The sequence below is a fragment of the Botryllus schlosseri genome, chromosome 2 (genome assembly GCF_051294905.1).
Source record: "Botryllus schlosseri isolate E-star chromosome 2, Bs_hap1, whole genome shotgun sequence".
In the NCBI taxonomy this organism is placed as follows: Eukaryota; Metazoa; Chordata; class Ascidiacea; order Stolidobranchia; family Styelidae; genus Botryllus; species Botryllus schlosseri.
The window spans coordinates 3,723,878-3,838,926 of NC_137237.1; the positions used below are offsets into that span (position 1 = coordinate 3,723,878).

Sequence of the window (115,049 nt, forward strand, 5' to 3'; positions counted from 1 at the left end):
CGATGGTCATACTTCCAAATGTCGTATACTCAAATATATTATGTTAATCTCAAGTCGCCGACACCGAGTGGTAATTACTTTGTCTTACAAAATATATCGCATAGTAATCTCTTTGTCTTGTTGTATAGTAACGACTTTTACAGTTGAACAAAAAAGACGAGTTGGTGGTATATACCTAAAACCGAACTTGCTATGGATTTTAGATTGTAGCGATTGTATGGACTCGTGTATGCTTGGTTGTTTTCATACTGATACTGCTTGAGTTGGTTGGGTAAGTTACAAACGGATTGACTTGACAATGTTTTCGTGGTTGACTCTTTGAATATGGTAAGATGGTAAGATGTCGAGATGTAATACTATTTCCGTACACTCAATTACAACAAAACATAACCGCATTCAAATAAGCCGTAAGCTACAAGTGGATTTAAAACTTGACGCTGTTTTGTGGTTAACTCAAGTCAGTGGACATATTTGTGTTGATTTCAGGAATGATCATGACGAGTTGGTCGGGTAAATTAGTGATAGTAACTATGGCCGTACAGAGTTGCTGACATTCAAACATCTTTTACGCTGTAATATGCGGATTTTATTGTGATAAATTATTATGCAGACATCCAAATCTCGTATACTCAAAATATAATATGTTTATGTCAAGTCGTATATGCACCGACTAGTAAATACTTTGTCTTCAGAATAGTAACGATCTTTACAATTGATTAAAAAAGACCGATCATACGAATACAACAAGGATGAAGTAATTCAAGTTTGTGAGTTGTTGTGATATAATCAAGTAAGTGAAAACTATATTTTTAACACCGGTTAATATTATGAATAATTTTTTTGAGTATGGTAAGATGTTAAAATGTCTCTTTAACAAACCGAAAGCCGGATCGTGAATAGAGTTGTAATGTTCCATTACTTGTTTCAAATCAATGTGTGTATAATATCGAAATGGTACTTGGAAAGATGGTAGTCATGTTTGTCAATCCTATTTCAATTCACACTACGCCAAAGTCAAAATATTCGGTCTCGGATTATCTCAATTTGCCTATAGAACATCTCGCGAATGGATTCCGACCCGTGCTATAACTAGATCGCTATGTCTGATGCATTATCCTGTCAGTGACGTAGGGTTTTACAATTATTTCACACCTTTTTGAATAAGCGTCAACTTCCCAAAGGATTAGGGTTGGATCAGAAATAAGTGATAATTTGTCGGTATTCCAATCACCCGCTGCGACGGTTCTGTTATTCGTTACTTATTAAATTTTACCAGTGAAATCCGGTTCTGTGACAAACTGCTTACGAAAATTTCAACGCTTGAGCGATCGATGTCTGTAGCGCCAAGTCGCAAAAGATGGCTATGACCGAGACATTATGTTGTCAGCGATTGCGGGGTTTTGCAAACTATTTCACACCTATTTGGAGTGTTAGCATGTTGTTGGTATTGGAATCACCGTCTACGCCGGCTCTGTCTGAGATTAATGATATTCTCTATAACCATCCTGACACACAAAGTCTATCTAGGGACTTATCCGATAGACCAGTTACCAAAGAAACCAATTAGCGGAAAATTCGCTATCACCATTAATTACGACGAGTCGAGTTTGCCTGGGTCCCACTGGGTGTCTATATACAGAGATGACGATACTCATTTTCATGATTCGCTAGGCTTCGGACCACTAAAACCTCAGATAATCGAATTCCTCGAGCCGGATGAATTTTCAGTGACTGGGAAACAGTTACAGAGTAAAACTTCAGATATGTGTGGAGATCATGCTATCGCATTCTTGATAAAAAGAGCTCAAGGGTTTTCAACCGAGGAATACTTGGATAATTTTGGTGATGATAAAAAAGTGAATGATACGATTGTACGTGTTTTTGTGAAGAGTTTGATTTCAGAGTAATAAACGAATGTGTAAATGTGTATAATTGTGATTCTTGTTGCGACTGTGAACAGCAGACGAAACAGTGAATAAGCCGAAAGTATTATTCAGCTAGCAATCAATAGCGAGGAAAGAGAACACGATCGGTCATTTGACACGACTAAACTACGACATCATATAACATAATTTACGATCAAACTATTTCGCACTGAATGGAATAGTGTAATATTCGATAGTAGCACGCGGTTGGCCGTGAAACAATTCAGCGCGCAGGTCATTCGGAATATAGGTCGCACGCACTGCTTAATCCTCTTGCAAGCCACGTTTCCGTTTGTGCGGTTATTGTTGGTGACTATTCAACACCGCGCGAGAGATGGTTGAAAGTGCGCATCACGACCGCACCCATAAGAACACATGGCGAGTCACCACATATCGCGTTAGAATACATGGCGCATCACCGCCGCAGCCTATATCCACAACGTTAGTTCACTACGACACAAGAATCCGTGGGCACATCATCACCACAGCCTATAGCAAAAAAGGCGAGTCACCAACACGAGTTTTCAGGCACATCACCGCCGCAGCCTATACCCGAAAGGGTACCATCATCACCGCATCCATAAGAACACATGGCACCTCACCGCCGAGAGGGGGTGTAAAAGGGTGCCATCACCACCACGAGTTTTCGCGGCACCTCACCGCCGCGCCCATAAGAACCAATGGCCCGTCACGACCGATCGACTATACTACTTCAAGGGCAATCGAAATGGTACCCAAAGAAAATACAGGCCGGCTTTTTACAATCGGGAACATACTCGGTGTACTAAATTTTCTCTTTACATGGTGCAAGAACAAGGCGATTTGATGCGCACTACTTCACGCGCGTAGACAGCCGAACAAACCTCCAACCTTCTAGGACTGCAACTACGTTTAGCGCTGCCACATGAAATATTTCTTAAAGGTACTCAACTCGGTGCTGTGATCTTTGACGTAGCCTCGGTGCAAGAATGCCCACCTTGTTCCGCGCGTTGCTGCGTTTCTTTCTAAGCTTCAATTCCTTCTGCTCCATGTTGCGAGTCCAGATCGGACTGGATAGATGGTGATTTGAGGCTGCTTATATGCATTTCTGATTCAAAAACAAACAAAGACTTCCCCTGTCACAGCTGGCTATGAATTTCAAGCCTAGTTCGTGACAAGTTATTTCTTTCTATATTGTTTTATGAGTAATTATTCGTGTTCCAGCTGTGGCCATTAACTAATTGTTTTGGCTCTATCAGCCACCAAAATGGCACGACTTCGTGTGCGAGTTAATCCCCCTCATCATCATAAATGACCTATTATAACGACTTCGTGCGCGAACAGAAATGACCAAGCGTCACGATTCGTGCTCGGCTCCTTTTGGATAGAAACATCAGTCGCCATTTTGATTTGCGTCAAAACACAATACCTTGCAGTACCTCGCTCGCTGCAATCACCTTTTTCCGCTCAGGGTAATGCTTTACTTTTTGGTTGTAAAGTAGGTATCCCATTTAGGTTCTCTTTCACAAGCTTACTCAGCAACCCACACGTCCCAACGTCTAAATACAAGAATTCTTCAATTCGGATTTCCATGCGAAGCCTAGCCAAAACTGCGAGATCTCAGTGTTTTTAGGCGTCAGAGCTATACCCTATACGACTCAAGCCCCGTTGACCCATAACTGGCAGAAGCGCCGACTTTGAGAGTCACAATTAGCCCCCCCCCCTTTTTATCAAAAGGACCCCTATTGCTCATCTATTTCTTTAGGCCGCCAGCGGGCGCTGTTGTTTCATTATGCGCACACAAAATTCAATCGAGGCTTTCATAAACTGGATTTTGGTACATAAATTGACAACATATGTCTTAACAACTGTTCTTTTTACGTTACATTGAGACATAACAAGTTCATGGATCCTTTATTGACAACTCGGCCTCTCCTTACGCTATTCTCAGAATATAACTATAGGCCGAGCGTTGTTCGTAAATCATGGCCTTTGAGATTATTCGCACGCACCACTAATGGCGCGCAAGGTCTATGTTTTTCGAAGCGACGTCGCGAACGAATATCAGGTTACTGGTACGTGTGTTAAGCTCTTCAAACACTACTGTCCCTATGGCGAAAAACTTTCACCCAATCAGTTGACATTTCTGGTTATTGGTGTAAGGTATATCTCTCTTTCGGTTTGCCTAGAAGGAATAACCTAATACAATATAGTCCATCAGACATGGGGTGATTACTTCATGAATGTAATCGATTGCGATTACGATTACTTCGGAATCACGCGATTACGATTACGATTACGATTACAGCAAAATCAGGAAGTAGTCGATTACGATTACGATTACATTGGAAAAGTAATCACGATTACTCACGATTACATCTGTTTTGCTTCTTAGGACTATAATCTTAAATGATATATTGGAAGACAATACAAGGATTGCGATGAAAAGGCTTAATGAGATATCAACTCTCTTCATACATCATGTGTCATTTGCTTATTACGTCATAATACACCAATTGCCCAACTTTATAGTGGATGATTTATCGCACCCAACGATTTGCATTATTGCCAGGTCTTTACCTGCCGCACCCCATATTCCTTAATAGGGCGGGGAGCGTGCTCGAAGGGGACTCAAAAGTATTTGGTAAACCAACATAAATTATAGAGTATTTTCGAGAATTTATTTACTCCTTGAAAATTTTCTTCGAGCTTTGCGATTCAAATGTCTCTAGTGCAGGGGTCACCAACGCGGACCAAATGAGTCGCCCACGGTCGCTGTAGCAAATATCCAAATGAGAGATTTGAAAGTTGAAGCTGGTTTCATATGAGCAGCAGTTGAACATGGGTCGGCCGACCCCAAGGAACATACGAACGCAGTCGCTCGGGGCATTGCTTGTGTTCGCCCACGCGGCGGCTCAACGGGAATCTATAGTTAGCCTAATATTCCCGAGTCTCGACGCGGAGATTGGCGCTTCGAAGCGCACTGCAGCAACGCAACTGATCCCGGAGGAGCTGGTGTGAGTCCCGGCGAGTGAGCGTTTTTTGTTCTTGGTAAGGGGCGGAAACCCGGCCCAGTGCTCTGATTGTCTTACTCTAAGTGAAGAAATCCAACTGAACACGGATAATCGGCGGGAGTAAGTGGTAAGGTAACCCGTCGGTCGTCGCAATAATCAGTACACACTACACAAGAAGTAGCTTTTTGTTTCAAAACGGTTGGTGAGCCTTGCTCCAGTAGATAGCTGGGTTTGAAATGAATACCTCTTCCCCTCAAGAAAAAACATGCATAGGCTATTTTATGGGAACAGGCATTTCGGAGCCGGTCATTACCGCGCCACGATCCCACAACACACCAAAAGGCATATGCAGTTTCGGCCAACACGCAACTCCATGGGATGTGATACCAGTGTTGGGATCAAGTCACTACCTCCAAGTCACGAGTCATTTCGAGTCATTGCACACTTTGACTCGAGTCAAGTCAAGTCAATCGATTTTCGAAGGTGACTCGAGTCAAGTCAAGTCACTCGATTTTTGGAGGTGTCTCGAGTCAAGTCGAGTCAAGTCAAGTCAAGTCACGAGTTAAGTCACGATTCAAGTCAAGTTACCTTTTCGAAGTATGAGACATGATTACGTCATTGCATTTTGCTAGCTGTCTGATATACAGATTGAGTGGTCATTGATTTTGAACCGATGAACGAATATAGAGTTTAATATACACGCTGTATCGCTTACATATACGTAGAACAGCTGAACTACCTAAGTAATTGCATAGCCTAAGTTTATAGTTACCAGCCAAAATAGAGAATGGAGAAACAAATTGATAAGATGCAATACATTACTCATTTTTAAATTGATATGGTATAATTCGAGCCTGCGCCAATGGCGCTATATTGTCCTACTCTATCAACTATATTCTAATTCAATTTCAATAAAACAAGAGGTTTGGTTAAGGTACGAACAGAGAACAGAAATATACATTTTGCTATTAAATTACTTTACTGTACTAGTTTACGACAACGTAAGCTTCGATCACTTCGCTTGCGGTCAATTTATTTGTGAGAGAACAATGGAGGCTCAGTAAAACGCACGATCATCGAATGCTTGGTCGCTCTCACGGGTTACACCTGCGTTTCGCGAACAATCCGAACATATGCAAGATACAGCGATTTTTATCGACACCGATTACTTGACGACTTGAAATTGACTAGTGAATTTTGCTGCGAGTCACGAGTCAATCCACATTTCTGATACGCCGAGTCAAGTCAAGTCAAGTCATTTTAGCAAAGTGACTCGAGTCAAGTCAAGTCATACGAAAAAGGAGACTCGAGTCTGACTCGAGTCATCCCAACACTGTGTGATACCAAAGAAATACCTTGGCCGAAACTTAGGGTATTCGTCCATTGTCAATAGCCGCGCTGGGTGGGCGTGACTAATAATTCCTGTCCTTCCAATCTGGGCCCACAATGCAAATGCCACCCGGCGCATCGACAAAGGAATAAAGCCATGACAATTTGTGTGTGCGTCTCACGAAAGATATTCTTTTAGTCTGCTACGTTTGGGCGAGTACAATATCTTTTGATTATACAACAGACTGGAGGTCGCGAATTAACAACATACAATAAAGTAATTATAACAACATACCAGATGCTATATGATTATGAATTACGTGCCCAATCTCTACAGGTAAATCTGACACTCGGGGCTGAGAGAGGTTATAAATGAATAGTAATATAATGCAATTACCAATATTATTGACGAAATTCAGTTATGAAAATTGACCAACGGTTAGACAGGTGGACGAATTGCTGTTTTGGCTGAATTGCTGATTCTAGCTGCAACCCACCGATAACATGTCAGTCTATATAAGCGGGTGGTTATGGAGGCAGGTCGAGATGCTGAGTAACGAACTGTTAAATAACGATTGACGCCTGTTTCAAGTAGTTATATGAGAATAAGATATTGTAAACATAAAATTTCTGCCTTCAACTTAATACATATACTGCGAGCTGCTGTTACGAGAAACGGCTAAGCACGGCTCGGTTATGATATATATCAGCAGCTGTTTATTTGTAATGCTTCGTTGTGGAAACTGCAATGTTTTATTCGACGAGTACAAAATTCCGAATCTTCGTCAGGTGCAGGTGCGCACGTAGACCTCCTGCTCGCCAAGCAGCAACGGTAAACTGCGTTTAACTAAGCACAACCAAACATCAATACATAAGTTACTATTTGAAACTATAGAGTGGTGATCAATATCCTGCTGCGAGGTATAGGGGCTTCTGTAGTGTATTGATAACCTGATATACACCACGGGTGGTGTTCTTACAATCACACTACAATGTCCAATTGTCCATCGCATGTCTGTTTACTGTGTGTGGATACTTCTTACGCAATGACGAGCGGACCTAATACTTCTGACGTAATAATGAGTCAGTGGCGTTTGAAAACAGACGATTGTGCTATCGCTAACGCGGTATTAAATCTCATTCTTGTTCACGAATATTCAGTTTATGTCACAGTACTTGTACAAACAAAAAGTAATCGTTCTTTCACAAAAAAATCGATTAGATATGGGAAGTAGTCGATTACGATTACGATTACTTCGGAATTTTTTCGAATGTAATCGATTGCGATTACGATTACTTCAAAATGCTGTAATCGTCGTAATCGATTACGATTACTAATCGCGATTACCCCATGTCTGAATGGCACATATTTTTTGAATCAATACCATCCTCGGGTGGACTATTTTCAAGTCAATTACAATATTTATGGGGTGGGGGACCTATGGTACCATAGCCAAATCAAGCAAAATAGATGGACCAACTAAGCACTTAACAACAGAAACTCGCCTACACATATATAGGCTGTAAATCATAGTTACCTGTGGTGTTTTATCGCTATTACGAGGTATTTGAAAGTCAAAATATCGATTTGCGGGTAATATGTATGTGGCATTAAATTTGGAAGTTTAGGCGTAAATCAAAACATGATTTTAGGCCAACATTTGAGTTGATATAATCTATTTTATTCTTGAAGGTCGCGACGAAACATTCATTATTGGTTTGCTGTCACTTAGCTTATAGTACATAAAAAAGCAAGTTACCTAATTTGAGTTTTTGAGCGTACGTCTCATAGGTCCCATGGTCGTGTGCCTTTGGACCCACCGGGTGGGGACCGATGACACGTTCGAGCAACAAATTTTAAACGTTCATAAATATTTTTTGAAAAGGCGGATATTCATGTAAATGTCCGCGATAGGTAGAGCTTGTAACGAAGTTTTGAGACAGCAAAAGATCTGCTATTATCGGCTGAAGATTTGAGGGCCAGAGATCATTTTGCAATATTTGATCCATCGGTACCACATCTCCCCTACGTATGGAGTCAGCATTTCAAGTCGAAAATTGGAGGCGGAAACGGTACCTTTTCCCACTGGCTATGACTACCTATGGCTAACAGCAACTAAAATAATTTCCCGTATATAATACCTGGAAGGTAACGCTGAAGTAACCAAGTATTCCGCAGGGTCATAATGTCGTATGCCGTTGAAAGGGGTGTGTAATAAACTCGGAATGAAGTGTAATTGATGTATAGATTTATTGTACTTCGGCAGGTCGTATTATTGTAAGTTGAAAATGGCCATAATTGCAAATTATTGGCAACTTCTGGTGAAGGTATACTGCACCACCACAACGAATAGTAATGGATTGAGGGTTCAGGTGCAGTTAATACCTACCTTTACACGAGGAACACTGAATGTAATTCGAGAGAGTATGAGACAAAGAAGTGTAAAAAGTCAGTGATATGACGAAGCATAAATTTTATTGAAGTTTATTTGATCTCATATGGAACAGGTGAATTTAACAGCAACAAAATTTGGCGTATAAGCGTAAAAAAATGGTGAAAGTGTAGGGTTGAATAATCTGGACTTGAAGGCATTAATGTAGTATTCGTGTACCGAGGATAAATACTAGGAACGACCAAAAACGACCAGAGGAATAATCTGTCGGCCATTTTAATTAAAGCGAAATATGAACTCGCCGGCTGTATAGTCGGCGGGCTGTGGCAAGAACAGTTTTAAATCTGGCCTGATAGAGTGAATAACCGTTAAAGCTTGATGTGCGATGCAAATTCAGGAAGTTATAAGGAGTCAAATTTCATAATCGATGCCATATGGTAACTCGAATGAGATGCGAAGAACTATCGTTGCGGCAAAGTTAATATGACGGCTTGCAGCCGACTTTTAATTTACCAAAGTAATGTGACCTGTAGTTGTATTTTTTGGACCCTTTTAAACTCCGCAAATTTGTGACTATTTGGTGAAAGAAAACATAAAGTTAACTCTACGTGGAATTCCCAGCCGGTCGAGATTCGCCACTAAGCCAATTACAATCCAGGCGTTTAGTTATGCGATAATTATAATACGGGTATAGCAAATAGCTACGGCCTATGAGAGCTACGCGTTACCTAAGAATTGCGCTGCGACTGCAAGGAATACACGACCTTTTGAATTGCTATTGGAAAGAGTCACCTAAATTCAACTCAGGAAAATCAACAATTGTCCGGGATTCTAAACTCGCACTAAATTCGGGTCATCAACGCCGAGTGTTAGCAATCGTTGGCATATGATGTCGCATGTGTTTGACACAACGCGCAAGAATATATGTATTCTGATTTCGCCCGTACAAGGAAGATACAATAATCGCCAAATTATTCGTGCGGTACTCTCTAATGCTGCGTGCGTGCGTGAACGATAGTGAAATGACGGCCTTGCGGGGTCGGTTGTGCAAGCTTGTGTTGCGCAAGACAAAATGGGCAGTCTATATCTACTTTACGGGAAGAGCGTGCGAATGTTAGATTAAGCTCATGTGAAACCTGTACGGCCTTAGGCCAGATCAAACTGGTACTGCACCGGGTCCAGACTAGCTTTTATATAATTAGATCACTGAGCAGACAACGGCCAATCTCACCGCCACCAAATTACTAATAGACACTTACGTGACCTTTGACACGAACCAATCAGGTTGCAGCAGAATGTAAACAAAGAACAAGGCCGGGCAAGCTTACTATGAGCTCTTATGGGAAATGGTTGAAAAATGAAGGTTTTAAGCAAATTTACGTTGAATTGGCGATGACTGGCCTTAATAAATAGTAATAGCGTAGAGCTAGTATGTAGTTGCAGCCTTTAGTCTAGGATGAACATGAATGGTGGTAAGTACGCATCAGCGTGCTGTGTCCAAATGCATGGTTTTTTGACAACTTTTCGGATTAAGCGATGATTGTTGTATACTATACTATAGGATTGTTGTAATGCATATTTTGACGATTTCATAGGCTGCCGGTCTCGAGCGAAATTTTCAAGCATATCTCATGTTCAGAAATATATGCTATAAAATACAGCTGCTGCCACACATCACAATTTTGGTGTATTGATTATGAAACTTGAAAGCTATGGAGATTCTATCGAATTTCTGGATTTGAGTGCAACAGCATCTTCTAACACCGCGGAGAAAGCTACGAAATATTCATGGAGCGCTACGTACACAACTTAGGGACAAAGATTGAGGAGACAATCCACTCTTTGTGGAAGCAATATTCTAGTGAACAGCCAATGTTATCGAAACTTGCGGAAAAGTGAGATATACTCAATGGAAATACACGTTCTCAGAAAATCTATTATTGATTCGTCTTGCACTTGTAAGACAGTGTAAGTAAAGCAAAAGACATTTTTTCAGAGATTCCTGCAATTGATGTTGTAACCATGATTTATTTTCACATTAGGTTCTGATATATGCTCTCATGCATATATGCATTGATGAAGACAATCCAGGACCTGAAGTTACAAGGACTACATTGTGATTTGCATCAGCCTCAGTGAGCTCGATCGTGATAGACAATCAATTTCTCGACCGTACTCGCAACCGATCAACTCCTGCCTCAAGGTAGATTTTGGTGTATCTGGTGGCTTCAGTTTTATAACATTCCACCAAACACAAATAATCCTAGTACATTTTCACCTGGAGAATTGTTCATTCAACAAATCGGGCCTCTAAATAAGCTTCAATGCACACCACTGGAGTATAGTATGAATAGACATGCACTGTTGGTACACATTGACCATGGCACCGCGCAATTATGATCCGTAGCATGCTATTAGGCATTACGATATTCACAATGGAACTGAATTTGCACAATTTCCGAATATGTTGCGTCGGTCATTTTTAATTTTCAATCTTGAATTAGAGTAAGCAATTAGTCCATATTTGGCTAGTTGATTCACAATGCTGCATAGTATGACACCAGACAAAATTTTATACTCCTTGACTCTTCCGATCAGCTGTTCAATATGAATACGTTGTCTAGCCATCTTTCTTGTTGTGGAACAGTCTGGCTCAGGCATTTGGCGGTGTGCCAAATCATGTGCAGGAATATTTAAATCTAGATTCAATTTCTTGATTTCAGACTCAATCCCTTTTCTGCCATGATCGCATTTCCTGGTTCACCATAGCTGAACTCCATCATTGTCTCACATTTCTTGTCGAATCCACATATTTCACTAATATTTCGATCTGAAATGGTCCCTGTGAACAGTTCAGTTCCTGCACAAAAGTAAGTGCACCACAATCCATCAATCCTTTCAAAGTTGTATGTGATTTATTGACAGTCAATAATCATTCTAGTTTTGAGTAATCATGAATGAATGCAAATGGTGCCTTTTTAAGAACCACATATCTACATGGCCAAATCGAAATCTAATGAAGCAGTTATATACGGTTGACCCAATGGTTTAATACTATGCTTACAGCAATACCATAAATTTGACGTCAGTAGGATAAGTCGGGCAATTCAGAAAGAATTTAATGTAGTCTAGCATAAAATTTCAGCTTCTCCGCATCTTTTGACATTATGATGCTCCTCTGAGAACTATACTTCACTAGCAATAATTGTCCGTCAATTTGTAATTTTCCTGGACGGGTTTCCTGTTTTGTGCTTCTACTTCTTCCAGAAATTTGATTTTCTCGCGTTTTATCCATCAAATTCCTCTTTCTGCAGCTTCATATAAGATATCCATCAAGCCTGCACAAAATATAAAATATGTTTATTTTACAGAGCAACACTGCTGTGCAGCCACCTATCAAGGCGTACTCGTCCGACTCATGCAACGTATCAGCGCTACCAATTTCAACTATTCATCTCATTATTGAATATATTGCTCTCCACAGTTTCAATCCATTACACACCATCAAGCAACAAAACTGGAGTGGAATAAAACGAGACACACTCCAAGTCGATTGTGCATCAAGTGTGACTGCATTTCAGATTGGACTCATTTTGACATTTTGAAACACAGAATTGTTTCATCTAAATTATGTCACGATTCCATATTTTTGGTGCAATAATAGATATGTCATTTTATTAATAAAATGAGAATTCAGATGACTATAAGGAAGTCCACATGCCTTTATCCAGATTTTACATTCTTCCATGCATGTTATTGGCTCTGGGAAAGGTACAAGCGCGCACCAGGAACGGTCTGGGTAGCCATCTCCAAGTTACGCAGGCTATTAGCGCAGTGGTTATCCGTCATTTGTCCTGATTGATTCAATACATGAGTTAGAACAAAAAATGACGATTTCAGCTGGGAACGGATCATGTTGCCTAACATATATCATATTCATATGATCATTGAATATGCAGACAAGTGTCCAGTGTAACAGTAATTTGCTAGATAATGATGCAGACTGTAGACTGTACTATACGATTTCATAAATAGAACGCTTATTATAACACCAAGCCCACATACTGAATACCCCACATATCCTGACTCAAGATTAATCTAATACATGCCTTCGGTACGACAATCGCATTGTGTACGACTAAGGACTAAGGATAATACAGCAATAGTTGCTTCATCCAAAAAGTTGTCAGAAATCCATTCATTTGGACATACCATGCTGATGAGTGCTTGCCACCATTCATGTTTATTGTAGGTTAGAACACTGCAAATACATACTAGCTCTACGTTATTACCATTCACCAAAGCCCGCTATTCCCAATTCAATGTAATTTTGCGAAAAACCTTCATTTTCAACCCTTTTCCATAAGCGCTCATAGTGAGATTGCCCAGCCTTGTTCTTTGTTTACATCCTGCTGCAACCTGATTGGTTCGTGTCAAAGGTCACGTAAGTGTCTATTAGTAATTTGGTGGCGGTGAGATTGGCCGTTGTCTGCTCAGTGATCTAATTATATAAAAGCTAGTCTGGACCCGGTGCAGTACCAGTTTGATCTGGCCTAAGGCCGTACAGGTTTCACATGAGCTTAATCTAACATTCGCACGCTCTTCCCGTAAAGTAGATATAGACTGTGGTATAATAGTGGCCAATGAAACCGCGCTATTTTTTCTTTAAAAAAATGTAGAAAATCGGCGTCATTATTGATAAAGTACGAGAAGTGGTTTGGGTTTTACGCCTAGAAAGGGTGAGCGATCCTCGAATTCGCTATCTTATTAGGGATGTGCTGTCTTGCATATACCTCCCATAGGCTGTTAATTTTTGTCTGTTTTATACACTTGATCCCCTGGCCACTATATGGTCGGCGTTTGCTCTGTGATTAATGCTGTGCAGAGTGCACTGTGAGGTGCGTGGTGTTGATTGTGCTGTCAAATGTTGATGTGGCACGGGATTCGCGGCGGCGCGAATTCTGAGTTTGTTCAAGTAGTTTGAATTAAAGTAGATTAGCTGAGCGGACTTTTTCGGGCGAGGCGATATCGCGGATCGAATTTCAAACCATCGGGATTTGCAATTCTGGTGAAATAAGATCGCGGCAATAACGATGTTGCGCCATATGGTCACTGTATAATGAAATCCGCATGAACCCACTGCCGCTTCCTGACTGAGAGTTTCGAGAACAATCGTTCTAAGGTAACTGGGATATAATCCCGTGCGGCCGAAATGATTTTATAATGGACTACAGACATGGGGCAATCGCGATTAGTAATCGTAATCGATTACGACGATTACAGCATTTTGAAGTAATCGTAATCGCAATCGATTACATTCGAAAAAATTCTACAGCCTGATTTACAGCCTATATATGTGTAGGCGAGTTTCTGTTGTTAAGTGCTTAGTTGGTCCATCTATTTTGCTTGATTTGGCTATGGTACCATAGGTCCCCCACCCCATAAATATTGTAATTGACTTGAAAATAGTCCACCCGAGGATGGTATTGATTCAAAAAATATGTGCCATTCAGACATGGGGTAATCGCGATTAGTAATCGTAATCGATTACGACGATTACAGCATTTTGAAGTAATCGTAATCGCAATCGATTACATTCGAAAAAATTCCGAAGTAATCGTAATCGTAATCGACTACTTCCCATATCTAATCGATTTTTTTGTGAAAGAACGATTACTTTTTGTTTGTACAAGTACTGTGACATAAACTGAATATTCGTGAACAAGAATGAGATTTAATACCGCGTTAGCGATAGCACAATCGTCTGTTTTCAAACGCCACTGACTCATTATTACGTCAGAAGTATTAGGTCCGCTCGTCATTGCGTAAGAAGTATCCACACACAGTAAACAGACATGCGATGGACAATTGGACATTGTAGTGTGATTGTAAGAACACCACCCGTGGTGTATATCAGGTTATCAATACACTACAGAAGCCCCTACCTCGCAGCAGGATATTGATCACCACTCTATAGTTTCAAATAGTAACTTATGTATTGATGTTTGGTTGTGCTTAGTTAAACGCAGTTTACCGTTGCTGCTTGGCGAGCAGGAGGTCTACGTGCGCACCTGCACCTGACGAAGATTCGGAATTTTGTACTCGTCGAATAAAACATTGCAGTTTCCACAACGAAGCATTACAAATAAACAGCTGCTGATATATATCATAACCGAGCCGTGCTTAGCCGTTTCTCGTAACAGCAGCTCGCAGTATATGTATTAAGTTGAAGGCAGAAATTTTATGTTTACAATATCTTATTCTCATATAACTACTTGAAACAGGCGTCAATCGTTATTTAACAGTTCGTTACTCAGCATCTCGACCTGCCTCCATAACCACCCGCTTATATAGACTGACATGTTATCGGTGGGTTGCAGCTAGAATCAGCAATTCAGCCAAAACAGCAATTCGTCCACCTGTCTAACCGTTGGTCAATTTTCATAACTGAATTTCGTCAATAATATTGGTAATTGCATTATATTACTATTCATTTATAACCTCTCTCAGCCCCGAGTGTCAGATTTACCTGTAGAGATTGGGCACGTAATTCATAATCATATAGCATCTGGTATGTTGTTATAATTACTTTATTGTATGTTGTTAATTCGCGACCTCCAGTCTGTTGTATAATCAAAAGATATTGTACTCGCCCAAACGTAGCAGACTAAAAGAATATCTTTCGTGAGACGCACACACAAATTGTCATGGCTTTATTCCTTTGTCGATGCGCCGGGTGGCATTTGCATTGTGGGCCCAGATTGGAAGGACAGGAATTATTAGTCACGCCCACCCAGCGCGGCTATTGACAATGGACGAATACCCTAAGTTTCGGCCAAGGTATTTCTTTGGTATCACACAGTGTTGGGATGACTCGAGTCAGACTCGAGTCTCCTTTTTCGTATGACTTGACTTGACTCGAGTCACTTTGCTAAAATGACTTGACTTGACTTGACTCGGCGTATCAGAAATGTGGATTGACTCGTGACTCGCAGCAAAATTCACTAGTCAATTTCAAGTCGTCAAGTAATCGGTGTCGATAAAAATCGCTGTATCTTGCATATGTTCGGATTGTTCGCGAAACGCAGGTGTAACCCGTGAGAGCGACCAAGCATTCGATGATCGTGCGTTTTACTGAGCCTCCATTGTTCTCTCACAAATAAATTGACCGCAAGCGAAGTGATCGAAGCTTACGTTGTCGTAAACTAGTACAGTAAAGTAATTTAATAGCAAAATGTATATTTCTGTTCTCTGTTCGTACCTTAACCAAACCTCTTGTTTTATTGAAATTGAATTAGAATATAGTTGATAGAGTAGGACAATATAGCGCCATTGGCGCAGGCTCGAATTATACCATATCAATTTAAAAATGAGTAATGTATTGCATCTTATCAATTTGTTTCTCCATTCTCTATTTTGGCTGGTAACTATAAACTTAGGCTATGCAATTACTTAGGTAGTTCAGCTGTTCTACGTATATGTAAGCGATACAGCGTGTATATTAAACTCTATATTCGTTCATCGGTTCAAAATCAATGACCACTCAATCTGTATATCAGACAGCTAGCAAAATGCAATGACGTAATCATGTCTCATACTTCGAAAAGGTAACTTGACTTGAATCGTGACTTAACTCGTGACTTGACTTGACTTGACTCGACTTGACTCGAGACACCTCCAAAAATCGAGTGACTTGACTTGACTCGAGTCACCTTCGAAAATCGATTGACTTGACTTGACTCGAGTCAAAGTGTGCAATGACTCGAAATGACTCGTGACTTGGAGGTAGTGACTTGATCCCAACACTGGTATCACATCCCATGGAGTTGCGTGTTGGCCGAAACTGCATATGCCTTTTGGTGTGTTGTGGGATCGTGGCGCGGTAATGACCGGCTCCGAAATGCCTGTTCCCATAAAATAGCCTATGCATGTTTTTTCTTGAGGGGAAGAGGTATTCATTTCAAACCCAGCTATCTACTGGAGCAAGGCTCACCAACCGTTTTGAAACAAAAAGCTACTTCTTGTGTAGTGTGTACTGATTATTGCGACGACCGACGGGTTACCTTACCACTTACTCCCGCCGATTATCCGTGTTCAGTTGGATTTCTTCACTTAGAGTAAGACAATCAGAGCACTGGGCCGGGTTTCCGCCCCTTACCAAAAACAAAAAACGCTCACTCGCCGGGACTCACACCAGCTCCTCCGGGATCAGTTGCGTTGCTGCAGTGCGCTTCGAAGCGCCAATCTCCGCGTCGAGACTCGGGAATATTAGGCTAACTATAGATTCCCGTTGAGCCGCCGCGTGGGCGAACACAAGCAATGCCCCGAGCGACTGCGTTCGTATGTTCCTTGGGGTCGGCCGACCCATGTTCAACTGCTGCTCATATGAAACCAGTTTCAACTTACAAATCTCTCATTTGGATATTTGCTACAGCGACCGTGGGCGACTCATTTGGTCCGCGTTGGTGACCCCTGCACTAGAGACATTTGAATCGCAAAGCTCGAAGAAAATTTTCAAGGAGTAATTAAATTCTCGAAAATACTCTATAATTTATGTTGGTTTACCAAATACTTTTGAGTCCCCTTCGAGCACGCTCCCCGCCCTATTAAGGAATATGGGGTGCGGCAGGTAAAGACCTGGCAATAATGCAAATCGTTGGGTGCGATAAATCATCCACTATAAAGTTGGGCAATTGGTGTATTATGACGTAATAAGCAAATGACACATGATGTATGAAGAGAGTTGATATCTCATTAAGCCTTTTCATCGCAATCCTTGTATTGTCTTCCAATATATCATTTAAGATTATAGTCCTAAGAAGCAAAACAGATGTAATCGTGAGTAATCGTGATTACTTTTCCAATGTAATCGTAATCGTAATCGACTACTTCCTGATTTTGCTGTAATCGTAATCGTAATCGTAATCGCGTGATTCCGAAGTAATCGTAATCGCAATCGATTACATTCATGAAGTAATCACCCCATGTCTGGTGCCATTATATACCCTGATAAAGCCCTGTACTTCACATCAAAAATTATGGCGGGTTTGTTAGTCTGAAAGGTGATATAGAAAAATGCAAATGTCAATCCAAATTTACTTTACACCCCCAAAAACGTAAATCATTCGTCACAGACCCCATAACTTACGCAGGTCGAATTTTTTTGCATGTGAGTGAAGATTCTGTCAGCATGAAATCGTAGACAAATTCACGGAGTGTAATCATGGAATTATCATGGAGAATTGTTCAAGTATTTTCGGTCCCGGTGATCCATCGGTACCACATCTCCCCTACCACTACGTCTCATCAGAGTCGGATGAAAAGCTTTATGTAGCCTACGTATAATCAACTAATATGAATTTATTTTTTAGCGATTAACACAACAAATATTACTAAACTTACATTATTTCTAAAATTTTCCAAATAGCTCTGTGGCCCACCTCAAATGCTCTTGTGGCCCACCCTTTCAGAACCCCCGCCCTAAGCTATATCCACAGGCCGGATATGATACAGAAAACACTCACGCAGGACTCGAGAACATTCCGATTACTGCGACCATGAATTTCACAAAATTTTGTTTGGGCTCATATTTTTCTTATTTTTAAATCCCGCATAAAGAACCTACGTATAGTCGTTACATTTGGCGAGCTGTAAGAATGAAAGTCTCTTGTTGAGACGCATACGGTAATTTGAAGATCTTCTTGAGTCGCAGGACCGTAACTGCGGCACCCTATACCCCCCAATTAGGGGGGCGAGCTCGAAGGGGGCCCAAAATTATTTTGTGAATTAACATAAATTATAGAGTATTTCTCTGGAAATTCAGGAAATTTTTCGCGCTGCGCGCGATTTCATGTTGCCACATAACTTGATTATTGGGTACCCTTTCATTTTTGCCAATAAAGAAACACCAATTTGAAATCGTTTACGTTTAGGCTAGTTTAGTAGGTTTGGGCGATTTCAATATCTTTCGACATAGCAGACAGGAGGTCACGAAATAGCATCATGTAGCTAAGTCATTATACCAACGGGTCCGCCCGAAAATTTTGATTATTATTTAGGGATCCTACCTTTTCCAACACACCCCATTCAGCTCTACCGGTAAATCTGATTACATGAACAGATCGAGGATATAAAATCGATAGCAGTAGGCTATATATGCAATTCCCGATCATATTGACCGATGCAGTCATGAATGATAGAAAATTTTCGCGCTTAGCTTGTTCAGGCGATATCAGCTAACTCACTGAACAGAACTGCCAGTGTCTCTCAAAAGCAGCGGCAAAATGCCTATAGCGCAAGGGGGGCGAAGCCCCCCAGAAGTTCGGTTTATCACCCTATGTGGGGCCGAAGACCAACGTTTTGGGGGGCTGACGAAGTGCTGTTAGGGTCCAGTGGTGGTCTGGTTTTGCTAAATTTTATTGCTTAGGCTACTCGTGTGGATATAGTTTCAGACTGGGCTATTTTACTTCCATTTAATTACCAACTTTCGAGGCAAAACGACATACTTTTACACACTTGAGATTTTGTAGGGTATAGAATAGTTTTGAGATTGGTTTGCATCACTTTTACGGGTACAACTGTCATTGAAACCCAACGGAACAGCCCAGTGGTTCTCAAGCGTGATTAAACTGCTCAGGGTGCCCCGAAAAAATGGGGTAAACAAGGTTCTGGCCGACATAACACAATTAGGATATCCTAACTCTGAGTAGCATTTGGGAAGTAATAACTAAAAAGATAATCACCGGCAATGATGACGCCGTGGTATTAGCGTATACTCAACGGTGGTGTCATGCAGACTGGACGTGGACAACTGGACATGTGTAGAAAAAGACGTTTCTAGCAATTGAATCATTTTGTTAGATTCGTTATTGTCGATCTGTCAACTTACAGAAAGTCGGTATTGATCTGCGTTGACGTTGCGAGCGTTGACTAACCTCGGTGGGAGACAGGATTTGCTTTAGTATGACTCGATGATGCCATCCAAACCTGTCCCACGTTTGGAGGTGATACCCCATGATTAGGGTGGCGATTTCGTTATCGAAGTGGAGTATAATGGTGTGCAATGCTATTTTACCAAGCTACACACTGTTCGCGGTGCAGAGACCAAGACATTTTGTTGTATCAAAAAAAACCATCCAGGGCTTTGGTGCGAACATGAATCAATGATTTCTTCGCGCAGTGTTGAAAATCATTGGTACGGAGTAACATTATTGCCTCTATAAAGTTCTCTATTTACCTAGCACCTTGAATCAAAGTTCATGATACGGAATGCGGACTAACGTCTCTTCGCACTGAATTGTGTTCATGTCAGGATATATTTTACAAACAACTAAATCCCTCTCTATTTGAATTTCCCTTAGAGCTCCGGTTCCAAAGCCCAGATCCCACCACAGTCGCAGAATCTCAGCAGCTCTGCCACAACACCATAATCAGATTAATTAGCTCACCAGCAAAAGCAAAAAGATCGTATCATATCTACACTCCATCGGATTCGCATCCTTACAAAACATCCTACTACTGCCGCATCGTTCTTGAAGACAAAATCTAAGTATTTGACCTACAGAAATGACCGTTTTTGAAGCTGTATAGTGTATATTGTACATATTTTAAACGACGCTACTAAATTACACAGGATATTCGCTCACGATTGATGGTTTGCCAAAGCGTCTGTAATCATAACAATTACATGGTCAGAGACACAACACCACGATAACGCGTTATATCAAGCAGACAGTTTGACAGGGTTATGATAGGACCCCGGTTCGAAAAACAAGCCCAAAAGATTTGTTGCACAGATAGAACGATAGTACAAAAACCATCCAATTCAAGGTCCATGATCCTTTCAGCATCGTCAAACGGAAATTCAATAAGGGGGTTGTTGATGAGGATAAGGTCCTGGCTGTGGCGGGTATCCTGGCTGCTGCGGGTAGCCTGGGTACTGCCCGGGCTGCGGAGGGTATGGTGTCATGCCCGGTTGCTGATAACCCATCTGGGGTGGTTGTGGGGGGTAACCGGGTGCCCCAGGTGGCGGAGCGTAGTATGGGCCTGCTGGATAAGGCGCGTACCCAGGTTGAGGATATCCGCCGTACGGAGGCATGGTATGGTACCTGTAGTAGTTGAATATTATATACAATTGTACATTTTTGAATAAAATAGTTGTACAATGTACATAGTTGAAATATACACCTGTGGCGGACTTTCACGAACATCACCGATCAAGTTAGTTAACTAACTTCTGTAGTTTTGAGTAGTTGTAGTTTTAGCTGCAAATTTTCTGAAGCCAGTGGTTCTAATTTCAAGCTGCAGGTTTTGAAAAGTGAGTGATTCCAGTTCTAGTTCTAAATTTTGAAAACTAAGTAATTCGTACAAGTCTGGCCAGGAGTAACTTTCACCACATAGTAGCGAATCGGAAGGAACATTTTGACTTCATGATTCGTGACACAACTGTCGGCATACAATATACGATTATGCCGGAATTGGAATTGAGCCAAATTTGGTGTGCAGGCTTCAATTAGATCACTTAACAATTTTATCAAGTAGCCAGTAGAATTTAAGAAAAAAAGTCATTTTTGAACACGGCCTAATGCGTATATTATCCTTGAAAGGTATATTGAAGTTCTGACCTCAAAGAGTATCTTCAAATACACTTGAAATATACCCAAAATACACAGCATTATAGTCAGGTTCGACATGAACAGCCAAAACTACGAGTAGCCTAGCCACAAAATTTGTTGACCAAAGAAAACGTCAACACTTCATCCCAGTCCTAATTACGGCCTCATTACCATCAAGAATAGTTGGGACTTTAATTCTTAGACTATTGCGAGTATAGAAAATATGACAAACAAAGGACAAGGAAAGTATAGCAACCCTGATTATAGTGCACCTGGCACCAAAAGGCACCGTGCAGATGCAAAACTTACCCTGGATAGCCTTGGGGAGGCTGGTAGCCGGATGGCGGTTGAGACGGGGCCGTCGATGGAGGTGCCCCAGATGGCGGGGCTGTGGCAGCAGCATTCGGTTGGGCAGGCGGAGCTGCGTTCCTCCTATTACAAAGAGTTGTGTTTGCTTCAGCCTGACTAACAATGATTTGACCACTCGAATCTGAATTTAGTATTAATTCGAATGATTCGATAATTATATTAAAGTCGAGTCATTTTCAATTCACGACAGAGTTCAAGTCAGTAGAGGGTCGGGTCCGAGTCATAGTGTTTTGACTCGAGTCCAAGTCATTATGCTCACTGTTCAGTTTTCAGTTCCAATCGGGTTCAACCCACTATATAGCTCGCATTCATTACAGTAATTTTCCTGGTCCTATTTTCCAAGTATCAGGACTGATGGAAGAAATACAAATAATGTGGTAACTTCACTATTCTTAGAAGTTACATTGAAATATCTGTCTTGGCCGCCCTAGTCTCGAGTCATATGACTTGGTTCGAGTCATGCGCAATGACTCGAGTACAAGTCGAGTCAATACAAAAGTTGACTCGAGTCGAGCCATTTTACGCATTTGACAAAATGACTGGAGTCAAGTCGAGTCACCATAAAATCACGACTCAAGTCATTACAACCCTGGTTCAACTCACTTCTCTGAAACTCTTCGGTGACATCGATCGCCCCGCATTCATAACATATATATTTTATCACTCTAAACGTGCATATTCAAAGTCGTAGTCGAGTCAATACACAAATTGACTCAAGTAAGAACTTCACTAACTCACGGAAGGTATAACGCACAGACTGACCTTGGAGCCGCTACTGGCGTCTTCGACTCCGTGGTGGGAACAGAGGGAGGAGGGGGCCTGGGGGGCGCCTGTCGTACCTCATCGTGATAAGAGGGTGGTGGTCCTGACTCGGCCTTACTTTGAGTCACGATAGACTGCTGCATGTCCCTAAACGACACAAGAACGGTTTGTGATTGAAAATTTATTACTCGAAACACCTAAATTACAGACAAACACAAAAGGAATTGGCAAAGTACGAAACACAGAATTTGAAGAAACTCTCGGGGGCACAGAACTTCAATACACAACTGAATAATTATATATTCATATTGAATAAACTCGAATATTTTCGGCTGACACTCGTCAGCAACTAGTAAAGAACATTGCATTTCAACAATCGTATAACCACATATGACGTCACCGGCATGAAATTTTGAATAATCAAGGCAAACAGATAGCTTATGCTCAGCTTAACGTGCTATTTTTAGATGGTACACAAACTCTGAAACACAGAATGCATCATAACGCCACCGTGATTAGAAATAATAAATTGAATGGTGTATGACGGAAATTAATTGCTTAAAACACACCTTTAACATGTATATTGGAAAGTATTTGGAAACTAGGAATCAAATACGGAATGTTGACTATGAAGAATGAATGGTAATGTCGAATGTGCAAATACGTATCGGTAAATAATATGAATTATATTGAATCTCTACCACAAGTAACGGGACCTTACAAAATGTACTATGAAAATGGCAAGTGAATTAGTACTAGTATACTGTTATTGGAACTATAAACAGGGAATCAATCTGCCATGAACCGTCGCCAGAGACGTGGGTCTTCGTATAATGCCGTCATTCACATCCAACTAAAATAATACAAATAACTTTACAAACTACAACCAAGTATGAAGGTACGGTGAACACTGGACAAATTAAACGCCGACCTCGTAAAATGTCAATTTCTATTTTGATTTACAAGTAGTTAATTATTAGGGTCGAGCCCAATAATCCGAGCGGGCTTAGAGAGTTAGATAATTCTAGTTGTCTAATTAGACCAGTTGAGGCGAACCAATCTAATTAGTAAAATTTTCTATGCAATCTAATTACTCGTTTTCTTGAAAATTCTACAGGAGAACTGTAGTGTGAAACCAGCGTGGAAAATATAGTATTTACGATGGCAAATTCTTCAATTAGATCTATCCACCGTAAATACTATGATTTGAAATCCTAAATTTTCAACATCAATAACTTGGCTTCTACACGTTGGAATCGATCCAAATTTCTTGTGCATCCATTTTTTAGGCAACCTAACAATTTTATCAAGTAGCCTGTACAATTTGAAAAAAAAAGTTATTTTTTAACGGCCCTAGTGTACAGAAATTTACCAATGTCATGCTCTTGAGAATGAGTTTTGATTCTGGTTGAACTTTGATTTTTTTTGCATTGATTGATCGCATGTGTGATAAAAAGACTACTCCAAGTCGTTTTGACACCTTCTAACTATTTTTTTGGTACCGTATATCACAATTTCATGGAGCTTTTGAATTGATAAAAATGTCAACACGGTGACTGAATGACATTCAGTAACGCTGGTATGTGTAACAAAAACCACTCGGACCGGAACTCACTTTAAAATCTCTTCCTTCTCCGTTTTCCTGGCAAACACCAGATCGCTGCATTTGTTTTGGAGCTTGATCAGCAACTCTGTCAGGTCGTTGTAGAACTTTTGTCCTTCCTGGAGAATAAGCGGTAGGGTGGTGACATTGTAGAATCAAATCAAAGAAATGCACATAGGCTAGTAATACTGGGCAAAATCGAGGACCTGACTGCTTCGTTTCCGAGTATAATTGAAAGTTACGAGTCAGGTCAAGTATTCCATCACCATTCAACGTTTAAGAACGTTATGTTTTTACGACTACAGTAAAATTCAATGCCAGTTGCCCATTTAGAAAATAATTTCGTATTTACGAGCACGATTATCCCAAAGCGCTTCGCGACTATACTGGAAGCAGATCACAGAAATTCCACGCTTACAAGAATATTCGCACCCTTGTGCTGGATATTTCAATGTTGCGATACGTCCAATCGCGGTTTTCTGACTCCCGCAGTAGACAAGAAACTCGTTAGTGGCAACGCAGCATGAAGTTGCTACTCAAGAGTGTACTTCTACCTTACAATTTCGTGGGGTAGCCACTAAAATTTGAAAATTTATATATTTAATTTCATCAAGTAAATCCAAATTTTTTTTTCGTATATAGCAATGCTTCTTCTATAGGTTGGAATTAAGCCAAAATTGGTGCGCAGCGTTTTATCAGGAAACCTTACCAAGTAGCCAGTAAAATGTTAAAAGAAAAACTCATTTTGTTCAACCTGTTCATACTTGTTTCAAATTTCAGCGTGCAAATCTCCGAGCCTGTCTAGGTACCGAGTATTGCCATACCTGTAAATTCGAAAGAACTTCCATGTAGCCATCGTGGGCCGCCGCGATTTTCTTGAGGACCTCGTCGCGGTTATTGCCGCCTCCGCCTGATTTCAGCACCCTAAACTGTTCGCTGGCTCTCTGCCAAAAGACAAACAATGTTACGTTTTCAAGCGCGTGATTATTAGACTATATAAAAGACACTGTGGCTGAATAGCACGCCCGTACCGCAAACACATCGAGCATACAATGATTTGTTAAAACCGGCGGTGGTATAAGATCCCACAAAAATTCATTATCGCCATGCTCAATTGCCCATGTCATCAAGGAATACATAACCATCTTAAGTGTCATAGAAAGAATGATTTTTTCATCATTTTTTTCACAAACTCTGCACTTGAATAATGTATTCATATTGAAATAAACCGAATATTTTTAGCTGACACTCGTCAGGGGTAATCGTCAGCAACTAGTAGAGAACTGGAAAAAACACTGTATGTCAACAATCATATCACAATCGTATAAACTACGGGTGGGACATAATTCGGTGTGATGCGAGTGTGTCGAGTTCTTTGTAGATTAAATCTATGGCACGGCCTATATAGTAGAGGCAATTTAAGTAATGCTGATTATATTTTCAGAGGTGCTGTCAAGTCGGGACTGTCAGGTTATACATGATGTCTTATCCAGCAATATCAGGCTAAAAAACTATCCCAAGTCGATAACCTCCGATCTCGCAAGATTAAAAAGTCGCGCCATAAATAAACTAATAAACAAAATAGGAGGACATGATATATCTTTCGTATTAGGCCTATTGCAGATGCGATTGTGTAGGCCGACTGATGATATCGTGCGCACCAGGCAAAGCAGATGCGATTGTGCTGGCCATCGATTGTATAGTGCGCACGGGGCCTATCACAGTTGCGATTCTCCAAGCCAGCGGAACTAGGCTTGTTGGAGACGTGATAAATCAGGTGACCGTTGCCGAAGAGCGCAGCAATCAATGACCTCATATCGCAATCATCTCAGCGGGAGATCGTGCCGCGTTACATTGTGCAGCGCAATATGCACAGACGAATGTCGCTAATTGGCAATACGCCTCTCGATAATTGGCCGCGTGCAACACTGATAATACGACTTATTGAATTGCAACCGAGTAATAGCGTCAGAACAGTCATTTCACAAGGACGGGGTTTGGCGCTTCGACAGGCGGGGTATCGACCCCCAAACCCCTCCCCTGGCTATGCGCTTGGGATAGATGCACACAAACATGTCGGTTAATGCATTTATGTATAAAATAAGGGAATGAATGAATTACTTAAATGATGTGGTGCAGATATGTATGTAAACGGTCACAGTACAGGCCTTATCTAAAAAGTCATACAAGCCGTACTTGAATGAATGCTAGAAGACTGGGAATACCTGAATGTTTGCCAGAACAGATTCTTGCCGATGGACGGATCCAGTGACTTGCTCGATGAGAGGTTGATAGATGCGGTCAAGCTCCTCCACAGAAAGCGCTTCCTCGTTGAGAGCCCCGTCTGCCGCAAGAGCCTAAAATTCAAATTAATCAATCCCCAATCGGCGCAAAATCTGCATCGTCGTTTGAATCAATTTACCTGCGTGAATTTATCGGCCATATCGCTGTTGGCAGAACCGATTTCGTTTTCGATAACTTCCCTCTCCGCTTTCAAGGTCTCCGCTTGTTCGCAAAGCTGACGCAACTCCACAACCACCTAAGACAAAATCAAAATACCAACCACTGAAAATACTATTTTTCCCGCCATGAATGAGATTTAATTAAAATCAAAAAGATTTCCCACTCCGATAACTTTGCGTTGGAGTTGAACAAATTTAATAATATGCATCGTTTTTCAAGCAACGTAACTATTTGATGTGATCCCTAGAGTAATTTGAAATTTTGTTTGCTAAATCCCAAATATTCTACAATGGTTACTTCAATTCTGCAGGTTTGAATTGAGCCTATTCAAGCGTATCGTCTATATAGCCAACGACATAATTTCGTGGGACCTCCGGTAAAATTTTAAAATTATTCTATTTCTTCATTTAAATCCAAAATTTATCCTCCAGCAACTTCACTTCTGCGGGTAGGAATTGAGTCAAATTTGATGTGGAGCACTATTGGCAGGCCGTGTTATTTTTGGCATATGCCAAAACTGCCAAAAATAACTTATTTTTGGCATTTTTCGATTTTTATTTTTGGCAGTTTTGGCATCGTCCTCTAAATAGATAGTTTCAGCCTCGAATTAGTCACAAAAACGCTTTATTTGGGCTAGTTTGTCAAAAGCCACCACAAAATGCGCAGCATCCACGTATAATCAGTGCCAACAAAATGTGCAGTATCCATCGGAATCGGTGCCAATAAGAAAAAAAAAACGAAAGAAAAGCCTAACAAACACGCTCAACAGCTGATTGTAACAACAGCTGTTGAATAGACTTAAATCGTTTGCACTGTGCTTCCAAACTCAGGTCAGCTTAGTTTCTCCTAAATTCATTTCTCGCCAAGCGAATCTGGGAAATATCGGCTTCAACAGTAGCCGTTGAGGGAAAAAACTTTGCCCGTCATCCACAAAAGATTTTCAGAGCTTCAAAATCTTTGGAGGGCCGAACCGGCTTCCATGCATCATGAAAAGAGATCACTTTGCCAGTGCCATCGATCTCATCGCGGAAAGAATTTTCTTCCCGATCCTTTTCCAGGAGTTTCCTGTGCTGTCTCTCAACACATTCTATTTAGTAGCCCGACTATCATTTCTCCTTCAGTCTACCGATATATTTTTGGAGGACTTTTGTCACTTCAGGTGGCTTTAATATTACCAACTCGCATGGAAGAGTCCTGGGAAGGTTAGATTGTTTTAGAACATTGACACAACAAGACTGTCTGGCAAAACGAGACTATGCAGCTCAGAAATAGCCAGATAGTTTGTTGCGTCACAATGTTCAACTCGATCACAATGCAAACATCGTGGATTATTTTGGGGGTTCCAATTCCATGAGCAGAATATAATTTATATTTTAATAATCAGTACTGCGGCAGCTTCTCATTGATACCCAATTTATCAAATTTAGCGCTCGACAAGCCGGTCAAAAATGGTCGTAAAATTGCCTTTGGACAAATGGAAAGTATGACGTAAACCAAATGCAGTCAGCCGTTCAATCTCGCTGTGCCCACACCATTTAGGACACCATGCTTTCACCCCCAATGGGTGGGCTGGACCCAGATTAAGAAACCTGCCTTTCATAAACGCTCTTCTCGCTTGTAACGCGGTCCTGTTAACACAACACCATTAACGAAATACACTATTTGGCAGGCCGTGTTATTTTTGGCATTTTCAAATTTTTATTTTTGGCAGTTTTGGCATCTGGCTCCTGAAATGCCAAAAATAACACGGCCTGACTATTGGGCAACCCAGCAATTTCCAAGGTGCCCAGTAAAATTTGACCGAAAAAGGTCCTTGAACAAGCCCAGTGGTCAATGAAACTTGAGATTAATTACTGCACGAACACTGAACAGTCAAAAAGCAACATTTCTACAATCTCGAATCAAAAATGAACACGACTTTGTTTATAAAATATAACTGAGCCCTGCTGTGACAGCCAACAGTCCAACACCATCTTGTATTTCAAAAATTAGTCAATATAAAATTACACATACATGCAATTCCAATTATGCAATACAGAAACATCTCTGCCCGATCGTTCAACTCACCGGGTTATCTTTCAAAGCGGCTACTTTGCTGGCAGAGGGTATCGAGCTTTTCAGTCTGTCGACCGGCATGCAGAGCAGCTCCATGCCTTCACGGTGTTTGCTGACTTTCTCCTTAACGATGCCGTCGGCCGTTGTCGCATTTTGAATGATCTTGCCGTACTTGTCAACCTCTATAGAAATCGGGGCGGAGTGTCAAATAAAAATATTTCGATTTCAGAAAAGCGGACTTGATAAACGGCGCCAAATATCAGATAATATATTTCTACTGTGGTTTTAGGTTCGTGCGATCTCGCAAAATGAACTAATTCTGCCATATTTTATACTAGAAAGCTAGTTTTGGTGTAGTAACGTTTCTATCTTGATTCCATAGAGCATTGTCTTGAACACGAAAGGAAGAAACTTGTGAGCATATTGGAAACACATTCCCTTCAAGTTATTCAAATAAGGATGATGAGAGCATAAGGCGTACGAAAATTTCCAGCTTTTCCAAATGACATAAATGCTAGATTTTGGTTACAGTTTTTCCAAGCTCGGCTTGTTCTCCGGTGACATTTTCAGGACAACCAGAAAATAGATCAGAATCATAATGAGAACATACAAACATTTCACAAATTATATTAAAATTAGAATCAGAGCAAAGAAATGTTTCACAAATTAGATTGCGCTATAATTAGAATACTATAATTATCCAATTGTCTAAGTCTGGTGGACATGCGGTTGATTAAGATGCGTTGTAGAGAAGATAATTTTATGGCTATCACATACAACCAATGAAATAAAGGCAGCGTTGGTTGAGTTAGTGCAGACTTATTATCGATTAATGGCAATCAAGTTTGGCTGTGAACCGCTGCGACTAAAACAAAGCGCGGACATTGAAACCTGAGATTAATCGCTTCATCAACAGAAGCGATACCACAGTCTCGTATCAGAAATTGTCAATGAAAGACATTGTTGTCGTTGCAGGTTCTAAAGAAGGTCTATTGATCTGACGAGTTTCCAAAATGAACGCAGCTTCATTGATAAAATATAGCACAGCCATAATGTCAGGAGCAAGCATTGAATCAAATGGCAGTCAATTATAATTATTCGAAGAAATACCATTATTGGTGATAGACTGTTGATGTGCCAAGTCTTTGAATTATTCACTACTTGCTGACGATCACCCTTGACAAGTGTCAGGCTTCGACAGCTGAATAATTAGACTAATTAGAATGAAATAATCTTAATCTAATTCTGATCGGTGAAATATTTCCATGCCCTCAATTTTAATTCTGATCTAATTTATGGCCTTGCTGAAAATGCTACAGGAGAGCTGCATACCGGTAGCGTAAAACGACTTAAGCTTGGTGTACGAACATTGGCCATTCCCATGCTTACGAGGATGAACTCTGACTCGATACCAGCTGAACTTTGTTCAGGTGTCAAAGTTTCCGCGAATTCAGCAATTCTAATTCTAATCTTATTCCCAAAAGCTGTCTCTATTCCAGTTGTCCCAAGCCGGGCGACTGTCACCCGAAAATGTTCGAGTTTATTCCAATACGAATAATTTATCCAGTTCCAATTATGCGATATATCAAAATCACAAAGACATGTGGTATCCGGAATTTCATTTACGAGAATAACTTCAATACTGTGCCATAACAAATAGCCTGTTGAACACCTCACCTTGTCTCAATGGTTGCGTGAGTTCGACGGACTTTGTCCTGGTCCATTTGGCGCCAAACTTGGCTCGTAGCTCGTCGTCGCTGGCCTGTTCCTCGTTCAGCATTCTGGTGACCTATAAGATGCAAAGAGCTTGACGCTTAGTCTAATCAAATGATAACTAACGCGCACCATGAAAAGGAAATTTGGAAATGGAAAGGACATTTTTGTGTAGTGACATTGTAACAAAATACTTTTAGTGATAGATTAACAATCGTCAAAATATTGATTTTTGGTCTGTGTAACTGGAATCATCATTCTGATTTTAGGAAAGGTACACATTTGAATTTTCTAAATCATTCATAATGTACGTGATGTCATAATGAATGGTACTCAAGTAATGGACTTGAAGCTCCATATACGATTCGTAATCAAATCGGTTAAAAGAGAAACAACGAGCGTATAATTTCAGTACACGATAACACCATCTCTCACTAAATCGTATCGAATCATTAAAATTAATACTCTATTCAGATTAAAGTACTCAAATCATTGTACCCATCAACAACAATAACACAAAACCATACCTCGTTCAAAATCTGTTCGTTACGTTGCAAGCTCTCCGGCAAGTCTCTCTGCAGAGTGTCGATGGCTTGGACGCCGCCCTTGCTGAGAACCGCCTGCGATTTTTCAAGGATGGACGGGGGAAGCTGATCGCCGCCAGACGCGTCTTCTAGCGACGCAGGCAAATTCAAAGACGACATCACTCTAAAAGGATAAAAAAAAGTAACGTAAAACAGTTATTTTGCGCAGATGCGGTCAAAGTTAGTAAGTAGTCAATGTTGATACTCAGGTTGAAGGCGCAATAACGTCGTAAATTTACACTGGGTTGCAAGTAGAAGTAGCATTTCCAAGGCCTTCCAAAATATGGCTAGGTTAAAGACCGTTGCATCCGACATCAGGGTTGTAATGACTCGACTTGAGTCCGACTAGAGTCGCGATTTTCTGACGACTCGACTTGAACTCGAGTCATTGCGCGTGACTCGAACCAAGTCATTGGACTCGAGACTCAGATGGCCAAGACTGATGTTTCATTGTAATTTCGAAGAATAGCAAAGTGACCACACTATTGGCATTTCGACTATTGGTACTGGCACTTGAAAATACGACCAGAAACTGCTAAAAGGACTCGAGACTCAGATGGCCAAGACTGACGTTTCATTGTAATTTCGAAGAATAGCAAAGTGACCACACTATTGGCATTTCGACTATTGGTACTGGCACTTGAAAATACGACCAGAAACTGCTAAAAGGGAGGAAAACTAGTATATTATGAATGCGAACCATTCGATATCACCAAACACAGTTATAAAAAGTGGGTTTAACAAGAATTTAACTGGAAACTGAGCAGTCAACACAATGACTTGGACTCGGACTCGAGTCATAATACCATGACTCGGACTGTAGGACGTAGCAGTAGGACGCCGGAACTTCAATTGCATAATTACTAGGGCTGGGCAAAATCGAGTACCTGAGTGATTCGATTCAGAATCACGTATTATGCTTCGAGTCGAGTCGAGTATTCGAGTATCATTCATTATGACGTCAAAACAGAATGGAAGATGTCAAAGTTCAAATATGTACCTTTCATGCCACCCGAAAGTTATATAATACCTGTTATCCATCACAATAAAAATACTAAAAATATTTTTTCGACCTTACCGATTTCATTGCACTTAGTGACAATGTTGTGGGCTGGTCAATTAAGGTTTAAAGGCTTGCACAGTGGAAAATAGTATCGAAACTATAATTCTCGTCGATAAATAACTTTCAGTGGTGAGGAGCGTGTAATTTCGGTACTCGAAAAAATCGTCTTTTACTACTCGACTCGAATCATTAAAATTATTACTCGATTCAGATTCGAGTACTCGAATCATTATGCCCAGCCCTAATAATTACCAAAAAATTGCGTGTTGCATTGCCGCAGAGCAGTGTTTCTCAAACTTTTTGTATACCCGTACCATTTCGAGCCTTCTTACTGAGCTCGTGTACCACCTTGTTATATCGACCGTAACAGTGGCTTACAGCGCGAAAGTGACACTATTTTCGCTTGATCACAAGTCTATAGTGCCGAGAATAGTTTGTCACAAATTGTGTGACATGAAGGCAAGATTTGGTATGATGGATTTGTTATATTTGTTCATAAAAATTCGTCCAGCTGTTATAAAATGAGCTTTGAGCGCTTTTTGGAGTATATGAATCTCTCCTGGCTTGACTCCTGGTTGGATAATGGCGACCATCGATGCGCGTCTGATCAATTTCAACCACTGGCCATAGTTGCGCATACGAAGAGAGGAATCTAACATACTACATTGTTTGTACCATTAGGTCATTACTACATCAAGGATTCTCGGTAACTGGGAGACCATGAAACCCAGTGTTACTTGGATGCAAAGCAAATTAGAAATTTTGATCTAAATATTATTTTTTCAATTCATAAATTTGTAGGTTCGATGAAGTTACTCGTGTACCAGTTTGGATGCTTCCGCGTACCACATTTTGGGAGCCATTGCTTCAGAGGCCTAACAAACGTTCACAAAACGAAACTGATGTCTAAAATCGCAGCGAAACTTTTATCAGCCATTAAAATGCTAAGAGGATTATTTACGGGGGAAATAAAGGAAACACGGCTCACCCATTGAGCAGGGTGGTCTGCTCTCTTAATCTGGCGACCTCCCTCTCAACGACCTCCTTCCTGCGATTCTCGAACGACTGCAGAGCGTTGTGAATCGAAAGCGGCAGCAGGCTGGTGAATGTGTCTGTGTGTGAGAGAGAGAGAGAGAGAGTAAGCAATTCGTCAACTACAAACTCGAAACATAATTCCCACATGAAATTTCTGTGGCAATTCACGATACCAGATGTGGTCAAATTTGAAGAAGTCAGCAGTGCTACTCAAGTAGGATTAGTGCATCAGATTTTGTCGTTTGTCCTTTTATATTATCTGCTTTCACTTTTCATTCAGCGTGCATGCCTCCTCTTACATCACCTCGACCCAGGTCTGATTTCAAAGACTACTCCAAGTCGTTTCGACCCTTCCTATCTTATCATTGTATCGCAATCTTGTGGTGCATTGAAATGATAAAATTATTAATAAACTAATACTGATACTGAAGAAACGTCATAAATTTGTGTAACTACAACTACAAGTAGAAGAAGCAATCTCAAAAACATGTCAAAACTACTTTGAAGTAGAGGTAGCAAATCAAAATGTGAAAAATACTTCAGCAATTAGTTTCAAAAGGTACATTTGGTTAACAGATCACATAATTTCAGCAGTTAACCGCCTTCAAAATTGCAAGAACTCTCTTCTTGACTAACGCAGAATGACCAACGACACCACAAGCTGGTGCAATTTCTTGAAACATATTCAGTTACCATAATACAGGACTCGGGTGTCATTAAAATTTCACTCATCAAAGTCACGAGATCGCATCCCAAAACCAGATTACACTTCGCAAAATCCAAGGTGTAAAAGTTTGTATTTCTTCCCAAAAAACTGTCAAGTAGAAGTAGAAGTAGCCAAAACACATGATTAAGTACTAAGAAGTACTACATGTAGGCAAAATGTACTTTGTTACCGCCCACCTCTGCATGAAACAGACACATTCCCTTTTATCGTTCTACCTCACCTGTGAATTTAGCACTGAGAACTTCCGAAGTGTTGAAGTCTTTAGGCTTGGCGATGACCGCTTTCCCGATAGGTTGGAGCGCCGATTCTTTTGGAATTGTATCGTGATAGATAAAGTCGTTCTCTTTGCCAGATGCCTATAAACGGAGAGCATCGCAAAGTTAACACTGATGCATAGCAGGCCGCAAAAATTCATTTCCAGCGATTGAATCCGAAGCTAACCTGCAGCTGAGTCGTGACTTTGGTACCGAAATCTTTCGCCGACCACCCTGGGAGCAGGTCGTTACCTTTAGCAAGTGCTTTCAGCATGGGCTCCACTTTCTGAAACATAGCACAGGTGTAAACTTATGTTGCTGCTTAGGGATTCAACTTCTTCATTGCATATGGCTGGGAGTTGTATTGGCTGGTTAACTAGTTGTTTTAAACCGATGAAGACAACAGGGAAGCACCATACAATGCTGGTTGCTGTAAGCAGGTCACGGCCAGTTGGAACATTTTGTCTCTATAGAAGTATCGATTTCTATTAATTTATCGCAGTTCCTGTATGAAAATTCAGACCAGACTAATGCAACAGTAATAGCGGTGTCAAAGACATAGGGGTGTTACTGTATCAATGTTAACGATCAATTTTGAAACACACGATTAAATTTTAAAAGAATCTAGCGGTAGTTGATCAAGATAACATGGTCCCTAGCGACAGACACATCAATGACAACAATTATACTTTATACTCCGGCCAAAAGAATATTTGGTTTCACAATTACAAAAATGACATGGTGCCAATTACGGTATGTTTCCGATGATCCATTCGACTTGACTTCTACCACAACTGGCCCCCACATAATGAGAGGCAACGTAAATTCTAAATTCACACTAAATTACAGCCTGTAATGCAGGCTAATATCCAGATATCAGCATGGTACTGCCTATAGCGTGTAAAAATGCGATTGATTACAGGTATATATCTATGCTTAGATCATTTATACAGCCAGACATATGGAGTAGGCTATGAGGAAATGCAGAAGAGTGTAAATTCCTCACACATACAATCATCTTTCCAAGTGATCAACACAAGCAGGATATTTTACTAGATATAAACTGGATTGGATACAAATTTCCACAATACCATGATCAAGTACAATACGAATTGAGCTCATCCACTCACAAAATTTGCTTAACTATTTCACTTTAATCCACGAGCAGTGAAGTATTATCATAGTAAAAACGCTCCTGTTACTATGGTTAAGTGTGGATGCTACAGTAACTGATTATACCTTGCTTGCATGAATGAACCATTCAAGGACAAAGTTATGTTCATACACATCAGGAATGTATCCTTTCGCACAATGCCAAGTTAGGAATAATGAAAATTAGTGAACCATGGCCAGGCACAATTCATGAACAACCATGATATTAAGCGATCTGCACTTAGAAACTTATAAGAATGAGCCATTGAGCCTTACCCTTAAACGAGCAATTTCTTCTCCGTATTTTTTAGCGTTGTGAGCAACTGTAGCTTGATGAAATTGGGCGAGGCACTGTAAAAACACCTTAGTTAGCAACACAAGTTTGAAGTCGCACAAATCATCTTATTAACTCACCAAAAATTTGTCATGGCGTATCGATATCGCCTGTGCTACGTCCTTGGGAAGGGATTGCCCGCACTCCACGACACATTGATTTGCTTCCGAGTACAAGGTAGCTGCTTGGTTGGCAACTTTCGCCAAGATGTCTGGCTTCATTTTGCCTGAAAAACAATCACGCACTGAGTGAAAAGAGCTTCTCGGAGGTACAGAACTTCAATATACGATTGAATAGCATAAGCATATTGAAATAAACCCGAATATGTTCGTAAGAGGTAATCGTCAGCACCTAGTAGAGCATAGGAGCATTCTATATCAACAATTTCATCGCGAAATATGAAATCATACTTGAGGTACCGTGCCGGTAATTATACAAAAAGATCTCAAACACGTGGTCAAGTCTGGCCACCATATCTATTCAAAATAATGGTGCACCATTGATGTCTATGATTAGATATTCTAACAAAATGAAAAAAAGAGCTGACCATCATTTCAATGGTGAAAATTCAAAATCATTTAGTAAATGATCGACTATTTGGAAAGCACTTATGACATATTTTGAAATCGAATAAAATTCAGTTGAGGAAAGATTACTTAATCAGACATTTATGGAATTAAGTTCCATGAAATGGAAGATCTCGTTCACAATTACACAAGTACATCATTAATACTACAATTCCCTCACTATTTCCAGACCCCGATGTGCCATAGCTATTTTGCCTGCTGTGCTGACATATGCCACTTAATTTTCATTGCCTATCTTTTTCGTGATATCTTTCGTTACTTTTAATTCAGTGTCCATGCCTTATATTTACATGTTCTTAGCTGAGTTGGGTGTCATTTTAAAACCCTCCCTACCTTTTCATTATGTCTCAGTCTTGCAGACTGCGGTGTTTTGAAATGATGAAATTATTAACAAACTGGGCTCGAACTAATGTTAACAGCATATGGGAATTTGTACATTACGGTATCTGAAGAGACTTTCGGAGGTTACAGATTGGAATATGTTATTCAAATAGATTATTATTCATCTTACCAGAACTAGCTTTCTCGTAAAAGCATTCCTGAGCCTGAGCAACCATAATAGCTTTGAACGCAGTCAATATCACCGGCATCAAGTCCTGTGTGGGATTTTGGTTAGTCACCGACATAATCCTGTCCTTGATGTGCTGAAACATCCCGGCAGCTTCCTGCAATAAATGTGATAATAACCTTGAGGAAAAGATAGCGCAGTGTGTATAATAAACATACCACAAAGTGTGTTGCAGCAGCTTTCAAGCCATCGTCTGAGTTAAGATTTGTATCGCTTGCTAGTTGACTCTTCAGAGCGGCGATATTGAAGATTACGCAGAGAAGCTCAAATTCTCCAGATGATAATACTAAAACGATAACAAAATGTGGGTTTCAATACAGAGAGATTGCACGAAAAACACAAAGTTCCAAGCAGCACATACCTAGCTTGGAAGGGCCACTAAAAAGCGACCCCTTATCGAAGGCATCTTTCCAAGCGAATGATACGTTGACCCCACCACTCTCCCGAAACGGAACTTTTCTGTTAAGTGCTGAAAACTGGTCGTAATATCTGAATTGGGAAATTTCATTGTTTATGACGACGAATAGCAGGCCCAACCATCAAAGAGTTATGAAGTGCTTCTAGCAAGCCACTTCAAAAACGAATGATCAAATTCAAATCATTTTCCAGCACAATAGGCAAATTGTACAAATATATAATACAGTAGCCCGAAATGTTGTTTAACCAGATTTTCCAGAATTCGGCTGCAAATATTGGCATAATATATTAATATGACATCTATTTCAAGTGTTTCATTTAGCATTTAGCTTAGGGATCGCGGCAAGGCAAACCATGGATCTTGTATCATAAACCACAATATCTAAGTTAAGGTATCATATCTTTTACGCCGCTCCATGCAATAGATAGTGTATTGATTGGTTTTGGAGATTTGACACAGCCTACCGTATCGCATCTATTATGAAGTTCACAGATATTCGACAACCATGATTTTTGGTGGTTGCGGCCAAGTGTTCTACCAACATTCATTGGAGGAAACATGGCATACTCCACAAGTTACTTCATGTATAATATACTCATATTATTCAAATCCCAATATTTGGTGCGTCAGCACTCAGCAACCAGTAGAGAAGTGTTACTTTGTAACACTAGTGGTGTTCAAAGCCTAGGAAACAACAGAATGACCAGCTTATAGTTAATACAATAAACATGGTCAACTAAAATCATGATTTCAGCAATGCTAATACACGTACCTTAGCAGCAGGTTTAGCGAACTTGAACTTCGATCTTGAACTTTTCCGACAGCTGATTTTCGGAGACTATTGAAGTCTTTTATGTGCTTGATCAAATCATCATCAACCTGTTAAGTGCATCGTGTGTTAACAGCATATAGGAGAGTAGGTATTGAGAATGAATACGCTACTAACGATACCTTGTCAAATGTATTCTTCGCGAATGTTTCAATAGGCTTTGCAAGGTCCACATCACTCGATTTTTTCAAGGGAGCCACAATAAACCTCCCTACTTCTAAGGAATATGCCATTTTAACTGAGAACGAAGTCATGCAATCGACAATTGAATATGATGCAGCAACATCAAGGTTATTCTGAAGAAATGGGTTATAGGGCAAGTTTTTGCTGCACTGAAGTCACGAAAAAGTTGCATTTATAATTTTTGTTCAATTATTAGGTATCGGATACTCGAAATGTTCGGTTGTATAACAGCAAGACAATTATGCAATATGGAAGTTATTTTCCCAAAAAGAAGCCAAACAGCATTGGGATAACCCCCTTCCCCCTAACAAAAGTCAAATAACACACCCAAAACTCCCTATGTCTGCAAACTTGACCCAAGAGTCCTAAGGCATTACAGAAAAACTCACTCTCGGCGGACAAGAGGTAACAAAATAACATGTAACGATTTAATTGTACCAACGGCCATGCCCGAATATGTTCAATTATTAATTAAGTGGCCTTCATTTTCCAATCCAACAGCTGTCTCAGCGCTACTGGTAAGTCTTATTACGTGGGCTGAGAGGATAAAAAGTTTATAGCGACATATATATGCAATTACAACCTATTTCATTCATGCATTATAGAAAACTTTGGCTCCTATGGCGACCAGGTCACATAAACTTTGCTGACCATCGAAATCACGCGACGGGGTACTTGGGAGAGCGAAGCCCTCATGAGTTTGGTTTATCACGCTATGGGTGCCCAAGACAATCGTTTTTAGGGGGCTGACGAAGTGCTGTTACGGTCCTCCCTCTCACCCATTGTCTTTATTACAGTCCTTACAATATGAGGTGGGGGGCGCTGGAGCACGATAATTTTTGAAAGGGGGCGCTGGAGGAAAAAAGGTTAAGAACCACTGGTATAGGCTATACAAGTAAATATATGAATTTCATTCTAAATCCACAGGAAGTTCAAATTGTGTTTCCTCTCATGTAGCCTAAAGTGTTCTAAGCTATGATCGATTTCAGCGGTGAAGTTTTGTAAATGTTGTACGAATGTAATTGTGGTGCTACATCCTATGTGCGTGTAATAAGTTTGAAGCAGAATTGCTTTCTTGTAATCCTTTGTGCAATTTGTTGTGCGCTTATAAATGCGTTATTGCGCTTGGTACATTAGATATATCTGCCATGAGCTTAAATTTTGCTGTGAAGCGAGGCGATTTCAAACGTTTCATTATAAAAAAAAACACAAATACCAAAATATTGTGATAGAATGAACAGATGGAAGGAGTCAAAACGAAGGCAATCAATCTAACTCACATCTGAGTCCACAAATATGGCAAAAAATGTAAGAACTTCTTAAAAGTGGTGTCGAGAATGTACACACACAACGAGTATGTATGAGCTTACTGAAATTGTTTCAATGGGCAGGCGATGAACAGGCAATTTACAGCACTGGGTACAGTCAAAATTGGTGTTTCAAAATTGACCAAAATCAAAAGTTAACGACGCCTTCATTTCACAAATATAAATCATTACCCGTGCGTTTGTGGCCCATATACGCTACCCATGTAGGATATTATATATGTCTGATGTAGGAGTATAGCTTACTATATGCGTATGCTGTCTCTATCCCATACTCACTGTATGTTTATAAGGCATAAAAGAAAACAATGATATCAGTATTAATATTCGCCATTCGGCCTGTCAATTCTAAATAACTGAACCACGGTCTCGGTCTGGATCGCAGGTCGATGAGGCCTCGTTATACTCAATCAGCCATCAGGCAGCCTCAGCAATAAAATAGCCATGCAATGTCACAGTGCACCTGTGGGCTGTGGAACAGGCACGGCAAAACCAGTAAGAAAACTCCATAACTGCTACTTCCGATGAAGGTTGTGACTCGGAGATGCACGTACTGTTCTTGAGATCGATGACGCGTAAATACTACAGTTACACGGACCTGGCTTTCGAGGCTAAAAATACTGAGCCATACGTCGCAGTCAGCTGGTTTGGGCACAACACAAATATGCTTCATCACAATCACGTGATCATTGGCATTCGGGGATATTTTTATATGTGACGTCAAATTTAATACTCGTGACTTCCTCGTGAGAGTGATTTGTTTTCTAATTTTATCGGAGCAAAACAACTGTTCAATTTCATCAAATATATCGTGTGTGTTTTTTAGTTTACGAAATTTTTCTATCTTAGTTTTACTATTGCGGATATAATCATCTCTGTCAACCAAATATCACGCGCCATGATTCTACTAGTTTTGAGAGTAATTTGATTACCAATGGTTCTGGTTAATGGTCATTAAGGTTAGCTGTCTGTCGTCACAATGTATGATATCATAAAATTATGACGTAACTGAGATTGTCTCACGAAACTTTTCGACAGGTGACGCAAAACTACGTTGTGAAGTCTGTGAGTCTGTGAGATAAATTTTAGAAACTGTTTTTATATATAGGCAGCGCAAACATCATGAATTTACAAGGCTGCTACGATGTGTTTAACGATTACTTGGGCCTGTCGACTGTTGTCGGCGGTCAAGAAGACCAATGCTACTGGATGCGATCTGTTCTCGGACGGGACTACAAGAAATTCCAGAACATTCCAAGCCTGGATCATCAATTTTCCGAAAGCCACCTCGACATGAACGCATACTACGATTCGAAACTGTCAGACGTAGAGAGATTGTTTGGGCGCGGAGCTGTCCTACAGAAATCAATCAACGAAGATTCAGAACCTGCTACTAACAACTACCAAGTACCGGTACTCGAAAATTTGACACCACCCACCACCAATCAAGCTGCATATCCAGTTAGTGGCAAAGAAGACTACAAGGACAGAATACAAATAGCTCTCGATGCGATTTTGCAAAAATACAGCCATCTTCAAAACCCCTGCCTAACTTCAAGCCAATTCGCCGGTAATTTCCAAGATCGCTACATGGCTTCCAGCAATATTCCGCCGGCAAATCAACTTAATCAACAGTGCGGCATTGATGACAGAAAGATATTGGCTAATTTGGACCTGGATGGCAATAATCGCATACTTCGCGTCACCAGGGCAGCGAAATCTGGCATTGGCAGCTCCGCCACGAGATTCATCGGATGTTCCTTCTGCAAAAACAACAAAGAAGTCAAAGATTGGTATATGTCACACCAGCTCAAGGATAGCACTGGAAAGGTTACTTGCCCCGTGTTGAGAAGTTACGAATGTCCTTTGTGTGACGCGACTGGAGATAATGCTCATACGATTGGTCATTGCCCCTTAAACCCAAATCGCCACAGTAGCCTCCCGCTTGCTGTAAGAAGCAAGACTAACGCGACAGGGAAGAAGAAATCACTGTAATCAGGCTGTATAATACGAAACTTTCGTCGGCACGCATTATAGGCTACTTAACGCATCCTTTACGCCGTAGACTTGACCGATATTAATCACTATTTACGATCGGTAATGGCGATATCAGCCTGTGCCGCCATCATGACAAAACGGCTGGGTCGTGGATTGTTTTACCCTAGTTTTTTATTGATTGGTGTTCTTCCCTTCTTGGAATGAGATTTTCGTAGGAAATCATATTGGCCGTTTAATCGAATTTGTGACGTGTTTAGTTTTGTGCTGCAGATGAAATTATAATGTCCACGGCGGATTTGTTTACCGTTGCCAACTGTATTTTGTTGATAATTCTGCGTGTTTGATATCCATTATGTTGCCGGTTCTATCGATTTTTGTTGTTTTTCGTTGTTACGATTGTTAACGTTGATGTTAAAGTGTGTTTTAACCAAACTCAGTGTGGTTTAATTTGTCTAAGACAGGGAGCTCCAATTCAAAATGAGCAAAACACCACGTTTTCAGCTTGGTTGATGTCGAGCACCGCTATACAGAGCCAAACAGATATCACCACAAGTATCTCGCAATCTGCGCGCTTACCAGCTTGTTGTCTTAGACTAGATAATTCCAGTTGTCTTAAAGAGCTAAATCAGTATCAGTTTTAGTTTGAATTTCAATGCACCACAAGACTGCGATACAATGAAAAAATACGAAGGTGTCGAAACGGCTTGGAGTCGTCTGTGAAATCAGACACCCATCCTGAGCCTAGGCGACGTAAAGAGGACCTTAGCGGCCGGTAACTTAATTAACTCTAATCTAATTTGTGAAATCTTTGTGTGCTCTGATTTCAATTCTAAGCTAACGTCTGGTTTTCCTGAAATTGTTACAGGAGAAATGTAGTGCGAAACGAACCAAGCTAGCTGTATACCGACATTTGCCATTCTCTAATCCAGGGATATATATCCCTGTTGTAATCAAATTTGGAAACTCTGAAAGTTCCCTAGCTGTCTCTCGGTGTCAGACACGAGCCGATTACTTAGCTGAAAACGTGATTACGATGGCAGCAGTCGATTACGCGGAAAAGTAATCACGATTACATTTCGCTTCCTTGATATTGACGAGCCTAACACATATTTGAAGGCAATATAACGATTGCGATGAAACCATGTTCTGTTCATTTTCAATCAACTAAGTTTTCCAGTTAATTGAAGTATGCTGGACAAGTGGAGACGCCTATATATCAGACTATTGCGGATTATATTTATTAGATGTTTCGAAGTCATCAATTATTATGTGTCTGTCGGCCATCCTTAACATGGCAGAGGAACATAAAATCGAATCTGAACGAGTATATCGGGATTACAGACGAGTGCAAAGCCGAAGAAAAACCCTCGCGCAGTGCGGGCGGCGTATTGTTTTATTTTCTGTAGCCTCATATCCGCGAGGGGGCGAAGTTGGATAGCGGCAGAGTGGATAGTTATGGTGACCAGGGACCAGGGCTGGGCAAAATCGAGTACCTGGGTGATTCGATTCTGAATCGAGTATGATGCGTCGTTTCGAGTGCCAATAATCTTGTCGTATGAGTGACGTGAAAAGTTTAAATATGAACCTTTTATGGCACCATAAAGATTATAAATTAGCTCGTAATGGCAAGAAGCTTACAATTTCACTAATTTCAGTACTCGAAATAATCATCTCGCACTACTAGGCTCGAATCATCAGAATTGATACTCGATTCAGATTCGTGATCTCGAATCATCGTGCCCAGCCTTAATTGTGACGCATAGGCTACTGGTATACATGACACAGGCCCATAACCGAAATTAGCATGCAGGCCGTATATTCTAGCGCAGTAGTCCTTTAACGGTGTTTCATGAAACGCTATGGATTCTACGAAGGTGACGATACACAGTTACACACTCACGTCATGCGGATGATTTGTGATGAAACGCCAGTCTGGGCCATCATTGGTTGCAGGTAATTAGGCCCAATCATCAGTCGAATCGACACTGGTGCGTTGTGTTCAGTAACTTACGTAAGGGAGGTTATGGTTTTGAAATCGAGCACCCGTCCTTCTGAAATGCAAATTCTATCTCCAATAGTTACCAGCTCATTTGCAATAAAGCAATTGGCACTTCGAAGCCTCGCATTTCTGAGCTGGTTTATGTCCGTCAATGAAAGGGGCCAGCAGAACTTGCACTGATTTGTAATAAATATTTATTGTATGTTTTCGTTTGTGTGAAAATCATATTTTAATGGTTTTGGTTCTTCAACAGTCTGTTGATGCATATTTCATTTGATGCACCAGTAGGCTAGTCCATCGTAAAATTGTAATAATTAAAAAAGTCGTCATATATATGTATTGTCGTCGATTTTTGCTTTTATGACTCGGCGAAAGTTCGAGTTCCCGAAGGCTTGCAGTAGTAAAGCTTTCGTAAGTGTTCCCCCGGTTAGTAAAGGGGTTCGCGTGTGTATGGTCAATTGGTCATTGGTCATTGGTAATAGTCATATAGCAAGTATAAATGTCAGAGATGACTGGATACTGGATTACACTCTTTAGTAAGGCTATTTCTTAATCATAATACAAGTCCATGGTCAATTGGTCACTGGTCAGTAATGGAAGAAAAATTTACATTTTTAATTTCATGTCGAAATCCCAAACCTAAATCTGATCAAAACCGGGGTATGATCTGGATATATCGTAAGACGTGGAGTGTCTTATTTCAAACAGTCTTACAGCCTATAAGCCTACGTTATTCGATGCGGCAAGGGCGTGATTTTCAAATAACGTTCAAGTTTCCCAATTAGGTATACAGCATATCCATTTCAATGATATTGACACCATTGAACAAATTTCCTTATCTTGCGCGCGACCCGAATTGCTTGTAATTGCTCCGGTAGATATTTTTCATGCGTAAAAATTCAACCGTTGAGGAGGTTGTAAAATACCTATAATGTAGATTGCGCTTCGATAAAATGGAGATTTTCTTATTATGCACTTGGGTTTAACCTACACCGGTTATTTCGAGTGATCAAGTTTACAATAGGATCCGACTTATTACGATACATTGTAATCCAATACTAATAGCTCTTTAGCTATTTTAACCAATTTCGATTATCTTGTAGTCTTACAATATTCGGTATCAAGCAATGTCGTAATAACAGAAGATTGTTGCTAGCTTTGATCTTGTGGGGCGGACAGATTCGATCGGGTCGTCCCTCATCATATTACATGATCGTTACGTGCCGAGATCGGATCGAAAGTTTCTTGGAAAGTTGAAAACGGGTAATTCTATCATCTCCATGGGATATTGGCTATACCCTGACATTTCGCAGGTGTAATTGAATGTTTATTGTTGTTATTGTACCATATACATTATTTATTCCTGCGTAAGATATCTTTCATGCCAACTATCATCGGGCATTGTACAATTGTTCTTGTTCATATTATTTCTTGAGTGTATAGTTGCACCAGTCCTTTGTATGGATGAAAGTTCATATAAGTTATTATTGTCGACTATGCAATATGCGTACGCGATAAATATGTTGCACCATACTCTTCCGAGCGTGCTGCATCTGGTTGAGCGCGATATGTAACGCTGTATTCTATTGTAAAGCTCTTGTAAATGTGCGACATTTTACCGTATTGACAGAAATATATTTCTCTGGTACCGCCTTATTGCATAAATATATATACCAACATCGCAACCAATGAGAGAACATCCGCTGATTATCGGATTAAAGTGACGCCATGTATCTGCAGACTTGTTATTTTGACCGTTTAGGCATGATTGGACGTGTAGATTGCCTAATTATCGCCCAGCTTTTCAGAATTCCAAGAGTGATTGATGCATACAGATATATACCTTATGTTATCTCGGCATGGTTATGTCCTTACCAGATCTGTTCGAAAATTGATGATTTGCGGCGTCGTTTCCAAGTTGATTCTAAATAGCACATTGCGTTATTACGAAAGTACGCTTAGCCTTATCCATACCTATAGATTTATAAAGATATCAAGGGCAGGTCGGACTGAGATAAACTATAGTTGATGGCTATTAGTTAAGCAGCTAGTTATTGAGAAACAAATAGTCTCAAACCAGCGGGTTCTCAACCTTTTTGACCTCGCGGATCGGTAAAACTTCAGAACAAATGTTGCGGACTAGTGAACCTTCAAAAACTAAAATCAACCTAAATTTAAATACGACAACTTGAATGTAATATTGGAAACTCCATTTAATGATGCCTTTTTCAAACTAGATATTTATACGGAGTACATTGAAGATTCTGCAAGGCGAAGTTTGTGAAGACACGTTAAATACTTCTAACTTGTTTGTGATTGTTAGGTGACCTTTGAAAGAACAGTGACTTTGCTATTTGATATAGAATTATGATATATCCGGCGGACCGACAGCAAACTTGTCACGGACAGGCGATTGAGAGCCGCTGCTCTAAAGCACTCACGAGACTGGTTTGGTGATTTATCACACTGCTAAAATTTCATTACACATCATTAAAGTTGTGCCAGTATTATCGAAGGTTTCGGACGAATGGAGTCATAATTTTTGGCATTCGTCATAAACCTCTACTACCCAAAATGAAGATAGATATCGGTTTACCCTGAAATAGATGTATATCTAACATTTGCCTTGACGATTCATTTGTTCCAGCTATACAAGTTGGAATACTATACGGTCCCATAGCGGTCATGTGTTCGTGAACGTATACATAACCTGACGACAAAATAGTCTGTTCCGAGATCGTTTCAACGCAGATAACCGGCGCTAGTATGATTTTCTTCTCGTCTTACGCGACGATGTATTATTAAATAGCGGAAAAGTGGGCAATTTCATTTGCACGGGGCGTATACGTTGCACCAAACTCGCGCTTAACGCAGGTGACACGTACGGTAATTCGCGGCTGCAGCTCGCATTTTGCTCTATTGGCGACAACGAAAACACTAGGGTTAAACGCTTGTTCAAGTCCAGAAATACAACACCCTGAATTAAGCTGCAATAATGGAAAACAAATATCCTCGTTTATAAAAGCAATCCCACGAAAGTACACCTGTAACTTGATATCGCACTGATCGATTGTTTGGCAAATAGGAGTATAGGAATAGGATCTTATATATTTTGGTCCTTGATGCTTTTGTAGCATATACACCGATATGCACGAGATCTGTGCATATGCATGCCATGCATGATGTGCATATGCCGCTGGGCAAGAAAGGTGCAGTAAGTAGGGTTACCATATTTTGGAAATCTGAAAGGAGGACACTTTTTATAAATTTTCAGACTTGCAATACCGGAGGAAAATCCTGAAAAAATGGTAAATTTTTCCCACTTCGTGGTCGGTTGACTATAAAAAATGTCAAGTTTCCGGCTCATCTCCCGAAATAGCCACCGGAGCGTTACTTCAGTGCTGATTTGCAGTATCTCACTCGAATTTTACCCTATATATAAACAAAATTCCCAAAAAAGAGGACTTAGGGGCGTCCCCCGAGGACACTCTCAGAGACAGAGATGGACAACTAAGATAATTTTAGCTTTTAAAAGCTAGATTAGAATTACAATTATAGCTACACGGTTTATTACAAATTTGATTATAATTAGATTAATAGCTTCACAGTTTTTTCCCAAATTAGATTAGAATTAGAGTTACTTCGTTCACGAAAACTAGGGAATTGGATGAAGTTCAGTTCATATCAAATCACAGTTAATGCACATGGGCATGAGAATGGCAAATGCCCGTACACTGCAGCAAACTTGGCTCGCTTCGCGCAATGCATTTCTCCTTTAGCATTTTCAGGAATATTGTAAAATGGATTAGGATTAAAATTAGAGTAGAGAAACAATTCACAAATTAGATTAGAAATATATCATCAGCATTTCGCTTTAATTAGACAACCAGAACTACCTAGCTTCCCAAGTCCGATCCTGGAAATATTGAGCGCTAAGCGGGGAAGCCACGGATACCAGTGCTACTGGTTACGTCTTTGGTCTGAACCGGCCTGTGATTGAACCCACGACGCTCCACGATTAAGCAGCCCGACGCTCCGCCATTACGCTATCATCCCCTTTCTCAAAGTCAACACGAATTCGCACGAAATTGAATATTATATATTATAAACATCAACGAAATGGCGGCGATACACAATGTATTTAAAAAAAATCGTCACAATTAAAAGGTATGATTACGGTGTATATATACGATCGAAACTTATTATCCAACGATAACTTAAAGCGGCGCAGCGCTCAAAATATGATGCGTTCTCAAGTTAAGATGAAAGCGTGAAAATTTTGGCAGCGATCATTTTCCTCAGAAGTCCACTGCATTTAAACCGCAGGTAAAAGTTTTACACGAAAATCGTACGTTTCGCCGATGTTCACCCTAGCGTAGAGTGTAAATCTTGCAAACGCCACTTTTAAGCATCAAATTTTGATTTCACACCAGTCCAATGTGGTAAAATACTTCGAATACACGTATTCTTATCAAGATACACACCAGGGGCGTGATGGATCGATTTCGTATAACACTTATAAAGGTGGCACACGAAAATATAGAATCCACCACACTCCTGGGAAACATCTCCGGAGGAATTGGTATATTTTACTCATTCACACCCATTGGAAGGGTATGAAAGCGCAATCTGCACCTGGAAGTGACTTCACTTGATTCACACCGTACGCTATGATGGAAATCTGGTAGACACCTATTTACCATCCATGGATTTACGGTTATACGGCCTCGAAACCCCCAGAGATAAGCTACATCGGTTTGAATACGGTGGCTTTCCGAATAAAATGGTCGTTGTCAGACATTTTTCCGCGCTTGTATCTTTACCTTTCGAGACCACTCCATATTTTGAGCACAGTTAATCAAATAACGAATGTAAACTGATGTTGCGAGAATCAAAGAAAGCATCTTTTATTAAAAACGGACGCTGATCACGTGGCTGTTGGTATCGCGTCGTTGTCATGTCCAAACGAGGCCGTGTTACACTGCTCTGGTGTAACCCGCTGGCCCATAGAATGCCACCGTCTGTATCCCAACGGGCCGTTTGCGCTGCTTTGGGGGCGTGGGCCGCACAGGACCGCGTTTACGCTGGTTTTGAAGTAACCCGCTCTGTCTACATCTGAAGGTTTCGTCAAAGAGGGCGATAGTTTCGGCGCGTTGCGTCCTAAACTTGAACCTGACATGGAAATGCTGGACAACGCCTCTTGAGACACTGGGGTTGAATTTGGGTGAACTGAAGGCCAGGTATCCCCGAATGGTAACTGCGTGTCACCTGTTAATCTAGAATTAGCCGCGGCGGCCGCGTACATGGGGTTCGGGAAGAAATAAAGAGGCAACTGAGGCATCATTGCTTGTGAATTTAAGGGTAGAGGCACCATGGATCCTTGGCCGTTACCCGCTAACCTACCAGGTAAAAGAGCGCCTGGTTTAGTCACTGGAGGCGAATGCGGGTTTTGTATCCGTGGTTGTGGCGGTCCAGGGTAAATCATACTCGGATGCGTGAAAGGTCCTGGTTTCATCATGTTGCCCATTGGGTCTGTGTAAGGCGGTTGGGGTATTCCAGGCGGGGTCATGATGCCCGGATGCGGTCTGGGCATGCCGGGCACGGAGGCGACTGCTAGCGCAGAGGCTGCGGCCGCGGCGCCGTAGAGCCCGTGCATGGCGTAGTAATTTTGGTGCGCCCACACTTCCCATTCGCTGAGATACTCGCGTTTCCATTTTGTGCGGCGGTTTTGGAACCAGATCTTGATCTGAAAGGAAATCGTCGCGGTCAATGTCAGTCTATATCGCATAGCAGACTTCGGACAACTAGATAATTCAACTTGTCTTTTTACACTATAATTAGAGCGAAATTTTGGTTAGATATACTTCTAATTTAATTTGTGAAATGTTTCCATGCTCTATAATTTTTATTCTGGTCTAATTCGTTATCATTCGTGAAAACGACACAGGAGAACTGCATGTATAGTGCGAAACGATTCAAACTTGGTGTACGGACATTTGCTATTTCGCTCACGAAATTGAACTCTGATTTTATATCAAGCGAACTTGATTTCGTTGCATTTTTTCTGATTCTGAACTTACTTCCAATTTCCAAGTTTTTACGAATTCGGCAATTCTAATTCTACTCTAATTTGGAAAATAAAGTCTTGCTATAATTCAGTGCTCGTGCCGCTTATCTACACGTTCTGGGCCGATGTGGATGTTTGATTGAGAATACATCAAGCCTTTTCTACTCCAATCTTTGCATTCCATCGCAATCCTGTGGTTAGGGTTGCATTTAAAACGAAGATCAATTTAAAACAAACATGTTTAAAACATGTTTTATAGTGTTTATTAATTTCCACGTCACAGTGGATTCACAATGACAATTGAAAATGTAGGGTAAATATAGCTCCTTTGACGAAATATCTTTACTACAACTGTTAAACCGACAATTTTTAGGGTTCCAGCCACCCCACATCGTACACGTCGACTATATTGGGAGCAACTCGTCCGCAGGCTCACACTCCAGTAGTATTTACGCAGTTATGACATATTTATACATTTGAAAAAAGGCTATTTTATAAAACACCATTTGTTTTCAATGCAACCCTATTTGTTTTGTTTTGAAATGATGAAAATATTGAAGTTAACTGAAATACGAAGGACAGTGTGATTAAGCACTCGATTTCTACCTGAGTTTCGGTGAGTTTGAGCGCTTTCGACAGCTCCATTCTCTTCCCGACCGAGAGGTATTTGTTTCTCTGAAATTCGTTCTCCAGCCTTTTGATCTGTTCCGGAGTGAAAGCCGTTCTCGGACGCTTTTTAACTTCCATCATGGTAGGAGAACGAGACATGCCCATGGCTGAAATTGGGGAATCGCGCCGTGAATTGTCGCGTTGTCACAACGGTATATGTAAGGGATTGTAGCTTTGCAACTTGTGGACTTTTTTCGCGTCAGCGCTAGGTTACAAAACGACTATCTCAGAAATTTTGCAATAGCTGTCGGGGCCGAGCATGTCAATACTCAATACACTAAAAGTCAAGGGCTGAAAGACTATTCTCACCGGATAAATTTATACTCCACTGAGACAAGTAACAGCAAAACATTTTAGCTAGGCGGAAAACTCTTCCTTACCATTCTGTTCTACAAGAGGGATGCAATTGTACCGACGTAAAGCTACTATAGGTTGACACGGCCTTTACGAGTTCATTGTCGACTGTTAATGGACGGCCCGACTTTTTTTCACTATAATCACTCATCTTGTATTAAATCGAATGAAGTTCTGTTTATTGGGGTCAAAACCTAACGACAAGAATTGCGACCTTGTGTCCGAATAAAGAGGAGAATTGTACAAATTATCCGTAGTTTTTTACGTGTAATTTTTACTGTTTGTTTCGTTCCCGAGCATTTTGGTTGAATAAAGAGGTTTTCCTGTTTGTCCGGTGTCCGAATTAAGCGTTGTCGACTGCATATGCACGATTTCACGAACGTAACGTTCACGGGTAAATACTCACTCTGGCTCTCTCACAACATTTCAGATATTTTGTCTGTTGCAATTGGTATAATTTTGTAACACACAACTGTAATAAACGATGTAACAAATTTTACAATATGAATTATTGTTTGTTACGATATTGAAGCTCTGTACTTATAAAAACCTCTTCAATTGATAGTTTGCTTGTAGCGAACTCAAAACCGTGTGCTGAGGCTCTATCAAAATGGAGATTTCACGCCGATGAACTTGTACGAATCCATCACTATGACAGCAGTCAATAGATTCCATTAAATCACGTATAATACCTAGGTGTGGGTTCAGACGTGTTTCAAGTTACATATCATATATAGTTAAAGGTACAGATGTTCAATATACAATTGAATAATGTACTCATATTGAAATAATCCCGAATATTTTCTGCTGACCTTCGCCAGGGGAAATCGCCAGCAACTATTTTCGTTGCGTATGAAGGTATATGTGATAGTACATGCAATTCAAAAGACTAACGAGCAGTTTTATGGTAACGATTTTCTGTTGTTTTACACTCATACCTTATGCATAACCTGATAAATCGCACGATAACGGCCGTAATAAATAAAGTTCTTACACTTGTGATCGTCTCTGCGCAAGTCGAACGACGCCTCCGAGGGCGATGTGTCTTTATTTTTTGACAAACTCATATTCGACGCTTGTTCCTCGTTGCCTTCGTTGTCGGGTGCCGGCGACGATCTCCCGATTATTCGCGATATGGAGTGGCTCGTCAAACCCCCGACGCCTAATACGAAAACAATAGTTTACCCGAGTTATTTAGGCGATAAAATACTCGAATTCTCTCGTTGTGGAATTTGTTCTCATCAACAGTTGGAACACCAGATAATTTTTAGCTTTTCCAAATTACAACAGAATTACAGCTACACAGTTCTTTCCAAATTCGATCAGAATTAGAATTATAAATCCGCCTAAAATCGAATCCAATTCCGAGTTGCAAAGAAACACATCAAAAATCAAGCACAGTTCGATTCAAAACTGAGTCGATTCTCGTAAGCTTTGGCGCGTTTCGTACTATGTATACAGTTCAGCATTTTATACCCAGTATAGCATTTTTAAACCCACGTGAAATTGAACAAGAGTTAAAATGAGAGCGTTGAAACATCTCACAAAATTTGATCAGGATTAGATCATTGGTCGTCCTAACAAGTCAAATCAGATAACGTGAATAATATAGTGCTCGGGGTCTGTTCTTCACGACGATACCATACTCTGAGTGTCATCATCATCAATATCATCATTTCAGTAAGTTTTTATCAAATCAACACACCCCAAGTTTGCGATATAATGAAAAGATAGGATGGTGCCGAAAAAACTTGAAGTACTGTAGTCTCATAATCAGACACCCGCTATTGTATTGATTTGTACTGTTGCACAACTATCTTAATATATGTATTCCGTGGATGCAAAAGAATACTTGAGTGTGGCGTTATAATCCACCAAACAAACATAATCAACAATTTTGATTTCTCTTCATATGAATTACGAAATTATGTCCCCGTATAATCGCATGAAGTTGACGCTGTTTCAACTGGATTGATACGCTTTGGAACTCAAGGGATCGATCTTAATGTCCAAACGGCTCTTAAGTTTAAAACCGCTATTTTGTTTTGTCATTAGCCCTCCTACGTTATTTATGACAAGGATAATATGACCGATATCTCCCCGAAAAGCCCTCCTACGCGACCACTCGCGAATAATCCGATATGTATTATGGATTCGATCATCGTAGAGGATTACAGAGTCGCAGACTGAGACGCGGGGGGCACAACGCGACGCCGATACATCCGCGGACCAGGGCGGCAGTCAGCTGTCGGTTGTATCGCGTAGAAATCGCGATTACGCAAAAATTAGCTCAAACCCCGTAATACCGGCGCGCGCTGATGTAAAATAAGATACGAGGTTTGGCATTATTTAGCCAAAAACACTTTAAGCGAATCACGATGCTTAGTTTTTATCATTTTCCGGGTCATTAGGCGCTGGTGAGCGGGTCTGGTTAATACCACCCTTGAAAACAGCGAATTGATTAGCGGCCGATTGCGTTTACTTTCTTCAATAGCATCAGATTAACCTATCTAATCGTCTGAAACAAATTTTCATTTACAGTTTGGATAGCTTACTAACCAAATCTACAGTCGATACTAGGAATTGGTTTATGGGTAGTAATAAGTGAATTTAAAACAAGCCCCATGACCCGATCAAGTTTTGATTGCGCTCGCAGAAGATAAAAACCAAGTTATACCCCGACACATGCAACTCCTTTTAGCATCGCTCCCTCAAAACCCACCCTGTAACGTACACATAGCTACATTCATCATCTTGTAAGGTTAAAAGGGCCACGCCCCGCCAAGTGGAAGCACTTTCGCGAGGCTTCGTGGTAGGGTACAGGCGATGGCTTTGATTATCGCCTATAATAATGTGCAATCTATTAACGGCGTTTAATTATGGCGAGTTTAGACTGCTCCGAGAGTTAAATTGACCTCAAGACCAACAATGTATACAAAACATTGCTGGAACAAAATGGCGGGAGTATAGGCCTACGTTCTTGCACTGACCCACGGTTATAATCGTAGCGGGCGTATCGAAAACAGGAAGATTAACGCTTTTACATCAACACTCAACACTAGAAACTATAAAACTTTTCGTCGTTACAATTCCATTCTACCCAATGATGCTTCAAACATAATATTTGGTGTGTCGTGCATCGCAGTAAACAAAGTGGAAATCGTCCATGTTGCAAAATACTGTCGCGCTACGGCTCGTTTAGTCTGTGATGCGAGAGAATGTTTTCAGCAATAATCACAAATTCTCAAAGATTCCGAGAAATGATTGTAATCAATTCACAGTTTTCACAGCTCAGTTTGTTTGTGATGTGATAGTCATATGATAGATAATAATCACAAAACTCGAATGATTTCTAGAAATGATGTCATATTCAATGCAAAGTTTTTGAAATTAATCTGCATCCTGATACATTGCATTAAATTCATTGCCTACCTACAACGTTAGGAGCATTTAGCCTTTGGGGAAACATATCTTTTAAGACACCACTGAAGGCACAGAACTTCAATGCAAGACTCCTTTTGAATTCTCGACTATAGTTTCTGACAATTACCCCTGACGATTGTCAGCCGTAAATATTCGGGTTTATATCAATATGAATATTCTATCCAATTAAATACCAATATATTATTCAATCGTTTAAATTTTTTATTTGAAAAAAAATCACGTTTTACGACATGCAAACAGTGTATACTATCCATAAATATCGGTTGAAACTTCGAAGATATTACAGTTTCTCGTAACACGCCATAAAGATCGCCCGAGCAAAACTGGCAATATAAGACGCACTTATATCTAAGGTGCATACATTGAACGCGGCGCCATGCGGACGCTTTTCGGAACACGGGATAGCTGGGAGCTTTGGGAAACAAATTACTTTGATTGCTACCCGCGATAGGGCGGATAAACCGGGCGACGCAACCCGCGCGCAGTGCCCACAGCAACAAATTAAATAAATGACTGCACCGGCTGGAAATTTTACTGGTAAAACTTCTTGGAAAAAGACTTGGAATTTTCTCTTTCGGATACATTGTCTATGAAAGGTCTATTAATTTCGACAAGTGGTTCTTCATCGCTTCGGGAGATTGTATCAATACACTAAACATGTTGCGATTGGTTGCGCTGTTCTGTCATGCGATTCATTGCTAAAGTATGATTATTCTATCAAGTTTTCGGCGCAAAACTGCTTGCAGTTTGTAAACAAAAAACACTTATATTTACTTATCTGACATGCGAAACTACCGCGTAGTTACATGAATTTGCGTACAGTAAATCAGGTGACATTGAAGAAACAAGCACCACAACACAGCGGAGTCTGTTTACTTGTCATTATTACGTTGAATTGAAATGAACAACGTATATATCAACAATCGTACCGTATGCAATTTTATTTTCAATTCTCTATTATAGTTGCTCACGATGTGTCAGCAGAAATTATTCGGGTTTATTTCGAAATCAATTTATTATTCAATTGTGTACTGAAATTATGCGAGAGTATCTTAAATTCCTTGTTTATTTCGAATATGGTTGGCCGCATTTATGAACCTTCGCTTCAAATGGCATTCAGTCGAAAATCTCAGAGTGCAGTAAATTATACATTCTTCGAAATTGGTACCTCCAGGAAGCTTATTTGATTCGTGTTTTGTGAACTATAGGTAAGTTTCTGGAAATATTCGAGTCTTATTTTCAGCATTTGTGCCACAAATGCACTACTTTTGTGAAGTTTATAAATTTAAACAACACATTTTAGTATAGGTTACTTCGAGTTGCTTTTCACACGTTAATAATATAGCGTGTGTCACACAAACATTCGGATTGATTCAAACTTGGTAGAACGTCACCTTCTTAATCCAAGACATCGATCCTCCGTACATGGAACTATCACATACAAAGTTTTTAAATGAATAGTAAATTCATACCGAAATAAACCCGAATATTTTCGGGTGACACTCGTCAGGGCCATCGTCAGCAACTATCAAGGAATTGGAAATAACATTGTGTATCAACAATCGTAGCACAAGGTATGACGTGTATACATTGCAGTTATGTACCCCAAGAAGCTCTACAAAGTTTTTTATGACAAATCAGTGTGATACGTCCTAACTCCAAATATATGCTCATTGGACAGTTGCTCGTGCACTCAGCGCAAATTATAACACATAATTACGGAGAAGTCGTGCAAGCTGTGATGTCAGGGTGGAAGACACAATCGACAAGGCCACCCATTCGCTAAATCCCATTAATTCGTGTTTCCGTAACAATATTATGAAATTGTATATGTAATCCGCGTAAAGTCATGTTTAAAACGGTACGGATTCGACTCCAGCTCGGCGGTAATGAATCCCTCGGGAACAAGTTCGCAAATTTGTAAATACAATTCTCTCCGAAAGATGCACTGCCCGCGATGATACGCCGTGAAGAAACGAATTTACAGAAACGTAAACTTCCTACATTCGTTACTCAACGAGGCTTCTAAAGTGCGCATGAACTGCGGCAAGATGCCAAATCACCATCGAGTCGCGGCTAATACGCGATTTCCATGTTGTAAACATGGCCGTCACGAATTACACAGTGCCCGGTGTGACCGCGAATACACGTATGGCCGTAAATGTGTTGAAATCATACGGTGGGAAATCGGACACAAAGGACGGACTCGGAAAACTAGATAATTCAAGTTATGTAATTTGAGTAATTTGAGCGGAATGCTGGTAATCTGATTCTAACCTAATTTGTGAAATGTTTCTATACTCGCATTTTAATTCCAATCTAATTTCCGGTTTTCCTGAAAACGCTAAAACTGTACAGTGCGAAACGAGCTAATTTTTGCTGTACAGACATTTGTCATTCTCGTGCCGATGAGAATGAATGAACTATGAATTTATATGAACCGAACTTGATTCGATGTTCTACTTTTCGCGAATTCAGTAATTCTAATTCTAATCAAATTTGGAAAAAAACATTTAGCTAAAAATCTAATTTAAATCTAATTTGAAAAAAAAATGTAACTATAATTCTAATTAAAGAGCTTCTTGTTCTTGTAGGCACAGAACTTCAATATACAATTGAATAGTATATTCATATTGAAATGAGCCCGAATATTTTCGGCTGACACTCGTCATTGTATAATGTACATCAACAATTCGATACGATTCATTTACGTTTCATCATACGGTTCATTTCAATATCTATATACTATTCAATAATTCTAATTGTAGTCTAATTCCGGAAAATATTGTGTAGCCATATTTCGAATTCTAATCTAATTTGGAAGAAACGAAAATTTTCTACTGCTAAGAGGGGGCAAAAGGGACTCACGAATTTTGATCGACACGTAAGCGTGGCGGTGTGAAACCTTAACAGCATAGCTCATTCAAGACAACCTTTTATTGCTAAGAATCCCCCTCCCAACAGTGTTAAAAGAAGAAAGAACATCAAAAATGATTATACAAAATATCAGAATGAGTCAGAATGGTCATAACGAATATTTCCAGCAAATCAGTGCGGATGTCTGCTGGCTGGCTTACACAATATACTTTATTTTCAATATGTTATATAAATCTGTTTACGCGTATATAACTGTGTCAAATCCGAAGTAACCAGTGTCCAGGTGATACATACGTCGAAAACTAGCGGAAATTAACACTAAGCTATAATGAGTGAGCTGTATAAATCGAAGACTACATCCTTTTTTATCGTATTATCGGGTTGACTTGAGTCGATCTTATAAAGGTAACACTCATTTTCAAAGGCGATGGAGTTTGTTCTATAAAAATATGCGAATACGTGTTGGCGTTGTATCCAAATGTCAACTCCCGCCGGCAGCATACAGAACGCATGATCGATTGCATATAGTCGCGTATCATAAATATACAACATTTTGGTCCGAAACTCAGATTTAGAACCGACCGCAAGCGTATGGTTCATACAACTTCGAAATATATCGGTTATCTGCGGTCGCCAGCAGTGTCTGTAATCTGCGTCGCGCGTAACACATCTCGAAATTCGCCCGACTTAATCCGTCCGCATCACGAGAATTACGTTGACGCTAAATCTGGTTTAACTAATCGGTCATTAATCATGAACAATAGCTTACGGAGGATTTTGTCGCGCGGTACAGGTGCGCGGCATAAGCGTCGTAACAAGAAAGAAACGACGCCTAATGATTGGAAAAGTTAGCCTTATTATATATACAACACCGCGAACAGAACGTGTGAAATAAATAAGCATTCCAAATGACAGTGTGTGCGCAGCTGTGTACTGAGATTTATTTGTTAATTGGCCCGCGATTTACAATGACATAATTTAGTCGTGACCCGTTGGATGTATGATGCAACCTTGGAATGTTACTGTAGCCGCCCTACCCCTGTGCGGTATTCATTTCTCGAAAAGTATACACATATTTTGGTTGTCGGTGTGTAAAATGTGATTATTCTTACTGCGCCCGGCGTTCTTAACAAAAGCGAAATTCCGCACCTGGCTTTATTTGTGATACCATTAGCTGCGGCCGATCTACTAATCGCAACGATTGTGATTAATGTTGATAGCGGTAAACAAAATTATAGCGTCGTTATTCGCGATTTCACGATTTCTCGCCTGAGCCGGTGTGGTCTGTATTGCGCGAATATCGTTTTTCGAAACGGATAAAATATCTTTCGGTGCATTGTACATATTCCAGAAGCTGCTACTTCATAATTTCACATACACACAAATCATTAGTATCTACGTATGTTGGTTGCACCGCATTCAAAACTCACTCGTATATAGTAAATTTTGGTTTCGCGCCAGAATTGCTCAAACTATATAGTTAACTAACGGTCAACTAACTACTGTTTTTAGTATAGTTCTAGTTCTAGTTGCGGATTTGGAAAAATGAGTAGTTCCAGATGCGGATTTTGAAAAGTTGAAAGGTTCTAGTTCTAATTCTAGTTGCCAGTTTTGAAAAATGACTAGTTTTAGTTTCATAGTTCCGAGTTTTGAGAAGTGAGTAGTTCTAGTTGCGAGTTTTGAAAATTGAGTAGTTCTAGTTCTAGTTCTAGATGCGTATTTTGAAAATCCAGTATTTAGTACAAGCCTGTTTCGCGCGGCGTACTAGATTGCAACTGTCCATCAATTGTTTATGCCGTGTCATTCTCCATTTTGCTCTTTCTGTCCCGGAAAACAGTAATTAGGCGCGAGACAAGCAATGGCGCTCCGCGAGCCCAAATTTGCAGGTTAAGCCAGAGATTCCCCGTCACTTTCATGCAAATTATACCTTAGTACCTCGCGTGGATGTGTTATGAGCCAATCGCTTACTGTTTTAAAACCATTAAATGCACGCAGGTCGCAATTAAAATTGTTAATGACACTCGACGGCACTGGAGGTCGCTGAGCTTATAGACGTAACAGCAATTATTAGCAATGGGCAATTTCAACACCAAAAAACGCGCATTCATGAGAAAATACGAGAACGGCCGCAAACACATTCAAGTCTGATGGCTTAAGTGCGCAACGTTAAACGATGGCCTAATTATTAATCGTCAATTACCGAGCGATCATAACTCGTTACCCCATTGTCGCCATGAAATTGAGTAGTATTTCGATACCATTACGTGTTCAGTCGCGTGACTGTGCTAATTGAATTATTAAGGAAAGACACGTTAAAATTTAAAGAGCTTCTTGGAGGTACAGAACTTCAATATACAATTAAATAGTATATTCATATTGAAATGAACCCGAATATTTTCGGCTGACACTCGTCAGGGGTAATCGTCAGCAACTAGTAGAGAATTGGAAAGAACATTGTATATCAACAATCGTATCACAAAATTTAAAAAAATTTAACAAAATTTAAACGAACCACCGTTCTTTCAACTTGATAGATTTCACATATTTTTAAAAATAATGATCATTCTCTGATTATGCAAGGACTTACTATGAAATAAAACCCGTCAATATTGGTACTGCCGTTATTTCATTGTGATATTAGTATTTTTCAAGATTCGGGTATCGATGGTTTCCACATATACTAAAATTGTATCAACACATCTTCTACTATTGCGAAAAGGCCTTGGAATGTACCAAATACAGTGCTACAGCTTTTCAAATATATATACAGTTATACACGCATTGGCGAGTGATAGAGTTATGTGGTGAATTTTATTTTGAATGAATGGATAAATTAGTATATTTTACTGTCGCGAAGAAGCATTGAAATGTACCGAATACAGAATGCTTTTCGAAATACATATACATGCCCTTTTTGTGATAATGTTTGTTTGTTTGTGTTGGGGGTATTCATGGTGTTTGTCGACTACTATGGTCATTGGTCATTTACACCAGGCCGATATTCTTATTTTCCGTAACTGCCGACTTATAGCACGGCCCACCTCTAGGCTTTTGTAAGATAATGTTAGTTTCAGCTATGTGTTGGCATGCGCAGGAAAATATTGCCTTTAGCTTTGTAATGTACCAAATACAGAATTACAGCTTTTCAAATACATTCATTTTGGAGTAATATTTTTAGGTTCAGTGGTGTAAATGTATAGGCATACGCTAGAAAATATTGCCTTTGGCGTTACGTAACGCAAATAAACTTCCTGCATTTTCATTAATACATGCTTCTACCCAAACTCCGAAGACTCTTGGCGGCAGCGAGCTTCAATATACAATTGGCTATATATTCATATTGATATAAACCCGAATATTTTAGGCTGACACTCGTCAGTGTAATCGATGATGATGTCGAATCAGCCGAAAATAATCGGGTTTATTTGAGTATGATTAATATATTATTCAATTGTATATTTTTCTTTACGATGCGAGTATTTGACATAGTATATCTCGCGTACTGGCACGTTGCTACACTCCCCTCCAGACGACGTGACATTCTCCTTGCCATCCGATAAAGTAGTTTTATCTGCAGGGTCATGAAGGTGGTTATGTGCCGCTGTCAGATGGATGGAATATAGCCGTACGCTCGGGATCAAGTTATGATAACACCGCTCTCGCAAATTGACCGATTGTGCGCGCGCTATAGAGTTTTCGAAATTATCCCCACCGTGATTCATAACTTGACGCCATTTTACGGGAAAATATTTTTTTCTCGTTAATTACCCCCTTGACTTTCAAATTAGACAAAACAAAATCCCGCACGTCCGGCAATTAGTATTAGCAACAATCATTGACCATAACCTCACATGCTTAAGAACAGTCGGCGCGTAATTATTGTGAAATTTTGCGGTTTTTATCCCATGGTTTTGTGGGCATTAGGTATAGCCTGACGCCATCCGCATTGGAAAATGAAGCTTTTCCATTCTGCCAGGTCACAATTACAGAAAAGAATATACCCTATCGGAACAGTCTTTCGTATGTGGTCACGATTTCTGAAGTATTCGACGACTCCATTATCGGCCGTATACCAGAAGTTATCCAATTCGTAAATAAAACTAATTGAGAGAAAGTACTCGAAACATAACCACAACATGCGGCGACTTAGCGCCATTTCGAGGAAGCCAATCATCGCGTCGCAATAATTTAATGAAGCTTTCGCGACCTTATACAAATCCCATAAAGGTGCAATCATGATATTATAAAATTACGGACCATTTACAACGTTGAGCAATACCCGAAATGGTAAATACTTTTGATATAATTAACGGGCCGCATATTGACAAGAAAAGCTCCCATCGTCCGCAGGCCCGCCTTACAAAAACTGCAATTTATGTGTATGTTAGATCACGACATTGGAAAAACTTCATTCGATACAGCTAACAGATAGCGTATGTAGTAAAACAAACTTCTGTGCAAGCCAGTAAATCACGGACCCAAGATCGCAGGACCAGGCCTACAGGACCAGGACCACAGGCTCAGGGTCACTTACTCTAGATCTCAGGTTCAGACCTACAGCGTCCGGCTCAAAGGCTCAGGCCCACAGGCTTACCATCACGGATTCAAGCTCTCGGGTTCAGGCCTACACAGTGTCCGCTGTGCAGCTCACAGGCTCCGGCGCTGGCTCAAAGGACCCTATACGCACCACGCAATGCATGCGATTATATTGTTCGACCTTTCCGCCGATCTTATACGCAATACGAAACTTTCTTCACGCATCAAATTGAATTTAGCCACAAAATTGTCACGTCACTCCCATACAGTCGCAATATCGCGCGCTTAACATGTCGGGACAAGACACTATTCTTGGAAACGTGTGACGTCACTATACGGCTTCGCGACATGTAAAGTGTAAAGTGGAAATGTAAAGATAAACCGTTATTATATCAGCCGGCCGGGCAATTGCCGATGCGTTTTCAGCGAAACGGCGCTTAATTAGCGATTGTTTCATTAGGCATTCTTAGCGGAGTAACTCAAAACCGACGATTAATTAGGCTCCGGAATACCTACACAGAAACGTCAATTTAAACACGAGTTTCGGTGTCTACCGTTGATGGCGACTGCCAGGAATGCGGCAGCCGCGTGCCCCTAACTCAAATCTATTCATACTGACGTCACAGAACGGGCGCGCTTTGTGATTAGAGAGCCAATAATTACTCATGATGACAAAGCCTACCTGCACAGTGTACTACGTACGGTAGCATTGACAGATTGCTCAGTGCTCACAAAGAGGTCGGAAACGGCGTACAACTTAATATTGTCGTCTGCGTCCGCGTTAGAATATTGCAATTTGGGGGACTAAAAACCAGCCAACACATCGGATATATAACTAGTATTAATTGACAGATATTTGCGCGCGACCGCATGGTATTAAGAGTGATTACTGTCACTTTGATGATCTGTGTTCGGCGATAAAGATCACAGGTTCACGTAGTCCATGGTTAGGGTTGAATAGATGTCGATAATGAAGATTTTCTGCCACGTAATTAGGTGAAAATACTGGTTGGGGCAGGCAGACGCTCTCATACAGTAACAGGGAGTGAATTACTCCATAGCCTTTGACACGATTACCGTATATTAAGGCCTGACTGACTTGAGCCATACACTACAGGGGCACTGTCATTAGTTATTACTGATATCACAATTATATTTATGGAGAAAATGCAAGGTTTCAGTTTTGTAAGTCTAGTATTGACATAAAATCGAAGAGACTTACTTTTCATCCGATAAGGAGTTACAAACTATACAATACATAGACCAGATAGGCCTACCATGAAACGCCATGCTCCAAGCACAATTTAACTTCATAGCTATAAGCGGACCTCGCAGGTGAGTGCAACAGCTGCCGTGTGCTACATTGACCCATGCAATTGAGAAATTCTAATTGAATGAGCTCATAATAGCGCCCAATCGCAAAATAAATTGATCTGACGAAGTACTGTTATTTCGAATTTCAAAAAGCTATACCTTTTTCTACCTTGCGAACGGTGAAATTAGTTTGCGCAGGACTCGTGTCATAGGTGAACGCAGAGATAAGATATATATACATCGAAAATGATGTTTAGTTAAATTAAAAAGACCATTTACATATAAACGTATCAGGATTAGGCTTACCTACGTAAGTGTAAAAAAGGTACAGTCATAGTAGAATATCGTCCAATTTCATCCATTTTAATTAATCTCAATTAGGAAAAGTTGGCTCTGAACGGACAGTCAGCATCGAGACACCATCATGTTCGAACATAATTCAACAAATTAGAATGTGACAATGTATATATGGGCAATTTGTGATGTGACACATATTTTCCTAAGTTATAGCGTGTGATTGGCGTTGATTTTCGAGGTAATAACACTAAACGAATTTAACTAGAAATATCATGTATCACTTCTCCACCCATGCCAGATTGGCAATTATAGTGGGCCTGATTATATACGCAAGAAAAGCCTTCGTGCTATACGGCGACTAATGTGATATTGTGAAACCGTATTTAGTGGTTTCCATTGCAAGTTTTCAAGTTTTTGTCCACTCCGTGCGGCTTGTTAACAAATCGCTTGCTCGGAAAAATGACAGGTTTCAAAGTGGAATGGTAGACTCGGAAATGCAATTTGTTAAACGCCTTGTCAACAACGTTTCAAGTGCAATTTTTATATCACGGTAGTGGTATAACACGAAATTCCGTATTAGAAATGCGTTATAGCGGTTTTTAATTTTCACATACGTGCGATTGCGCATTTAATATAAATTTGCTAAAACATATTCCGGTTGTGTTTAATTCAGGGCCATAATCCCAATTTTGAATGTACAAATAAGCCCACAGAAACATTAGAGCTCGATACATAGGTTAACTTATTGCATACGATTTTTTCTAAGGTTTTTTACTAGGCTCCTCTTCGCCATCTGATCGGCGTATGCGGTGTCTTAAAAAAACCTATAGTGGTGGGCCGCGCTACAAGTCGGAAGATATGGAATCATAACGAAGAATATTGGCCTCGTGTAATTGAGCATTGTAGTCGAAAAACACCGTGAATATCACAAAAAATAAAACAGGTCTAAGATAAAGTCCAAGAAATTGGTCAATATCATGTAACGATTACAGCATGCATATCTCGAAATGAATCAATTTAAGAAATGATTATTGTGATGTATGTATATTTGATGTTAAGGAGGAATTGACTCATAACAGACGATACTACTACTGTGACAAGACCCACAAACATGTTATCCAGCGTCATAAATGTGTAAATCAACAACAGAAAAAAACCGCAAATTTTACATTTTCAGGTAGGTATAAAGCACCCGGCAGCAGAGATGAGCGGATTTGGAATTTCTATATCCTAATCCAATCCAAATCCGAAACCTCTAATCCTAATCCAAATCCTAATCCAGAACTTTTGTATATTCAAATCCATGTCCAATCCTAATCCGATTCTAACTTGGAAATTCAGTAAAATTGCTAATTTGTGCAAGGGAGGAATTAGAGATTTTTCCTTCACAACCAACAATTCTCTTGATTTGAGATAACTCGGCATATGACTGCACCTATCATGTTCATTGGCACCGAGTGTACCATAGTGTAGTGTACCATAATATAATAATAACTAATCTGAATTAAGTTTGTCGCCATTCGCTACACGACATATCAATCTCCCAGAAAATCGGTCAATCCAATCCAAATCCTAATCCATTCAGCAAAAAATCTCTAATCCTAATCCGATCCAAATCCGACAAAATCTCACAAATCCGGTTTTTTCAAATCCTAATCCTAATCCATGCTCATCTCTGCCCGGCAGTGAGGTCCGGTGGTTGTTACGACAATATGTCAATAGCGATGAAAGGCTCGGCTTTTCATTACCAGTGATTTACTTGTTGCCAAAAGTAAGCCCAACTTCGCGCTGTGAAGATATGCTGCTAGGGTTTTCATACCCGAGCACCACTCAAGCATTCAAGTACATCACTCTGAACATTCACTACACGAATCATATCGATAACCGAAAAAAATCAGGCCAGGAAACGCAACGCCCGATGAGGCCGATACCTCTTTCGCGATGACAGAAAATTACAAAATGGCGGAAGCAGTCTACGAACAGAGAGTCGCTTAGGCTCCGTACATTGTCCAAGCTTCAGTGTAAATTACCAATCCAACATATATACCATTTTTTACATCCATGTGTACCAGACATAGCCAGTAGCCACGGACCCACAATTAAGGTATTGCTACAAGGACATTCACAAGCTATCTCAACCATTGGAGTCGATTTTAGATTAAGCCTACCATTAGATATAGTAGACAAGCCAGTGTGTAACGTACATATCGTGCAATGCAAAACGCACGTACTATTATAAGTGAAGCAAACGAATTCTTACCTTTGGATGGGCGTACTAGTTGTTCACTGGTGACTTGAGAATTTAGTGTCTCCGCCGAGTATTGAATGTAAGGCCTGCGATCATCGGAAAGCTGGCAGTCCACTCTGGGAGATGACCGTGCACACTGCACTGCCTCCACTTCGTCACCGGTAGATGTGACATCGATGTCTTCTGAACTTTCAGGCCTGTCGCTTGACTCTACATCGATAGGTTCGTCGCTGTCGTCCGACCTTCGATGTTCCATGTTTGCCACCCTCGAATCGCGAGCAAGACTAGCGTAATTCACGAAATCCTGGATGTGCTTCGGCCTGGATACTACAGGAGACGGGACCACACCGTTGGCACTGAAGCGTAGCATATCTTGAACGTATCTCGACTGGTCCGCGCGATTAGGGAAAAACACAGCGCTTGTCGTAGACGAGGGCTTTTTTACTTTGGCGATTTGTTCTACAGTCTTTGGTGTCTCTGAATTCGGGGCAGTGTCGCTCGCTTGTCCAACGCCGCCTGTAAGTAACCTTGAAGCAAATACACGGCCGTCAGAATATTCCGGGCCTTTATCGTTCCAGGGTCGATCTTCATCGGAACGACCCATAACAAAAGAAATTCTAACTAACCTGCTGTGTAACAAGAGAACAAAATTTCGATGATGACCGGTCGCGAGTATAGCTGAGTCTCCTTGTTGAACCGATTCGTGTAACTACCGTGTATACGTGTAGGATCTTTGAAATGATCTACAGCAAAGGAAATGAACGTAATTGTGAAGATTGCCGAGACAAATCGTTTATGATCGCTGGAAACCGTTAGAGTCGCACGGCAGATTTTTTCGTTTTTTTGCGCTCTCGATATTGATTCGATGTAACACTAGCCACCACCGTAGTAGATTTTCATTTCAGCTGGTTACCTTTTCTCTCATGGCCACGCCGATCTGTAAATATTCTCTCAACAGGTATGCAAGAAGCAACTGTATAAAGCTCGTTAGATAGATTTGAATGGATATAGAACCACTACCGGGAATCAAGATGGCAACTATTAAATACTAAGATAATGTAACACGGAAATAAATATGTTCCACGTGCCGTAGACGGCGTGGTGCCCTTTTTACAAGCTTCACCTTGTCACCTATAACCCCACTGTTGATTGTAAATATTGCATGCACTCAATTAATGAATAGTCGGGCAGCATCTTACATAATTCCCATTGTCTTTGTCAGTCTCTGTTAGCCTAGTCGTCTCTAGCTGTTTGTATATGCCCACCATGTAAGTAGATTATGCCAGATGTAAACTTTTTTTCCACCATGGAAAGACTTTATGAGGCACTCGTGCGTGCGATGCAAAATCAGTGAACTTAAATAAATCTCTTAGCTTAAAATAAAGGTATCTAATTATCCCCTATTAAAGACCACACGTCATCGTTTAATTCGTGGTGCCCTTGAAAGGACTGTTATGTCTTCTATTGAGTTTGTTCTAGCTTCAATCAACATGCCCGAAATTCCAGAAACACTCAGTATGGGCCAATCTAAACTGATGTCTTCCGTTTTATAGACGTTAATAGCAAATGATCAGCTCTTTTGCCCAGATGCTATTGAAATTGTGGACGCTTCGTCGTTCAGCTGTGTAATGGAATATAGACCAATACTAAAAAGACTGAAGCAGTTTAATTCAGCGGTAACAAGAACGTGATTTAGGGTTGCCATCGTTCGAGGTCCAGAAAAGAGGACACTTTTTACGAATCACACAATTTATAATATACGGGTAATTTGAAAATCTTTACGGAAAATACTGTTGGGGTAACTAAAAAAAGGTCATTTTTTAAAACTCGAGTCCCGAAAGACTCGCTTGAATGTCCGGATTCCAGATTTCGAGTCATTTATCGCGTTTTTTAGTTGTGCCTGTATAATCGACCGGCTGTCAAAGCTTGAAAGTGGGACGAATTGCCCGAAGGGATCATATTCGGGCGTCCGCGGAGGACAACTTCGATTTCCTGAAAATGGAGGACATATCCTCCTAAAGGGGTACGCACGCCAAGCCCAGCTTTATCCCAAAAACTAGTTATATATATGCGAATCATATCGCACCCTACCTTAAGTTATTTCGCTGGCAATTGACTAGATGCTGCAATTCTACTCATTATGATAGCGCATGGTGGGGAGTTGAGTACAGATTCGATCTGGGCTGGATTTCGAACATTTTGGCAGGGTGGGTACTGCGACCAGGTTGGATTCAAGAGTCAAGTTTCTTCTGATACGTTGCTGGTCTTGACTCGGATTCGAGGCACTTTGAGCTGCAAGATTGGAATAAAATAGTCGATCCTTGAAGAATCCGCCTCGATTAGCACCTGCAAAGGTGATACCAAACATGAGGTGAACTATCGCCATCTGCAGATTTCCTAGAAAGAGTCTCATCAAGGGAGCGTGTCAGTCGTAAGCACGAGACTTAACGATATTTTATTGTCCCCAGGAAAGGTATAAAGCATTCGGTATGCAGTGTATAGTCGTATTTACGTAATAACTGCCTAATTACTGTCAAACGAGCTATTATAACCCACTAATGACATCATTGGTTCTGGAACCGACGGCATGATCGGCTATAGTAGAGATGTTCGTTACTGTAATTACGAGCGTGTCGCATTGTGCGTGTATACTGCCCTGTTTCATCGATAAACATATAATAGAGTCGTTTCTTGGGAATATGATTTACCACTATTGGGCGGGTCTTGCTCGTTAGCGAGCAGGAAATGGCTCCGCAAGTGTGATCTATTACTGATTGAAATAATTTTGATGAGGGTAACTTGCAGAGCACCATCGGGGCGATAATGTATTATACAACTGACTTAAACGCTCTTTTCGGGACAGCTCCATCTAATTCCAATGTGTTGTGGTTTTAATTGCTTCAAATCAGAGCATTATGTCTTTATGAGTGTATGTTATACTTGCAGGCGTCGGATTCGTCGGCCATTACCTCTATGTGGAGAAACGAATCTGGATGAAAACTCACACAGTGTTGGCTCGCGGCCCAGTTCGCAAATTAAGAGTATACGAACGGTCGAACGCCAATGTATTCGTCGAAAATGAATCGGAACACAATGCCGCCATACAGAATTTATTTAAAGATGTGCTATTTTTGTAAGTTCACCTTCAAACAGCGGCAATGTTTGATATACTGGTTGCACGAATGTTCGCATACGATAAATTCAGGATCACTCTCCAATGTTAGCCAGTGCAAAAAGCTGGACACATAACCCTATACGGCCTACCATATTCGATGTGTTATGAGTTGATGATATATCCTCAAACGTATAATGTGAAGAACCTATGTTGTTGTTTTCAATTGAGGATTCGCGAAGAATGGTTTGCATATTACTTAGACTTATAACTGGCATGGTAAAGATAACTGCACCTGAAAAATGAATTGGATCTCATCCAGTATATTGGAAATTTCATCTTAAGATCCTTGTAGAACCGCAGTATCCTTCTACGATACGTTGGATAAACATTTTTAAGGATGATGGAGACCTTGTTATCGTGTCTGCGTGGATAGCTTGTCCACACCTTGAAGAATTGACATGTTCATTTATTTTCACACTGTGGAGTTTCTGTTACACGAAGCGCGTTAGACTACTGATCCCACTAAATATTTACTATAGCTCTAAAGCGATTAAGAGGTAACTCTATGAGGAACGAAAAGTCTAGGGACTTCACAGGCAGAGAAATGGAACCGATTTCTGACAAGGTAGACAATTCGCGATTTGTTCCGCTTGTTGTTAATTCATTAACTGAATTTAGTGTTGGTATAACTGACATACCAGCTAATTACACCAGGGAGTCTGCTGTATACCACTTACTTAGCAGAGAATTCATGCAGGCAATTTCCCATGCTGGGATCTACCAGGTGACCTCTCGTTAGTTCATGGAGGATTATTTTATGTTGGCTGAAAAACGATTGCGTGAGATCCTTATGACGTGCCAAATGACTTCAACGTCCGAATTTCAATCTGTATTTAACAGTAATATGAGAATACCATCACAAGAACACAAGTTTCAGTGATGCTTCAAACGTATAGGGTAATGGTGAAATGCTTAAATCCCACGAAAGTATAGAGCTCAGATTTTCATAACAATATATTTACAACGCTTAGATTACTATTCGAGTAATTACACTCGCCTTGAGGGCACCTTCATCCCCAAAGGTGGAAGACTTAAGTTAGGCTCATAAGCGAAAAAAGATACTTGAAGGGCTGAGTTTTTTTCTCCCCAGTTTTATTGCTAAAAAGTGGTACTATGTGTTGTTTGTTGTATTCATGGTGTTTGTTGATTACTATGGTCATTTACACCAGGCCGATATTCCTCATTTTTGATTCCGTGTCTGCCGACTTGTAGCACGGCCCACTTCTAGGCTTTTGTAAGCCACCGCTTACGCGAATGAGATCGCCAGGACGAGCGTAGATAAACCTCCAACACTTCGGTTGGAAATCTGCAGTCGACCTCGGTCGGACTCAACCCATAACCCATTGGTGTTGTAGCTGTGGATTATACCACTACGCTATCTCGCCACACTATATTTAGTACTATGTGTCTAAAGAGGGTCAGTCCCGTCAACCAACTTGTCTCTCCCGTGCCAAAAACACCCATGTTATGCCTTCATGGTTATTTAATATTTACGAAGCATGCATGTATCAGCCCCATCGAACTGCCGTTGTCCTGGGCGGTGGCCAGGCAAAGTATTTCCATAAAACTGCAGGTGTTTTTAGACAACTCATATGCGGAGGACTGTGACAAATTTCATAGGTCATACACTGATATGATCTCTCCAAGAATAGATACCAATTTTGGTTTGTTGTTTGGTATGTTTTATATATATGCAGCTGGTATTTTCCAAGACAGTGTATAAAAATAAATATACAATAGGCAATAGCCATACACATAAATGACACAATATCATTCTAATTCACGATATGGACTCCAAGCTACGGTTTCAGTACCATTCGATAAAACGACGTATGTACGAAGAGAGGAAGTGGTTCAAATATAAGTCTACAACCCTCCACATGTCTGTATAACAAAGTATTGCGGAATGCGACTATTATCGACTTGGGTAACCAACCAGTACTCGAAATAAACTTGAATTCAAGCAGACACTTCATGAGTTTATGCCCGATGAAAGTATATCACGACTGATGGCAAGTGCTGCAGATTAACTTCCAAAGAGATTAGTCGGATTACTATATTGAGATGGAAGACGGTATCCAACAGAAACCCAAAATAGAGAAGTCAGCCCGGGACTTAGCTGCTGGTAAGTGATATCCTTGCGAATATTGCGGTGTCTTTGCTGCGCGGTGAATTTACGAAGACATGTATATTAGATAGGTTGACCTTCGTTATATCTTTAGGACTAATTCATTGATATCAAGTTTCAAGTATAGCCTTTAATGAATCGGATTTCCTTGGCAGAGTCATTTTTATGATGAAATGTGACCTCGCGAGCACTGCCATGGTTGAAGAGTTGGTATACATAAGATTGGCCTTTAAAGCTAATAAAAACCCATTAAACGCTATTTGGACCAAAACAACGACGAGTCATCGCTGTACTTTTGCCCCGAATCAAGCGAAAATGATTATTCCGCGTATTTAAGCATAAAGTTGGCCCAAACACAGATTAAAAAGTTATACTGCGGAATGGTTTCATAGTCCGTAACAACTTTTATTTGTCTGCAGCAAATTGACTCTCGAAAATCGTTACACTGCACTGTTACCTCAATAATAACTTCATTGTTCTTTGGGTATGAGCACCGCGCCGGATTTTCTCTAAATAGTATTTAAATTTAGAGTTTTCCCCATTAAAGGAAAATGCCATTTTCCCCCGTGCTAAATGTGACCAATGAGACATATTCATCAACATCAACTTCACGGTCCATAGGATTATTAAACAGGGTTTCATGCCACCACCAAAGGCCGTACCGTAATCAGTCTAAGATATAATGGATAAGTAAACACGATAATTGTTTATCGTCCGTCACACCTCGGTCCCTCGTGCCAGGTGTTCGCCGACAGCAGAGTGTGTGAGTTTCTGTGCTACCGATGGCTTCTTCCGTATAAGTATATCTTGCCTATATTTCAGTACAATTGTCATTTAGTAAATTGCCAGATTTAATGAAATTGATATTTTCCTAGCATAAAAGTGATTAATTAAGGAATACATTTTAACACAGGGGTCGCCAACTCAAAACGTCTCGCGGGTCACAAGTTTGTTAGCGGCCGCCGGCCCCAAGAATGCAATATCAACAGTCCAGGGGTCTCAAACACGCGGCCCTAAATAAGAATTTTGAAAAGAATTGCCGTGGTCAAATAACCAGTAGATCCATCAATATGTATTGCGCAAATACAGATTATTGATATTGGGTTTCCTCAATCACTAAGTGAACGCGAAGATTGTGTTATAAGCGCCTGGATGCTGAATTATGTAGAGGGCATGAAGTACTTTTGTCAGATTCCATCGACAGGGGTATATGAACGTCAACAAATCTGCAAAGAGAGTTAATTACTTTTAAGCCCGCATTTCCTGGGCTATTTGTTGCATGCATAAACATAATGCACGCGACTCGCGCATGAAACATGTGTTCGGCAGAGACAAACAGTAAACTTAACTTGTCTTTAAACGCCAATCGTCTCGGAAAAATGCACTTATCGGAGATAATTAGCTCTGCATTGAGTGACGTCGGATTTGTCCCGCGTTTACTATTGCAACTTTAAGTGCCCCTTGCCGGGTTGCATTAATTATTAAACTAAGCGCATGAGAGGATAATTTCCTATAAAATTCAAATTGCCATTCACCATACCACCCATGAAACCACGAAACGTTTTGCGCCACTATCATTCTATCATGCGATGTCTCCTTTGAAGACACGAACTTCTCATATTTCAAGTGCCTTGACAGGCAATATGTCATCTAATAGGATGTGACAAAATAGCGAATATCTGCCTTAATCTAAAGGCCTGTGTCTTTCTTAAAACTGAGAATTGGTCTTTCACGAAATTAATCATATACGATCTATTTTTACATGCCTCACAACGCGCTGATGGTCTTTCTGCAAGTGATGAATGATAATATGTTTAAGCTGATGTGTAGTTGATATCCCATCAAAACAAGGCGAGAATTTTTAATTCGAACCGGAGAGGAATCCGGTTATTTTTTGAAAAGACGATTGGTTCTGTACTCGTTTTTACACAGTTTAAAATTTATTTTACTTTTGCGGCGAGATAGCGTAGTGGTAATCTATACGTCCCACAGCGGACACCAACACCAATGGGGTGCGAGATCCAGTCCGACCGAGGTCACAATTCCTACCTGAGTGTTGTAGGTTTATCTAGGCTCGTACTGGCTGCGATCCGCGTAAGCGGTGTCTTACAAAAGCCTAGGACGAAAGTGGGCCGTGCTACAAGCAGGCAGGGTAGGAATCGTGCTAATAAATATCTGTCTGGAATAAATGACCATTGACCAATTACCAATTTACCATATAGTCTAATCACCATGAATACCAGAACAGCTTTACTTCAACAATGTGTTTCTCCAGCCAATTACTCATTTACAGCATATTCAACGCAAGGCTTATCGTGTCTTGACCAACAGGGTCGTTTTTAACGTCGTGGTGTTATACATCAGAACCGTACGTTTTGTCATCGCGTGATGCACTGCTACCGACTAATAGCACAGCACAGCGTCTCTTTCAGCTTTATGACATCACAATGCACACGGAGATCGGGAGACAAGAAGTCTAGACAGCGATTTTCAACCTTTTTGACCTCGCGGATCGGTAGAACCTCGAAACAATATGCTGCGGGCCGGTGAACCTTCAAAAATCAAACTTAACTGTAAATTAAATACGGCAAATGCATGTAGCTCGAATGTAATATTGGAAACATCATTTAATGCAGCCTTTTTTATATTAAATGTTATACTATTAAAGATTCTGCAAGGCGAAGCTCGCGAAGTCCCGTTGAAGACCACTAAGTTGATTGTGATTTCTCGGCTTCCTTTGAAAGTAATGCGACTTTGCTTTTTGCTATAGAGGTAGCCTCTATTACACTTTCAAGCGCCGCTTGTCTATCGGCGCTTAACGAAGTATAGGCTATGCAATATCCCATTTAACTTGTCAGAAACGCGTTGGAGGCAACTTTGACGGCAGGCGTTGTGACGTAGGCCTACGCCCAAAGATCCAAAGTATACCATGGAATCTACTACACAGAAAAGATACGTTTCAAACTTGTAAATCAATTTGAAATATGATGCTTTGCTTATCTAATTAATGAAGAAGGGTCCAACGTCTTATTGCATATTGGAAATGAGATTTAAAATTTCAAAATATTTGGCAGACCGGCAGGAAACTTTCCATTGACCGGCGGTTGAGAACGACTGCATGGTCTAGCTATAGACATACTTCGAAAACGCTAGCAGATATCTTGGAGGGAGTTACTACCGGTGTCGGACTCGAACCCGTAGGCAAGCAGGCAGTGGTTGAACTATACCTCCACGCCATTCATCACCACCTAACATGGTTAATTGATGCTTAAAGGTCTAGATCAGTGGTTCTCAATCTTTTTTTAGACACGCCCCCCTTTTTGATAGTGAAAAATTTCGCGCTCCCCTTATCGTCATATCACAAAATCCAACTGGGATGCTAGCAACCCCAACAGATTGTTTGGTGGTATGGACGGTTATGAATGTTGATGAGAGAATAAAAATATATGAAATTGGGTCTATATAGAGAGAAGCACGCGTGCACTGTAGGTAAATCGCGCAGAGCGCGAAAATTTTTTTCAGGTGACCGCATCTTTGCGCCCCCATTCGGATGTTTCACGCCCCCCCCCCCCAAGGGGGGCGCGCCCCCAGGTTGAGAACCCCTGGTCTAGATGTATGAGTTATGAAAACAGGCTTGCAATAATAGTAAACACTAAACAGTCGTCTGCGCATTTCTGAAAGCTAGTTTTTGATACTTTGATCTTAGAGTGAATCAATGATTGAATGGCCGTCCTATTATTTATTGAACTGAAGAATTTTTTCAACCTGTATTGTATTTTCGACAACGAAATTCCATGAATGCATAATGGCATATTCATATTCTGACTGGTATAGAGCTAAGCTGTTAGTATTGGTCGGCTTCTTGCCTCATATACCAGTGGTCGGGATCCTATGGCTCGAGAGTCATATATGGCTTATTTGGGTAAAATATATACTATGGCTCTGTGTCCAATATTTATTTTTGCACTCAATTTATCAATCTCGCAGCAACTTGTTACTACATTTGCATCAGGGCCAGAATAAATATTCTTGAGGCTGTATAGGCATGACTCTGAGAGGTCAAGACAGTGGCGTATTCAGGGTTAGGGGCTCGGGCTCCCTTTTCAAAATCCTCAAATTCAAGTTGCTTTCGCGCCGGAGACCAATATCACTCGCGAGTTCAATACACCGGACATCGCGCGCCTCGAAATCTCGAAGTACACGATACGTTGATTGATGAAATGATCAAAGAAAAAAGCAGACATCGCGACACCTGTATGACAATGCAGTTTTCAAATAAGCATTGTCTTCCTGGTCCACGGCGAGAAATGAACTGCCGTGGAAGTCACATGTGCCTTACCTCTCCTTTCGCGCCTTATTACCGAACAATAAATATGCAAATTACGTGATTTTGGAATTAAATGATCAAAATCTGGTCATTCATAAACAACTATGAAAATACTAATATTCATTAGAAGTTTCACAATTTTCATTCAGTCATCCGGACGGCAGGTAATGCATTTCCTCACTTGCGTTCTCCGACCCCACGTCACTGACGTATCACACTTTACAGTGGGTATGTACTGCTGTAGGTAGTGACCATGTTTGGTTCCACCTACGCATGTGATCATGGGTCCTCATTCCTCATATTACAAAGGAGCATCAAGACGAGCTTACGATCTCGCATAACTGACGAAAGTAGAATCACACTTTTACCATGGTGTCCTATACTTTTACTGTTGACTACATCTGTTGTAAATGGTAATTATTATTATAATTAAGTTTCGATAAATATCATTCGGCTCTTAGAGATGTAACTTTTCAAAAGACCTATGTAAGATCTACTCAAGTTTCGCCTTCTTAAATGAAGCAACCAGCAAGAGTAGTAAAAGTTTTTACAGAGAAAATGTGACGCACATTACGAATCCCATGTAGTGAGCTCGAATTAGTGCTGTGATGAAGTTACAAAATTTCAATTTGGCGGTTGAAATGGAAAATGTAGGGCCAATATGGCTCTTCGCGCGAAAAAGGTTCCCGACCCCTGCCTTATACCTCCAACGGAGCATTCTGCATGGGAATGATAACGAAATTATTCGGCAATTATATAGAAATGCTTCAATCAATTCGGATAACACGGTTTCCTGTTGGGTATCTCATTTAATCAGCTGTAACGCGTCAACATTACGCCACGGTTTATTTTCGACGGACCTATAAAACAGCCTTTCACAGCAAATCAAACCGCATGTTCGTGGCGATGAGGCGAAAATTACAGTTTGAATACTCGGTATTTAAACAATTTGCCTGATTTGCGTCGGAGCCCGCCATCGAAATGATTGGTGTTGGTGGGTAATGGCTATCAGTGTATTATGAGAAACTGGATCGAGTATTGTGAGTGACAAAGGTTCCACATTACAAATGGTCCCATGGCATATTGCTCATTAAGGTTATCTTCACGCGAGTAATTCGAGAGAATATTTCTAAAATTCCATTATTGTAACGGCGGCAGAACATCATAGTGCGCAGCTTACGCTGTTTCCATTCGAATCAGTCCGTCTGCGCAATTGTTTCGACACCTTCCTATCTTTTCATTGTATCGCAGTCTTGTGATGTTTTGAAACGATGGAAATATTGATTGATGCTATCTGCGAGGTGGCGCAAATGAGAAAATATTTTTCTCGCGGTTGCGGGTATAACGGACATCGAAACGCAGTAGGAAAAAATTAGAAGATTAATAGACATTCAAATGCGGACCTGTACCAGATTTGAGATAGGGATTCAAGCAAAAGACACTAAGTTCAATCCTTCTTCCCTCTTCTCCGTAGAAAAGGCACATCAGCTCAAATTCTATTCCGGATATACTAGCAAACAAGTGTATACTCTATGCAGCAACGTTATAATGTCACGCCAACCTCAATCCCCAAACTTCCTCGCGCGATCTGATCCAGATTCGCCTCCACACAAGAGCGCAGATGACCCGACATCATAGCAATTAGCAAAATGTCATTATTACACATCCCGAGCTATTGCAGTTTATGTCAAGTTGCGTAATTACCCCCATGGCTTACTTTGGTTTTGTGTATGATTGCCAATGTTTCACTGACATCTAGCGACAGGGAAATGAACTTTGAGTGTTGATTGTATTTTCTCTGCTTCGCGGTCTTTCGAGCTCAGTTCAATTCAGTTTATTATTATTCTTTATCATTTCAAAACCCCACTGTGCTACATTCAGTAACTAAGGACAAAAATATGGAATATCGGTCTGGTGCAAATGAACGCATTAATCGAAACACCATGGATACCGAAAACAAAACACCACAAGATTGCGATAAAAATGAAAAGACCTGGAACGACTTAGAGTAGTCCAGTGGCGGCTCGTGACAATATCGGGTGGTGGGGCAAGGGCTGCGAGCGACTTTTATCAACATGACGTCACAATGGCGTTTTCCAACGTAAAAAAGTAACTTTATGATGGTCACATGAATTTCCCGACAACAGTGATTTTAACGTAGGTGCCGCGAGAGGTTTGCCGGTGAGCCGTGACTTGAAGTGTGGTAAAAATGTTTTATTCATTTATTTTTAATCAAAGGATTATTTTACAAAATGTACGTGAACTAAGAATCGTCCCTATGCCACGAATCAAGTATCAGGTCATCCTTAGTAGCATGCGTTTTGATTTCATGGTAGAGTTATAGATTACGCAAATCGATAGACCCTAAAATCCGACCGTCACCCCAAATTCGAAATCCGGATCCAGTCCGGCCAGGTAAAAAAAACATTGAAATCCTGCTCCGGCTCCTGAACCGGACTGTGGCCATCTCTGGTTACGACCAGGTGATAATAGGCAACCAAAGCGGAGGCACCCGGCGTACGATTGGATCAATAGACTGGACAACTTCTAGACCTCTCATTTTCGCTCTAAAGGCAACTGCGTAAACTACGTACGGAATAAAGATTCAATACGATTCATGTTCGCACTTGACTTGACCTGACTAATTCCAATGACTAGAACTCGAGAGATTGCGTAAGCCTAACTGGAAAGGTCAACGAGTTCGGACACATACGCAATTGTTATCTCATAGATTGGGCCTGTCATATTGAATCCAGAACATCAATTTGAATGGTCTTTGAAGAACTAAGGACAGCAGCCTCGGAACTTCGGTCTCGGAACAACGTAGGACATTTTGGCCTTGAAACTGGAGACTGTGACACAACACATACGGCTTACTGTCTATAAGTCAGCTGCGAAATCGCCGTTGGAAAATATATTAATCAATAAATACATGAATAAAAGCCGTAACTTAGTATACTGTTACAAGAAATCATCGAGAAGTAGCATACGCAATCTCATAACCCATTCCGGTATGGTACACTGTCAAAATCAATGCAAACAGACGAACACCGAACTTTGAGTAAAATAGATCGAGGAATAGGCTGATCGAATGATCAGCTGTTAGCCGACATCGAAAATGAAATAGCTATCGCAATTGACAGGGGATTGTAAGCAAATGGTTTGAAGGCCACAATTCCACAGTGAAATGGACATTGGCGAACATAAAATTATGTGAATATTTGAATGCAAACCGAGAATCTTGGTTAGCTGTTTCATGCGATCATCAAGATATACCATTGGAAATATCATCACCGATCTCGTTATGGAACGCAGACTATAGATTAGCACAGACCGACACCGGCTTTTGCGTGAGATCCGCAATGACGTAGGTAGGCTAAGTATCAGATCAGCGCGCATCTCTACCATACTCGACCTCGAAAACGAAATAACTGCCTCAATCATTGAGTGTCAACTTTAAGACTTGGCACCGCGTTCGATACTAAAATCAAGACATACCGTGTGAAAGCTCATGACAGATCTAGGTATGGAACATCGTTAAAATCAATAGAGACCAATAACGGCTTTTGCGTAAATTTGTTGGCGATAAATGAAGAGTCAGCTCTTACTCGACTTTGGAAACGAAATTACCACCCACATAGTTCAGTGACAAACTTAAAACTTGTTACAGCGGTCGATACTAACACTTACCGTGCCAAATGTCATGACCGATCTCGGTATAGAACATCGTCAAAATCAATGGAGACCAATACCGGCTTTTGAGTAAAATCTGTTTGCTGTACTATGTACATAGGGTTGTCCAAAATTTGAAAAATTTCGAAAATGCTGCGTTGTAATGTCGTATTCTATAGATTATTGATTAAAAACATCAACAAGCCTGAAAGAAGCTCTCAGGAACGTCGTTAAGATTTCTTACAAAGCGTTTGAAAGTAGCCGTCTGCATGTGGGCGGGGAATCGATGAAGTGGGCGGGCAATCACGAACCTAGAATTTTGATTGGTTGGAACCTGTAATAATAAGCTACTGATTGGCTGAAATACTGATTTTGTGATCATTGCTGGTCACGATTTCGTTCTACTCTGTTGTGTTGGTTTGCAGCCATTTCTGTTCGTGGCATTGGCGATATGGTAAATTGACGTTGTTAATGCTGCCATCGACAACAGCATAACGATCCAGTAATATATTTTCTACCTGAACACTGTGTATAACAGTTTTGTTACTTCTTGCACAGGAGCTTGGCCAATTAAGATAAGAATGAGCTAGATGCATGCATCGTGCTACCTTCGAGCCTTCTAAAACATACCAGTTGACAACGACTGTAACTCATAAATTGCAAACCAGTAGTCAATTTCTCCTTATGGCTTGTTATGGTAAGTCGACGTCTCTCTCTAAAACGAACGCATATTACACTTTTTATTCAAGATTTAACAAAGGCAAAAATGCTATTTACAAAAGGCATCATTAAAAAGTATATCGCAGGGTCAGTGTTGCAGATCACTGGCCTTTGATAAGAGTAGACTTCCTGCTGTCTCCAAAAATCTTCCTATGCTGTTCCACAGCTTGAAGCAAACTGTCTCTTTGCTGTTCATTGTCAGTCAAGATTGCAGCATAGTCTGTGCTTAGCTTGACACCTCTTTCTGCGGCATCATTAACGACTTTGACAGAACTAACGTAGCAATTCATTTTATTGAATGAATCTGAAAAGTGCCAATCATCAACCGGTTGACGCAGCCAATCCCCAGAGCATTCAAAAACTTCAAATATGTACCACGACTGGGGCCCAATAAGGTCAGACAACGTACTGTCCTTGTTGATCTGTATAGTTGCATTCAATGAGGGTGGGCCCCTTCTGAAACTGGAAGTTCGCTCTACTTGCAGGAGCGCCTTTGCCATATTTTCCCGGGTTTCCTTGCTTTCCGTCGGTGAAAACAAGGCGTATACAGCGGTTTCCTCAACAATATACCAGTCGTGCTTCAAAAGCTTTCGTGAAGCAGCTGTGGAAACTTGCTCATCATATTCCTTATAACTCAACATGTGCTGAACGAATCTCAAGTCATTACCAGCTGCATCACGACCAATGCTTGAATCCACCCACGCAGGGATATAAAAGAGAACCAAAAATAAATTGAAGCGGCGCAGCAGTTCAACTTCTTCAGATTTGTAATCTAATTGGTCGGCCCACATGAACATCTTTTGAGCATACAGAATTGTACCCATCCATCTCGCATGGTGTGCTGCACCAGGTTTGTGATGACGTATATCTTCATCTGCACCGAGAAGAGCAAGAGCATTAGTCACACATTGCTTGTAGTCATCCCGTGTGAAAAAATCTTTTCTGTTCAACAGTAGCTTGAACTTATCAACTATCATTGCAGCTCGTTCAGCAAAACATAGAGGAATAGTCAGAGTCTTGAATTGCTGTTCCCTGTCAAGACTGCTCCAGTTCCTTTTAAGGTGGGCAAACCATGCATTCTCTGGTCCAGTTGTGGCCTTTCCAAATAAAGATTTCCAAACGTCTTTCACTACCAGCTCATACACATGGTGCCGACATGCATGGTAGAACACCTTCCTTCCTAGAAGGTCTTCAAGAATCTTTGCCGCACCCTTCTTCCAGCCGCTGTTGCTTGCTGTAGTGTCAAAAACCAAAGCTGTTACAGCATCTTTTATATTCCAACTTTCAATTATGTTGAAAGTGGTTTCTGCTTGCGTCTGACCTGCAGCATTTTGCATCTTTTGAATGCCAAGTAGTTTTCCTTCTGAGTATTGAGGATGACAAGATAGGACAATTGACAGAGCCTCATACCGATTTCCTAATCTATCCTCTGTGAGCTTTCCATCCCAATGAATAGCAACATGTTGAGGTTTATTTTCTGCAAATTTTTCTGAAATATCCTTGGAAATTTCAAGACGATTTGTTTCCCTGGCTCTCTTTGTCGAAGATCTTGACAGAGAGAACATTGCTATGTCACCGCCACAAGCCGTAATAAATGCTCCGATCAGCATTGTTGCCTTGTTGTCTGTTATTTGCAATCGATCCAGAGCTTGGGACACATGGGTATTATTCATAATATTTTTAGGTGCCATCAGCTTAATGGCTGTCGAGGTGCCAAGACCAACATCAGCATCATAATCAGAACTTGAACTCAAACTATCACCCTCTTTTGAAGATGAAGAAGATGCTAAAACAACATAGTCATCACTTGAGTCATGTTGAATGTTTTTAACAGTTCTATCCGCCATGGTTGCTGTTTTCTTTTCGATGTCTTTAGCGAGAATCTTGTCTCTTCCCAACATTATGCATTTGCGAGATTGCTGTTGATCTTCATAGAATGCAATGTCTTCGAGCTTTCTATCATGTGATAGACAAATGTCATTTTGTATTATTGCTATCGCATCTGTACTTCCAATATCCCACAACTTGTCCAAATCTTCCGTGAATTTTTTCCTCTTACCCTTGGGATCACTTTCCCGTTTCATGGTCGCCTTCAGAAAAATATATTTTTTGTTCAGTTTTTCAAGTAATTTCACCGCATTTCCTTTAAGTATTGTGGCAATTCTCGATATTTGCCACACTGTCATGACATCATGAACCACCACATTACATAGCTCACGAGTAGGGGTTGACTGAGGGCAATGGTCTTTCAGATGCAGAAAGTAACTCATTACTTCTCGCAAGGTTGGTAATCTCGAGCCACAGATGTAATCGCAAGCATATCCGACCAAGTAATGCTCAGATCGAGATCTTGTTCTTCTCTGTGGCAAGTGCACAGTCTTCCGCCGTTTTGCCTCTGCCATGACAGTAATATTTTTGCCTTCTATCATAAATTACAGCTACGCCTAATACATTTAAGTAACAAGTGTTACATTACGACTATTAACTCACCAACCCACAATGCCCTTGTACATAACCACAACCACTACTAACAAAATCGACCTCATCAGAACAGAAAATGCTGCTGCAACTAAAACATTGAGCAAGGAACAAGTGTTGCATTACAACTATTGATGCATCAACCCACAATGCGCTTTACAAATTCCCGTCTCTACTAACAGACTCGACCTCCGCAAAACAGAAACTACTGCTACAACTGATACATTCGAAGAACCACTGTTACATTACTACTATTGACTCATCAAACCACAACACGCTTTTACAGTATTACAGCCGTCACCAACAGACTCAGCAGCAGCAAAACCTACTCCTTCTGTCAAACACGGTGAAGCACCCAAATCAGAGCTGACAGCCGCCGTCATCATTGAAGCATAACCGATTACCCAATCAAGAATCGTGGTTTCGTCATTGCCCGCCTAGTTGCAATTTCGCCGTCGGTGGCCCGCCCACTCTTTGGCAGCTACTTTCAAACGCTTTGTAAGAAATCTTAACGACGTTCCTGAGAGCTTCTTTCAGGCTTGTTGATGTTTTTAATCAATAATCTATAGAATAAGACATTACAACGCAGCATTTTCGAAATTTTTCAAATTTTGGACAACCCTAAGTACATGATAGATCAGCGCGCACTGAACTTCGGAAACGGAATTACTACCATTATCTTTAAGTAGCAAGCCTGAAACTTGGAGCAGTGTTAAATACTACCTTCACGACATATCATACCAAGTTTCAAGAATTATCATGGTGCGAAACACCGTCAAAATCGACCTATACCAGCAAAGGTCGACTCAACGCATATTACGGTAACCGAGTTCAGATATAGATACGATTGTTACATCACACCTTAAGGGCGAGTAGGCATATTTGCCCCGGTTGCTCGGCCATTTTACGAATAGGAGAGAGTAAATCACCGTTTCTTTATTGTGCGCGGCTTTGAGAGAATAGATAGTGAAAGCTTGTTATGAGCGCTACCGGGGCAAGCCCCGGCTAGGCATTCACAAAGCGAAAACACAGAAGAGAATTCGATTTTCGCAGACTTCGCTATGTATGGGCGTTTGCAAGCGAAAGCACAAGAAGAACGCGGGTTTCGCTGTGATCTCGGTATATATTGATTGCTGTGCGTCTATAAATGGTTAAATTGTTATTGAACAGAATTTTAGGTGGGGCAATGCCCCAGTTGCCCTATAGGACGAGCCGCCACTGGAGTAGTCCCACCTTGGCCTTCGAACACATAAATAAGAGGCATGTGCTCTTACTTACAAGTAAAAGAAGATAACATAAAAAGGATGAAGCGATTAAAAGGAAGTGGCAATTGTCGGTAGGTGAAAAAGATATGTCTGATCGTGGTTGGGTTGAGCCCGACCAATATATGGCCGATATCTGTCTCCATACAGATTTTGATATAAGCAAACTCCGGTTGATATTTATCGGCCTGTTCAATGACGTAATCACTCCTGCCATTGTTTTAAGTGAGAGGGTTTCAGTATTGTTTTTACCATCGGTTCACTTCTTGACGAAAGTATACGTCGAAATGTAAGTTGTGTTTCTTAAACTACAATAAACGTCCGCTGAACTGACAGTACTAATTTATTAATACGCAGGAGTTTTATTGTAAATTAGGCTTATAAATTCTCTCTCGCGAAGTTAGATATGAAGATTATAATAGGGTGTGTAGAAGCGGATAGTAAATAGGATAATAAAAGTTGAGGACATTTTCAAAGTTGAGGTCATGAAATTTATGAATGGTTATTATCAACTACTTAAACTACCCATGTATTTGAAAATAATCCGCTCCACATACCTTCAAATGCTCACCAACATCGAGCAAGATTTCCCTATGTATATAGCTATTGTCCAGAGCTGTGCAACACAACTACGAGTCTTGTGCAAAATTCAATCACGCGATTTGTGTCTGTACTCTGGAATAACGTTTACCGTCTAAAGTCCGTAATTTACCTTCTTGTGAGTTTTAAAAGACAATGTTTTGACTCTTTGCTACCTCAACATTGCATTTACAATGGCATTATTCTATCCATTCAATTGCTTATTATTTTCAGTGAACTGATTTCCCCTATACATTTGTATTTTTGTTTGTCAATCTAACGTTTTCAGAGCATAACGACTTCTGATGTTCCTGGCTGGAGTGGCTTAGTGTTTATCACTCTGTTTTAGGGGTGTCGAACATACGGCCCACAAATCAATTCAGAGTAGATTGAAAAATTGCTTGTATTATGCGGCACATACCTAAAAAGTGTTTTGATATTTAGTAGAAATACTTACAGAATAAATAAGCCCTCCAGACAACAAATGTTGAGCTATGTTGATATGCCCGCAATATAACCATCCGACGGCGGTGTGTTGGTTTCACTCTATAGTCACCATTGGCAACCAAGTCGCTGATATTGACACCCAATTCCGGTAAGGCAAAAAGTGCACATTGATTCCAGAAAGAAGTTCAAAACAGAAGAGAAAGCACTAATGCGAGACCGTCATATTCAAATATCTGTTGTCGCACCGCTGTATTAGTTTTGGCTTAAAAGGTCTTCGGCCGATACCCGAATCGCGATTTAATACTGATGAACCAAATTCCAACCTCCGCGTTTACAGCTCAATCTCTTGTATTCCTCACGACACATACCCATAGGGCTAACGCCAGATTACGACTAAAATAAAGTGAGCATATAGAAATATGCCGATATCGAATTTGAGAATGCCAACTTATATCGTTACAGATACTGTTTATAGGCTTATATATAACTGCAATTCAATCGGCCACTCAACGTATTTTTCCAATTCCCTTGTTTGATAATAAAGGTGCTATACCAGAAAAGAACTCCTATGATCCGATGGTAACATAATATAGTATACTATAATGTACACAGGCTTGATAATATTATTCAAGTGAAAAGCAAGGGCATGAGGTAGCATTTTCGAATCATTGACCGGTCCGGTCCGCGACGCAAGGTGAGTTTGACACCACCCCTGCTGTATTATGTCGAGCCTCCCGTCTCTATTATTATAACTTTGCTTATCTGCTTATCACATTTCCCCTATTACATTTTTGCTATGTATGTTATCGATTTTCACGGTTGAAAAATATAGATTCTGTCGCTCACTCTCTCTCTCTTATGCCGGGTATATATTTATCAAATTACCGCCACTATTTAAAAGTTCTAGTTGAAAGTGCTACATTTTGATATCGGAAGAATATATCGAGTTTATCGACAATAATACAATGTATCGGCGACACCGTTATCGCGTCAAAATTCTGATATCGGGCGGGAGCTCCAGTTTCTAACTCCGATGGATATGGTCAGTCAAGAACAAAAGTCCATTCTGTGCAGTGTCCACTCTTAAACACCCTTAATCTACTATATAAGCTCTTCATTATCACTTAATCAAGCACGATAACTCATCATTCTCAATAGTCTGTATTATATTTTAGTAAAATATATTAGAATCTCAGTTCTAGTTGCGATAAATGCGAAGATTCCTAATTTTCTATTGTACAAACACGGATATGCGTTTAAAAACGTATATGCATTCCATTTCATGATTGAATACGTTCCTCAGCGAGGTGTTTCCGAAGTCAAGAGACGCCGATAGCAGTAATTCTTCCAACAGGCTCCGTGGAATTTCAGCTACGCTGGAACTGTACCAACTCCCTCGTTCGTGTTTGGGAATTCATTCCGATTCGTTGTGACGTTTCGTCTCTTCCATGAGCAAGTCGGTTTTCTTCTCTTTCTGTTTCGTGAATCTCCCGAGCCATGATCGGTCTTCCGGCGCCAAGAATAATCTAAGGACCATTTTCTACTCGGTTATCATGGTCACACTTTTCGAAACTAAGAAATGAGTTGAAACCCGACCGTATAGCACAGTGGTTCCTAACCTTTTTCGACTCATCGTCCCCTATCCAGCTTGACTAATATTTATCGCCCAACATGAGGACATATAAACGGGGAAATTGTGCAAGTTACCATGATCGCAGGTAAAGTGACTTGAAAAAAGTCAACTTGTCGCAGCGATCCCCGAAAATCCGGGTATCTGAGGATAATTTGTGGCGAGTTTACCTTTTTTAGTCAACTTTTGCGGCAGTTCCAGAGTAACCCGTTTTTCAAGTGTATTATTAACTACATGTGACTGAACGTTCCAATATTTTCGCCCCCTTCGTACGTTTTCGCCCCCAATCCCACCCCTTTTATTCGCGCCCTCTGTTTCTCAAAATCGCCCGCGTTGGGCACCACTGGTATAGCATGTCATACACATGTATTCGTGTCAGAAAGGTGCTTTGAAGAGATGATGGAATATCTGTATCAAAGCAAACTAGTTTATCCACTGTTCCGTCACATATAGTTTAACAAAACAGCGCATTGTAAACGTTGGAAAGGGATGGTCCTTATTACAAACGTTGAATATAAATGATTTTCTCTCTTTACGTAATACGAGCATTGTCACTGTCTTTTTTCCGCAATAAAGCATGTACTGATTTTCTTTACCATCTCAGCGTTGTCAAAAGATAACCCAAGATGCATATAATCAGAGGTGGTCAATAGAGAAGTACTCAAGTAGATTTTCCTGCTTATATTGCTCCCTCAAGTGGTTATGATTTTATACTACTTTTAATTCACAATTTTCAGTTTAATATGCAAAGCTAAGCGTAGAATACCTACTTTTTTTATTTAGTTAGAAAACGCTATACTTCTACTTGAGTGCCAACGGCATAAAATCGTTTGAAAAAGTTGACGAGTGATTCGCGCAATGTAATCTGGTAAAAGTTCAATGCATTTTAACGCGCAGCTAAAGATTAGGAAACCTGAGAAGCTTTTGAATGGACGGTCAGGATTACGATATCGAACTTACAGCCAGAACACGCCCGCGGCTATTGCTCCTAGTATGTCAGATGTCCATAGCAACCAATGCCGATTCCATGCCGGTCCGCCGATCAGCACTGCGGGGCCGAACACCCTTGAAGGACTGAGGCATACGACTCCTGTCCAGCGCCTAGAATGTATGTAGGATGCATGTATGTATATTACGGGATTATGCGTTTCGTGAATCGCCTGTCACATGTGTAAACTATGCCAATAAAGAGACACTTTTATTTTTCAGCCACCAAGTACGCTCACAGCAACAATGATGATACAGACAAAAAAACGAAAACACAGTATTCAGTATAGGATAGGAATAATTCGATACGACCTTAGAGCTCAACTATTGATCACTAAAGCTGGGCACAATGATTCGAGACGGGTAGTGAGAGATGATATTTCGAGCACCACAATTACTTACTACTCTCTCCTTGCGACAATAGAGGTAATTTATTAACGATAATTATAGTTCCGATGCTATTCTCCACTGTGAAAGGCTGTAAACCACGATTGGCCATGCCGGCGGCATATACGAAACATGCTAATACATATGTGAAGTTGTGGTCAACCAACAGCATTGTCACAAAGTGTTATGAGATATAGGTATGGTGAATAATTACCCAATCTTATTTAATATGTTGCGGAACAGGCATTTTAGTTATTGGACGCATAAAATGTAGGCCCACATATTTCAACTTTCTGCATCATCCATACTGTCGCGACTAGGGTTGCATTTAAAGCAAATGCTTGTTTAAAACAGTTTGCTCAAAACATGTTTTAAACAGTGTTTTAAACAAAGGCCTTTAAAAAAATTTTAAGTTGTAAATCGTGCCATAATTGTATAAATACTTTGCAAAAAACATGTTGTGTGAGCCTACGGACAATTACCACGCGATATAGCTGACGTATACGATATGGATGGTTGGAACCCGCAAAATAGTCGGTTCAACAGCTATAGTTCGTAGATATTTCGTCAAAGGAGCTATATTTACCCTGTATTTTCAATTGTCAATGTCACTTGACGTCACAATTGAATATTTGTGACGTTATGGCTAAAAAAAGTAAACAAAAAACAATAAAAAACATGTTTTAAACAAGGGTCTTGTCTTAAACATGTTTGTTTTGAACTGATTTTGTTTTCAATGCAACCCTAGTTGCGACGTCATAATGATACTCTCTAATACTGCACTCGACGCCGAATACTCGATTCAGAATCGAATCACTCAGTCTGATTTTTTCCCGCCCTACCGATCATACCCGTATCAAAAATATTAAACATACGTAAGTTATAGCAGTCATATAAAATTCGAATCAAAATCAGTGTAAGAATGACGTACCCTGATAGAAGACACATGAACACAGCCATACCGACGCCGAACACTCCAAGTGGCTCATTTACTTTCGCGTTTTGAGTCAACTCCGCCGCTATAATCGTAATGCTGGCGACCATGATGATTTCATTGAAAAGAATTGACAAGGATCCCACATCTTCCGGGATAATAAGTGCAGGTGGCGGCGCTCCCCTTATCAACTAAACTCGTCAATCAAAGAATGAATGTCAGGTATAGTTTGTGTGAAGGTCAGGCATAGTTTACTTGAGATACGTAAGCAGCCAGTAGCGATGATAAACATTGCATGATGATGTTTGGTACTAACATAAGAGCAGGTACGGTACCGACGATCACGAGCGTTGTGGTAATAGCAGGACTGAATTGCGCCGGTGCGTAGCTGTTTGCAAGCAAAGCTACTGAAGACAGTTCAACGAAACCAATTGGATTTAATACCTCATTCTTGAATACACCATTATGCATATCCACACTGATATTCCTGACTGAAAAGCCGGCGCGAAATACTTTGACATGTAATCTATCTCCATGTCCCCAGGCTTCGTGGTGCTGCAACAATATATGTTATTCATAGAACTGAATAGATAACGTGGTGTCCTGGTACCAGATACATTCGGTTTGTGGATAGGACATGCTATAAGATTGACACCCAGACTTGTCACTATTAAGACCCAGGAAAGATGGGTCCCTAGGGGCTGTCATAGTCCGGATTTTCCGGACATGTCCGTACTTTCAGTGTGTAAACAGCGTCCGGGGAATGCTAAATATGCCTAAATGTCCAAAATTTTGGAAAATTGTATTTTAGTCCGAATTTTTCTAGGTTGTCAGCTGTCATTTTCCTCAACTTTTTCTAGGTAGCGAGCATTTTCAGTTTGTCAAATCTGTTTGCTTCAAACCATTCTGCAGCTCGTATATATCACGTGTCAGAAATTGTTTGCTATCAGCAGTGCAGAGCAGGGTTAGGCTTACAACATGGATCTCTTCGTCAACCTTCAAAGCCCGCATTTGAATATTTGCTACCCTGGCATCAGTTCATTTAATTTTTAATTATTCTATCAAAATTACACAAGATCGTGATATAATGAATGCTACAACCACCACGGGCTATCTAGTGCCCGTGGACACCGCGTTGGCGACCCCTGGTGTACAGACATTTACCATTTTCATGCTTATTTGAATGAACTGTGATTTCTTACTAATTCGGAATTTAATTCAACTTCCAATCCATTTCAGTAATCCAATTTCGAAATCATAAAAACTTTTCTACACGGTCATTGTCCAACTCTCATAGCATAATTGATGGTAATTGTTTAACGTTTATACTTACTTCAGATTAAAATCGTCATATTGTGGCTTCTCCACCATGACTCCCCAGAATGTCATCGTAAACTGGGATATGAATTCAACCAAGAGAGGAATAACAACGTGCCTAACCGGATCGCGCTTGAAGTCATCCCATCCGTATGCAACTGGCGGCATCGTTGTTCCCTTATGTTATGTTGGGTGTCGTAGCCTAGTCTAATTCCTGGTTTTCCTGAAAATGCTACCGGAAAACTGTATAATGTCACACGAGCCAAACTTGCTGTAGGCCTACAAACACTTGCCAGTATCACGCGAATGAGAATGAGCTCTAATTTGACACGAACTGAACTTGATTCGATTTCCAAATTTTTGCGAATCCAGTAATTCTAATTCCAATCAAGTTTGAAAAAAGACTTCAAGTCAATTTATGGCTACAATTTTCAATATTCCAATACACCACAACACTGCGATACAATGAAAGACAGGAAGGTGTCGAAACGACTTGGAGTAGTCTTTGAAATCAGACCCCCACCTGGCCTAGGCGATGTAAACAAAGGAGGCATGCACGCTGAATGGAAAGTAAAAGAAGATAATATGAAAGGACGGGTGAAAAAAGGTGGCATGTAACGGAAGGCGAAATCGATATGTCAGATCGTGGTCCGGTAAACTAGAGGACTAAATAGTATTTACTCGGTAGAAATCGTTTGTACTTCGACTTGAATGTGAACATGCTCGATGACTGTCTGATAGCCGGCAAGATACTGTTCCACAAATCAGGCCCGGCATATGCGATAGAGCGATGATCTTTTTTGTCTACCATATAGTATAGTTGGACGACGTGGACGCACGTGTGTTGTACTGATACATAAACTTGGGAATTTCTAGTTTCCGCATATTATTTATGTTTAGGACGCCGGATCTTTTGAGCAGTGATTTGTTAGACACACATCCTGGTTCCTTTGGGCCCTGGCTATGATACGGTGGACCTGATGTTGTAGTTTTTGCAGTGGCTTCGGTGCGCTAACACTGGCATCCCCCCAACAGATGATGCCATATTTGACGATGCCAGGTGATGCCATACTTTAAAGCCAGGACGTAACTGCCAAACCCCAAACCACCCAATGGGGGGGGGGGGAGAGTTCGAAGGGGGCCGCAAATTATTTCGTGAATTAGCATAAATTATAGAGTATTTTTTGAAATTTATCCAACTTTTTCAAAAAATTTTCGCGCTAGGCGCGATTTAAAGTTGCCAAATATCTTGGTTATTTGGTACTCTTCCCCCAAGAAAAATGATTTATAGAAATGGATATATCGGCGCTGGCCGTTACCGCGCCACTACGCACCAAGATATATAACGATTTAGGACATATTACATGCGACTCCAAGAAGTGTGCCAGAACGATCGGCAGCGCGAAAAGCTTGGCCGAAAAGGACTGCATGCCCTTACGCAGACCGAAAACTTCGTTATGTATACAAAATAATAGGTTTAATTGTCCAGGCGCCTAAATGACTGGCGCCATATGTTCCTGTCTTGGCAATCTGAACCTCCGAAGACAAATACCATCTCGCAGGAAAAAAGTTTATGCCAGTGAACAATACCACTTTGAAATCGATTCTATATTTTTGATGTAGCAGACAGGAGGTCACGAAATAAAATCACGTAACGAAGTCATACCAACGGGTCCGCCCGCCCGAAGATGTTTAATTATTATTTACGGTCCTTACAGTTTCCGGTAAATCTGATAACGTGAGCAGAGAGGACAAGAAATTGATAGCAATATATATGCAATTCCCGATCTTATTGACCGATTGTATCATGAATTATCGAATATTTTCGCCCTTAGCGCAGGCTCACTAAACAGCAGTGCAGCTAATTTCGCGGCAAAAGCGAACACTGTGATGAGGGGGTCGGTTTATAACCCTATGAGATCCTCAAGGCAAAGTTTTTGTGGGGGCGGGGCTGACGAAGTGCTGTTTCGTTCCTGCCAACGGGTATACGCCCGAAGATGTTTAATTATTATTGGGCGGTCCTACGTTTTCAAACACACCCCGTTCAGCTCTACCGGTAAATTTGATTACGTGAGCCGAGAGAGGATCAAAATTGATAGCAATATATATGTAATTCCCGATCATATTGACCGATTCAACCATGATTTACCGAATTTTTCGCGCTTCGCGAGTCTAGGCGGGAAAAGCTGACTCACCAAACGGACACCAAATGCAGATGTCAAATAGCGGCAAAAAGCGGGTAGCCGAAGGGGGTCTGGGGGGCGAAGCCTCCCATAAGCTCGGTTTATCACCCTATGGGGGGGGGGGGTAAGGCCAACGTTTTTTGGGGGCTGACGAAGTGCTGTTACGGCCCTGTTTAAAGCTATAATTATAATTATAATTATAATCTAATTTGGTAAAGCTGAAAATTGTCTAGTTGTCCAATTCTGGAAGTTAACTCAATTCACGATATGTCTAATTTGTGGTTGCTCATTATCCCAGTCGGGAAATACGTTCGATGTAGAGTAGACTGTCATGGTGCCTGTGTAACGTAACCTTATGAGCATTCCTGGTCCTGAAACCTATTTAGTGCACTGTGTTTTTAACCTACAGAACCTAAAAGTGGGTTCGGTAATATTTCCAAAGGCATCGCGCGCAACGAAAATAGCAATTTTTTTCGCTGTGCCGACATGTGCCATGATCTTTCTGATTGTCCCGATGGTTCAAATATTATCTAGCGCGAAGCGGACTTCGCAATGATGCTGGTATTTTGAAACTTACGATAGTGCGTATTGAGAATCCACAGTTGAAACATGAGTTGTTATTCCTTGCGATATCATAATCTGACTGCACAACGGTAGCCTAACCAACGCCCGCGGCATTCCACATTCGCATCCATTGATGTTATTTTGCGGATTGAAATTATTGCTCCGTTAAGAAAAAATCGAAATACTAAAATCAAAAGCAATGAATGCGTATTAGATCAAGTGCGTATCAATGAATGCGTATTACAACAACGCCGTCCCATATTCAGTTTCACTATTCAGCGAGCTACGTGAGAGGGGTCCGATGCTTCGAATATACCAGAGATTTCATGAATCAATGCTACACAGCTACGCTTGAACGACGATTGACGCTTTCACTCAATTCTTACAGGTAGGCCAATAAGGTTAACTGCTCAAGTCGACTAGGGTGTTCCTATAGCATTTATATCCTTTTGACTATACGATACCAACATCGCGCAACACATGGTAGGTAGGTTAGGTAGGTAGCATCATATTCAAACTAGGACCTTTTAGCTCATCCTGTAATCTTTTGTTGCCTTCGGGTTGGCTGAACTATCTATCACTAGAGCTGAGATAAATACATCATTGATCTGCCCATCGCACTGCGTTGCAATGAGTGATTAAAATTTCACCCGCGGCGAAATCCTTACCAGGCAATATAAACAAGCTGTACGAACATACGATTGTAATGTTCACTGAAAGACATCAACTCCAACCCTATTAGGACGATTCCAGCGGCACGAGTGCCGCAGTACAAACATTCAAGTGGGCTATCACAATCGACAACTGGAAAAACCAACATACTTTTAATTCACCTTTGCTACTGAAGCGCAGTGCGCATGTCATCGACAATATTTTTATAGAGTTATATTGTCATTGGCCCAGGGCAATGCATCCTAAATATTCGAGTTTCACAGGTGCAAACTCACTTAGCTATACTTGTTTCCTTCAGCTACGGTGTGGCAGAACTATTTATCTCTCAATAGCCTACTGACACGCAAAAACCGGTGAGTTCGAAAAATGCGAGCTGCCCACGGCAATCCATCTTCCTTAAACACAGATTTGTCGGTATTTCGCTTCAAGGTCAGCAATCACAAATTACGCTGGTTCGTGCAGCAAGCATCACGTATCAGAAGCAGACTTGGACAAATAGTTGTCTAATTTCACTAAATTAGATCGAAATGCAAGTAATCTAATTCTTATCTAATTTGTGATATGTTTCTGTAATTCTAATTCTAATCTATTTTGTGAAATGGTCCTCTGATCTAATTCTAATTCTAATCTAATTTATTGTTTTCCTGAAAATGCCGTGATGTCCGAGTACGATAATAGTGGTAATTGTGACGAATAATAACCATGTGTTAGCGCAACGCCGAAGCCATTTCTGCTAGAGCGGAATAGTGTTGTTGGGCACAGGCGAATAGCTTATTTTGAAGAAAAAAAACAATAATTTGAAATTGAAATCAATTTCAGTATTTCAAAATTCTTTACTTCGCGTTCTTTTAAAATCACAAATCAGATCGCCGGCCGCATGTAGCCCTCGTCTTGGTGATCCCTGGTGAGTGCAAAACGAGCGAAGCGTAGTGTAGAGACGTTAACCATTCTCATGCTTACGCACTGTGATTTGATATGAAATGAACTTGTTTTTTGTAGTATTTATTTCTCATTCAATTTCCAAGTTTTTGCGAACTCAGAAATTCTAATGCTAATCTAATTCGGAAAAAGCTATGTAGCTCTAATTCTAACCTAATTTGAAAAAAGTTTGTTGCTTTAATTCTAATCAAATTTGGAAAAAACTGTGTAGCTCAAATTCCAATTCTAATCTTAAAAGCCGAAATTTTTCTAGTTGTCCAAGTCTGATCAGAAGTACGCTTTCCAGATATACGCAGAAGTCCATATCAGTGTTGGGATGACTCGAGTCATGACTTGACTCGAGTCAACTTTTTCGTATGACTTGACTTGACTCGAGTCACTTTCCAAAAATGACTTGACTTGACTTGACTCGGCGCTTCAAAAATGCGAATTGACTCGTGACTCGGAGCAAAATTTTGGAGTCAATTTCGAGTCATCAAGTAAACGGTATCGATTAAATCACTGAATGTTGTGAATGTTATTATTATGTGCGATACTCCTGCTGTGTCACTTGCGAGAGTAACCAGTCATTCAGTGATTGTACGTTTCACTGATCCTCTATTGCTACATCACAAATATATTGACAACAAACGTAATGATCACAGCTTACGTTGTTAGTAGTAGTAGCAATAGATTAACCTCATAACAAAGTATCTCTGTTTCTTAGACGGCCCACGGGCCCAGTGCTTAAATTCCACGGTGATCGCCTTTACCGACCCTCTTATATGACTTAAATCCAGCGAATATAGTTTGTGCGTTTATTTTTCACGGATCGGTATAGTGTATTATGTACCATATGAATTTGTTAAACTTCTCAAGCCTTCGAGCCGATTGGCTGCTAATAACAGACTGTTGCATGTTGTTATACATAGTAACTCGAGTATTTTATTTGCAGTGCTACGCGTGCGTGAGCGATACAGTGCCTTCTTGAGGAATATTTAACTTTATATTAGTTATTTGATTCAATATAAATGGCCAATTATTCTGTCTTTTACACAGCTAGCAACATGTTATGACTTTGAATCGTCACTGATACTTCGAAAATTCAATTTGACTTGAATTATGACTTGACTCGTGACTCGTCTTGAGTTGACTTGACTTGAGTTGACTCAAGTCACCTCCAAAAAACGAGAGACTTGGCTTGACTCGAGTCACCTTCGAAAATCGATTGACTTGACTTGACTCGAGTCAAAATGTGCAATGACTCGAGATGACTCGTGACTCGAAGGTAGTGACTTGATCCCAACACCGGTCCATATATATATAGAGAGAGATGATATTCGTTCTCGCCTGGCACCATCGAGATGCCTTGACGACGGAGTTGCGATACGGCCGTGAGGTGATCCAGTCTGCGCCCCCGTTTTTTTCTCCTCCATGCTATGACCGTGATTGCTGAGCGCCTAGCAGGATAGCTGCGGATACCAATTTTTGAGTCTTCGGTATGACCCGGCCGGGGATCGAACCAACGCCACGACCTACCGCTCGTGAAGCCGGACGCATCACCATTACACTATCTCGCTCAGTAGATGCTATTTCCATTTTTTGCGAGTTATCACACTTGGAATTGCTATATACTTCCCTTGGAGTAGCCTATACCAAAGAATGTGTGGAAGGACCTTCTACATCTACATTCTTTGTCCTATAGTAGCCTATCGCAAATGAGTTAATCTGGCACATCAGAATACTAGCCCGGTGGGTCTTAACCCTTATTTTACCTAGCGAACCCTTACTTTAATCTGCAATAGGCATACCTGAGCAAACCCCAAATTTTCGATGAGTCACGAAAACAAAAATCTACCATATTAGGCATCTAATCCATTGCCATAGAATACTGGTGCACAAAATGGAACTGCGCATCAACTCCAGTATTAAAAGAACGAAGCCATTACATGACATTCACGAGGAACCAAAAAATTTATATTTGCTGCAACGCAAGTGTGACTTCCGCTGCAACAGTTGGACGAAACTGGCTCAATGAACCCCGGTTAAGGGCCACTGTACAAGCCGCTACTTTCTGAATTGCTTTCCGTTGGCAGGATGCGGCATATTCTTAAGGGGAGTGTATGTGACCACACCAAATTACACATCTGTTTTGATACACCACAATGGATTCGTGACAACACTTTATTGTGGAACAACTTTCGTCCCCCCTAAATTAAAGCATACGGTTCCAACTTCAAGCCTTCGGCCAAGCGCACGATAAGCTATCATTAAATCCTCCTAGTGCTCGTAGTGTCGACTGGACCCAGCAACCGTGAACGGCGCCAAGATTAGCGTACACCGACAGACATCTTGAATAGAAGAAACAGCGTGCTCGATCCCCAGACCAGCGCTCAAACGAATACAGACAGAACGGAAGCGGGCCATGCTTTAAGTCGCCAGCTCAGTATAACCATAACCATATTACGGAATCTGGGCTTGGTGTAAAAAACCAACACTCGTCGATACCAAAGGCCTGGCTGGGCACAATGATTCTAGATTAGATTATACGATTGTTTAGCACTGAAATTATACGCCCGTTGTCATTAATGTTAATTTATCGAAGAGAATTATAGTTTCGACGGTATTTTTCCAGGCTGTAAACTGGTCGTATCGTAGCATACTAAACGTGTAGGTAGCCGTATAAAAAGCTACACACACAGTTCAATTATATAGTTATGGCCGTGGAATTACTAAATAATCTTGAATGTGATTCATTACTGGCATGATTTTATTCGAAATTTCCGCTCTTGTGTGGCCACTGGCCATCTTGAGAGATAGTCCAAGCCTATTACTCGATTCAAAGTCTAATTATCCAGGTGCTCGATTGTGCTCAGCCCGAGTCGACACAGCGTGAATAGATTTTACCAAACAACAACAACAACAACAACAACAGAAAACAAATAGAACGCTTGTGCATAGGCGACAATCATTTATTCTTTATTAGGCGTCATGAACTGTCGTCGTCCGATGATTCATCGTCCGTCAAATCCGGCACCGGAAAGCGCAAAATAGCGGCTATCCCTGTCAACTGGGTGAGCTCTGAAACACACATAATAAAAATGCAGGGACCCATAAATTCAAAGAGGATACGACTGGCTTACACTCGTCAGCCTAGTAGAGATTTCAATACAACTATGTATAATTGTATATCGACGAAAGTGGGGCGAAAATATTTTCGGCACTTTCTTAGACACCGATTTCGGATATTGCTGTATTTAGAAACGAAACGGTCGATTGTAGGTTGGCGGCTTGGCGCGTCTTGAAAACGATGGGTTCGTAGGGTTAATCTACTGTTTTACAATGGTGTCCGTGACTTGAGGTCGGGCGCCACTGCTTTACACCGCAAACCAGATGGCGGTATGGATTCGGATTTTCAAAACGTTCGATTCGCAGATTTTGGAACGAATACGTATTTCCGAATATTTTGAGGCTGGACTAGGTCCTGGACTTTCCAATGTTATTTCTAATACTGAAAAGTGAGTGGTTCCAGTTCAAGTAGCGTATTTTGAAAAGTGAGTAGTTCTAACTCAGGATGCGTATTTTGAAGTGAGTAGTCTTAGTTCTAGTTGCGAATTTAGAAAATACAGCATAGCTGGTACAATGTGCAAGTCTGCAAGTAGCTCATCTCTGCCGAAAAATCAACAAGTACGACATCGACTAAAACTTACGCTCTCCCGTGATATGCATCGACGAAAACACCCGCACCGTCCCGCCGTTCTCGCGCACGCTGTCCACCACCGCTATCAACCTCTTGCGTTTCGCCACGTCGTGAGTGCGCAGCAAACCGTCGCATATCAGCAGCGTGTCAATGGCCTGCGACTCGCTAGCTTGGAAGACTTCTTTTTCCCTGCCGCAAACGAAGGTGTGTCACGTCATTTCTACGGGACATAGCAGCGGAGAGCTGGATAAATTAAAAATTTCAAGCATCTCCAAATTAGATTGGATTTTGAATTACTGAATTCGCAAAAGATAGAAAGCATGCGGCACTTCCAAATTACATCGGAATTGGACTTACTGGAATTCCCAAAAGCGAGAAAATTCTCAGCATTCACAAATTAGATTAGAATTAGACTTACTGAATTTGCAATATCCAGAAGAAAATTTTGTGCATTTCCAAATTACCGAAGAATTACCAATTCGCAAAAACTAGACAATTTTCAGCATTTTCAAATTACATTAGAAATAGAATTACTGAATTCACAAAAACTAGAAAATTTTCAGCATTTTCAAATTACATTAGAATTCGAATTGCTGAATTTACAAAGACTAGAAAACTTTCAGCGTTTCCAAGGAAGATTAGAATTACTGAATCAAAAAAAAATCGGCATTTTCAAAGTAGATTAGAACTAGAATTACTGAGTTCGAAAAAACAAGAAAATTTTCAACACTCCAAATTAGATTGTAATTAAGATGACTGCATTTTAAAAAAAAATCGGAAATTGAAACATAATTCGAATTTGAATGAAAGACACTCATTTTCACAACCATGAGAATAGAAAGTGTCTGTACATCGACCTCAGGCTAGTACATTGTACAGTGTACACTTCTCCTATAGCATTTACAGGAAAACCGCAAATCAGATCACAATCATGAAGAGCATAAAAACATTTCACGCATTATCTAGCCAGCCAAGTCTGCTACCATCAAACCCGACCACGCAATAATACCCGTAGTATGCTTTGTCCGGTTCCAGCTGCAGCATCTTATAGAAATGTTCCAAAACCCTGATTTCTTCCGCGGCCTTCGTGTCCGACAGCCTGGCGACCACGGCCGGATCGCTCAGCACTTCTGCAACCAGAGATCGCCGGTTTCGGAATCCGGCTCCGGAAGAAACCCGAAACTCCGACTCACCTTTCAAAGAGTGCTTGAAACCGGAGGAGGCGTGCACCAGGAGAAATTTCGGCTTGTTATCTAGCAGCAGCCTGTTGTCGATTTTGGCCGCGTAATCGAACATGTATTCGTGGAACTGGTCCTTCACGAAACCAGGGCTGGCTATCAGAACACATTTCACCACTGCAACAAGAGAGAGAGCCGCGTATTTCAGGAGTCTTGCGACTACAGGTACAAATCCTACAACAGCATGTTGGTAATATGTGTATACTGGTTGAGGTCTAGTGAGGGTCGTTGTTCTAAATTTATCGATATAGCGAGGTCGCACTGCTGACGACCGCCGTTCCGACATGCAGTTTTAAAAGTCACTGTTCGGAGCCCGAGCCCTATTTATACTTGAAGGGGATTTCATTTCTTTGAGAAAGTTTTTAAAAGCAAGTACAACTGATAGAGCATGTTTCACAGTCATAAAGGTCAATCATTACATGCTTTGACATCGAGCCCACTGCTTCAGTGCTTAATTCTACTCAAAAAATCAGTAATTTACTTGTAACTTCTTTCTTTTCATATTCAAGACAAAGTTCTATAAAAGAGAGATTAGACACAAGTCGTTTTTGCCCCTTTTAAGCCCAAAACTAGCTTTATAGTGTGTATGTATGTTTATCAATATATTGCGAAATTCGCTTTTTTTTGGCTCGTTCGGGGAAATTGCACGGCCACTAGAGGGTGCACGAACCCAACATTACGATAGAAATTATTTATTTGATATTTGGCACCACACATCGAGATCACCTTTCGAAGAGTTGTTCAAAAATGACTTACAGTGCATAGTAAATTTGACTCAATTCAAACCGGCGGAAGAGAATTTACTGGAGTGGAAAGGTTTTACGGTGGGTGGCTTTAAAATTGATGATGAATTTCCCGAAATCCAAAATTTTGTACACAAATATCTTCGCTTCTACGGGTTGGAATTGAGAAACGTTTGTTACGCGTCGTTTATTGACACACCTCAACCATTTCACGGTGTAGGCAGTTATATTTGAAACAAATTTCATCTTTTAATACATAACTGTAATAGCTTCGTTTCTACAGGTTAGAATTGGGCCAAACTTGCTGTGCAGCGTTTTTTTTTCAACCAAAACTAACCTAACAATTTTATAGAATACCCCGTAAACTTTTATAGAAAAATTACTTCTGAACAACTCTGCTACGCATGTTACGGAACGCGATGCTGTATATCGCGCAGGTCAATAGGTGACGCGACCCTATTTAACGTCACGAAGCTAATTAGCACAGCAGCGCCGACGTATTCTACACGAGATTACTACAAGAGAATTTTCTTGAGCCACGCGTTCGGTCGATACTACGGTGACACGCCAATTAGGCTCTACCAAACGAACATTTCAATTAGCGCGCCGATGCCCCTGAGGTTTGGTAGCGGTCCATAATTGAAGATGAGGCGGAATTAATATTTTGCACAACGCGGATCAGAGGATTGATGCCAATTTGAAATCAGTACATTGTGCGCTTTATAGTGAATACGATTGTTGATATACAATGTTCTCTCCAATTCTCAACTAGTTGCTGACGAGTCCGCTTGTCAAGTGTCAGCCGAAAATATTCGGGTTTATTTCAATGTGAATTGAATATTCTATCCAACTGTGTAGTGTAAGAGTTCGATGCTGCTAGGCTGGTCCCAATTTCGAATGGGCGAGTGCTTTGGTCTATTTTAAATAGGCCTATGTAAAACCGCACATGATGACATCTCATCAGTATGAATGCTGGGGAATTTCAAATACGCAACTTCCATGTTGCACAAAAGAATATAATGCTATTTCTACATCACATTCGCGGTACTTCGGTATCGTTACGACCATACTTATTCCATTGCAACGCGATACAATTCTGAGCCGGGATGTTTTCGTGTACTACGCTGTTGGTCAAGAGCTCAAGACATACACCTAGGGTTAGTTCGGATATCAATAATTTTCACTATCCGGATAACGGATATATCCGGATATTTTGGAATTTATCTAACCGGTTAACCGGATAATAACTGCTAAGTGAGACAATCGATTTCATTAGGTCTGCATGTAAAACGGATCGCAAAATCATTACACAGTGTTATTGTAGAGTACCTTCCTACGCGCGCAGTATGAGCGAATACGAGAAAAACCACGCAAATTTAATGTTCACCGCTTCTGCAATGCCCTCTTTATAAAGCACAGATGCATCAATTGTGGGATCCTTTAGCCGGGACCGGAATTTTGTAACAAATAGTCTACGTTCATTGAATGCTTTTTCAGCTTCCACAGAAGTGGGCTGAATAGGAAGCAGCGCTTCGTAGAGAGTTAAAAGGTTGGCAGGTCGTACGCCGGAAACTTCAACGGCTTTACATCCTTTTGACCATCCTTATGTTTAGGTTTGGAGTACTAGAAGGACGACTAGCTGATACTGGAATTGATACCGACATGATACCTCGCTCTAATTCACGTGATCAGGCACGCAGCCAGCCGAAAATGTAGGGGGATTGAAATAAAATCAGGGGGTTTCGATTTTTTTTCGAATTATTCATCAGGGGAAATTAATTATGCTTGCACGCACGCACATTTTTGCGAACATTAGATGTCATTCAGTTTCGCGGTGTCACTCTCAGGATTACTAATTAGAATACACTTAACGGCATATCGTCAACAAGCCATCTAGAGATAGGAGCCAATGCATGCTGGGTCCGAGATGGTTAGGCAGGCGATTATATCGTTCGTAGGCCTATTGCAGATGCGATTGTGTAGGTCAACGATAATATCGTGAGCACCAAGCCAATGAAGATGCGATTGTGCTGGCCAGCGATGGAATAGTGTGTACACTGCACATGGCCTATTGCAGATGCGATTCTTCAATCCAGTGGAACTATCGACTTGTTGTAGACGCGATAAATCAGGCCAGAGACCATAGCCGAGCGCGCGGCAATCAATGACCTAATTTAACGATCTTCTCAGCAGGAGATCGCGTCACATTACATTGTGCAATGTGTACAGACGCATCTCGCTAATTGGCAACACGCTTCTCGTTAATAGGCCGCGCCAACACTGATTACGACTTATTGAAGCTTACTAAAACGTGTAAAATGCATTAGCAACGATTCTTTATTATCCGGTTAACCGGCAGAAAAATATCCGGATATCAGATAGTGAAAATACCTGCGGTTAACCGTTTAACCGCTATCCGGATAATCCAACCCTACATACACCCCAACTCGTACTGATTTACGGTAAATATGCATCATTACTTTTATTTGCATGAAAACCAGCTTGTAATCGTTTTGTTCTTTTGACGCACCTCTCAAATCCCGGTAGCATTCGTAAAAGCCATACTTCAATATCGCAGCCAACAATATATTCACACCGCCAAATTCGTTACAAGAGCTTTGATCTGGAGCAAAAGCCGGTAAGTGCGGTCAAATAAATTAGGCGGGATGAATATATTTTCCGTCGAGATATTATATGCGCGACAGGTGACAAAGAAACGGAACACCCCGCGAAAGGCTTACCGTCAAAGTTGACGTGTCGCAGTATAGCCTGCATGACGGACTCGAAAAATCGCTCCACGCCCTGCAACACAAAATCAATCGCGGGTCGATAACGCTCGGTTGTGGTCAGCAAAGAAACACAATTGTACGCGAGTAGGTTTTGCTGACATGTGCACTGCTTTCTCAGGCGGCTGTGTTTTAGGCTACCCCCACTTCAAGTCGTTGGTAATTTTCCGTTAGTATGCCACTTGCAATTTGGAAAACGGCCACGCCCAATCACCTGCAACTTGTATGCGACCCATCGGGCGAACCCACTTTTTGCAACTACCTTGTAATGAAGCTGATTCACCCTTTTATGTGGAAAATGGCCACCTCCGATCGACTGCTGAAAGTTCGCGACGCATCTTTAGGGCCCTTCATTTTCTACTCACGCTAGCATAGAAACTCTCACTCAAGTGATTCCCAATCGCGGCTCCAAGGTAGCCTTCTTACGGTTCCGATTGACCTCTAAACATGCCACAAAATTATAATAGGCGCCAGTTTTTGGTTGTTGCTATGAATAGTTATAGTCAATTTCTGTATATGAAAGCTAAAATGTGGGATATTAGTTGTGTCTTTTGTGCAATAAGTGCTGGAATGTGTGAAGACTGAAGAGCTGTCACATAACGATATTATGTTCTATGTTGCAGTAATGAAATGCATGTTCAGTTTATTTCAATGTATAGCACTCGCCAATCTGCGTCTATCAATGCTAAAATAAACGATAAAGAATCTATAGAAGTCTATATGCGATGTGCATTCTTTTGAATTAGCTGTGCATGGAGAGATCCAGAGGTAGGCTGGCTACCTTTAAATTTCGTTACAAGTAAGCCTACTCTGCAGTTTGAAATGCGGCCCCGACATCCAACAAGGTTGGGAACCACTGCGGTCTCACTACTTAAAACAAGCCTGGAAATACTCGAAAATCGTTGACTGGCTATATTTTGGAGACTCTTGGGAGGTAAAGAACTTCAATATACAGTTGAATAGTATATTCAAACGGGAATAAACCCGAATACTTCGGCTGGCACTGGTCAGTGGTAATCGTCAGCAACTAATAAGAATTATTACCCCTCACGAGTGTCAGCCGAAAATATTCAGTTTCATTTCAATAAAACACATTCTTCAATTGCGACCGGCCATACCTTGTCGTGCTGCTGCGAACTGCCTTTCCTTTTGCGCGGTATGTGCATCTCTATCTTGGCCCGCACCAGAGTCATGCTGGCCAGTACGAGGCAAACGTGCGCGATGCCCTCTTGCATGACGACCGCGGCCACGTCGGAGTTTTGCGACGGGTCGCACGCGGTGTCTGCGGTAGCGAGAGAGCGTTTTAGCGGTCAAAATCGGCGGGAAAATCGCAGTGATTAGCATACTTGGACAATTAGATAACTCGATTTGTGTTGTATGTCGTTCTAATTAGGTACCTATTTCAATTTCTGAGTTTTAGCGGATTCATCATTTCTAATTCTAATGCCTTAATTTTTAAAAGCTCGAAGTTTTCTCGTTGTCATAGTCAGGATTGCACTGTTGAGGTACCGATTCGATCCAGCACGACGCTGTCCCAGCATTTCTTGGCCAACGTGAATTTCCTGTTCGGCTCCAAGTCCAGAGTGTGATACGCCCCCATCTGTTGTACAAATTAAATAGATGTACCGACGAGCCATGACCTAAACCTGCCCGTCCCCAGGCCAATATATATCTCGAAATTGCTAAAATAAACTCGGTTCAACTCTGCAAGACATCAGTAAGTCCGCTTAGCCTTGCAGGAATGGAGGTGTTGACTAAACGAGAGTAGTCACATTGCAACAAGGAAAAAGGATTAGCCATAGCCACCACATCACTCTTCGGTATTGATTTGCATACAATTCGCCGGGTTGGTCTCGCTGCTCGCTAGGAGCACATTGTGAATTGCAGCATTCATTGCCGCAACAAAAATTTTGCAAAATCTTGCAGAAAGAGCTGCAATAGCTCGCGGCAAATGCAAGCGGGGTAGCGGTTTCAGACGGCTTAGTTCCGCTCAGTTTTATCATGAACCACAAGATTGCGGCACGGCAATTAATCAAATACCCGCCTTGCCTAATAACAAGGATAAGAAAACTTGATTGGTGTATTCATATTGAAACGAACTCATCATCAACGAGTGAAGAATTCGAAGAGCTTCTCGGAGGTACAGAACTTCAATATACAATTGAGTTGGAAAAAGCATCGTAAATCAATGATCATATCACTAAATATGACGTCACCGGCATGAAATTCCAGCAGTCCCTCAAGCTCAATGCATTAATTTGTACTATATTGGAACACACTCTTTTTGTTGGTGCAAATTTGATTAGCGGATTATAAGGTGCATATCTGGAGCATCTTCAGACAACGCGATGGAATGGTAAAGTAGGTTTATGTTGATGTAGTATTTATGATTCGAGGCTATTTTCACTTTTACTTACGTTTTTTAAGCAAAACTACTTATTTTTACACTTAGGATTTTGTCGAAAGTAGTTTTGATCACAAATAAAGCAATTCGACTCTTCCAGAGTACCCATACTGGAGTGGAGTGGGTATGATGATAGAATACCTCTACTTCAACACAATCTTCTGTTTTTCAGGCAATATTAGGCCCAGAATACTGACTTGTTAACAGGGAGGTTCCGAGTCACAAGTCAACCTCACTTTTATAGTTTTGACTCGAGTCAAGTCGAGTCATTTTCAATTCACCACCGAGTCTTAGTCAGCGAGCAGCGGGTCGATTCCAAGTCACAGTGTTCACTGTTCAGTTTTGAGTTCAATCCGGTGACACAGTCTTAACAGTTTCTGGTCCTATTTTCCTAGTATCAGGACTGAAAGACGAAATATCAATTATGTGGTGACTTCACTATTCTTAGAAGCTACAATGAAATGTCTGTCTTGGCCGTCTCAGTCTCGAGTCATATGACTTAATTCGAGTCATGCACGATGACTTGAACACAAGTCGAGTCAATGCACAAATTGACTGTAGTAGAGTCATTTTACGCATTTGAAAATTTGACTCGAGTCAAGTCAAGTCAAGTCACAAAAAAATCGTGAGTCGAGTCATTACAACCCTGCTTTTTAATTACTCGGAAATCAGGACTCCCTCTTGTATTTGACAATTAATTTACATCAATACTTCTACTTGAGTACTTTGACAACCTGGGCCGGAATCTCACCTTGACGAACTGGTTTTCGACAATATTCCTGCCCTTGACCCGGAGCACGCATCCCTTGGAATCAAAATCCAACGTTTTCACAGTGATGGTCAAGGTCGTCCTTACGCGACTGCTGGTGCTGCTGCCCGTGTTGGACTCCGATTGAACCTGCGACAACGAAAATGTTGTTATAGACAGACAGACAGACAGACAGACACAGACAGGTTGGTTTACACTTGGCATTCTCGTGTCATGTCTGAGAGAATGGAATCTGATTCGATATGGAATGAACTTTGATTTTTGTTGCGTTTCTTTCCAAGTCGGAAGTTTGATTCAATTTCAGTAATTCTAATTCTAATCTAAATTTGGGTACACGCATTGCAGCTATAATTCTAATTCTAATGTAATTTGGAAAAGCTGAAATCTTTCTGGTTGTGCAAACTCCAGCTCACTTTATAGATATGTATATTAAAACCACACACATATATGCAGAGCAGGGGTGGTCAACCTTTTTGGTAAAAGGGCCACATTTTGTTGAGGAACGATCGCGCGGGCCACTAGCCGCACCAGGCGCGAAATTTTTTCAAAGTTTATACGTCGATATTATTGTTACTTGAGTATATTACGGGTTTGCTGTATATTGCTGGGCTCAGTTTGCAAGAACTGGACTATTTGGCGCCTGGACATATCGATATCGAAAGCTTTGGCCAACATGCGTCAATCATTTTATGCCTATGTTTCTTCGTCGACGGTCTTTCTGCGTGCGCAAACGCAAGGTCACATGTTGGACGACACTTTCTCTTGTAATCGCGATCGTAATTAGACCTAATATGGTACATTAGGCGTTCTTTAATTTTCAGGAAGGGGCAACAATATCAAAAGCAAGAAATCGAGCGACAACATATTGTGTGAAGCGTGAAAAAAATTTACTTTAGCTAAATCTATCACAGAATATTCTGCTTTATTGTAATGTACGAAGATCTACCAAAATTTGACTGGCCCATGGATCTGCCAATGCGTCGGAACTGATATTCTAGTCGTCACATCCCAAATGTTGCGGCCAGACTAATCAAATTTTTGATTGGCCGTGCAAGTTCACAATCTGGGCAATCCATTTTTGGTAACATTGCCAATTTCTAAAATTACTTCGCGGGCCACGGGTTGGCCGACCCTGATGCAGAGTAACCATATATATATCCTAAAAAAAAGTAATATTGCCTTTAGGAAATCACGTAGAATACTTGGAGAATATATTTGCAAAAATCAGCCGTGCATAATTTCAGGAACTTGACGAAAAGTATTTCTTTCGGAAATATCTCGGCAATGACTAACTTTGAAACAACGTGAAAACTGAAAGCACACAAACACGGCCAAGAATATGGGCCAAAAAATGAAAATTAGACAAAAACTTCATTTTCTATCAGTATGAAGAGTGAATCACAAAATTTGAAAAATAGACAAAAGCTACTTTGGTTCCACAGCGACGATATGTAATATAAATATATTATGTTACATAAGCGCCATGCATAGAGTGGTGCAAAGTATTTCAACCAAAGATGTTATAGTGACGTGAAAAATGGTGATCCATGAAAAAGGTTCACAGTGCAGAACCTACCAAGGTTCGTTTGTGAACGTGAACCTATAAATTTCTGTGAACCTCTAAACTTCTGAGGTTCACACACAGAACGCGATCGTGAGCCTCATGTTTACACCATCCCTGGTAAATAGTTGAGTTGACATTTACTCGTTATCACGGACTCGCTAATAGACAGCACTGATGATCTCGTTGGGCAGACAATAGAAATATACGGCGGGCATTTAAGCATTTATTGGCAAGCATATATTACATGGTATGAGATGGTAACTATATTAAAAAACTGGGCTATCATGCTTACCTTACGCACAGTTGACGACCTCAAACTGTCCCCCGCCTGTATAATATTGTACGCGTGCCACATGTCCTCCCCATCTTCAGCGATCAGAGTGACCTGACTGTACAGAAATTTCGCGGATTAATATCAGCAAAACGCAAAATCAAAGAATCGATTACAAAACAAGTCGGGCCAGAGACGGACAATTAGAAAAATGTGCAGCTTTTCCAAGTTTGATCAGAATTAGAAATACAGCTATGCAGTGGGGTTGTTGAAAAAACCGGATTCCGAGGATTCACATTCTAACCCAATTTTGGAAATATATTCAGTTCCCATTGTTTCCCTTTTCCCCATGACAAAACATATCTGCAACAGCCACATTCAACAGAAGGGCATACAGCAGTGGTTTTCAACCTCCAGATTTGCAAAATGGTTGATAACCCAATTTGTATTTCTTTAAATTAGGGAAATCACAATGTTGTTACGCTTCAAAACTTGCATCGACGGAATGGCCGTTCGAGATAAAATATCCTGCTGCGCAAACTCATTTTAATTGCCAAGATGATGAAAAACAATAAAGTTAGGGTTCTTAAACGTTTGCAAAAATCCGTTTTCTCCTGTGACAAACGTAACCCCTCATACAGAATAACTTAATAAGTTGAGCTGCTAAATAGAAATGACTAGGCTGGACGCTATATATTCATTAAAAAAAAGTGCGCCAAGACAAAAAGGTTGATAAATACCAGTGTATCGGCTATGTATCGTACAAGATTAAAAATCCTGGAAGTCACAACTGGGACGCCATCGTCACTGCACATCAAATCACATAAATTCTCACCCGGAAGAGTCTTTGGTGATGTTCCTATGAATGAGCTTCATGTCAACGTAAACTTTCGTATGTGACGATTGATCCCAACAATTGCGATTGGATAATGTAGCATATTATATAAATAAATAATTGACTAGTAATAGCTGAGGAAAACACAGGAAAACTGCATAATTCGAGGAGCATTTTCAACCAGCTTACTACACATAAACTCGTGAACTAAGCAAACAAACCGCATATCAAAATAGGTCATCTCGGCTGCGATACCAAATATCTACGGCGGCCGTACAAACCAAAAGAATAGGGAACTGTAGGCAATTGTTAGATAATAGAAAATCGAAATTGTATGGATATTACATCAATTTAGCATAATTCATCAAACATTTAGGGCTGAGCAAATTCAAATATTAGACTTTGAGTCAAGTAGAGTCAACACTAATCAAGGCGTTACAATAGTATGAATGATGTAGATAGTTTCAATTGTACCTGCTCTGTGACCAAAAACGATAAAGGAAAATGAAGAAAATTTTCTTCGTGACATTATAGATTATTACCGAACAATTTCATTGCACTCTGTGACAACGGTATGGGTTGATTACGACATCACGAATATGTCTGTTTTGCTAACATGCGTAGTTCTTTACTACATATTCCCTATGTTGCGACACTACCACTCGGGGTTACATTATTCAAAATAAGATCGAAGCTATAATTCTCGTGAACATATTTTGGTGTGTTTTAGAGCATAATTTCAATGCTTTAAAATATCATCTCTCACTGATAGAGTTCGGATTATTATGCCAAGCCCTACAAAGAAACCATCCGCCTCTCGTCTCTTGAATTCGAATTTATCGAAAAAGACAAGAATGCTGCTACAAAACGGACATTAACATTTTGATCAATTTTTACACCTCCAAAAATGTATATTTGAACGTAGCATCATAACACAGGGTATTTTTTCAAGGTGCAGAATTATTTTAAGCCACATTTTACTGTCAACACGATATCCATGAATCTTGATGCGTCATATTATCAAACACAACATCACGAAAAGTGCATGAGACCATAAGATATCATGAGAAGGTGTTGATCAATATAATAATATACAAAAATGTAAATCCCACAATGCTGACAACGGACTGGATGGAAAATAAGCTGGTATGAAACAGGCAAAGGTACCAAATTCCGGCCAGAATTAAACCTGGAAAAGGAAGAAATGGAATTGTGAATTTGAAAAATATAGAATTCAAAGCCACTGACCTAATACCGGGAGAAACAGCGACCCTATATGAAGTTCTTCCGCCATCATTTGCAACTGTTGCGAGGCACTTCCTGCCACATTTTCTTGCACATTCACAACGGGGGATAAAAAGCAGTGAACCACAGGAACTGCATCGCTATCACCATCCTGTTCAATGGAAAAGGTATGCATGAGAAGAGCATCACCTGGAATTTACGGTAGTGATTACCAAGGCGATTTTTTTTTTGGACAAAATTGTAGCGTTAGGTGAAATTGCTTACATGATCAAAACGTTTTTGCAACCTGCATTTTGTTTGTAACGCAGATGTTTGCACTGTCGCGAAACTTATCATTTGACAATTTACATCTTGTAGCCTACTTTATAGTTTATAGGCCTACTGTTTTAGACGACCCATTGTCTGCACATTGTGAATCATAAACGGTAAAATGAAACAAATGGCTGACATGGTGTTATGCTCAATGACAACGTCCCGCAATATCCTGAGGCAAGAGTGCGGGTGCGGGGGGATTGGTTCTTATATCAAGAAGCGCATGATGAAAAATTGTTATGTATGTAGACAATATTGTCAGAATGAAGAAACGCGGTGTGTCACCAACAGTGTACACACAACTTCAGCGTTGCCAGCCAGCAACTGCTGCTGTTGAAAGTTCTTTCTCCATTTTTGGCAAGCCACTTAGTAAGTATCCTTCGTTGTGCTACAACAAATTTAATTATTTCTACCATAATGCGTGATGTAACTACTGGAATTCTTCATAGGTCCAGATTTCGTTATAATGAATATTTTAATGTAAAAATATGTCAGTTTTCAAGTCAAAGTTTTTTCTAGACGAACTACTTCGCAAGGACTGACAGTTCCAGTCAGAAATGAAGATAAGTACAATTCTCTGACATTATGTGTGAAAACACCCAATTTACATACAAGAGGTCAAAATTTTGTCAAAATCAAGTTGAAGATAAAAAAATACCAAAATTCTGATTTCTTAGGTCAAAATCTTCTGTTTTTCAGGTTAAAAAACCCACCCTATTGATAAGGAATCGATACCCCAACTCCACTTTCCTAACCAACTTTGAAACAACAAACATACAACAATGCTACACAGTTACACGAGTTAAATATTGTCAGTAGTCGACATGATTCATTTTAGCGACTCTTCTTGGACAAGTTATCATGCCAGAATAAACACTGCTTTACAACAATTTGACTTGTGAATCTAGCTGCCGTAATGCACTTCAAAAACGTGGGATGTCACTCTTTAGTATCTTTTCCACTGTCTGGCTATCTGTCACAAGCAGTGGTTCTTTTTTCACGTTTTTTTCACATTTCACCTTCTTGCGCAAAAAATCTTAGCCGATGTGCGTATAGCTTCTAGATTTACCCTCCAACATGAATAATGGTGCTCTAAATGCGACAAAGAAAATGACTGGCTGCCAAAATTCTTTTCTGAATTTCACCACATCATATTCACAGCGCAGTGCCCGTTTAATATGTACCGCACCTGATTTATTACAAGATTAAGTTGCCGCAAAGTTCTAGTGCCGTCTCTCAGAACTTGACCCCGGTATATCAATCTGTACCGACTTTGAGTTTCGACTGGCAGACAGCGGCTACAACAAAAGACAATATTACAATTTTGTTGAATATTCCTACATGTATTGTGGTCTTACTTTCTGAACGATTCCAATGTTTCGTCAGGGTTTGCTTCCACAGTGGTAGATGATTCATCCATATATTTCAAACGGATTTTTATAGTGGCCGAGTCAGGTTCATCAACTTGAGACGGTGTGACTGAAGAACTTGCTTGTGTGTGTCTCTGCCTCAAAGTGTCCCCACCGGACTGTTCTTCACGAACGCTAGACGTGGATTCAGTTTCATTCCGTGAATTAAGATCCTCCGGTGTTGCTGGAAAAGCGCAAAATCAACAAATAATCCTACAATGATAATAATATGAGAGCTGGGTTATTGCAGAATTTGTTACCTTCTGTAGAATCCACATTTGACGAAGGGACTTCAGCAGTATCAGGAACGGTCGAAGGGTCTGCGTGTTGCCTCGTCCTGATATACACAAGACGATCAGACCACTCTTGGAGGCGAAGAACTTCGTTATACAATTGGAAATATATTCGTTTGAAACAAACCGCAATTTATTGGCTAACACTCGTCAGGGGTGATCGTCTGAGACTAGTTGAGAATTGGGAAGAAGATGGTATATCAACATTTCAACAATCATATCAACAGACATTAGGGCTCTTCAAAAATGACTTTTTTTCTCAAATCGTACTGGCTACTTGATAAAATTGTTAGGTTACCTAATTTAAGCCTACACACAAAATTTGGTTCAATCCCAGCCAGTAACCGCTTTGCTACAGGAGAAGGTTTCTAGTTATTATATAAAAATAAATAATAAAAAATTTGAAAATTTTCTGTTTGGCATGAAAGTGTTAGGCTGTCTATAGAAACGATGCTCACCAAATTTGGTTCAATTCCAACCAGTGGAAGCGGAATTATTGCCGTGCAAGAATTTTGATTTGAATAAAATAGTATTTACGGTGACCGATTCTTTGTTTATTTATTATAGTTGTGCTCACCGTAAATACTAATTTATTCAAATCAAAATTTTTCGACTGCAATAACTCAGCTTCCACTGGTTGGAATTGAACCAAATTTGGCGAGGATCATTTCTACAGACAGCCTAACACTTCAATGGGGTGAACAGAAAATTTTCAAAATTTTTATTATTTATTTTTATATAATAAATAGAAACTTTCTTCTCCTGTAGCAAAGTGGTTACTGGCTGGAATTGAACCAAATTTTGTGTGTAGGCTTAAATAAGGTAACCTAACAATTTTTTCAAGTAGCCAGTACGATTTGAGAAAAAAAGCCATTTTTGAAGAGCCCTAATAGACATATTAGGTGATAAGATTGTCAAGATCCAATGTTTTTTCCAATTATATATCCATTTCTGATGTTTACCATGACTGGATTCAGCTGAAAATATTTGAGCTTGTTTCAACATGGATATATCATTCAATTGTATAAAAATGTGCACTGTAAAGTGTGCAATCATACATACCTATTAGTTTCGTTGGTGGCATAATTCACATCATTGACACGCGTTGACAGCCATGATGCAACTACTATGACAATCGCGATCAAAATACCAAATGTCAGTGTAACTTCATCTCCCACACCATCGATGAAATAAGATTCAGTCATTTTCGGAATATAAATAATATGTCTACATGAACTTATCGAGATCGACCTGTTAAACTGAGAAAAAAAAGGACATTGCATTACAATTACCCTCTATAAGTTATCATTTTATTGAATTTTTTTATCAAATCAATACACCACATGATTGTGATACAATGAAAACAGAGGTGGGTGCCGAAACGACTTGGGAGTAGTCTTTTCAATTTCAATCAGACCTTGGTTGGCCTGCAGTTTTATAGAACCACTGCCTAGTCCAGTGGTTGAGAACCCCTGAGAGGGATTATCTCGAGTTAAGAGTCAGGCGCCAGTCGACTTAACAAATAGATTGGACTAACATCACATTTCATTCACGAATACCAAGCAAGTGGAAGTGGGTCATCAATTGTGAGCGTGAGCGGATGGAAATGATAGTGCCACACTGATCATATTACATTTTTGTACTTAGGCTATACAGAATCACATACCATCTCATCCCATCCGGAATCCTGTTTTCGCTTCTAAAGTCTACTGATTCGGATTTTGAGAAATCACGCGAGAGATGACCTGAAATCTACAAACATTAGCAAAACATACGGGATACTACGTTTTCTCTAGTTCGCCAACGGCAATTCGATTGGCTTCAGTGGTGTACCATGATTTCAATTATATGGTAAGCCCCGAAGAACATAGACCCTTGATTTCTGGTACGTCGGTGCACACTGGCTACAGCTACAAGGAGGTTAGTAATCTATGGCTTTGCAACTATAGATAACTATAACTAACCGCCGTAGGTGGTAGGTTAGTTATCTATATTGCAACGCGACTGAATCGGGGAATTCCCCGATCATGTTACGTTTGCGTTCTCTTTTCTCTATCGTGGCAGTTGCGTGCCAGAGGCGAGATGGATTTGGATTCAAATTCAGTTCGTTTCAATTTATTATTAACAAACTTCATTTCAATACATCACAAGACTGCGATACAATGGAAAGATAGGAAAGTGTCGAAACTACTTGGAGTAGTCTTTGAAATCAGACACCCACCTGGCCTAGACGATGTCAAAAGTATGAGGCACGCACACTGAATGGAAAAAGTAGAAGATAATATAATGGACAAGCGACAAAAAAGGGGTGGCACATGTGGGAATGCGTCATCGCTATGTCAGGTCGTGGTCTACATGGCTGAATCGCTTCCCGCCATGACCAGGAGTCAATCCACTATCTACATTTCTGAAACGATCCATTCAAGTCAAGTTAACAAGTTATGTGAAAAGATTGACTCGACTCAGTCTCCAGCTAGGACATAGCTGTATGTATATTGTATATGCACAATGTCGGCATTGATATGGATTCGAAAATAGCTACAGCAGAGAATTCCAATCATCATAACCGATCGGCAAACGATGGACGAACTTTTGATTGCGAAGTGGATGTGCTCTTCAACCATTTTCGGAATGGTTTACTCGAAACTGGTAAGATCCGTTATAATACTAATCGGAATGGACAAGGCTTCAATGTATTGGAAACACCGAATGCTATTTAGCGCTATAGATTGCCCGTCTAACATTGACCTTGCCTACCGATAGGCCTACTACGCCCTACAATGCTACTTCATTTTCATCGCTCGAACTTAAACGTTAACTTCTGTTACTGAACTCCTCTCTACCAATTCAAAGTTTTATATATTCTTATCGCTTGTAGAGTTGCTGGACGCATCGTCCCTGTCATTCTAAAATCTAAATGATTTATTCTCGCCACCTGTAGCGTTGCCCAACGCCTCAAAGGCTTACAGTGATTCATTATCGTCGCTTAAAGCTGGTGAACGCCTCCCGACTATTTGGGGTGATTTATGGAAGGTATTTTGGATCGGAGAAGGAATCAGTTGGCAATTCGACTGGCCTTTATTTGTATTTCGTTTTTCCAATCAATCTAATTGTAGCTTTTAGTCGATTTGATTGTTTGATTACTGTTTTACTTGTCTCCTTGCTTGCATTAGCATCTTTGTTTTTCTAATAACGAAATCCAATGTCTATATAATTCTTCGATTCGGATTGTTTAGTTGGATTAACCAGAATACAGAAACGATACGCATCGTTTGCCTTGTCCAAAGCAAATTTTAACTGAGCAGACAGGATTCGACGCCTGGAAAATCGGCACTCATTGACACTGAAGTGTTGCGTCGGTGAATGAGAACATCATGTTGGCTAGGCTATTCTAGCCAGTGCCGTACCAGCACTTCGTCCCCCCAAAAAATGTTGGTCTTGGCCCCCCCATAGGATGTTAAACCGAACTTTGCTTTGCCCCCCAGACCTACCTCAGGCTCTACGCTGTTTTCGCAACTTATCATCTACATTCGGTGTTCGTTTAGTGAGTCAGCTTTCTCACCTAAACGCGCGAAGCGTGAGAAATTTCTATAATTCATGATTGAATAGGTCAATGTAACCGGGTATTGCATATATTGCTATCAATTTTTATACTCTCTCTGCTCTCGTAATCTGATTGACCGGTAGAGCTGATTGAGGTGTGTTTGAAAAGGTAAGACCCCTCAATAATAATTAAACGTCTTCGAGTGTATAGTGTATACCCGTTGGCAGGAACGAAACAGCATTTCGTCAAGCCCCCCAAAAAAGCGTTGAGTCTTGGGCTCCCATAGGGTGATAAACCGACCCCCCATCACGTTATTCGCTTTTGCCACGAAATTATAGCTGGACCGTTCAGCGAGCCTGCGCGAAGCGCGAAATTTTCGATAATTCATGCTAAAATCGGTCAATAAGATCAGTATAATTGCATATATATTGCTATCAATTTCTTGTCCTCTCTGCTCACGTAATCAGATTTACCG

The 115,049-nt window shown here is 40.6% G+C and overlaps 6 protein-coding genes across 10 annotated transcripts; 1 reads left to right on the forward strand and 5 right to left on the reverse strand.

Annotated features, from left to right (window-relative positions):
* Positions 1–20,212: 20,212 nt before the first annotated feature.
* On the reverse strand, positions 20,213–38,048 carry LOC145433043 (programmed cell death 6-interacting protein-like). Of its 2 annotated transcripts, XM_080309941.1 has the most exons (20): positions 37,893–38,048; positions 37,714–37,820; positions 36,885–37,012; positions 36,682–36,809; positions 36,467–36,620; positions 35,449–35,594; positions 35,311–35,385; positions 34,070–34,168; positions 33,849–33,984; positions 32,855–32,978; positions 30,747–30,927; positions 30,184–30,295; positions 28,519–28,688; positions 26,411–26,527; positions 26,214–26,345; positions 24,813–24,932; positions 24,001–24,107; positions 22,386–22,532; positions 21,564–21,686; positions 20,213–20,747 (listed from the first exon to the last, which is right to left on the reverse strand). In XM_080309941.1, the coding sequence occupies exons 1-20, from the start codon at positions 38,022–38,024 to the stop codon at positions 20,504–20,506; spliced, it is 2,682 nt and encodes an 893-aa protein (XP_080166067.1). In that variant the 5' UTR covers positions 38,025–38,048; the 3' UTR covers positions 20,213–20,503. The 2 variants fall into 2 exon arrangements, with proteins under 2 accessions (XP_080166067.1, XP_080166068.1); XM_080309942.1 differs by lacking the exons at positions 20,213–20,747; positions 21,564–21,686 and having other exon boundaries at positions 22,434–23,238.
* A 2,093-nt stretch (positions 38,049–40,141) lies between these two features.
* On the forward strand, positions 40,142–41,708 carry LOC145433044 (uncharacterized). Its single transcript, XM_080309943.1, has one exon. It carries the CDS (start codon positions 40,401–40,403, stop codon positions 41,271–41,273), a length of 873 nt encoding a protein of 290 aa, XP_080166069.1. The 5' UTR covers positions 40,142–40,400; the 3' UTR covers positions 41,274–41,708.
* Positions 41,709–47,357: 5,649 nt separating this feature from the next.
* On the reverse strand, positions 47,358–65,939 carry LOC145433045 (uncharacterized). Of its 3 annotated transcripts, none has more exons than XR_013913038.1 (5): positions 65,094–65,939; positions 51,360–51,527; positions 49,949–50,118; positions 47,968–49,021; positions 47,358–47,910 (listed from the first exon to the last, which is right to left on the reverse strand). XR_013913038.1 is itself a non-coding variant. In XM_080309945.1 (5 exons), the coding sequence occupies exons 2-5, from the start codon at positions 65,449–65,451 to the stop codon at positions 48,203–48,205; spliced, it is 1,515 nt and encodes a 504-aa protein (XP_080166071.1). In that variant the 5' UTR covers positions 65,452–65,608; positions 65,708–65,932; the 3' UTR covers positions 47,358–48,202. The 3 variants fall into 3 exon arrangements, 2 of the variants coding, with proteins under 2 accessions (XP_080166071.1, XP_080166070.1); XM_080309945.1 differs by having other exon boundaries at positions 47,358–49,021; positions 65,094–65,608; positions 65,708–65,932; XM_080309944.1 differs by having other exon boundaries at positions 47,358–49,021.
* An 18,851-nt stretch (positions 65,940–84,790) lies between these two features.
* LOC145433047 (aquaporin-8-like) lies at positions 84,791–90,659 on the reverse strand. The gene is made up of 6 exons (XM_080309949.1): positions 89,141–90,659; positions 88,252–88,362; positions 88,063–88,195; positions 87,805–87,998; positions 86,460–86,600; positions 84,791–85,395 (listed from the first exon to the last, which is right to left on the reverse strand). The coding sequence occupies exons 1-6, from the start codon at positions 89,290–89,292 to the stop codon at positions 85,284–85,286; spliced, it is 843 nt and encodes a 280-aa protein (XP_080166075.1). The 5' UTR covers positions 89,293–90,659; the 3' UTR covers positions 84,791–85,283.
* Positions 90,660–96,322: 5,663 nt separating this feature from the next.
* LOC145433048 (protein pelota-like) lies at positions 96,323–107,911 on the reverse strand. 2 transcript variants are annotated; one of them, XM_080309950.1, is made up of 10 exons: positions 107,772–107,911; positions 106,958–107,054; positions 105,084–105,230; positions 103,438–103,528; positions 103,047–103,210; positions 101,884–101,944; positions 98,355–98,516; positions 98,171–98,291; positions 97,172–97,350; positions 96,323–96,542 (listed from the first exon to the last, which is right to left on the reverse strand). In XM_080309950.1, the coding sequence occupies exons 1-10, from the start codon at positions 107,810–107,812 to the stop codon at positions 96,451–96,453; spliced, it is 1,155 nt and encodes a 384-aa protein (XP_080166076.1). In that variant the 5' UTR covers positions 107,813–107,911; the 3' UTR covers positions 96,323–96,450. The 2 variants fall into 2 exon arrangements, with proteins under 2 accessions (XP_080166076.1, XP_080166077.1); XM_080309951.1 differs by having other exon boundaries at positions 103,047–103,206; positions 103,434–103,528.
* Positions 107,906–112,935, reverse strand: LOC145433049 (transmembrane and ubiquitin-like domain-containing protein 1). Its single transcript, XM_080309952.1, has 6 exons — positions 112,093–112,935; positions 110,998–111,074; positions 110,687–110,921; positions 110,518–110,626; positions 109,020–109,167; positions 107,906–108,960 (listed from the first exon to the last, which is right to left on the reverse strand). Exons 1-6 carry the CDS (start codon positions 112,311–112,313, stop codon positions 108,833–108,835), a joined length of 918 nt encoding a protein of 305 aa, XP_080166078.1. The 5' UTR covers positions 112,314–112,935; the 3' UTR covers positions 107,906–108,832.
* Positions 112,936–115,049: the final 2,114 nt, after the last annotated feature.

Coding starts and splice junctions, on each gene's coding strand:
- LOC145433047 (XM_080309949.1), bottom strand. CDS start 89,292: ATGCCGCCAGTTGCATACGGATGGGATGACTTCAAGCGCGATCCGGTT. Junction 88,363..89,140: donor TATGACGATTTTAATCTGAA/GTAAGTATAAAC, acceptor ATATTGTTGCAG/CACCACGAAGCCTGGGGACA. Junction 86,601..87,804: donor TTCATGTGTCTTCTATCAGG/GTACGTCATTCT, acceptor CATACATTCTAG/GCGCTGGACAGGAGTCGTAT.
- LOC145433049 (XM_080309952.1), bottom strand. CDS start 112,313: ATGCAATGTCCTTTTTTTTCTCAGTTTAACAGGTCGATCTCGATAAGT. Junction 110,922..110,997: donor AAATGTGGATTCTACAGAAG/GTAACAAATTCT, acceptor GCGCTTTTCCAG/CAACACCGGAGGATCTTAAT. Junction 110,627..110,686: donor ACATTGGAATCGTTCAGAAA/GTAAGACCACAA, acceptor CTTTTGTTGTAG/CCGCTGTCTGCCAGTCGAAA.
- LOC145433044 (XM_080309943.1), top strand. CDS start 40,401: ATGAATTTACAAGGCTGCTACGATGTGTTTAACGATTACTTGGGCCTG.
- LOC145433045 (XM_080309944.1), bottom strand. CDS start 65,685: ATGGGTCGTTCCGATGAAGATCGACCCTGGAACGATAAAGGCCCGGAA. Junction 51,528..65,093: donor ACTAGTACGCCCATCCAAAG/GTAAGAATTCGT, acceptor TTTTCGTATTAG/GCGTCGGGGGTTTGACGAGC. Junction 49,022..49,948: donor TCAAACTCACCGAAACTCAG/GTAGAAATCGAG, acceptor ATTTCCTTTCAG/ATCAAGATCTGGTTCCAAAA.
- LOC145433048 (XM_080309950.1), bottom strand. CDS start 107,812: ATGAAGCTCATTCATAGGAACATCACCAAAGACTCTTCCGG. Junction 97,351..98,170: donor CCGGACAAAGCATACTACGG/GTATTATTGCGT, acceptor CGTTTGCGGCAG/GGAAAAAGAAGTCTTCCAAG. Junction 96,543..97,171: donor GATGCATATCACGGGAGAGC/GTAAGTTTTAGT, acceptor TGTGTGTTTCAG/AGCTCACCCAGTTGACAGGG.
- LOC145433043 (XM_080309941.1), bottom strand. CDS start 38,024: ATGACTTCGTTCTCAGTTAAAATGGCATATTCCTTAGAAGTAGGGAGG. Junction 37,821..37,892: donor CGAAGAATACATTTGACAAG/GTATCGTTAGTA, acceptor TGCACTTAACAG/GTTGATGATGATTTGATCAA. Junction 36,810..36,884: donor TAGTGGCCCTTCCAAGCTAG/GTATGTGCTGCT, acceptor TTATCGTTTTAG/TATTATCATCTGGAGAATTT.